General features: G+C 47.5%; 1 protein-coding gene across 1 annotated transcript; it reads right to left on the bottom strand.

Moving 5' to 3' along the window:
• Nucleotides 1-24,405: 24,405 nt before the first annotated feature.
• On the bottom strand, nt 24,406-120,756 carry COL15A1 (collagen type XV alpha 1 chain). Its single transcript, XM_037494223.2, has 41 exons — nt 120,580-120,756; nt 120,413-120,498; nt 87,419-87,966; nt 86,412-86,486; nt 83,136-83,216; nt 80,936-81,083; nt 77,488-77,597; nt 74,399-74,554; nt 73,049-73,192; nt 72,497-72,622; nt 71,934-72,056; nt 69,054-69,107; nt 67,908-68,000; nt 66,664-66,789; nt 66,051-66,113; nt 60,918-60,953; nt 60,447-60,578; nt 60,186-60,254; nt 59,403-59,438; nt 59,218-59,301; nt 58,527-58,592; nt 56,630-56,665; nt 54,692-54,754; nt 52,325-52,393; nt 52,189-52,224; nt 49,425-49,478; nt 49,284-49,343; nt 47,788-47,856; nt 47,637-47,678; nt 45,380-45,425; nt 43,344-43,424; nt 42,882-42,931; nt 42,685-42,786; nt 41,087-41,231; nt 38,463-38,527; nt 37,007-37,135; nt 36,807-36,866; nt 36,019-36,078; nt 32,577-32,762; nt 31,237-31,352; nt 24,406-30,244 (listed from the first exon to the last, which is right to left on the bottom strand). Exons 1-41 carry the CDS (start codon nt 120,588-120,590, stop codon nt 30,031-30,033), a joined length of 4,050 nt encoding a protein of 1,349 aa, XP_037350120.1. The 5' UTR covers nt 120,591-120,756; the 3' UTR covers nt 24,406-30,030.
• Between the last annotated feature and the right edge of the window lie 767 nt (nt 120,757-121,523).

Genomic DNA, 121,523 nt, shown 5'->3' with positions numbered 1-121,523 from the left:
AAGATTTGGAAACAACCCAAATGCCTGAAAATAGATGACTGGATCAAGAAGATGTGGTACATATACACAATGCAATACTTCAGCAATCAAAGAAGATAAACTCATGCCATTCGCAGCAACATGGATGGAGCTAGAAGGGATTATGCTCAGTGAAATAAGCCAGAGGGAAAAAGAAAAATATTAGATGATTTTACTTATAGGAGGAATATAGGGGAACCAAATAAGGCATCACGGAAAAAATAATAACAATAAAAAAAAACCAAAAATAAACAGACAACTATAAATCAGAGACATTCTGCAGGGGAGGGGGAGGGAAAGGGATCAAAATGAGGAAGGGAAGAGCAAAGGGACTACAGTGGTGATGCACAGGTGAATTGGTAGTGGAAATTCTCTGGGGACTACACCTGAGAAAAGAAAGCAAACATTGTAAAAAAAAAAAATGATGTAAAATATATATAAATAAATAAATTATATAATAAAAAAGATCAGAACTCTAGAGATATTTATTGTATGTATGAACGAATGAATGGCTCACCTTACCCAAGTGACTGTTCTCTTGCCATTAGATTCTTCATCTCTAAAATGGAAATTTTATGGTACCTACCTACTCACTTATAAATAAGGGATTAAATCACATGTCTTGGACGCTTAAATGATGTAATGTGTCTGGAGCAATGTCTGGAACATAGTAAATATTTAGTTAATGTCATTTCCTTTGCCCATCCGTTTCCAACTCTGTTTGATTCTAATCAGTGTTCATGTTCATGTTAACCCATGCCGTTGCCATACTGAGCCTCAGCTGATCAGTGTTAGGATATCTTCTCTGACACACTTCCAGCCCCTTAACATTTTCCATGGAATCAAGTATGTTCAATAGGAAACTGAAGAACAGGAAGGAGAAGCAGACTATTTTTAAATTTTGTTTTCCTGCTATTAGGAGGAAATTTCCATGAGCCAAGAATCTGGAAATAAACTATATTAAAATGGAACCATAAATTATAAATTTAAAATAATGGTTCTCAAAATTTATATGTCATCAAACTACCTGGGGAGTGTTTTTTTTTTCCTTTCTTTTTTTGTCTTTTTTTCTCTTTAAAATAATTTTTCTCAGGGAAGGGAAAAGCACAAGAGACTATGGTGATGGTTCACAGGTGACGTGGTGGTGGGAATTTTATAGGGATTACACCTAAGAGGAAAAATCAAACATTATACAAAACTGAACAACAATGTATAAAATTTAATAAAAATATTTTTTAATAAATAAAATAATTTTTTCTTCTTGTGACGCATGGGGGAGCTTTTTGAAACGCAGATTCCTGAGTCTCAGCCTAGAGAGTCTGCTTTGGTTCATCTGAAGAGAAGAATCTGCATTTTTAATAAACACCCCAGGTGATTATGCTACTGTTGGCCGCAGGCCACTGGTTTAGAAAGTGTAACCTTAAAATTCATAAAGCAAAAAAGTATGCACTGATTTCATTTTTTGGCAAAGGATAGACAATGGAAAGAAGGCTTTGGCTTTGCAAGCCTGCAGAAGCCCCTTGGAATTCTGGCACTTATTCAGTGTGGGATCTGCACACATAACTTGATCTCTCTGAGATGTCACATGCCCCACTGTGAAATGGGATAATGACACTGACTCATATCTTTGTTGTAAGGTCTCAATGAGCTATTGTCCATGAAGACTATCATAAATGTTAATTCCCTTCATAGTCTCTATGGGTTCTCAGAAAGATTTATAGGTAGTTTTCTCCAATGTCATGATTTAAATGGAGAAGAAACTAGAGACCAGTCCCCCATCCAGTCATCTGCAGAGTCATAACTAGGAGACACTCACTAAGTGCCTTGTCAACTACAAAATACTACCCTCAGTCTTTAGAGTGAGTAGATACCTTGCTTTTTCTTCTGGATTATAACCTGAAGTGAGATATTTTCCCTCAAATAGAAAGCAGAGATTACTAGTTGCCTAACCTCTATCCATGTCTTCATTTGCTTAATAACAGAATCCTCATTTCCTTTGGAAAAGCAGCTACCAAGTTAAAAAATATCTGTTTCCCAACAATAAGCATGCGACAGTTCTGGCAAATGAAATATAAGGAGAAGTCTAATAAGCACAGCTTATGGGAAAGATATTGTTTTCTCCTTAAAAGAAAAAAAAAATCATCACAGTCTCACCTTCCTTCTGCCTGGAACACAGTTGCTAGGCCTGGATGTTCAGCAGCCATTTGTGAAGATAAGGATGATTGGTGAGAACTAGGAATAGTAAAGAGAAAAATAGAGTCTGGGTCCTTGACAAATTCCTTAGGCAACTGAACCAGTTCTAAAATGCCTGCCCCTGGACATATTATTATATAAAATAAACGTCTTCTACTTTTAGCCTTATGACTTCTTAATTCTAGTTGTAAGCCCATTCTCTGTGTTATGTTTTATTTCTGGCTTGTTTTTAACCCATATTATTGATTGCAAGCATTACTAGCTATTGTTAACTCTTGGTTACTGAATAACAAATCACATCAAAACTTAATAACTTAGAATAATAAACATGTATTATTTAATGTATTGCCCAGACTGGGCAGTTTTTCTGGCCTAGCTCAATTTAAGCTGGGCTTACTTCTGAGTCTGCCGTTGGGTGGCAGGATAACTGAGGGCTGAATAGGTCTATAATGGTCTGGATCAGCTCTGTGGTGTGGTTTTTCACTCTCCAGCAGGCTAGCCTGGGCTTGTTCACATGATTGTCCAGGGGCCAAGAGAATGAGTGAAAGGTTGAAACTGGCACATCCCATTGTGTTTGGGCATGAATTGAGTCAAGCCCAACTTCAAAGCAGGGGGGAAATAGACTCCATTTCTTGATAAGAGCAGTTTAAAAATCACATTATAAAAGGGGCATGCATACCAAGAGGTAAATAAGTGTGGTGATTTTTGCAAACACTTTTGCCATTTTTTCCCTGATCTTCACTTTCTTTTTACCTCTAGTCTTTGCATGTCAAATCACTTTCATTTTGCCTGAAGTACATCCTTTCAAATTCCCTGTAGAGAGAGTGGGACAATGGCAAATAATCTTAGTTTTTGTTTGACTGAAATGGCTATATGTCATCCTTATTTTTGAACAGTGTTTTCACTGGATATAGATTTCTAGGTTGGTCATTGTTTCCTCTCAACCACTGAAGATATTCCACAGTCTCTTGTTCCATTGTTGTTTGTGTGAACTCAAATATTAGTCTGTAGCTCCTTTGTAAGTAATCTGTCTTTTTTCTCTGTATGTTTTTTTCAATTGACATTATTTTTCAAAAATAAAAAAATAAACAACAATTATAAATAATATATTTAGATATTTATTTTTTAGGTTCACAACAAAATTGAGCAGAAATTACAAAGCATCTATAGATCCTCTGCCCTGACCCATGCCTCCTTCACTATCAACAACCCCCAAAACTTTTTTACAATGAACTTACATAACACATCATTTTCATGTGAAGTCTATAATTTACCTTAGAAATCACTCTTGGTGTTGTATAGACTGTAGGTTTTAACAAAGGTATAATGACATGTATCTACCATTATAGAATCATACAGACTAGTTTCAATACCCTAAATATTCTCAGACTTCAGCCTACTCAATTCCTCCTTCCCCCTAGCCCTTGGCAACCACAAGTGTTTTTTTTTTTTATTGTCTCCATAGTTTTGCCTTTTCTAGAATGTCACATAGTCAGTACGAAACCTTTTAAGATTGGCTTCTTTCACTTAGCATTTTGTATTTAAGATTCTTCCATGTCTTTTCATGGTTAAATATCTCAATGCTTTTTTTATTTTTAAAGATTTGTTTATTTATGCGTACAAGAGCTGGGGTTGAAGCCAGAGGTGTGGGGGGTGAGAGGATTCACCAGAGACAGAGTGGGGAACAGAACAGGCAGACTGACTGAAATACACTGCTGAGGAGAGCAGCGGGCGAGGCAGGAGAGGTCTGCTGTGCCATGTGGGTTGCTCCCTGGCTGGCTGAGGATCAAACTCAAGCTGCAGAGGCTGCAGATTGCCTCATAGTGCTGTGCTTAATCCCTTGAGCCACCAGGGAGGGCCCTCCAATATCTCAATTCTTAATGTTGGATAATATTCCATTGTGGCAGCAATCCCTCTGCCCACCTGTGACTATGCAGGTGCTTCTTTTCACCAACTCTGTCCCTCTGCAGGGCATGCCAGGACTTCTCTTCACTGACCTCCCTCAGCGGAGGCAGCTCTCCTCAAGGCACCCTACCTGCAACCGCGCAGGCCTCTCTTAACAAACCTGTCCCTTTCAGGGCAGCTCTTCCTGCCTACTTGTGTCTGTGCAAGTGTCTTTTTCTCTTTTGTTCCTTTCCCTAATAAACCCACCCTTTAAATATAAAAAAAAATTTCATTGTATTGATTCATTGCACTTCATTTATCCATTCACCTACTGAAAACATCTTGGTTGCGCACAACTTGGAATTTACGGATAAAACTCCTGTAAACATCCATGTGTGGGTTTTCCTTTGGACTTAAATTTTTAACTCATTTGAGTAAATACCAACAAGCGCAATTGCTGGATCATATGATAAGATAATGTTTAGTTTTGTAAGAAACGGCCAAACTGTCTTCCAAAGCAGCTGCACCATTTACCATCCCCACAACAAATCAAAGTGCCTGTTTCTCCATACCTGGCTGCTTTTATTTACTGAATTTTTTTTTACCTCTAAAAGTTTCACGTGATTCTTTTTAAAATCTTATATTTCTCTTCTCATTATGTTCACCTTTTTTTTCCCTAAGCATATGAAGCACAGTTACAATAGTTAATTTTTTTTAAAGATTTATTTATTTATTTATACAAGCACTGGGTACAGTCAGAAGCGCGGGAGGGTGAGAGAATTCACCAGAGCCAGAGGGGAGAGCACAGCAGACAGAGTGACGAAGTACAATGCTGAGGTCGCCCGGTGGCCGGGGATCGAACCGGCGCTGCAGAGGCTGCAGGCAGCTTTGCAACCCAGTGCTCAACTGCTGTGCACTGGGGAGGCCCTACAATAGTTATTTTAATGAGCTTGTCAGATAACTCCATCACCTTTCTCATTTCTGGATCTGTTTTTGCTTATTCGGGGCCCTCCTTTTTCTGCTGCTTCTTTCATCTAGGGATTTTATTTATTTATTTTTTTTAACGATGTATTTATCCATGCATGCAAGAGCTGGGGTACAAGCCAGAGGTGCGGGGTTGGGGTGGCTGTTGGTGGTGAGAGAATTGACCAGGGACAGAGCTGGGAGGAGAACAGGCAGATTGACCGAAGTACACTGCTGAGGTGAGCAGTGGACCAGACAGGAGAAGTCTGCTGCGCCATGTGGGTTCCTCCCTGGGGATCAAACTTGCACTGCAGAGACTGCGGACAGCTTCACAGGTTGCATCCTAACACCTTGCGCCACCAGGGAGGCCCTAGACATTTTTTTGTTTGTTTGTTTGCTTGTTTGTTTTAAAGATTTATTTATTTTTATACAAGAGCTGGGGTACAGGCCAGAGGTGCGGGAGGGTGAGAGGATTCACCAGAGACAGAATGGGGAGCAGAACAGGCAGATTGACAGAAGTACACTGCTGAGGGGAGCAGCGGGTGAGTCAGGAGAGGTCTGCTGCACCATGTGGGTTGCTCCCTGGCCGGGGGATCTGCAGTGGCTTCAAATAGCTTCATAGGTTGCGTCTTAATCCCTTGTGTCACCAAGGAGACCCAACCTAGGCATTTTTTTTTTAATTGGATGTCAGAAATTGTAAATTTTAGGGTGTGATATGCTTGATTTTATTGTAGTCCTTTAAAGAATCTTGAAATTTGTCTGACAGTGTCTTAGGTACTTCAGATTAATTTTATCCTTTTGGTATTTATTTTAAAACTCCTCTAGGTCTCCAAAATAATCATTATTCTTAGACTAATTTTGCTTCACTTGTAAGGTGTGGCTTTTCTGGGATCAGTATTAAATGATGTATATATTGAACAATGTCTGTCTAATCTGGTTGGAGAGAATTCAAATGATTCCTGACCTAATCTGAACTCTGAGAACTGTCTATTTTACAGCTTTTCAGTAATTTTTCTCTCCTCCCAAGTTCATTTTGCTGGCCTCATGGGATTTCACTCTATGTGTTTATAGGTTAGTTTTCAGCCAAAGACTCAAACGGACCCCTATGCAGATTTCTAAAACTCTCTGTTCCTCTCTAGAACTCTGCCTTACAAATTCTAGCAGCTGCAACATCCTAAGCACTGATCTCTATCTCCAGGACTCAGAAGAAATAGTGAGTATCTGTGTCTGTTATTCATTTGCATATCATCTTTTGTGAAATGTCTGCCCAAGTCTTTTGCCTGGGTCTTTTATTGTTAATATTTTTGCTCGGACTGTTATCTTATAAATGTTATTTTCAAAGATTCATGGTTTTACATATTCTTTTACAATTAGTTTATTTACTATACTGTCAAGTAGATATTTTTTTACCCTCAGTCACAAATATATCTCCTAGCTGTTCTAGTTGCTGTATAGTTTTAACTTTTACATTTAAGTCTTTGAGCCATCTTGAATGACTCTTGTATAAGATGTGATGTTGGAATCATGTTTCAGTTTTTACATACTGGCATTCAGTTATTTAGCATGATTGACTGTTAAAAAAAAAGCTTCCCCATTAAGTTATATTAATACCTATGGCAAAAATCATTTGACTGTATGTCTGAGGGTTTATTTCTTTTGTTTAATGCCAGTATCACCATCTTGCTTACTGTATTTTATGATAAGTTTTAAAATCATGTAGAGTTAGCCTTCCAGTTTTGTTCTTCATTGGCATAACATTGAATCCATAATCACATTTGGGAGAATTGACATCTTTATAATACTGAATATTCTCACCTGTGAGCATAGTATATTTCTCCACCTCTTTACGTCTTTAATTTTTCTGAACAATGTTTTATGGTTTTTATTGGTAAAAGTGTTCATAACATTTATAAAATTTATTTCTACATGGATCTTTATGCTATTGTAAATGCAACTGGTTTTGAAATTTCATTTTCTAATTGTTGTTTCCACATTTTAATTTCAATTATTTTACTTTCACGGATAAACATCCTGTTTAGATCTTTTTCAAATCTGCTCAGACTTTCTTTATAGTTCCTTATTTCCAACAAGTGTTGTCCAAGTTGGTCATTTTTGAAAAGCAACATAACAATTATAGTTACTTGTTAGTTGTGTTTGTATATGATTATTTCAGCATTTTAATTCTTTTGGTTCTATTTCTTCTGTCATTTGTTATCACAGTACCTCTGTGTAATTATAGTTACTTTTCATTAATTTCTATTTTCCTTGAGATTTTATTTGTGGAAATCCTTTAGAGATAAGTTAGGTGCCTCTGTCAAAGATCTGCATTTGTTCTTGCCACCTGTGTCACTACCAATTTCATATAACTCCAACTTAAATTATTAGCTTGATGTGGTTTTTTTTTTTTTTTAAATTTTAACTTGCTTGATATTTGGACGATACAAGTAAGATGAATTTTGACTCCAAACTATATGAAGACAGCTTGTGGCTCTAGATTCCTGTAATAATGTTTTTAATGGTGTGTTTGTCTTGCTCATTACTTAGGTCCATGCAGGTTAATGGGGTTAGTAGTTATTTCTGGTTCTCTTTTTCACTGGGCATGTAGACCTTTGGGATCTCATTTCTATGGGGGAGATGTCCAGGGGCGTTGGATGGCCCTGATCTTTGTTCTCTGTAATTCCCTGTACTCTGTGAGGCCAGACAACAGACGCACAGGTCACTGTACATCTGGTTCAAGCAATGCCTGGGGGCAACAGCCAGCTCTAGTCACCCCGCTGAGTTCTTTCATTCACATAGATTTTGACTGGAGCATTTCTTGCTTTCTTACCAGCTCATAAGTATATTAAGGTAGATATATTTCCCCTGCATTTTTAGTTTTTTTTTTTTCCTCCATGGGAAGGTCAATTCACCAACTATGGGAAATGAAACTCCTACTCCCTAGCCCCTCCAATAGACAGATATCTGAAAAATTACTATCTAGTTTCCTGTTACAGTAGCCTACAGTCATAACTGTTATAGGTATCAAAGCGTATTCAAACAAGAGCTCTTTTGCCAACATAGTCCAAGAGAGACTGCTTCTGGCTCTGTGTCTCCTTTTTCTCTGACATTAAAACATGCTCACAGGCTGTCTATTCCCGCTCGCCTCTGTCAAGCTGCTTTCCCCAAATGTTTGGTTTACTTTTAAGAAAATGTTTTGTTTTGTGTTTTGTATTATTTTGTTTTCGCTTAGACTTTTGTTATGAATGTCTGGTTTCAAACATGCTGCGGATAAAGAACTTGTCCTATGGATAAAATACTTTCTCTTATTTGGGGACTTTATTATTAAGCTTTGGTTAATTTTTTAAATGTCCTTGGATACTGGAAAACAGAAGTTTTTTGGGTTTTGTGCACATGAATTTGTGACTGTGTGTATTTAATTCTGATAATTAATCTTTACTTATTTTTTGACTGTTTGATCTGCAGACATCACACACTCCCCACTGCTTTCACTGTTTCCCCAGAGACACATCCTCTGGTCTTTACCACCCTCTTTACCTGATCATAGATATAAAAAGTAGCATCCACTTTTTGGCCCCTGGGAGTAGGGGGGGCGATGGGTAGTGCTGGTGGGGGTGCTGAATAGCGCCGGTTATCTGGCTTTCTTCTCTCTGTCCTTGAGAAGCATTCCCATAACTGCAGTCTGTGGCTCTTATTACAGCAGTTTCCAGCCCCCACTCTGCACACAGCCGGACATTAAGCAGCCCCCAGCCTCTCTCTAGGTCTCAGCGTCCCATGGGCTGATAGCTAGGTTTCTGCCTTGCGCGCATGTCTCAGCTGCTGAGCTTGTCTCCTGTAGTCCCCACAATTCCCCCTCCTGGCCCAGTCACCCGTATATGATTCCCCATCCAGCCTCAGCCCATGAATGAGTACCTGCTCCAGGCCAAAGAACCTCCTAATGTGCACATCTCTGCTTGTCGCTTCTCTCTCTGTCTGTGGAAATGTCTTGCTCCTTGTTAGAATCCCTAGAGCCCACTGCCAGCCTGTTATCTGTCACTCTTCCCTGGGCTGCCCCCTGCCCCACTAGACTCATTGCCTCACCAGAGTCCTGTCCCTTTCCTTGGGTTAACCTGCCCTACCAGCTGCACTGTCTCAGGGGAAACCTGGTTTCTCCCCATCAGCCAGGCACATTCCCTTGTGGTCAAGACATAAATGAGAATGTTCAATAAGTTGTTACTACTCCTTCCTCTCAGCTCGAATTTTCTTTTAATCACATGTTCTGGAAAACAAAACAAAGCCAGAAGATATAGAGCACATGCCCCTGTGGCCTCTTTGTAGCAGACCTGCACGTATTTAATTTATACACACACACACACACACACACACACACACACCCTCCAAACATGCACATTCATGCCCACGTTTAGAACTATGCACCCAAAACAACAGTGTCCATATTTTTAAAATTTTATTTATTTATGCATGTAAGAGCCAGGGTGTAGGCCAGAGGTGGGGGCGGGGGGGCAAGGCGGTGAGAGGATTCACCAGAGACAGAGGGGGGAGCAGAACAGGTGGAATGACTGAAATACACTGCTGAGAGGAACAGCGAGAGAGACAGGAGAGGTCTGCTGCACCATGTGGGACCTGCCTGGCCGGGGATTGAACTCATGCTGCAGTGCTGCCAATCGCTTCATAGTGCTAAGACTTAACCCCATGTGCCACCAGGGAGGCCCTGCAGTGTCCATATTGATGAGGAGAGAATTTAACAGAAACATAGCAGCACTGGAAAAAGCTTCATGTAGCTCTACACAGCAGATCAAACAGTCAAAAAACAAGCAAGGATAACTACCAAGATTGAGTGGGCACATAGAGCCACACACATTCACACACAGACTCACATATGCAAAAAGCAGAGTTTTCGTCTGTCTTCCAAAGTCCACCAGACATTTATAAAATTCATCATACGCGGGCCTCCCCTGGTGGTGCAGCGGTTGAGCGCTGGGCCGCGAAACTGCCCGCAGCCTCTGCAGCACAGGTTCGATCCCCGGCTGCTGGCGAGGGTCCCACATGGTACGACAGACCTCTCCTGCCGTGTCCACTGGTCCCCTCAGCAGTGAATTTCGTCACTCTGCCTGCTCTGTTCCCCCCTCTGGCTCTGGTGAATTCTCTCACCCTCCCGCGGTTCTGACTGTACCCAGTGCTTGTATAAATAAATAAATAAATCTTTGAAAAAAAACAAAATTCATCATATGTTAAGAAACCTGGAGAAATTCCTCCCAAGCAGAACCCATGGAGGAGAAATCCGTGTCTGCAGTGTTTAAAGTTGGATGTTCATAACAAAAGTTCAAGTGAAAATTAAACAAAACAAAATACTCAAAAACAGTAAAGAAAAATTTCCTAAAGTAACCCAAGCATTTGAAGAAATCTGCTTGAAAGAGGGAGGAGGAGAGCCTGCCTGTGAGCATATTCTCACTGTGGGAAAGAGGTGAAGATTAGGCCAGGGGCTGAATTTCTCCTGCCCCCCATTGTCAGTGGCTTTTGTTTAAATTCCCTTCCATACTGGTAACAATTGTTTAAATTCCCTTCCATACTGTATTCTATTGCAAGAAAAAACTGACAGTGACTTTTAAGCTTATCTGTGTAAGGGGTAGAGAAATGGGGTTGGTATGGGCAGGGGACCTTCCAGAAGAATGGGTGCTCCCAGCAGCTCAGGATCAAGGGCAGCACTTAAAGGCAAGCAGGCTCCCCAGATTCTCCAGGGCAGCCTCACCTTCCTAAATCAGGCAAGCACCAGCCCTGCATAAATCCTTTCAACCTACAGGCGAAGGGCAAAGGATCTCATCTTCATCTAATTATAGTGTCCTGGCTACCAGGAGCCTCTAAAAATTCTCTGAGCCAAAGAGGGAGGCCAACTGTCTCCAGACTGTCTTATGCGGAGGAAATAGGAAATCTAAGAGAGTTGGTACACTCCTGGCAAACACAGGAAGAAGGAGGGTGAACCTTAGCAGGCCTGTTGCTTCTGCCCTTTAATCTGGGTATCCTTCCCAGTTTCATCTAGATATCTCACTTTTTAAGCCAAACCCAATATCCAATAGGACCTAGGCAGCCATGGTGGCCCCAACCAGCTTGAAAGTTCCTGGACTACCTGGGAACTCAGTATTTGTGAATTACAGCTTTCCCCAGAGTGCCGGATAGCACATGAGAGGCATAATAATACCTCTGGTTCCATAAGAGAAGTTTGCATTTGATTTCATTAAGTAAGAGTAGGCTGTTTGTTCTGAACTTTGAAGTGGGAGATCAGACTTCTAGTCTTTTTTTTTTGGCTGTGTACTTTTCTCTGGATTTATTTCCCTATTTGCAAAATGTAGGAAGGGATTTGGGAGGAATAGAGTTAAAGTTGCTTCCATAATCCAAATCCCCTATCAGTAATCAGGGAGGAGAAACACTGCTTCCCAAAGTCTCGAAGTTTGGGGGTGGACATAGATTTTTTGGGTTACGAGAGAAAGAATACAATTCAAAAGAACTTAAGACAAAAAAAAAAAAAAGAAATTAACTGTCATAACAGCAACAGACAAGGGCAATGATGACATCAACTGTCAGCCTCTTTCTCCATCTCTCATCTCGGCCCTTTTTCTGTGTAGTCCTTTCTCTCTCATTCAGACAACTTCTTACATGTATTAGGGAGTAGAGGGCTTAGCCAAAAATCTTCTCCTGCCTAACATTCCCAAACAAAACCCCAGGGGTTAGGGTTTCTCAATAGAGATGCCACTGACAGATGACCTTTAGAAAGGACAATTCTTTGTTATGGGACCCTGTCCAGGGTGTCATTGATGTTTGGTACCAGGGGCCACTGAATGTCAGAAGTGCTTCCCAATCATTGTGACAACAACACAACAGCATCCCCCCTCTTTATTTCCAGTGCTAAGTGTATGGAGTGCACTTATGTGTATCAATTGCTGAGGTTAGGATCTTGGGGTAACTAGTAATCCCACCGGCCCCCTATGGCACTGCTGGTTGAAGAGGAGTCATTTCCCAAAGGAACTATCTCTAGGTTCCTGTTACCAGGAGGGATGCTGTGTAAAGACCAATAGCTGTTGTTGGAAAGCCTCTGCCCCAGCCCTGAGGGTGAAATGAGTGCTTCCAAGGGGGAGGATAACCACCCTCCTCCAACCAAATGGTCTCCATGCCTCAGCCACTCAGAACCCTAAATCTCAGGACTCCAGCTCAAAACCGATCCCTCTTATCTGACATGGGGGCCCTCCTGTTCCCTGTATTTTTGACCCCTCCACATGCTCCCTGGACTTTGATCTACAGAAGAGTCATGGTGTCCTCAGCAGCACCAACTGCTCAGAAACTCTGGACCAATCAGGGGGTGGGAGGTTCGAGGGACTAATCCTACTCAGGGCAAATGTCATTTCTCACATGTGAGCCCATCAGAAGGAGGTCACATGGCATTTCCAGGAAATAGCAGAGAGGCCCAGAGCCCCAGATGTCTTCAGACTTCTGAGAAAAAGGGAAGGTGGGGCTCTCTCTTGAAGAAATACAGTGAGTGTTTTCATGGCTCCAAGCTGGGTTGATCTGACCTAAGCAGATAAAGCACTTGGCTGCAGGAGACTAAGCTTCAGGAAATATCTCAAGTAAGTTGAAAGCAAAAGCCAGGATGCAATTTTAGGAGAGATTTCAAAGAACCTGGGCATTGAATGAGTACTAACCAGGTAGGGCAGACCAGGCCAGCTTTACCAACTCTGTCCCCTGTGTGATCACAGCTCCCCAGGATATACTTCATGACTCAGACCCGGGAATGTAACCCAAATTCCTTCTTCACTTCCAGTAAGATTGTTGAAACAATTGGGTATCTTCCAAAAGAATTTAATGAAATAAAGAAGAAAATGTGGTAAGTCCATCAGGCTTATAAAATCTTTATGTCTCAACTTCTGGAAGTTTCTGCTCCACACCCTACTTAAGAGTTCCATTTGTAGATGAATCCATATTATTTCTGAGAGAGGTTCCTTCCTCTCAGTTCCAACAAAAAAAAAGCAGGGGTCTGTGGACTTGCTTCTTGTTCTGCTCTAGCCCTCTAGGCAGGGCCAAGTGGGGAGGGGCAGGCTCCCCTGGGGGAGAACTTTCCCCCCAACCATTCTTCTTTCCTTCCTCAATCATGACTGGGGCCTGTCTTCTCAGTCTCTTGAGAGCTCCCTATTTAGGGAGAGAGCTTCCTGCTATGATTAATTGCCTAGCTATTATAGTACTGTAACTCCAGGCTAGCCAGTTTTCCTCCAAACCCCCTCATCTAATTTTTTTTAAGATTTACATATTTATGAATATAAGAACTGGGGTGTAGGCCAGAGGCGCAGGAGGTGGAGGTGGTGTCCCACCAGAGACAGAGTGGGGAGCAGAACAGACGGATCTACTGAAATACACATTAGTCCTCCAGGGGTGTACTAGTCTTCTCGTTTTGGCTCAGTTTGTATCTAGCCCTGCACAACCTCACATGCTTCCTTCTGCTCCCCAGGTACTCTCTGGAGTGGGCATGCTGAAGATTCACAAATCTCTGCTTCACCAGCCATCGAGCCTCCCACGTGCCCAAATTCTTCCCATACGAAACTACTCCTTGGGGAATCCAGGACTTAAGAGGGACCTGTGGTCACTTACAAAGCTCTCTTTAGAGCAGAAAAACCATGACTTTTACAAGTACGTTACTGATGATACAACCTGGAAATTATCCTGTGTCTTATTTGTTTTTCGGTTCTCTCCTCCCTCCCCATCAAGTTCTGACCGGTTGTGGGGGTGGAGTGGACCACAAATATGAATAATCTTTCTGTGTTTTAGGTCAGTTGGACTTCTTTGATACATTTATTTTAAGGTTTCCAGGCTCATCAAAAGATCTGGGATTCCCTGAGAGACAGATGCCTGGATTAATTGGGGCACACATTACCCCCTTGATGGGTAGGGAAGAAGTGACAAGACTTAATATTCTAGGCCTAGAATTAAAGTACATTCCTGAACGAATTATGGTGGCAACTTATTTGGGATTCTGATAATTGGTTTAAGTCAGTCATGGACACTAGAGCCCCTGCAACCAGGAGGCTCTCCCACTGTGGGTGGAAAAAGAATAGAGGGAGGGTGAATAAGCAACCAACGTCCCCAGCAAATGCCCTCTTCTGAGAAGTGGCTTATAAACAATTTTTTTCTAGTATGATTCATAGTAAGAAATACATTTTACATTGTGACCCAGTATACACACACACACACACACACACACACACACCCCTGAACAGAAAACTCAGAAAGTGATATTTACCCCTTACCATTGGGAACACACCCTAATGTTTTGTAATTCTGGCATATTGACCAGGTAATTTGGTTCTATTTCAGTCTTTTACCATTTGGTAAAATGGTTCTATTTCAGTCTTTTAAAACCTTAGTCTGAACCTATAGACCTGCATGGTGGTGCAGGGGTTAAAGTCTCAGTGTTATCAAGCTTTCGCCAGCCACTGCAGCATGAGTTCGATCCCCAGCCAGGGAGCTACCCACATGGCACAGCAGACCTCTCCTGTCTCACCCGCTGCTCCCCTCAGCAGTGAATTTCAGTAGATCTCCTTGTTCTGCTCCCCACTCTGTCTCTGGTGAATCCTCTCACCTCCCGCACCTCTGGCCTGCACCCCAATTCTTGTATGCACAAATAAATATAACAAATCTTTAAAAAAAAAAACCAAAAACCTTGGTCTGAACCCACTACATTGATTTCACGGCTCACTAATAGGTCACAACCCACAGAGTTGGGAGAATGCCACTCTTCAATTTTGCATAAACTGCTTACATTATTTAAATGTATCATAAGTTCTCCAGGGATTCAAGAGGGAAGTGTGAAGGAGGTGCAGGAAACAGGGTCATTAAGTGACTGGGGGATGTGAGCCCCTGGTCACTCAGCAGGGAGACCTTAACCGAAGAGATTTTTGACTACAAAGTGGAACTCCAGGTGCTGTCCACCAGGACTTTCCCTGTGACTAGATCAGATTGGGAGGCATGGGGTACTCCACAGGCTGACAGTATGGGTGCACAATACAGTTCAGGGCCCTGAGATACTCAGTTTTATGATTTTTGTTTCCAGAACTCAGCTCCAACCTCCCACCAAACTTCTGGAGCCTTCATGTAGGGCCAGGCTAGCCCAGCTCCTCCCATGCAGGGCCAGTGGCTGTGTACATGGAAGGGGGTGGTAAGGAGAAACAAGTTCCATCTATCTGAGGTTAAATTGCACACAAATTATTGTTGTGCAGCCATCCCGGGCCAGGTAGGTTCGTTGTTGATGCTCGCAGACAAAAAGAATTTTGGAGTCTTCAGTATCTCTAACATGCTTTTAATGCTGAATCAGGGGACACACCAGCAGGCAGGGAAACAGCAACTGAGCCCCCCAGCCTCCGAGTGATGCCGCAGTCTCATGGTGGAGCTGAGCAGCCCTTTTTAGCCCTCCCCTCTGGGCACAGGTGTCTGCATTTACATAAGCACATGCCCCAGGCTCCTCTGGGCCCAGGTGTCCATAGTCACAGGCCTGCATGCCCCATGCCCATGCCTTTCAGCCCCGGGCATCCACAACCTAGGAGGCATGCAAGACCACAGATCCCAGTCATAGAGGGCAGTGGCAGGAGGGTGGGAAAAAGCCTTTTTTTTCCCTACAAAAAAGCCATTTTCCCTACAATCCTATATGTTTATGGATATGGTCCTATGAGAAAGACAAACTTCAGAACAGTGGTTATATGGGGCCTCTCTGGTGGTGCAAGGGGTTAAATGTCAGCACCATGAAGCAATCCACAGTTACTGCAGCATGAGTTCGAACCCCAGCCAGGGAGGTGACACACATAGCTCAGCAGACCTCTCCTATCTCACCCACTGCTCCCCTCAGCAGTGTATTTCAGTCAGTCTGCCTGTTCTGTTCTCCGCTCTGTCTCTGGTGAATCCTCTCACCCCCTACACCTCTGGCCTATACCCCAGCTCTTATATGCATAAATAAATTAAAAAAAAAAAAAGAACAGTGGTTATGGGTGGGAAGGTGAGAGAGAGAAAAAGAGAGAGGGAGAGGATGAATAGAGTAGGGACACAGAAGGCTCTTAAGCATTAATAAAACTATTTTATTTCCTAATCTAAGTGGTGGATACATGTCCCATTTTTATTATTCATTAAATATCAAAGTTACTATATATGCACACATATAATATCTATTGGTATGTGGGACAAAAAATATAAGCCATGGATTCTATGCTTAATGAGTTCACAGACTCAAGTGGAAATCAGACATAATCACATTGTATATTACACATGAGATCATAAGAAAAATAGAGGCAATTCATTCTGCCTAGTTGTATGACCTCAGTAAATAATTTTACTATTTGAAGTCTCAAATTCTTCAGGTAAACTTTATAGATTAAATATATGATAGAGAAATGATAGATTAATGATAATATACACACATATAATAGGGTTAGTATGACATGAATTGAAATGTAATGCATGAGAAAATGTCTGACAAACTGTGAAACACACAAAATGTGAGATAATATTATCACTTTGGGCATCTTGGCAACTGTCTGTTTCTTCTGTGAAACTGCTATCCCACATGGTTTTGTGTTCAAGTGGCAGTCTGAAGGAAGCGGGTTGTAAGTAACTATAAATTAGTCTCAATCTAACATATTTTTGTGTCTAGCACAATGAGAGAAAGAAATAGAGGCACTACTTACGATGGTTGGAACGGGGACTTTAGCAAGACAAGGGGGCCCAGTGGGCTCTAGGGAAGTGCCAAGGGAAGTCTGTTCTGCTTCACCTTCCCTAGAGCTTTCAGTCCAGTTAGCAGGACCCCCAACTCCCTCAAGCCATTCTCACAGGGGCCCTGGCAGGTGCTGGTCTTCTTCCTGCTCTGTCCTAAGCACAAGCACAAATCCCTTCTCCAGTTCTTATCATTATACGTGTAAGAAAGCAAAGGAACATTCTGGTTTGTGATGCTGCCCAAGTAGGCTCTCTCTCAGGATTATTACCAGGCCCCGTTCTTGCGCCTCTGAGAGATGGGGCAGAACTTAACGCCCAGCCAGGCAGTCAGCACAGCTGCAGGCCCTTGCTGTCATGTGATGCCACCTAAAGGTCTTGGCAGCTTGTTCTCAAGAGGAAGGTGAGGATTTGTTATTCAGACTTCCGAGTCTAGGTGGAGGGCTGTGCCGATAAACTGACCCCTGAGACTTTGGAGATTCTCTCTTGGAATGGTCTATGTCTCAGAGACTGGGGGAGGTTGGTATCCGCTAACTTGCGAGATGCGTCCCAGCTGAACAGGAGACACATACAAATGGGGTAATTTGAGGCAAGTTTAGTAAAGGGATTATTTTCTAAGGGACAAGAGGGAATGGAGAAACCTCGAGGGAGAATGCAGAAAAACCCCAAAGGCTCCTCAAGGCCTAGTAACAACAGATGCTGTTGTCCCCCTCCCCCAGGCCTGAACAGGGAAGGACAGGAATCCTTCCTGTGGAGGGACTCATGTGACAGGGCTGAGATTTTCAGTGGCGGGATGCAGCCAGGTCTTGGGGACCCCATAGAGAGCAAACCAGGCAAATAATTACCTCAGGCAATCTCTCCTCCCTCCCTCCCATCCAGCCAAGTTACCAAACTTAACTGGGAGCCCAAGGACAGGGGAAGCTTCTGCTGTATTCCAGATGGATCAGGGTGCAGAGCCCAGAGCCTGATGGGTCTGGAGAAGCAATTAACCCACACAGCCTTACTGTGAAGGTGGGGGGCAGATAACAGGGATGGAGAATGGGAGGGGGGCTGGACTTGAGCAGCACAGCCCAACCGTCAAGATGGGAAAGTCATGAGGGCACCAAAGATGATGCAACACAGTCAAGCAGTCATTTCAGTAATATCACCTCCGACTACATGAATTCAGAGACAGAACAGGGATTGGGAGATGAGGGCCCATCGTTGATGGCTGAAATCAAGTGTCCCGTGTTTAAACAAAGACCAATTCAATTCTTTGCAGAGTTATTTTTGGCGTGCAAGAACTGAATTCATTTAGCAACTTCACTTAAAGCAGCAGGTTGAAATTCCCTATCAACTGCCTTCAAGGACATTTAGAGGAAAATTTGTAAAAAGATGGTCTTTACTTTCATTCAGCATCCTTGGGTGACATGGTGGAAAGCCCCTTGTGCAAATGATTCAGAGACTTGAGCGTGAGACTTCTCTCTGCTGTAACTCCTTGGGTCCTCTAAATCACTCCTTTCCCCTCTGGACCTCAATGTCCTTCTCTGTAGTGTGAGAGGGTTGGTTGTGATCTTTAAGATCCCTTCTGATTCTAGCATGATAAGATTTTAATAGAAACTATATAAGAACAAGTTATGCACATTTGTGTTGGCAATGATTTTTTGGATACAAACCAGAAGCTCAGGCAAAAATAAGTAGAAATAAAAATCCAAAAATCTTCTGTATAGTGAAGGAAACAATTTATACCATAAAAAGATAAGGGAATAGGAGAAAATATTTGCAAACCCTGATAATGGGTTCATATCCAAAATGACAAGGAATTCATACAACTCAATAGCAAAAAAACAAATAACCTGATTTTTTTTGTTTGTTTGTCATTGGTATCATTTATTTAATATCTGCAAGTCTTTAAATTTTTTTGAGATAATGTTGGTTGATATCGTTGCTTGTATTTTGGCAGTATAGGATCCCCACGTTGGATTTTATTACCATAAAGTGAGCACCCACTACAGGGACTTGGAGTATCTTAAAGATCATTACAACCCTCTAACACTACAGAGAAGGACACTGAGGCCTAGAGGGGAAAGCTCAAAGCACCTGTGGTCCAGTAAAGGGCCTGAACCAACATGTTTTCAAAGAAGACAGACAAATGGATGTACATGAAAATGTATATCAGCAGTTACAGCAGCATCACTCATCACCAAGGAAATTCAAGTCATTACTATAGTGAAATATCACCTCATAACTTTTAGGATGGTTATCATCAGAAAGACAAAAGATAACTAGTGTTGGAGAGGATGTGAAGAAAAGGGAGATCTTGTAGACTGTTGGTGGAAATATAAGTTGGTACACTCATTATGGAAAATAGTATGGAGGTTCCCTAAAAAATTAAAAATAGAGCTACCATATGATCTAACAATCTCACTTCTTGGTATATAGCAAAAAGAAATGAAATGAGCACCTTGAAGAGGTATCTGTATTTCCACGTTCATTGCAGCATTAATGACAATAGCCAAGATATGGAAACAACCAAAGTGTCTATTGCTGGAGAAATGGATATTGAAATTTGGGGAGATATATATATTCATAAGTATACTCTGAATATATACCACATATATGCATATGTGCATATATATGGTATAGAAAATGAGATCTTGCCATTTGCAACAACATGAGTATACCCGAAAGACATTATATTAAGTGGAATAAACCACACACAGAAAGACAAATACTGCATGATCTCACTTATATGTAGAATCTAAAAACGTCAAATTCATAGACACAGAGAGAACAATGGTTAATAAGTCAGAAAGCTTGTGGAAATAGGAAGGTGTGGGTCATAGTGTACAAAGATGAAGTTGTTTAGGATGAGTAAGTTCCAGAAATCTAATGGGTAACAGGTGACTAGTTAATAATACTGTGCTGTGTACTAGGAAATTGCTAAGATCTCACATGCTCTTAACATACACACAGATAGTAAGTAGTGAGGAGATGGATATGTTAATTAGCTTGACTATAGTAAATATTTCACTATCTATATGAATTTAAAAGCATGTTGTACACCCTAAATATGTAGTTTTTGTTAAATAAAAGAACAAATCATCACACTTTAGCACAGCCAACTTGGCAGTCACTGTGTGATTCCATTTTCTAAGTTCCAAAATTGTTTCTTTGTTCCAACGCACTATGGTGGAGAATTACTGGGGCTTTGGTGGTGGATGTGGTCTAACATACATTTGAAGATGTGTGAATCTGTACCCTTAAATCCTATGCATTGTCATAAACCAACATTACCATGATAAACAATCGATAAATAAACATTTTAAAAAACGAGCAAAAAAGTGTTTCTTTGAAATCTCTCCTTAAAATGAGCTCACAGCTGAACTAAATCATACACCACTCCATTTCTCTGATGTAGCAGAGGCAAGAGAAAATAGTTGCTTTCCAGTGGACGCATGCCCAGGAAAACAAACCCAAGTAAACAGCTACTAAAAAGAATCCAGTCTGCCATGCTTCCTATTTATTTGGCTTTGGAGAATTGGACAGAGCAGCATTGAGGGAGGCGCAATACACCGCACTGAGTCACCCCTAGAAATGGCTTCCTTCTCTAACAGCCTCCTGCAGGCCTGGGGGCCAGTGTAGGGCCCACTCTCATGACTTCCCCTTCACACATCTGTCCACAGAGGAAAAGGTTGAACTCACTTCCTTATTGCAATTCCGGCTTACAAAGTTCATTTCTTATTTCAGTTAAAAAAGATAATAAAAACCAACTTCTGAATACACACCCTTTCTTTGTTTGCTGGCATTAAACCTGCTGTGTTTGCCAGTCCAGCAATTCTTTCCTCCTTTCTTGATAGGGACAAGTCCTCTCTCCTTCCTTAGAGAACTGCTCCTCCCTGACGGTGCGCTGACTCAGGTGGGGCTGCTGACCACACATTCCTGACCCTGGCCACAAAGAGGATGATGTGACCTCGACCTGAGCCGTCAAAGAACCCCCGCCCTCGGCCCCAAGACTAAATGAGGAGACTGGCAAAACCTGGGCCAATCAGCTAGGACTTCCCCACAGGGGAAGGAGAGAGAAGAGATGCCTTCCCACTGCCTTAGCTTAGTTTCACTCAATAACAGAGGCCAGGAGCTTCTGGTAGTCATGACTGCTGTGCCCCATTCTTGCCAGGATGAAGCCATCCCTAGGAAGAGAAAAGGAGGCCAGGGGACAGCAAAAAGGCAAGATTAGTGATGAAGGGAAAGGTGTGCACACAGGCGGGAGAAAGGCTGGACGTTATTTATCTGGAGAGTGATTCCAATGCCTGGCCCGCCCTTTTTACAATACTCCTAAGTCTCCTTTTTTTAGGTAAGCTAATTTTACTTAGATTTCTGTCCCATAAATAGAGAACCCTAAGTAATACAGAAGTTGGTCCCAGCAAGTGAGGATTGTTTAAGTCATAGGGAAACAGATCCCTAAATATGGAACTGGCTGAGGCGAGGCAGTGAGGGGCCACAGGCCTTCTTCCACTCACTTTGGGGGAGAAGCTGGCATCCTGGCCATGTGCTGGTCAGCAGTGTAGCAAATGTTTGCCAGCTGCTACTTGAGGTCTAGATCAATGAGCTCAAGGATGTTGGATCAAAAAGGATGTTGGAATGGGTAGTCTCTGCGCTACCAAAAGGGATGCTTCTTTTGAAGTTGGGCTGTGAGCAAACTGAAGGGAACACGGGCAAATCAAAGGGAGGGTCCTTCTCCTTGTAGCAAGAGTCCTAGAGGGCAAAGATTTTGATGATTTTTTTTTAAAGATTTATTTATTTATTCATACAAGCACTGGGTACAGTCAGAAGCATGGGAGGGCGAGAGAATTCACCAGAGCCAGAGTGGGGAGCAGAACAGGCAGAAGGACCGAGGTACACTGCTGAGGGGAGCAGCGGGCGGCAGGAGAGGTCTGCGCGCCATGTGGGTCCCTCACCTGGTGACCGGGGATCGAACCAGCGCTGCAGAGGCTGCGGGCAGCTTCGCAACCCAGCACTCAACTGCCGCGCCACCGGGGAGGCCCTTGATGATTTTTTAAAAAGATTTATTTATTTATGCATACAAGAACTGGGGTATAGGCCAGAGGTATGGGGGGGCGGGTTGAGAGGATTCAAGAGACACAGAGTGGGGAACAGGCAGAATACTGAAATACACTGCTGAGGGGAGCAGCGGGCAAGGCAGGAGAGGTCTGCTGCGCCATGTGGGTTGCTCCCTGGCTGGTTGGGGATCGAACTCATGGTGCAGTGGATGATGATAGCTTGATAAAGCTGTCTTTAACTCCTGTGCCACCAGGGAGGCCCCTCGATGATCTTTTTTGTTAAAGAATTGCAAAAGCAGAATTCTGTATCTGGACAGGGCATGTCTTGCTCTCATCGAGTCGTTCCCAGACCAGGAAGCAGTACTCCCATCCAGGCCCAAATCTCAGGAACCCTTCTCTCATCACTGAGACCTTTCAACAAGGCAGCTTCTAAATTTTTCCCAAGACTGCCCACTTCTCACCAGCCCCACTACTTCTGTCAAAAACCCTCTCTGCTCAATCACCACGACAACTTATTAACTGATCTAATTGCCACCCGCACCGCCCTCACAGTTCATTCAGCCAGTCACCGTGGGTCTTTCCAACACAAAAGCCTGTACTTTTATTTTTTCAATTTTTTAAACAGTTGCATTTATCTTTTTTTATTTATTTTTTAAAGATTTATTTTTATTTATGCATACAAGAGAGAGCTGGGGAACATGCCAGAGATGTGGGGGGTGAAAGGATTCATCAGAGACAGAGTGGGAAACAGAACAGGCAGACTGACTGAAATACACTGCTGAGGGGAGCAGCGGAGAGTTGGGAGAGGTCTGCTGTGCCATGTGGGTTGCTCCCTGGCTGGCAGGGGATCAAACTCTGTGCTGCAGAAGCTGTGGATTGCTTCACAGCACAGTGCTTGACCCCTTGCGCCACCAGGGAGGCCCTAAATATTTATTTATTTATTCATAGAAGAACTGGGGTACAGGCCCAAGGTATGTGGGTGGTGGTGGTGAGAGGATTCACTAGAGACAGAGTGGGGAGCAGAACAGGCAGACTGAGTGAAATACACTGCTAAGGGGAATAGTGGGTGAGACAGGAGAGGTCTGCTGCACCATGTGGGTCACCTCCCAGGCCAGGGATTCATGCTGCAGAGGCTATGGATAGCTTCACAGGCTGCTTCTTAACCCCTTGCACCCCCTAGTCCCTGTACTTTTAAACCTAACATCTATTGAGTACCAAAATCAAGATAGCTGTGTCTATAATAACTAATGAAAGCTAGGCACAGGACAGAGTATATGTTTGTGAGATTATCTATAAAGAGTCAGTAATGGAAAATGTCAGTGATACATCTAATAATATAACAAAGACGACAACAAATCCAAAGCCAGTTCATGACCTTCTCCTGCATACTGTCCTCCAGTACCTTCTCGAAGCAATCATACACAAAATCTGAACTCCTTCTCTTAGTGTATAAGAACTTGGGTGCTTTGCAGCTGTCATCCTAGCCCCCCTTGTATGGCTCCTCTGTTCCCCACTTGCTCTCTTTCCTGCTCCTATCAGCTACTTTCTGTCCCTTAGACACACCCAACCAGTCCATATCTCAACGCCTTTACACTTGCCATTCCTCTTCTAGGGACACTCTGCCCCCAGGTCTTTGTGGGCCTGCCTCCTTTCCGTGGTTCAAAGGTGACAGAATGTTCAATGGGATTTTTTCTGTTGTTCAGAATTTTAGCTGTTATGAACAGGATATGACTACAAATTATCCTGACTTCATTTCTCATTTAATTTCCAGTATATTACAAGACTTACCCTTTGTGAAGTCTCAATTCTCTGTTAATTTTCATTAATTCATTTTTTATTTCATTAGTTATTCCACAAAGTTTGTTTCTCAGAAAAATTGCTTGGATTTTATAATTCTGAGTCTTGACACTTATGAAAATATCTCTTTTTTGTTTTCAGTACAGCTGGCTGCAAAATTTTAATAGCATACTCTTAACCCACAGGGTTACTTATGCATCACCCCACTGTCTTTTTATTTTTAATATTGCAAATGAGAACTCCAATGCCAGCCTGATTATCTTTCTATATGAGAGGTTGGAGGAGTTTTATATTTTCTGTGAAATACAGAAATTTTACCAGATATGCCCTCGTGTGGATTTTTGCAACAATTCTGCCCAGGACTCAGTAAGCCACTTTAATCTGTAGATGAAATTATATCATCTTAGAAAATCCTCTTTAATTATTTGCTTAATTGATATTTTACTTGTTTTCACTCTTCTTTCTTATTCTTTGATTCCGGTTATAAAAATATTAGACTATTGGCCTCCCCGGTGGCGCAGCAGTTGAGCGCTGGGTTATGAAGCTGCCTGCAGCCTCTGAAGCGCCGGTTTGATCCCCGGCTGCTCCCCGGCCACCGGAGGAGGGTCCCACATGGCCCGCAGACCTCTCCTGCCGCCCGCTGCTCCCCTCAGCAGTGTACTTCGGTCCTTCTGCCTGCTCTGCTCTCCGCTCTGGCTCTGGTGGATTCTCTCACCCTCCCGCGCTTCTGACTGTGCCCAGTGCTTGTATAAATAAATTAATAAATCTTTAAAAAAAATTAGACTATTATATGTCTCTCTGTCTTTTATTATTTACCTCTTTGGGTGTCTTTTGAGGGGTCATGTTAATCTTTATGAGTTTACCTGAAAACTCACAGTTTTCAATAGCATATATGTTAAGGTTTTATTTTGGGGGTGCATACAATGACATATTTCATTTTCAAGGACTGCTTCTTGTTCTTCTAGTATTCCATTTCATCTTTCTTTTACTTTCTGACATTTCAGTGAAATACAAATTTGAAGTTTTAAAAAGTTAGCTCCTGTCTTCTGTAATCATTCTTTTTAATACAAGTCAATGGGTCTGATTGATTTGCTGCTTCCCTTTCTAAGGTTGCTTAAGCTCCTCAGATGACTAACTTGTGCTTGCTGCTACTTGCTGGTATTTATAAACATGAAAGCCTCTACTGAAAAGGATCGATGGCTCTCCGGAGTGTATGGGTCACCATGGTACCCGGCATGGGATTGCCTCTTGACCCTGCTAGCACAGTCTTGAGGGTTTCAGCATGTGGGGAGACTCATGGACAGGCCCTGCCTTTGCTGTTATAATATACCAGGTTCATAGCTTCCAGAAAGTTCTTGAGGAACCCTCTTACACTGCTAGTGGGAATGTAAACTGGTCCAGCCACAATGGAAAGCTGTGTAGAGAGTCCTCAAAATACGAAAAATGGATCTACCATATGATCCAGCAATTCTACTCCTAGGACTACTATCCAAAGGACACAAAAACACTAATCCAAAAGGAAACCTGCATTCCTATGTTTATTGCAGCACTATTTACAACAGCCAAGATATGGAAACAACCTCAAAACCCCAAAACTGGATCAAGATGATGTGGCATACGTACACAAGGGAATATTACTCAGTGATCAAAAAAGATAAGCTCATGCCATTTGCAGCAACATAGATGGTGCTAGAAAGGATGATGCTAAGCAAAATAAGTCAGTAGGAAAAAGATAAATTGTTTCACTTATATGTGGAATATAGAGAAACTGAACAAAAGGTTAATCTATCTATCTATCTATCTATCTATCTATCTATCTATCTGACCACAGATAAGAGGCATAGAGCAAGGGAGGGACAGGGAATGGGGTCAAAACAGAGGAGGGAAGAGAACAAGGGACTGTGGTGATGGATCAATGCAATGGTAGTGGGAGAAGTATGGGGACTACACCTAAGAGGAGATAGAAAATACTGTACAAAAATGAAACTACGTAAGAAAAATAAAAACAAACGAACAAAGGGAAACCCAAATCAAATCACTGAATATGGCAGACTTTCTAGAAAGTTCTCTCTCTCTTGGTGTGTAGAATGAACTTAACGGAAGAGGCTGGCAGCCAGGAGATCAGTATAGAAGTGTGAGCAGCAGTCCTGTATCAGGTTAGATAGGAACTAGCACCACATTGTCTCAAAGGAAAACCAACACATGCAGCAAAGAAAGAGTGCCCTAAGATAGTTTTCCAATATTTGGACATTTAAAAAAGTCAAGTAGTTGCGTAACTTTGTAGTACTTGCTTTATGGGTTTTTTTTTTCTTTTCTAGTACTTGCTTTATGGGTTATTTTTTCTATTCTTGTTGTTATTGTTAATTGCTATTATTATATTGCTATTAAGGAAGCAATATTTGTTGAAGAGTGAAGAAATAAATGACCCCCTCTGCTTCTGGCTGGTTGGTCGTGCCATTCAATGAGAGAAGGACCAGAGGGAAAGGAGCAAGTCTGGAAGGAGAGATGGGGTGGGCTACGTGTTCTATGAACATATCAGATGACAGCATGCTGGGTCCTGCTTGGAACTCAGGGTGCCAGGCAGGCGCAGCAAAGGGATAACTAGGCTATTTCACAGTCACCGTGGCACGCGCTCCTGTCAATCATGAGGAATCCAGCTCCTGTGCCAGAGATGACTCCTGGAGCCCCTGCTGGATCAGATGGTAACATTTTAGTTGTTGGATTATGAGGTGGAGAAGCAGAGGGGTGGAGCAGGGCAGCCAGAGTACACAGGGGCTTGGGACAGTGGCTATTTACCAACAAGTATAGCTGTACCTGTGTACACGTCAACCACAGTGTCCTGGAATTAGAGACAGCTAGAGAAACCACACAGACTAGATGACAACATCCAGCAAAGCTAAAACCTTCCTGCTGCCTGAGAGGCACATAGGGCAGACCAAGGAGAATAAGCGTGTACTGGATGTTTATTTAGGGTCAGAGGCCTATTCTTAGAGCTCCTAACAACTTAGTTCAATGGAGAGTAGTTTCCATTACTCTATTTTACACATGAAGAAACAGCTTCAGGGAAGGGTTGAGTGGAAGGAACAGTATTTAGTGACTTGGAGATTTTCAGTAACTTGCTTCTGATCACATGGTCAGTAGCTGACAGAGTCCCAATTCAAACCCAAAGCCCTGTCTATACTTGACTGCCTGTAAGTTGGAATTGAAGATGGAAGGCAGAAGGGGAAATTAGGCAGAGATGATGGAAAATCTTTGAGGAGGTTTGGTAGTATCTTGGTAACCCAGGAGCTCAAAGAGTACCCAGAAAGGTACTTCCTCAGTTGCTAGTAAGGAGGAATTAAACACATGTGCTTGTCCCTCAGGAAAGGCTCCTGAGGAAATGGGGGATGGGGGTGAGATAAACATGGGATTTGCAACACTTTATAGGATGGATTTGGTGGATTTGAAAATTGGAAAAATCAGTTATTTCTCTACCTCCAAATACAAATGTGGACTTGGGTACAAAATCATTATTCAGGATATTTCTGAAATGAATGAATAAACAAAAGATCTGTTTGATTTATCTCAAACATGCACCTGACCCATCTTTCACCTTTTCAAATCTTCTTTAGGTACCCCACCCCACATGTAATGGGATAAAATCCAGATGCCTTATTCTAGAATTCAGCTGTACTGGATTGCAGACAGTTCCCTGAATTCCATGCTGTCTCCTCCTTTATTCCTACAGGTTCAAGTCCCATAATACCATAAAAGTCCAAGTCATATGCAGTCCAGAGGGTGGAGGACATTTGAGGTGGTTCTTTCCCCATTCTGCAGGCATCACTATGTGGTCTCAGCCAGGTTGGCAGAGAGGACTCACTGGACCTTCTCCTCTGTGTTTTCCATCTTGCCCCCCCCCACCCCATCTTCTCAGTCTCTTTGCTCCTTTGTACCTTCAAAGTCTGCCTCTTCCCTGATATAGGTTGATATAAGAAAACTGATTCTGTCCTTCTGGTTCTGCTTTTGAACAGATGTCTTTGGATGCTGTAGATTCAGGTCTTCCGGGTCGACAAACACCCAAAGACCTCTAGCACCATCAAGATTACTTACTGTGTCCTATCTCCCTTCCATTATTATGCCTGAGAGCATAGTGAGCTTCCCAGCCTGAGTCCATCCAGGATTTCCAGGCATAGGAATAAAGAAAAGGCTTGGAAGCCTTGCATCCATTGTGTTTCAACTGTATAAGTTCCAGATGTTAAATACATCAGATGTGCAGAGAGGAAGCATGACAAAAGGTAGGAAAGTCCAGGGGCCTTGTCACAGAGGAAGCAGAGTCTTCTTTGGCCATGGGCCTGAGGTCTGGTCCTGGAGAAACTAAGGCTTTCCTGAGATGGGGCAGGGCATGAAAAGCCCTGGCAGAGGGGCCTATGTGGCTCTTTTATGTGACCAGGAGGACACCAGCCTGGACACCTTTGCCAGGTGACAGGAAAGCCAATGTTCAACGAAGGGTCAAGAGTGCCAGGCCTAGGGTTTTGATTGTCGTTCTTAGCGTCTGAGCAGGGCTGGGGCTGACGCAGGGCCTGCTTCTGAGAGGGTTATTTGGTGATGTCCTCCTGTAGGTATGAACTGCAACACCCCTTCCTGGGCTTAGCAGAGGGAGCTCTCCTCTTGTTGGCTCTCTGAACCCCCATCACACCATGCTCCTTCTGTGATCCAGTCATAGTAAGTTCTGACTAAAATGAATGTCATCTTTACTTCATCACCTCAGGAGCTTCCTGCACCACCACCTGCTTTGGCCCCGTCCACACTAGGCAACCCCAGTCACTCTGTGGGCTTGTCCAACAGTCCACCTCTCTGGCTTCCTAACCTATAGCAGCCCCCATCCCATGATTCACTAGAGTCTCACTGCTCTTCCACAGGAAGCTCCTCAGTGGAGGTTCTGCCATGTTTGCTTTGTTCTTTTTAATTCTCTTCCTACCTCAAGAAGGATCAGGGCCAGCCCAGCTGAATGGGAGGAAATATCCAGGCACGCTACTCACCAAATTGGTTCTGTTTCTCCTGTGAGGTCAAGCCTCGAAGCTGAGAGGCGGGGTAGAGAGGAGCAGATAGCAGGAGAGGAATCTGAAACCAGCCCCACAAGGAACAGGTGACTTCCTGAGCCTCAACTTTCATTTTTCATTTGTCAAGTAGAGATGAAAATACCTACCTTGCAGGGTTACTAGGAAAAGTAAATGGGAAAGGGAATGACTGATGTTTAATAACTGGGAGTGGATAGCAGGCTTGTCTCATCCCAGCCTCGAGAGAAAAAGGCAGACTTGTCCAAAGTCACGTATTGAGACAGTCACAGCCCATGCTATTTCCCTCACTGGGATTCTGCCACCCACGCACACCACCCCCAACAAGTGGGAGACAACAGCTCCGAGCTGACGAGCATGATGGAAAAGCCTTCCTGTTCTCGGATGTCTCCCCAGGGCCACGCAAGTGGCAGTGACAAGCTTGGCAAACCCAGCCGAGGGGCACTTCCACAGCAGCAGTGGAGAATAAAGGAACTGGGCAAAAAGTCAAACAGAAGAAAATGGCTAGAAAAGATGTTTTAATATTCACTTATGTGGAAGAAAGAAATCAAAGTATACTACAGGAAGAAAATTCATCTTCGTGAAACTGTTCAATCGCAGTGAAAAATTCAAGAGTCGCCAAATGGAAGGTATAAAATCAGGGTGGGGGTGGGCAGAAGGGCCGCCCCAGAGAAAGGCAGTCTTTCCATGCTATTCTTTACTAGTTTCAGATAATTTGAAGTTTAAACTTTTCCAGCAAGTCAGAGCTATATAAACAGATGCCATACTAAAATATGATCGTGTAAAAATATAAACCTCCTAAAGCATGATGTCAATAATATTTTAGGGAAAAACATTAAAATCTATTAATATCAGAAAATACAAATAGGATCATTTGAGCGGGTTCTGTTTCTCTGAACAGCAGTTGCAAACGGTGGATGTATATTAAAGAATAAAGCATTTGGTCTACACATAACTTAGAAAGGGGGAACATTACTAAACAGTGACTTTGTAAGAAAACATGAAGGATGTCTTACACTCAACAACAATGGTTAAAAGGAGGAAATTGCTTTCTGAAGGATGCAGTGGGCAGAATGCCAAGGCCTTTGTTCTCCAGCTCACTCCTAAGCCCGTTGGGATGTATTCGCACTGCATGGGGTTTCCCGCAGAACCTAGCACCAAAATATGGATCAGACTTTATCTTGGATCTGAGTCCTTTCTGTCTTCAGTGTTGAGTGTATTGAGGTACGTTTTCTTTGGTTGCTGTTGTCATGAATGTGTAATAAAAACTAATTATTTACAACATTTAAACATTTTAGATTTCAGTGTCAACTCTTCCCATGAGAGAAATTGGAGAGATCATCGGAAGGTCATTACTTCCTAGCGTCGGTCATGAAGCTATTTTCGATACACAGCACAATTAGCCTATTTGCGCAGCTATATGCTTTCTGGTCCAGGATCTTCCCCGTGCTCAGTGGGGAGGCCAGGCCTGTGACGGCCATGTCGGTAGTTCGCCACGCTTCACAGTAGTTATCAACAAGACGAACTCCGTGGGTGTTGGAGCCGTGCCACACGACCTTCTGGGGCCTAAAAGGGAATTTTGTCATGTTAACTTATGTAAATGGTACTTCTTGGTGGTACATCTCAGTGAGCAAATTGACATAACTCTAGTGAATCAGTGCACATGCTTGAACCCTTCATGATCTGACCTCACGTCACCAATCTTCATTGCTGTTTCCCACTTTCTGAACACACAATATTCCAATCATATCCTGCTTATACTTGGTGTCAAGTCCTACTTTCTGCTTTCATGAGTCTGAACCATTGCTTGTGAGGCCCCTTAGTCTGCAGTGGCCTTACTCTCATTTTTAGATCAGTGATTCCTCAGCTTTAAAAAATCCATTAAATGCCTCCTCTTACAGGAAGTCTTCTTGATTCTCACCCTCCATATAGGAATGAATATTTCCTCTGCACTCCTATCATTTTATTTGCTTCCCCATTTTACAATGACAACATTCTGTCGAGAACTGTAGCTAATCTGTCTTCTGCTGTCGACTGTGAGCCTGTAAGGGTAGGGGCAGGCGAGGTTTACTACTGTGCCTTTCCAGGCCTGGTATCAGGCTTGCTGGGTTGTTTCATTCTTAAAAACACATGTAGGTTACAAAGAATTAGAATGCAATTCACAGTACAGGTTTAGAGAATCATCAGAATAGCAATATGTACTATTGTACAATATGTACTATTCAGTAGCCACTGTTTGCTAGATGTTCTCAGCTATCGTTTTATTCTCGCAATGATCCTGTGGTATAGATATGATTATCTTGCCCACTTGACAGTTGAGGCAGCTGAGGATCAGAGAGTGCAAGTGCTTTGCGCAAGCAAAGTTCCATATTAAGTTACTGGATTATCAAGACTCCTGGCTCCAAGGCCAGGACTGTCTCCATAGGCCTCGGCTGCCTCACCCAGGCTTTCTGACTGCAACATCCAGGTGCGACAGCTGCGAAAAGCATCCATTGTTAGAGGGACTCCTAAAACTGTCTTTCCTAACCTATTCTTCAAGGATTTCTCACCCTACTTACCAAGAAGGATCTGTCATGACATTCCGGCCATCAAAGGAGTATATTGGAACATGTGTATTGAACTGACCTCCATGGCCAGAAAAAATTGAGTCCCAATTATTAAAAAGTACTTGACCCTATGGAAACAAAATGACACATTGGAATCATACCATTGGCCTGAAAATGAACTTGCTATTTATTCATTCTTCAAGTACCAATGCTACTTCACACCAAAGCTGCTGTCTCCAATCCCAGAGCAGATAATGTGGGACTCAGGAAAAATGATTTTTACAGTCTATCCCTGAACCCTTTTTGGTTTCACACTCTTACTTCTTGAGGTAATTTCCTTATTATCTGTGCAGACAGCTTCCCCCCCCCCCCATCAAAATTGCGTTTTAGGTCTTTACTGTTATTGTTTTGAAAATGTTACATGTGCAGAACGAGCTTCAAATGGGGCAGACCTGGTGCACACCCACACTGGGGGTGATGCAGATGAAGCTCTGCCTTCTTTTCCTGAAGGAGCCCAATTTCCTCCAGTTATTTGTACTCTGAGAATACAGATAATTTGAGTGGCTGAGTCAGGCCGGCAGAGCCTGGGAGAGGAGAGATGTGGAGTCAACATGAACTCGCTGGCCCAAGGTTCCAGACTTGGTTCCTGGAGACCAAAAGGTCTCCAAGCGTCTCTGAGATCTAGTTAGGGACTAAGACCCAGTGTGTGTGCGAGCAGCGATGGAGCTAACCTCCAAGGGCAGCTTCTGTGGTATAACTGAGGATCCTACCAGGTCCAGCCTTGCCAGCAAGTGGGGCAGAGAAGTATCTGCCAGGCCTTGGTCACTTAGAGGTACAGAGAGAGCAACTCAGGACACAGAACAAGGTGGTGCTGCTCTGGGACCGATGCCCACCCACTGGGCTGCTCGGCCAGTGCCCAAAGGAGGGCATCCTTGGTGGGGAGCAAGGGCACCAGATGTGGGAGTCAAGGAAACTTATTCTAGTTGGTAGTGACCCGAAGCAAACTACTCATTTTCTCTGAGCCTCAGATTCGTTATCTGATAGATTGAGAAGAGAATAACTTCCATTTTTATTGGAGTATCTATTAAGATCATGGATATAAAGTGCATTGTAAACAATTATAAAAGCTAGATAAATGAGAGAGGTTATGATTATCTCTCTGGTCTGCTTTAAGAGTCAAATCCAAGCAGGAAGGGGTACTACAAATATAAGGAAACTAAGGCCCAGAGAAGGAAAGTGACCCTTATGACATCACACAGCACACTTTTGATGATGTTGGGAAGGGGCAACTGCCTCCAGGCCCTGTGAAGACCCGAGCTTCAGGATATAACAAGAACAATATTAATTTTTACCTTGAGGTTCACGATTGGGAGGCTGTATCGCTCTGCCTTCCTAACAATGGTGGAGAGATCTTGCAAGTGGGTGGACAAGAAGGCTCGGTAGGTGGACCACAGTCCTGCAGCCCTGGCCTGCTGGAAGCACTGAAAATCAGCTCGGAAGTCTCCAGAAAATGGTGTGTTCAGAGCAACCAAGTGTAGCTGAAAAAATTGAGAGAAAAACCAGTGTGTCAAAGAGTCAAAAGCAAACTCCAACCCCGAAACAGGCTCATGCTCCCAATGAGACCCCATCTTGGGCTGGAGGGCAGGCTAGAGTCAGCTTTTGCAGCTTCTACCCAACACTGGAATTCCAAACCTGGCTCAACCTTCTCCAGGGAAGCAGAGCTCAGGTCTGCTAAAGCAGCCTGCTTCAGCTCTCAGAACATCTCTAGATGGCAGAAAACTCTTCCATTAAAAGAAAAACAAAACAAAACACTCTTCGGAGCAAATAAAGCACTTCAGAGATTTGAATCCAGCCTGCAGGCCATTTGTTGGAGGCAGGTGACCATGAACTATGACATCCAGACTGCCCCATGCCATCCTAACACTCTTCTGGACATTTTCTCCCTTTCACCATCCCTTTTCAAAGAAGACAAACCCTAAGCCTGCTGCTTCCCCCAATTTCTTTCAATTCATCTCTGGTTCTGTCTTTCTCACCATGCTAGAGACCCAGGTCAAGCAGCAACCAGATCAAGCAGCACCCCCACTTCTGCATCCCCTCTCTCAGGTACACATACACTAAGATACTTCCTGCAGCACTGGATGTTCCTGCATTCCCAAACCTCACACAGCTCCTCACCATGACCACTTCCAGGCCTCGAGACTTCTAGCCCTCCATAGGAACCCTGGCCCCCTGATGCCCCTGCCACCTGGCTGTACCATCCCTACCCAGCTTCCTCCCGCTCATGTCTCCAGACACTGTAGCACCTGAGGGAAGAGGCCCCGCAGTCTCATCACCCTCCAATAAGGAGCTTCTGGCAGCTTCACAAAAGGACATTCACAAGAGCCCTTGATGGAATGCAGCTGCCCCAAAGCCAGGGCAAATTTCCCTGCACATTTCTAATCCATCCATCTCCACCTCTCCTTCCTGAAGGAGACACACAGAGAACTGTCTAGAATGATGGCTGATGCTGCATGGCGGGATGAAGAACCTTTGTGGTCTTGTGTTTGTATTTCTCTATTTGCTATATCATTTTTAAAACGTAGATTTGTCCTTTTTACGAAGGTAATATGTTATGACAATCAAAACATGAATGGTTATTTTGTGGTGATTGTAGTTTTGGTGACATTAGAGGTGATACACTATTTTCTTCTCCATTCTTTTTACTCACTCTCCACATTTCTACAATGACTATTGATTACTTTAGAAGTAGCTACATTTTTTTTGGTAATCCATTAACTACGACCCTAACTTCTCTTTATAACTAAGCTTTTTCTTCTCTCTTTCCTCACCTCCCACCAACTCCTCAACCACCTGGAATCGTGCTGGCCTCTTCTGTGCTGCAGGAATGCTTTTTGCTACTTCCTAAATCTGAAAGGGCCGCTTTCAGTTCTTCGGAGGGAACTGTGGCAGCACGGCCCAGCTGACCCGCTGGCAAGGCATTCTTCCTCCCTCTCTGGCTCCGGCTTCTCAGCTTCCTTCTCACATTTCTTCCATTAGTTCCTTTTTGTTTTGGTTCCTGAGGCTCCAATCTCTTCTCACCATACAGAGTCTCTTTCAGGAGCCCCACACCCCATCACACTTGCCTGGTTTTGCTAAAGACCCCCCGCCTACATCTCCAGACAGAGCCACTGCGGGGTCAGATCTTCACGTCCTATTCCCTCTTGTCAGATGCCACTCAGATACCCTCCAAGCACTCCCGACTCATTGTGCCCCCAGCTGAATTCCTGCTTGGTGAAGAGCAGTATGCTACGAAGCGTGTTTCTGATGTCTGCCAAGCCCACGCATGTTCTGGGAAAGTGTCTCCACAATACTTGCTAAAAAGAGTGGACTTAGGGCCTCCCTGGTGGTGCAAGGGGTTAAGCACCGCACGATGAAGCAATCCGAAGCCTCTGCAGCACGAGTTCAATCCCCTGTCAGCCAGGGAGCAACCCACATGGTGCAGCAGACCTCTCCTGTCTCACCCGCTGCTCCCCTTAGTGTACTTCAGTCAATCTGCCTGTTCTGCTCCCCACCCTGTCTCTGGTGAATCCTCTCACCACCCCCACATCTCTGGCCTGTGACCCAGTTCTTATATACATAAATAAAAATAAATCTTTAAAAAAAAAAAAGAGTGGACTTAGACCATTCCAGCTCATTCTTTTGGCCACTTTTGATTTGGCTATCAGTGGATCCAAAGATGACCCATATAGACCCTCTCTCTCCAGACTCTCAATTGAGTCAGGTAGTACTGAGCTCTGCAGCTGTACAATCACAGAGTTGGGGCCAGGTTACCCCAAAGCTGAGTGCAAGCTGATGTAAGCTATGTTTGTGCACCCAGGTGGGAGTATAAGGGAGGCAGGAAGAAAGACCCCGCAGAAGCCGGTCAGGAGATATAGTGGGGCAGACTCAACAGGAGAGTCCACCAAAGGCCCAGTTGTGCTTCTTGCAACTGAGTTCATGAAGTTCCTGCAATGATCTGAATAAGATCCTTACTTAACCTAGCGACAGAACAGAATGAGGTTCTCATCCCAGTCACAAAAGGATCCTCTTGTGATCAATTATTCAAGCAGAAGCCTGGGCACGGTTCCTGATCTCCCTCGTCCTCACTTCCCCCTATCCAATCAGTGACCATATTTGTCCCTCCTGCCTCCTTAATTTCTCTCCAATCTGCCCATTTTCTATCTGTTCGGTACTCTGATTCTGGTTCAGATAACACAGCAACCAACTGATTGGTCTTTGTGCCCCGGTCCTGTCTGTCCTATATCCTTGCACATTGTAATTTCTGAAATGTCAATCTGACACCCCCCTCTCTAGCTTAAGACCTTATAGTAGCTCCATAACAAAGTCCTTAGTTTGGCTTATGGGCCCTGGATGATCAGTCCTTGACCTCTGCAAACTAAACCTGAACTCTACTCCTTCAGCCAGAATGAAACATGTGGAACTGGGAAACGTACAGCACTTCCCTTTGCCTCTGTTCCATACTCCCGCTGCCTGGAATTCCCACTCTTTTCCTCCCACCTGGATCCCACCTGCTTTCAATAGTCCTTTCTCTTAGCTCACAGGTCGCCTACTCTAAAGAAGGCAGACTTCATTGACCTTCCCCCGCACCCCAGCACCCTGTTTGCCTCCCCAAACCACTTAGCATGCTGGATTTTAATTATCTTTGTTTTGTTTGCCTCATTCACTCATCTGCACGCATCCTGAGGGGGCAGCTCTGCCAGCACACAGGGGACACGCACTCTGCACTAGCAGGGCACACGCGGGACGTGCACTCACCACAGGCCTCTCATAACTGGCACTTGAGATTGACATCAGTGGAGGCAGAGGCTGATGTGGCTGTTACATAAAAAGGGAAAAGAAACAATTGTGAGTATGCATCCGACTGATGCCTCAGGGCACACTGAAGTGCAAGAGCAAGGCTCCTTGGGAAGGGTCTTTAGGAAGTCTGGCAGGGTCTTGGGGGCCACACTTAACCATGAATAGCTTCACATGTGAGTGAAAACAATGACCCTCACAAAGGGTAGGATATTCTCAAGGCTTTTAGAAAAAGCACTGAACCAAGGACGTAGCCAACTCCTCTACCTCATAGGACAAATCATCTCTTCAGTCTCTGATTCTCCATCTGCAAACTGGGGGTGATAGTACCTGCCTTAAAAGATTGTTGTGGGGTAGAATATAGATGGTATAAATTGCCAATGTTCCTATCAGGCTAAGTGCTCATAATGCTAAAGATTAAAGGATTCCTCTAGATTGTTGATGCTGACCATGATTTCACAGATGAGTAAACCGAGGCCGAGAGAGGGGATGCCCTGTGCCCCGGAGTTTTCAGACATGGATAACCGGTCCCCACCTCCAGGCTCAGCTCTCCCTCCACTTTACTGAGAGGATACCCTGTTGGTGATTTCTGGGTTTTTACTAGATACCTAGCCATAACTGGCCATAACTGGCCATAACCATAACTGAGCTGGCGGTCTAGAGTTTAGAGAGCCTGGTCCTGGAGATGCAGGGGGCCCAGGAAATGCTGACAAATGAAGGAGTGAGAAGCAAAGCGGGGAAGTACTCACGTTGCTGGACAGTGCAGGTGGGGGAGGGCTGTCTGCAGGGATGGGGATCAGTTCTCCCAGCTTTAAGGAAACAGAACATTGAAAATAAAGTATCAACTAGAAATGGTTTGCCTTGTTTTCAAAATATTGATAGGAGTAGATAGGTTTGTGTTTTCTGAGGTTATCGGAAGATGGCTTGTTAAAGGAGGCTCGAGAATTACCTGTAATTTTTTCCAGCCATCTCGGACACGGATGAAAAACTCCGAGCTGTCCCTCAGGTAGATGAACGTCCCTTCTATGACCAAATGTGCTTTCTGCAGCATGTCGTCCATGCTGCTGAGGGCCGTGACCTGTCAGAAAATTCCAGATTCCAGACACGGCTGTTATCAGCCCAGTGGCGCAACTAGGGAAACAGTCTCTTTGAAAAGCCAAATATAGCCATCCCCTCATAGTCAATGAAAAGACTTCTTGTACCACATAGAGATAGAGAATCCATGAATAACTCAAGGACATTCTTTCTGAGAAAACAAAAATATGAATTACCTTGGACACACATCTCCATCGTAATAAACAAATTTAAAAAAGAAGATAATATTCTGTGAGTATAAAGACATTTAAATGCTGTGAAGAGAGTTGTCTTCGTCGGATTTTGGCAAAATCATCCCTTTGTTTTGCCATGTCCAGCTCCTTTGAGAGGCGACACTCACATTGTTAAAAATGTGTCATCTCGTGCTGCTCCTTAGAGATTTTTACATTTGCTTTCACTTGAATAAGAAAGGTAAGTAAATGAGCAACTCCACTCAGACCTTGAATTTTTTTTTTTTTTTTTTTTGGTCTAGTTGGGTAGTTACAATATTAAGTGTGTGATAGAACATGGGGATCTGTCATTTCTGTCTAGAACATGGCCATCTTGGCATAGCCAGGAGCAGACATAAAAGCTGCAAAAAGCTATCAAAAAACATCAAGTCACAAAAGCAGCAGTAGCCTGGAGAGCTTTTACTTTTCATTTCAATGGAGATGATAAAAAATTAATTTTGACCTTGCCTTGAAGATAATGACTTTAAGTATTAAAGAGGCTTAGGCGCCTATGCCCTCCCACAAAGACATTAAATATCAAAATTCCATCACTTGCTGGATAGGTCCTTCCATGGGCAGTGAAATTTCCATCTAAATTCAGTAAAGATCAAAGAGCATTCCTAGGACTCCTGATGCCTGTGTGAGGTGTTCACCCATCTTTCTGTGGCTCATGATCATTCCCCAGTGCTACCCCCTGCTTGTGATCTGCAGGGTAACAAACACACAAGAGACGTTCTTTGGTAGAATGGAGAAGGCTGAATGACCCAGGTCCATCTGACCAGCTCAGTGCTGTGTGATCTTGTTCACACACGATCGTGTTTCCATTTTTTTATGTCACACAATGGGTTCTTATGCTTTAGTCAATTAAAGATTAGAGGAGTAGAACTCAAATCATAAGTGATTTTGTATTCTATGTTTTTTTACTTAATAAATCATCTGGATAACCATTACCTCTACTACTTGTGGAATTGTGCCAATTCTATTGTCCTGGAAACTTAACCCCAACATACAAGATATGCCAATCCCCAAACACTGTAGCTGGAATACTCAGTCACCCCATCCAAAGCAGATGGATGAATACCCGCTGATAGCAATACTGACCAGGTTTCTGGATCCAGGAAGCCCAGGCTGTCCTGGAGGGCCCGGCGGGCCTGGAAGGGCCACAGCTAGGACAGAGAGGAGTAGAGAAATTATAAAAGAGCAAAGTTTCTGGAAAATGCCTTAGTGTCAGCTGGGCATTGTGGGGAGCTTGCACAACCCCTTCACAGCGCTGCAAGGCATTGCACTGAGCAGAGGTCTCAGACACCTTGGCTGGTTGGGGAAGAGCTGAAATCTTTGACTATAGCCCTTGAACAGAGGAGCCTAGCTAGAATGTGTCCATTTTACAAGTGAATGAGCTCCTGTTGTCTCTGTGATTTGAGCTCAGTTTTTTGTCACTTGCACCCCAAAACTTCCTGACTCACACAACTTACTTCACTCGAGACAAACTGAAATAACCACTGAAGAGAGATGACTAACTATTAAAGAGAATAGGGTCAGAAAGAGGAAGAGAAGGTGCTAGGCTGTAAAAGAGGGTGGTGTGGTACAGTGACAGAAGCCCCAACCTTGGGGCCAGGACATGAACTCAGGTTCCCGATTTGTCAATTCCCAGCTGTATGGAGAAACAGCAAATCCTCTGAACCTGTTTCCTCATCTGTGAAATATAAGCAGTCATTTCTTCATGGGGCCATGGTAAGGAAAATACAATTGCTTTGCAACTGTGCAGCATTCAATCAGGGGTTCTTAGTTTTTGATGAGAGTCACAGTGGCCTTAAAATTCAGATCAAGGCTACTGGCCTCTTCCTTAGAAAAATATAAGCATATGTGCATGCACCGCACATACTCATCTCTATAAAATGTTAGTAAGAGCCCTTAAATTCTCTAGGGCTCATGGTTGCCTAATAAGAAACCCTCATGATAGGCAAACATAATGAAGTGTCATTACAGCTATTCCTTTGCTCCCCTTCTACCACTATAATTCCCTGTCCTCACAAACTCGGCAAAGCTCTTGTAGCATTAAGGATGTCTTAATAAGTCCCAGTAAAATTACTCTGAGATTTTTCAGTTCATTGCGAGCAAGTCTACAGTTCCAACTTAGGACTTGGAAATTTATATAGGGTGGTGAATGTCTAGTGGGGAGAGGGTCAGAGGGTGTGGATTTGGCCCCCTACTATGCCTCTTACTAGTACTTGTGACCTTGAGCAAGTCTCTTAACTATTCTGAGCTTCCGTGTCTTCATCCATGAAATGAGTTTTATAGTAATATCCATTTCATCTCCCTCCCAGGGCTGCTATGAAGATAAAATGGGATAATGAATGTGAGAATGTTGTGGGAATTGCGAACCACTGTACATGATGTGCAAGGCAATCCTTGTTCAATGGAGCGAGGAGTCCTGGGGGCCGAGTGTGGGGCCATTATGGAGAACAGGGTGTCTGCATCCTGTTCTGACCCTCTAACATCCCCTCACTACTCTGATTCCTACTCATCGCTCCAGGCTGTGTGAGCACCTGTGGTTTTAATCCCCCCAGCAACTTTCTTTCTTTGCAATATGGTCATCTCTGGCATCTTCCCTTCACCTCTGCAACCATTTGCTTTCAGAAGGAGCTGCAGTATTCTCACATGATCCTGCCTCGTTGGTCACAGGTGACTAGTTCAAGGTTGGGCATCTGGCCCAAGACAAGCCAGTTGGAATCCTTCCTTAGGATTTGCACCAGCCCAGGACTTTTTAAACTGAAAATTAGACAAAGGGCCAAGATTTCTAACTGAAGGTGGAAACTATAAGCTGCCGGTAACCATATTTCCTACCATGCAGAGGATGTGGTCTGTGGTGAAGCATGAAGCTTCACCATGTCATGCAGAGAGAAGACAAAATGTGGCCAGAGACTCCTCACAGGGGTTGAGTCCCTGGATCTGGTTGTTGCCAAGGCCCAGGGGCATGCTGATTGCCCGCACATGGATTGTTTGCCCCCTCCTTCACATCCAAAACACTTCCCTTTTGTTTGATCCAATCTGAGCTACATTTCTGTCACTTACATAGTCCAAAGATCCAAGAGTAAGTCAAAGCCCATCTCCTATGTAAGTTCTCCCGATACCTCAGATGCTGTCGCTCTCCCCTAGGGGGAGGGGGCTCCCACCACACCTGCAGCATGTTGATGCAAACCCCAGAAAATGATGTGCTCATACTATTATTGCTCTGTTGTCTTTTTCCTCCATGGGCACAGTAGGAAGAACAGACTTCAGAGCTGCCCTGATCTGGGTCCTCATCAGCTGGTGTCACTTATTAGCTGTGTGACCTTGGAAAAGTGCCTAAATGTCTCTGGGTCTCACATTTCTTAATGCAGAATGAAGGTGCTAATGCTTTCCTGGAACAGCTTTGTAAGAATTTAATAAAATAATGTAGTGTAAATGGCAGAGTCTGTTTGATGAATGTTCAATAAAAGGAAACATACTCCTATCTCACCCACTTTTCATTTGAGGGGCTGTGGCAACAGATTTTTACAGAATTAGAATCAGCACTGGTCCTCAAGTCTCTAAGGCCTAGGCATTGACAAAGCAGCCAGGAAGTTTCTACCGACAAGGAACATCTTTAGGGAAATAAAAATCAAAACCACATGAGATATCATTTACATGCACCAGGTTGGTGCCGGGGGCAGGAGGCAGTGTGAGGAGCCCTTCACAGTCCTAACCTGCTCCCAGGATAGCTGGAGGTCCGGGTGGCCCTGGTGGTCCTGGTGGTCCAGGGGAACCAGGTCTTCCAAAGCCAGGTGGCCCAGGCAGACCAGGAATACCTGGGGGTCCTTGAGGTCCGACAATAGTCTCCCCCTTCTGGCCCTGTCAAGGTAAGTGCACAGTAACAGATGAGAGAAAGCACAATCAGTTACGTTAATCATGAACAACATGTCCTGTCATTCTATTTAGGAAGCATTTAGAAGAAGTCAATAAATACCAGCTACTGGAACCTCCCTGGTGGCACAAGGGATTAAGCACAGCACTATGAAGCTATCTGCAATCTCTGCAGCACAAGTTCAATCCCCGGTCGGCCAGCGAGCTACCCACATGGCGCAGCAGACCTCTCCTGTCTCACCCACTACTCCCCTCAGCAGTGTATGTTAGTCAGTCTGCCTGTTCTGCTCCCCACTCTCTCTGCTGAATCCTCTTACCCTCCGCACCTCTGGCCTGTGCCCCAGTTCTTGTACGCATAAACAAATAAATCTAATAAATAAATAAATAGCAGCTACTGTTCTCATTATTGTCCATCCCGGGTACACTCAAGTTGGATCAAAGTAAAGAGCAGCAAGCCCGGCCATTGTGTTAATGTCACTACACAGAATCTCAGATAACCCTGGAGTCAGAGGGGCCCAAACTTTGCACTTCACGACGAGGAAACAGAGATCTGTAGAGGGGGCAGGGCTCACCCAAGACCTCCAAGCAGATGAGCTGCAGAGCCAGAAGGAGAGCCCTGGTCTCCTGGCTTTGCTGGGTCTATCCTGAGGGCAAGCTCTGGAACCACAGTTGCTCATGGCCCCCGAAGGTCAATGATCAGATCATGTTTTGGAGGCATAACTCAATTTCCTCTTCAAGGTCTGAAGAAATTCCTCATCCTAAGGAGACCAAGTCTATCTCGGAGCTCCTTCTTTTATAAAATTTCAGAAGGTCAAATTGCTCCTCTAAAAATATCTCCCTCTCCTCCCATGCTGCCTCTGTTATCTGACGTGTTCACTTTTTTCTTTTTTTTTTTTAAGATTTATTTATATATTTACGCAAGCACTGGGTACAGTCAGAAGCGTGGGAGGGTGAGAGAATTCACCAGAGCCAGAGAGGAGAGCAGAGCAGGCAGACTGACGAAGTACACTGCTGAGGGGAGCAGCGGATGCAGCAGGAGAGGTCTGTCACGCCATGTGGGACCCTCGCCCGGCGGCTGGGGATCGAACTGGCGCTGCAGAGGCTGCGGGCAGCTTCACAACCCAGCGCTCAACCACTACACCACCAGGGGAGGCCCTGACGTGTTCACTATTAATAACTTTGTATTGAGCCAATTTTGCACCATAGACATGAGGAAGCAGTGAGGTTAGTGAATGCACATGGCCTTGGCCAGCTCCCTTTCCTCGGGGTCTCCTGCCACCTCCCCATCAGTAGATAAGAATGGGAGAGAGTTGGCCGGTGCCAAGTCCTACCTCCAAGTGAGACCCCCCCTTGCTCTCCAAATGCCCAGTCATACTGGGGGGCTTCAGGGAAAGCTGTGACTCATGGAGGAGGAAGAGGGTGGGGAGGGGTTACTACTCACGACCAGGCCTGGACTTCCTGGCAAACCGGGAGGCCCCGACAAAAAGAAGTCGCTATTAGGGTCCCCCTTTTCTCCTTTGATGCCCCTGTCACCATTCTCCCCCTGGAAGCAGAGAACATTCAGTAAGAGGAGGATGAACCAATCTCTGACATCAGCCCAAGAACTTGGAAACACAATGCTTAGCAGAGAAGAATTACCTTCAGGCTGTTCAGAAAATGTCTCAGGTAAGCTGGATCAAGTGGAGGGCCTGAAAAAGTAATGCTTTATAAAATTCACAATCATAACTTCAGGCATTTAAAGACGAAAGTCTCCTCATTGGCAACCATGATGGTTTGCTATTGGAAGGGGCCTCACGCAGGTTTAGCTAACAGAATAAGGCCAGGTCTGGGGCCCACAACCCAGATAGTGTGAGGTCCTGGGCACAGCCCAGCACTCACTTTGGGCCTTATTTTGCATATGAATCATGAACCACTGGAAGGACTGTTCTCCCGTTACTATGTTCCATCTCCGGCACATGATGCCCATGACTGGGTGGGTCCCTCTAGAACTCAGTGGAGCTCACAGTAGGGATGGTGATATAATTATCTCAACTTTCTGGCTCAGGAGGATATCTCAGGGATAAAACTCAAATGGAAGTTCCAGAACAAGAATTGAAATACCTGGTGGTCCTTGGGCCCCCTGGTCACCTTTCTCTCCTTTGGAGCCAGGAAGACCCCAGGATCCTTTTTCTCCTTTAACACCTGCCACCAACGACACACACATTGAAAATAGTGGAAAATCACCTTTGTTCTACAGAAAATGTTTCTGAGTAAGGTTTCAAACTGAGCCCCTTCAGCAAAGTCCACTAAACAAAGGCCAATTGAAAGCATAAATTCCTTTGCTAAATGATGGGGAGGGCAGAGGTGGATGCATCAGACACAGTTTCCGCTCTGAAAGCTTGGTCTCATCAGGGAGACGGACACAGAGCGGGTAACGGAGGCAGGATGCATAAGAGGTGCCACAGCGATGCCAGCAGGGCTTCATGGGAGTCTGGCAGAGGCTCAGCCGACCCTCTCCTGGACAGTTTAACCGTGAGATTCAACACCAAGCCCAGCTTCTAGTTCTAACTCACCTCTACCAGTGCAGCAGGGTAGGGGAGGGGGAGGAGTAGGAGTGGAGTCTCCAGGCGTATCTGCAGGGGGCCAGCAAAAGATGCTGAACACTGTAAGTTGACGGACCAACTCCACACACCCTCTCTGCAGGGCTTGTGCGAAGGCAGTTTCCAAAGAACTGGCCTTACAGACACCCCCTTATCCTCAGACTCCATGTGGGAGAGGCACCATGGGAGGCTTCTGCGAGCTCAGAGATTGGGAAGGGAAGTGATCCCCTCTCCACCTTGATGGGTGTGTGAACACTAAAACTTTGAATTCCTGGGGAATTCAAAGAGATGAGACAGCAAGCAGCCAGTGCTCCCCAGCCCAGAGATGGGGCATGCAGAACAGATAGGTTTGGAGGCCCAGGCTTCCTGATGTGCGGGGATATGAGAGCAGAGGCATGACTTGCCGCTGGGGGTCAACTGGGAGATGCTGTCTCACCTGCAAGGCCCCACTGATGTTGGGGGAGCCACCTGGGCCAGAACATGGACAACCAAGTGAGGACTCACAAGCCAGTGGGGCAACCTGTTGACCAGGGGCCATGGAGTACAGAAAGGTCTGTCTCTCCCCTGAGCCCAGAGGGCCTGCCAGAAAGGGGAACACCTGGGGATCTGAGAAAGCAAATCCAGCTCTACCTCCTCCTCCTTCCACCTTAGTCATCCAAAGTCATAGGAAATCCCTGGGGTCAGACATCATCAGGGAACCCACCTGGCAGCCCAGGGTGACGGAGTAAAGCCAGGCATGTACTGGGAAGAGACCTTCCCCCATTTAAGTTGCAAGTGTTCAGACTCCTTGATCAAAAGGGGGACATATGACCCAACTGGGTGTGGGGACGGGGACCAGAGTGACTGCTCTCCTGCATGCTCCTGTCACCTGGCGCACCCCTTTTCTGATGTGTGCTAGATAAGCTCCTCCCAGTCTGGACATGCTGAGGTTTACTAGTGAGGCTTCGGGGCTAGCAAGTTTCACACCTCACTGTGCATACACCTCAGGGAGCTTGTTAACCTGCAGCTTCCAATTCAGCAGGTCTGCAGCAGGGCCTGAGACCCTGCCCTGCTAACCAGCTTCTGGCAGATGCTGATACTGCCGGCCCAAGAATACTAGGAAATCAAGGTCTTCCAAGTTCCCAGGATCCCCTTGTTTTAGCTCTTGGTATAAGGCATAATAATTATCTTCTAAATAGTTTCACCTAACAAAGTCCAAGGGCCTGGGTCGCAGGAACAGCATAGGCTTGACCTACCTCCACTAGTGCATGGGAAGGCACCAAGCAAGAAGGGATCAGTAGGTGTTTTGTGAACAAGCCAATGCACCAAAGAGTAAGTGGGGTGGTTCCTGCTTAACTAGTCGGCTCAGGCAAGGTGTGCAAAACGGACAGACAGTGGCGAAAAGCAGAGAGGTGCCCTGCCCCACAGCTCACCTGGGCTCACCTGGCAGCCCTCCCACCACTCTTGTCAACCACTAATCTATACCCAGCCTGGTGCAAATGGAAACTACCATCTGCTGAGCTATGAGCATCTGGGGATGTCCCAGAGAAACCGCAGGGCAAAGAAGGCAGTGTGTACCATGAAAGGTGATGAGTTCTGAATCCCCTGGATGAGAGGCGCCAACCTAGAGAGAGAGAAAGACAAGGTTATACACTGCACCCGTCATGGAAATACACACAGGCAGGTGGCACTGTCCCAGGACGCATGTGGCAGGATGGATGGTGTCAGAGAGTCAAGTTTTCCTTTGGCTCTGGTGTCCTCCCCCCCAATTCCTGAGCATCCCAGCAGTTCCCTGTGCACAGGCATCCCAGGTTTCAACTTGGGGGCTGTTGTGCAGCTGGACTGGGGTACACAGACTGAGAGTTACTGCCAAACAGCTCTCCCAAGGGAAGCCCCAAAATTGAAGATGACAAACCATAGCACACTTGGTGTGGCTAACTCTGAGCAGTCTGTGTCCTTTCTGATCAACTAGGATTGACTCATGTAGGGGTCAAGCATCTGAGCAAGAGATGGAGCCAGCCATGAGGCTGGGCCAGTCATTACCTCTGCTTCTGTGATAATCAAAGCTGAGCGTAATGAGCAGGAACTGGATGGTGGTGATGATTAATAAGGGGTGGGGTGATTTCATTAGATTGGGGGGCATTCTGGTTTCCCCCATTAAGTGCCATGGTCTTGGAGCCCAGGCTATTCTAGACAATATTCTTCCCAGTTCACTCCCTATTCGGGCATTTCTTCATCTATTAAAACAGAGCCACCTATGACCCTGTTCTTACTAGTCCACCTTCCCCTTTTTCACAGTCGATACATGTACCTGTAAAAAACTGGCTGTGAGGGGAAGCATTTATTTTTCAAAATGTCCATTTTAAGAGTTGGTCAAGAAACAGCCACACCCCAGCTCCCCTGTTATCCAGCTGTGTAACACAAAATTTCAAAGTACCAAAAATAGCCCGAGCCTGTCTTTGGCTTCTTTAAAGTAACTCTGCAACCCTCAAAGGTCATAGTTATCACCAAGCGTGCTAGCACAGTCATGGTCACTGTAGGAGCATTTTTACAGCACTTTCAAGTTTGTCAAATGCCATCCCACAGTCAGTCCATTTAAGTCCTGAAGTCGTGTTAGCTGGAAGGGGTTCACTCTTTAGGGTCACCAACTTGGGGTGGGACCAGGAACAGGCTTCACCTCTGGGCTGCTGTTCTCTTGTATGGTAAGAAGTTGGGCTGCAGGGATCTCTCAGGAGATTTGAGTTTTTATGTTTCCCTTCAGCTGTCAGGATAAACATGACGGGGGCTGCAGTGGTCCTCAGGGCAAGCGGGCATCAGCAGGCCACTGACACGGGTGGGCCCTGTCCTTTGCCTTCCAGGCTGGCATTCCCAGGCTCTGAGCTGCAGACCCAAGTGACTCAACGCAGACTGCTCTCTGGGCAAAAACGCAGCCAAACAGCATCATTTTGTAGCCTCTGACCCAAGCCTCATCCCTACCTCCAGCGCATCAATTACTAACCCACTTGGAACTTGCCAAGCTCCTTAGAGCTGAGCCCATACCTGTCTAGGTCACCTCTGTGTCCCACAAGCAGAATACCTGGTGCTCAATAAATATTTGTTGACTGAATGAGAGAATAATCAGATCCAGCTCCATGGCAAATGCCCATGTAAGAGAAGGCCCGCCCTCCCTGTGTTGCTTGCAGTATGCATGAAACCTCAGGGACAATGTAGCTGATTGGCTGAGTGGGGGGTGCTTGTCTGACCCCGCATGTCCCTGGACCTGCCCTGCTGGCTGGGAGACCTGAGATATGACCCCAGGGCTGTCAGCCCCAGGACCTGGGAGAGGTCCGTGAACTTCTCTGAGTCACAGTTTGGAGAGGTACTCCCTGCCTCTCGGGGTGCTGAGCTGTGCGATAACAGGGTGACTGGGGAAGGGCGGCACATTATAAACCACAGAATATTATGGGTTACAGGGTTTAGCCCCAAATTCCTAATGCAGAGAGCACAGTTCAGAACTGCTTTTTTTTTTCTCATCTGCATTTGAGGCGTCTGTTTCCCTCCTGTTTAAACTGCCCTACGCATGATGCTAATGTGGTTATGGAAACCAAAGGCACATGTTTTGACTGTATTAAAAGAAACACTGCCAGCGTGTGGCCCCTTAGAAGACCCAGCGAGCTTCATTGCCATAACCTGTTATCTACAAGCTTCTTGTCGCTTAAAGGTCTACAGGAAGGTGACAGAAGACGTGAAAGAGGGCATTGGCAAATAGAAGAGGCCCACGAGGCAAGAGTGATGCTCTCTGCATTGCTCTCTGTGCCAACCCCCGGCTCGCAGGCAGGGGCTGCGTGTTACTCACTGGTGTTTTGCAGTGTGGCCGCGGGGGTACTGGGAAGACCGCCTGTGGTGAGCAAGAACAAGAGGCTGTCAGGACACCTGGCTCCAGTTTAGGCCGATCTGGTCCCATTCCTGCTCCCCATTGAAGGCCGCCTCCCGGTCACCCGACTTACTCCTTTGATGTTAACCATAGCTCCAGGTGGTCCGGGGGGCCCTGGGGGACCAGGTAAGCCAGGTGGGCCCTGAAGGGAGAAAGGAAAGGCTGTTGTCCAGTTCAGGTTGTTATGTGTGCAGAGGCAGCTGCAGGACACTCCCCTGGATTTAAGGCACAATAGAAAAGAGGAAAGAAGTTTCCTCCAAAGCCAGCAATTTCTCCCCCAGGCAGGCCTCTCCCTTCGATGGAGATCATCTACATCCATGACCTCACTGCATCTTCACAATGATCCATGCGGGAGACCACAGTGCAAGTATTGTCTTTGGTTTACATATGGAGAATGTGAGGCCCAGAGAGGGAAAGTCACCTGCTCAAGGTCACACAGCAACTTACTGCAGAACTGAGATTTGGGATCCAAAGACCCCCCCTCTCCCACAGCAGTGCTCAGCCAGTGCTGGGTCTACCACCTCTCTCTATCACGGGATTCCAGATAGAGAGTTGGGGGTGGAGAGTTGAGGGTAGGGGTGGCCTTCATATGAAATGGTGCCTGGGAGAACACCTCACGGATGCAAGAATAAATGCAAAATTCTCGTTAGATGCAGAGTCATGTTCACAGCCAGGACAGTCTGGCCAGATCACTCAGTGTTTCCTCGGCCAAGCCTGGAGCCCAAGCAGGACCACGTAGCAGTGAGGTTCTGACCTCAGGTGTGAGACAGTTACCCCACAGGCAAGGTTCACGGGAAGGTTCACAGGCAAGGTTCCCTGTGGGAAGGCACCGTGTCCGGGGGACCAGGCAGCTCCAGTCCACCATGTTAGGAGGACCAGTCTTGATGAGGGTGTCAGTCCCAGCACTTCAGGACAATTACATTTCTGGATTTCTGGATGTAAAAAGCTTAGACAGTGTGGTGCAAACCGAAGAAGCAACAGACTTGGAGCTGCCTTTGCATCTCAGCTTGGTGTTTACTGATGGGGTGACATTCAGTGGGTCACTTCATTTCTGTAGGGCCCATTTCCTCTCATGTCAAACAAGAACCCCAGAGTGTCTGTTGAGATAGTTTTTATCAAGACTGAGATCCTGTCCTCAAAAGTATTTTGTAGAGTGCCCGGCACACAGTAGGTGCTCCATAAGTGTTGGTGGCCTCCTTACTCTAGAACGTGGACCCTGCTGATGCCCCAAAGTCTTCCTTTGACAGTCACTCACATACCTTTACTGAGCCCCAGTGAGATGGGAAATCCATGGGCAGTGGGTTAGAGGGAAACGGGTTATTATAACCCCAGAGGCTGAAGACCTGGGGCTTGAAGTCAGATACCCTCAGCATGCGGGTGACTCTCTCCCTCCCCCTGGGTCTGCCTGAGGAAGCTTTCTCTGTCAGGGTGCTTTCAGTGGCAGGCACCCTCCTGAGAGTGAGCTGTCTAAGAACCCCACACTCTGGTCCAGGCTCTCTCATCCTCCCCTAACACAGGCCTGTTCCTCTGAACTGTAGCCCCGGCGTGCCTTGGGGTTGGGGTACTCACCGGTATCATAATCCCCCGATCTCCTTTGGTGCCCTTGAGGCCGTTCAGTCCGGGGCGACCCTGAAACCCACGGGAAACACCTGAGTAACCCCAGCACCCACAGGCCTCCCTTGCATCCATCTCAGGAACACTGATACCTACAGGTCGTCCGGGGAGGCCAAATTCTCCTTTATGTCCTGGTGGTCCTTTGGGCCCCTAGAGGCAAACCAAATAGCAGATTAGAAAAGAATAATTCCAGGTCAGGGAGCCCTGAGGAGCTGGCTGCCTGCCTGCCTGCCTTTGTGGGCAGTATCCACAATGAGCCACTGGCAGGAGGAAGGAGAGCGAGGAATAATGATGAAGTGTCCACCTGTCTGACTCCATGTCACCTGGCCTCTCTGCTCTCAGCTGGAAGCCCCAACTCATCCCCTTCCCTCACATCCTGCTGCAGGCCACACCTCATCCCACACTCTGGACCAACCCTTCTCTGTCAGTCAGGCTAACAAAGAAGTAAGAAAGTCAGGAGCTCTGGCCTCAGCTTCCAGTTAGCCCAGTGCTGGGCCAGCTCAGATAGTGGATCTCAGTCTCATGTCCCAGGACTCCTCATGTCCCCTTTAGGATAATGAGCCTTCCATTGGAACCATGCTGATCTTGTCTGATAATGTCCAGATCTTGGTTCCTGCCTTCCTTCTACCTGCCCCTGAGCACCAGAGTCTTGGCCTGGTCCCCCAGTTCTCCAGGTGAGGCCCATAGCTCCTAGTCTAGTATTGGCTTTCTGGGGTCCAAATGCTTCTTCAGCCACTGCTCTGATCCAACCTCTTGCAGGGATCCTGATGGCCCCAGGCATCTGGATAGCTACAATGCACTGTATCTTCCCACAAGTTCTACCTTGGTCCATACCTTCCATGCCCTGTTTTCCAGGGGGTTGCCTGGCCTCAGCCTCTAGCCATGCAAGCCCTTTCTTCCTGCTCCACTAACACATGCAGCAGGTTCTTCAGCCCTTGGCTGGGAGTTCTTTATTCTCACCCACATTGTAAGGAAACAACGCCAAACAAAACCATGTTATTCCAGGTTGGCATGGTTTTGGTATACATAATTTCTTTAAATTCACAGTTTCTTAGAACCTCTTGACCACATGAAGTAAGGACTTAGTAGAACCACGTGCCCCGGGAAGTGAGAGCTAAAGACTCAACTGAAACAGGCTTTGTCTGTGAGGTACTCAGCCCACATTCCTCTTAGGGAAAGCAAGCAGAGACAGCTATTAATGGAGTACAGGTCACCTGGTGATGCATCCTAGGGCAGAGTTTCTCAAACATCAATGTGCGTAGAAGTCACCTGGGATTTGGTCGAAATGCAGATCCAGTAGGTCAAGGGCAGGGCCTAACATTCTGCATTTCTAACAAGCCCCAAGATGTTGCTGATTCACAGGCCACGCTTTGAATAATGAGGTTTGAGTGAACGTGTTATGGAGTAGTAAGCGATACTAGCCCACACGTAGCTTTATGTAAATTACAAGACGGTGCCCCCTTGCTGTCTGTGCTTGGCAAACTGCAGTGCTGAGTGGCATGTCCATCCATGGCAGCCTGCTGGCCACTGCTGCTAACTACTGGTAATGCCCATGGTACTGAATGTAAGCAGTAACCAGAGGCTGGCAGGACTCTCCCAGTCTGCCTCAGCCCCCAGCCAGCCCTCTCCAGGGCACCCTTTCTGCCTGACATAAGGGACCAAAGGTCTCAGAGGCCCTTGGAATGAAGCACCGTGGAAGCTTGGGGCCCTTCACCAAGGACACGTGTCTGTCATAGAAACATGAGGTCCTTTCTTCCCAGGCCTGACACCCAGCTTCAGCCAAACAAACGCATGCACCATTCCCCCATCCACCTTGCTTCAAGGGTGAAGGGCACGTATTGACTGGAGGTGGTGGGGTGAGATGGGAAAAACCTGGAAAGCCTGACAAGCTGGGTTCAAATTCCTGCTGTGCCACTTACAAGCTGCGTTAGTGGGCAAGTTACCTAACCTGTGTGAACTTGGATTCCTGGTCTACAAAGTGGGGGTTCTGACAGTCACCTCTTAGGATGGTGAGGATGAGACAAGGGGGATCTCTGTGAACTATCAGTGCCTGACCTACAGTAGATGTTCCACATCTTAATATTCTTGCGTCGGGGGAAGAATACAGACAAAGAAGTTTACGGTTAATCCTAACCGATAGCTTCAAAACTGTTCAGCAGCCCAATGGTTATAGATTCCTGGAGCAGAAAAGCAAGATGGCCCTAGGATGTCAGAGTACTTCAACACCCTCCACTTGCAGATGAGAAACGAAAACCCTGAGAGAGAAGAGGACCCAGTTAAGTAAGTATGATCCAAAAATCCCACGGAGTTTTGTGCAGTCCTTTTGAGGGGTTCCCTGGTGATGGCAATCTTTTGCTGGCAACTGTGGTCTAACTGTGCTCAATACCATTCGGTTCTCCTCTTCTTCCTGGACACACACATCTTCTAAATCACATTTCTGAGACCCCTCCACCTTATGTGCACATTAGTTCTGGTCAATGGAATGTGCTAGAAGTGATGTTCATCGTCTTGCATGGCCTCTTCCCCTTCCTCAACCTCAGTTTTCCCATGGGTAAATGCCATCATGGCCTTTAATCTACAAGGTAGCAGAGTCACAGACACAAGTATCCTGGGATCCTGAGTCACTGCTTGGAGGGGAGAAGCCAAGGAGCAGCAACCATAGTAGACTTTGCAAAAACGAGTGGTTATTATGTTAAAGCGCTGTGATTTTTATTTGGTTGCAGCTGGCCTTCTCTAAAACACACACTATTTGCCACATCCTTTTTATTTCACAATTGATATTTCACAACCTAATTGAGTCAAAGTATGATAAAGGCTTCAAATCCCAATCCACACCCAGTTGGGACACTCTATAGCTTACCATTGGTCCTGGGGCTCCATGAATTCCAGGTTCACCCTAAAACAGGGAAACACAGACTTGTCACTCAGAGGAACACTGTGGCAGAAGCAAAGAAGGGATACAGATGTGTACCTTCAAGATCTGCTGACATCATTACCTTTTTCCCCCTCAGTCTTTCCAGAGGAACTTCCCCGGTCAACAGGGAGCCCGGCTCTCCCTTCTCTCCCTGTAATTCAGAGAAACTTGCATGAAGTTGGGGCTCCCCCATGATCATTGCCTTATCGAGGGGCTCACTAGGCCTCTCAGTCCAGATGCCAGGACTCTACTTGCCTTCCTCCTACCCCTCCACCCCCACTCCTTCGACATGACCTCTTGAGAGTATTGCAACAGCCTCCCAAGGGATTGATAGTTCTCTGGGCCAGCCCCTCTGCACACTTTCAGAGTCACTGTGTGAAAGCACAGGCCGGGGTCTTGCATGTCCCTCCAGGGCTTCCCACTGACAAATCAACATTCCCACTCTCTGTCCTTCAGGAACTAGCCCCCAACAAGCTCCCTGCCACCTCTTGTTATATGACCCCTCTAGGAATCTTGGCTCCTCATATATTTGGGGGCTTGCTTTCCTAATAACTTGACTTGATATCTGTTCCCACCAAGAAGCCTTAGTTTTGTTAAAACACCTGAAATTGGGAAAAAGACAAGATATGAATACGATAGGCCTTTCTCAACACAGGGGCCCTGTATCCCCCTGGGGAACTCTAACTCCGAACTCCAGGTTCTCAGGAATTGATCACTGAATTGATCAGGCAGAGCTATCTCAATGTTGGGAAACAGATAGAAGGGTAAACTGGTGGCAGAGACACAGGATTCTTCCTTGAATACTGTCCTCAGCAGAGCCATCTACTATCTTAGGAGGCTTCCAAGAAAACGTATATCTAGAGAAAAGGCCAGGTGGAGGAACCTTCTGTATCACTCTGGGGTTTGGTCCCCAACCTTCAATATTGGCACTTGGTGGGCTGGGCTGAACACACTGAAGCAACAGGCCAGAGGCAGCCAGGGAAGTGTGCCAAAGCAAGCAGAGCAGCCTCTTCTCTCCATCCCCCTAAAACCACACCTGATATTTGCATCTTACCCCTTGCTGGTGAGTAAAGGAGGTCCTGAGCACGCCAGCAGCAAGAAGAAGCAAGCACAAAAGCATTAGAGGCAGAGTGAGAGGAAGTACATTAGCTCTATCAGCAGCAACAGAGCTGCCCAGGCACCTATCTCAGCAGGAATGGCATATAGGCCCCCCTCACTCCTTCCGACCTCGCCCCACAGTAGACAGTGTTCAAAGTAAGGGCCACCCTTGCTTGATTAGCCTCCTCCCATGCTGCACATGCCTTGGGCCCATCCTATCTCTGTAGACCCACAGCAGCAAGAAGCTTCCCAAGATATCACCCCATGTGGAGTCCAACTTAGACCCCTTGGCCAACTCACAGAACCTTTTCCCACACCAAATTATGGCCCAACAGACACTGGAGCCCCAGTGTGGCAAGGCAGTGGGAAAGAAGAAAGAGAAAAACCTATCATTCTCTCCTCTTACAGACACATCCGTCCCCCCTTGACAAAGCCCTGTGCAGGCTCCAGGGCTGCACAGCACCCCAAGGCTTTGAACAGACCTCCGTTACAACAGGGACCATGCTCTCTGTTGGATCCTTGCATATCTGTTCTTCATATTTTATTTCTATATCCCTAGTGCCTAGGAGAGGAAGCTGGCTATCCCTGGAGGCTCAATGGATGAAATATGGATGAGCACATAAATGGGTAGATGAATACATGGACCAATCCAGAATCTCTGTGATCTCTTTATGGATGTCATTCTCTCATTATCTATAAAAACTAACTGGGAAGTTAATGCTAAGAAGCAACAGTCAGTCCAGTTCTGGGCAGTTCTCAGCAAGGGCCATTCATGCTAAATATCTATTCCAAAGATCTTGGCCCAAGACTGCTATCCAGCTGCAGAAAGCCCAGACTGATCATTCCCAAATATCAGCATTCATTGCATTCATTTTCATCCAACAAATGTTTTGAGTACCAGGTCCAGTGCTAGGTACTGGAGCTGGCTCTCAGAGAGAACACACTCGAACCTAGGTGCCCAGCAGGCAGGTTGACCAAGCACAGCACATGTGAAAACAGCATTCACGGAGGACTGGGTTAAATGCTTTTTATAAACTGATGAAAATCAGTATCTCCATTCACAACCCACCTTTGCCCTGGAGGAACCTTGAGATTATTATAAAAGTTAACAGCTGTGACTGCTAATAGATATGGAATTTCTTTTTGGCACTAAGAAAATGTTCTAGAATTAGGTAGTGGTGAGGGTTGCATAACTTTGCTATACTGTAAATCACTGAACTTTAAAGAGATGGATTTTATGGCATATGAATTAGAGTTTAAACTTAAAAAAAGTTAATAGCTACTTTTAACCAATCTGAAATATTCCAAATTCTGGAATACAATCTCACCCAGATACCTGGGTTTCTCTTACCTGTTCTCCTTTCAGTCCTGGAAAGCCAGGCACACCAGTGTCACCTTTTGGTCCTCTGGGGCCCTGGAAAGAATCATCAGAGTCTTGAGTTGTTTGTCAAGATTTTAAAAAATTTTAAGCAAGCGGAAGTTTTATATTGTTTTCCAAAAAGTAGAATAAAGAATGCCAGTCCCCTAGTGGGAGGGAGTCATAATTAGCCATGAAGTTTTTCTAATTTTAAGTGGTCAAGAAATTGTGGTCTGGTGGAGAGATAACAGACTGAGTGTTAGGAAGCTGGAGGCCCCATGCCTGTTTGAATTTTGCTTTCCTCTAAAGGGCACTATTGACACAGCCTGGTCCTGCCGTCTCTGCTCATCCCATGGGGCCTCCAGGCCATCCTGCAGCCTGCCTCCTCCCATCATTCACCTTCCATGCCTCACTGCCTTTCCCTGGCTCCCCACTATCTCTGGGGTGTCATGCAAATATCCTAAACTAACATCCACACCCAGCCCAACCAACCACAGGACCTCACCTTCTATCCATCAAACTGTGGAGCCGAGCCTTTCCCCTTAACTTCTTGAACATTCCCGCTGCCTCTGCACTTTGGCTCATGCAGAAATGCCCTTCTCTCCCTATGCTGGGCCAAATTCTGCACTCCCAGTTCAAGGTGACCTCTTCTCAACTCCAACACACTTTTTATCTGTGACAATAACTCACACAGATGTCTGCCCCCAAAGGCATTACTTAGCTTTTCACAAGTTCCTGTCCTGTCTTCTGGGCTAAAGGGTGACTTACCCATGAGACAGAGGCTTTCAAATAGTAATTATTTTTTAACAATGAAACTCTTCTCACTCTTTTTTCCAAATACAGTCTTAAATGAAGTTTCAATAAATACATTATACCAAATGGGGCATCCTTACTGGAGGTCAATGGCCTGGCTCCTGCCTATTTGCCCCACTCCTTACTCCCTGTAGTGGCTTGTGGGGCTCTCAAGAGTCAGGGGCTCCCCTGGGAACACAGAACCAGTTATTTAGAGGAAAATGTGTCGGGAACATGCTCTGAATTTGCAGCAGCCAAGCTGGGGCTGAGCTCAAAGGTCTGGCCTCCATTCTTCCTGGCCAAGGGGTCCCTCTGTGACTGGCATTCCTGCCTATGGATTTTTTTTTTCCTCCTCAGCTTTTTAATGTCTAGTTTACATGCATTTTTAGTATCATCATAGGACACATTCTTTTTAGAAAAATGTATAACGTTAAGAAAGAAGTCACTTTAATTCCACCATCAAGAATACATTTCTATTGCATTTTTGATAAATGTCCTTCATTTATCCTGGAGGCAGTACAAGTCACCTTTGGCATCACGTGTTTCTGAGGTGCAGTGTCTTGAAGAAATTATACAGCTCTCACTCTAAGCTAGGCCTTGGGCTTTAGCACAGCCTCAAACATTTATATAAAATTGATCATCTTCTACACAGAAATGCACTTTCATCTTCCATGGTGAAGCCCCATAGTGGGGCTCACAGACTATCAGGATTGGATTTCTATAAGCCCATGATAGTTTTCTTCCCCTCATCTAATTTCTTTAGGAACATTATCTACTTGGAATCTATCTACTTGAAATGTCTGACTCAACCACTCGTATTCATAGAAGCCAACCACCAGCTCCAACATCTGTGGTCTCTGGAGCAGCGAGATGAGCAAGACCCGACTCTCTACAAGTTGCAAGTCCAGAAAACAAAGACAAGGGCACAAACAAGCATTATTCAAGGTGTCACCACACCCCTGAACCACTGCAGAGGTGAAAATAAAGGAGGGAGCGATCCCTCCAGGCAGAGGCAATGAAGAATGGTTACATGAACAAGATAGTGCCAGAGTTCGGTTTTGCAGATGAGAAGAAGGGCATTCCAGGTAGAAGGGGCACAGCTGCAGGGCACAGAGGAAAGACAGTTACTGTGGTACTTACCGGAAATCCTGGCAGCCCAGGGATACCATTCGGTCCCTGTGACACACAAAGACAAATCAGTCAGGTTAGAATTGTCATTTTCAGGGTCAGAAGGAACGCCACGCCACGGGAGCCCACGCCCTCCCAGAGGCCTAAACATGTTCCCACGCAGAGGGGCTCAAGGTCCACTTTGCAGAAGAGAATGGGAGACCTCAAGGGAAGGGCCTGGTAAAGTCACACAGTGACGAGCCATGAACTGCTCTGGCGCCCAACACCCCTGCCCCCCAGCCAGAACCCCCTCACTTTAAGTTGCAGCCTCCTCAGGGAAATCTTGTAGGGGCTGAAACATCTAGAGGCAAGAATGCAGCACTTGGAAGCAGAACAAATAAACCCTGAGGAGTGGGCCCAGAAGGTGAGCTGGGGTACTTGGGGGTGGAAGTGGGGCATGTTGGGGAAACTCAGCTCCTTTTCCCCAGTGGGAGTGAGAATGGAAAGATCCTGGAACACAGAGCTTGTAGTTCACTCCAGGACTCTCCCTCCCACCAGCCTAGACCCACATGCCTATTAGAGCAGAGGAGTTTAGCAGAATATAGATAGAAAGAGATGACAGGATGACAAGCTTCCTGATAGAATGTGTATAGACAAACCCAGGAGAGGCTGGGACTTAAATCCTCTCGGGGAGGGAACTACCTCTGAGGAGGAAAAGCCTGATGCTCCATTAGGCTGGATCAGGATGAAAGGATGAAGAAGATGCTTGAGGGCCTGGATTTGCCCAAGGAGGACAGTGATTGGGAAGGGGTGGAGAGAGAGGGGTGGGGGTGCAGACATGTAGGCAGACAAAGCCCAGAACTCGCAGAACAGGGATGCTGAATCTTGGAGCACAGGCCGTCTGTGATTTGCTACCACCCTAAATGCTAATCATTTGAGCAGAACCATGATTCTCTGTGAATGGGGTTTTTTCTGGTTAGCTTGTTTGCTTTAGGGTTTATTGGGGATGATCAGTAGAAACCCAGTGGTTGGGGTGCAGAGGGAGTGAGACAACCCACCAAGAGGTCACTCAGCAGGGAAACCTCCCAGATACTCGCAGAAATCTTGAGGAGGACAGCAGGCTTTCCCCACGATGTGGGGGAGGGGGGTTCAGATCAACCTTCCTGGGGACTGCAGGCATGGGTGGCCCCAGTGGACACTGAGCTACACAGCTGTGGGTGGACAACCTCAATCTCACATCAGCTAACATAGAACACCAGTGTACAAAGCAGTTTCAATCCATCACCTCTTACAAGCTGCCCCAAAAGCTGCTGAGGTGTCATCAGAGAAAAGCATCAGAGGCTCAGGGTGGAGATGGGACTGGGACCCCAAAGTTCCTAGGCCTGAACTCTTTCTCTTCCAGATGCTGGAAGATGCAACAAGGGTTTACTGCACAGGCTGCAGGAGGAAGCCTCCTTCCTCATAAAGAGGTGCCAGGGACTGACTGTGGCCTTGTAGAACAGTGCAGCTTCTCTGTGTGTTTCCACTCTCTATAAAAGGGCTAGAAAAACCAAACAAGCCCTGGTCCCTTTTCCTGCACCACTTTCCCATTAGCACAAGGAAAGGTCATTAGCAGAATGAGGGGCGCTTTGCCTTCTGTGAAATGAGATCATGCCAAAAGCATCGCACAGATGGCAACTGGTTTGTTATGATTTTCTGATTTCCATCACACATATTTCTCATGCACAGGACTGGAAGCTTCCACTATATTGGCTAAAACTCCTCACATAATCAAATTAATGTGACAGCAATTTTTCAGAAACGCAAAGTTCTCTTTCCATTGTACTTTGATACAATCTAGTTCCTTCAGCAGCTAAAAGAGTTCCAAACCAACATGACAGCAGAGGCATCTGGGTAGGAACCTGACTGTAAGGCAGTTGTGGATACACACCGGAGGCCCCATGAGCTCAGGGATGTCCGAGAGATTCATGAATCCCTGGGTGATGTTGATCAAGGACTGAAAAGAGAAAAATCAGACAATGAGACAGACACGAGTTCTGCCTGACTCCCAGCAGCAAGGCGGTAACTGAAGTCACCTAGCATGGCAGATACTGAAGGCATCTGAGACCCGCTGCTAACACATCTCTCCCTCCCATCTCTTAGAAAACAGCCCTGAGCTACCTGCTTTCCTCTTTCCATTAATCTTAAGATTGCACAATACATTAATACGCTCTGTCTTTGACAAATGTGAATATATAGACATATATATGCATGTGTATACCCATAGACAGCACATGTTGCTGGTGTGTGTGTGTGTGTGCGCGTGCGTGTGTGTGTGTGTGTGTGTGTGTGTGTGTGACCTTCTTTCCTGGCTAGAGAAGTGGAATGGCCTGTTTTGAGTTGTCCCCAAATGCTACCACCCAGAAAAGATTGTTCTGGGAGCACTATATGAGAGAAGAATGGCACTGGGATAGGGTCAGTCAGTTGGGGTGCGGTGCAGGGAGGTGGAAACGCCAGTGTCAGAGGCTAGCTAGGTGCCCCCTCCCAGCCATCCTGAAGGCCCTGAAATTATGGATATCCTTCTCCTGCCTTTGGCAAAAGCAGAAAATGTGCAGTCAAGCTCTGACCTGGATGATACTCACACTAGGCAAGACCTCGATGCGCCCTGGCGGCCCCCTGGGCCCAGGGGGCCCCACGGTACTGGCTCCATCCATCCCTCTGTCACCCTGAGTACCACAGAGAGAGAAAAAAATTCACTGCACCTGAATAACATCCCTAGAAGGAGGCTGAAAAGCTCATGACCCCCACCTCAGATCTGTGACCTCACCTTGGGTCCCTGGTCTCCTTTTTCTCCTTTGAGACCCTGGCAAAACAAACAAAAATTCTTTGGTTTTCTTCTATTCCCTTTGCTCACTCTCCGTTCTGCCGTTTTCCCTTAAGCTGCTGCACTGATGTTGCCCCAGGCAATGAATTCAAGGGTGGCGGCAAAAAAATCCCTCTCCAGAGTCAGAAGAAGCAACACCCACACAGGTTCAAGGACCAGGGGCCCTCTTCCAGGATGGGGCGAGTGTCCTCGACCGGAATCTCAGAGCCCCCTGCCCCCTAATCTGGGCAAGGCAGAGCCTTCCTTCACTCGTGGAGGGAGTTGTGCGGTTTCCCCGCCCCTGCCAGCGAGGCTTAGAGCTCAGCCCTGGGCCACTTGACAAAGATAATGAGAGCCCGGGAAATGGTCCTCTCAGAGCAGGTATTATAACACGTGGATGACACCTCCCAGGGCCCAGGTGCAGCGGGCGGGGACACCTGTTCCTCAGAGGCGAGGGTCGTGAACTGGGGCGCAGTGTGAGCACTGAATGGGAGCAGTGAGGTAGAGCTGCTGGGTGGTAAAGGGCTGCAGAAAGAAAGAAAAGGACAAAGTTTTCCCACATGATGTGTGCAAAACCCATGGCGCTCCTTAACGAAACAGAGCACCCAGTCCCCCGTACAGTGCAGCTGGTGGCTGGAGGCAGGGAGCGGGTGACTTGTTGAAAGTGGCAGAGCCAGATCCTCCACCACCTCACTCCAGGTCACAGCGGGACAACCCTCCAAACGACCGTTTCAAAATTCAACCTACATTTGAAGCTGTTGGTCCACAGATTCTGGGCTTGTTCAACACTGTGCTGCTTCCAGAGCCTTCAATCTCCTTGGGAAGGAAGAAGAATGAGAATTTCAGATCCAATTCCTGAGCACCTACTGGTGCCAGGCATGGTGTTGGCAGCTGGGGCTCAGCGGGGACTCCACACAGCCTCTGCCCACAGACCAATGTTCACTTAGCTGGTCTTCCTAGCAGCCCCTAGGTTACATGGTTTCATAACCCGAGAAAGGGGAAATGTACCTCAAATTCAAGTTCCATTGTACATCCCGGGCCTGGGGGGCCTGGGGGGCCTGGAGGCCCCATGACTCCAGGAGTGCCAACTTGTCCATGTTTCCCGGGAAGTCCTGGTTTGCCTCTGATGCCCGGATCACCCTGTAAGGAAGAGGTAAGTCTGATGATCCTGCCCTGGGCCCACTCGTGGAGCAACATACATGTCTGGGTCAGAAAATCGTTCTTTGAACCTAATTAGGTTGAGGAATTCTCAGATGGGCGCTGTTAATGGCACAGACACAGCTGTCCTGCCAGTTGCCATTCACTGCCATTCAGAAAGTCAAGCAGGGCCCTCACTCCCGCCATCTCCAGCTGCTCTACACTCCTGAGCACGTCCTCTGCTCTATGCCACCTTCCAAACTCTAGTCCAACAGCCCAATTACAGGAAACCTAGAGACAGGAGAGGAAGGAGGAAAGAGTCCCCCCCCCTTTTTTTTTTACCTTTTCACCAACTGAGCCATTAGGTCCTCTTGCTCCCTGGAAGGGGAAAAATTTCAATTTATATATATATTTTTTCTGCATTTTCTTCTGATCATAACTAATATATATATAATGATATATAGTTATATAATTATATATATCATTAATTATGATCAGAAGAAAATGCAGAATTATAGACTCTTGAGTATTAGGATGTTAAAATGGAACCCTTCCTGTCTCTATTTTGGCTGATGTCTCAAACTTGAGTACATTACATTAGTTGTCAGTGTTCCAGGAAAGTCATGCTAAAAGCTTGGGAAGCCCATTTTTCGACTATTAGCTCATCACCTACCTCTAGAGTAAAAGAAGCTGGAGATTAACCAGGGAGTGGATGCAGAGGAAGAATTCACACAACTGAAGCGGTTTTCCACCCCCTTCCTTAATGGAAGCAAAGGGCTGCTTCCCCTACTCAAACCCAAGGGCAGGGGCCCCAAGAACTTGATATATATTCCACAGACTTTTAGAAATTTGTGGAATGATGATGGTTCTCTTCTGGAAAACTCTAAGACTAAAAACTGGCCGAGTGGCCCCAGGAGACAGAATGTGAGACAGGGGCATTGCATTGGAGGAGGTTGTGTGGGCCCCTCCAGAGAGGACCATGGTACAAATTTCCTAGGGGGATTAGATGTGGATCCCACAGAAAGGAGTCAGCTGTGAGCTCTGAGCAGGGGGCAGGAGTAATGGGGGCTGGTGGCCAGGAGGGGTCAGCCACAGGAGACAGTGCCTCCCATCAGGGACTGTGGCAGGGGCCCTCAGCTGGACAACCCCTGGGGAAGCCTCAAAAGCATCTGCAAGACAAGGAACCAGTAACTGCACGGCCACGCAGAAGACCCTGCCACCTGCATATGATGTACCTCCCATCTTAGGCTGGTCCTTTCCCCAATCTCTGCTCTCCCTGCGCTGGAATCTCCTTCCTAAATCAAATCCATGGAAATGACACAGTGGAGAGTTCCAAAATAGTTATGCTCAAAAACAAGATGGTGAGTCACCTTGAAACTGAAACAGTGAGAAGGAGCAAAGGGAAAACAGATGGGAAGCTGAGGTCTGAGGTTTCAACAGTGGGAGAAAAATATTGGCAAAGTGGTAGCGGAAGCCAGGAGTGGGGACAGGGGGTCTGATAGGGAGAAAGGCCGAAATTTCAGAGCAGGACAGCCATTGAGTCCTGCCAGCTTCCCTCACTTCCTGCGCCTCTCTCCTATGGCAAGAAAAACAAGAGTTGTTTATGGGAACAGAGATAGGACTGAGCTCCAGGTAGCTAGGGAATCTTGAGATCTCCAGGGTATCCCAAATGCCTAAGCCCAATTGTCAGGGTGCCCCACTTAATGGCATGTGCTGCTCCTCCCACTCCCTTCCTGAGATCTGCACGTCTCACAAATAGTCATTGCCCACCTGCCCACCAATCTCTACACCAGAGGCAGAAAACGGACTAGAGAGGGATTCTGATATCAAAAACAAAGGCCCAAGCAAAAAACACCAGATATCTAAGGAAATACTGGGAAAGAGAGGCAGCAAGTGAGATGTCTGCCCACAAAAATGAATTAAGAACACAATCCAACAGAGACTTTGAATGTACAATACACATTCTCAGACGAAAGAGAGGGTACTGCAGTCATGAAACAAGGACAAGATATTAGGAAATAAGAACAGCGGTCTGGAAAGGAATTAACTAGAGATCTTAGAAATGAAAATATACAGCTGCTGAAAGGAACAGCACTATGGAAGGACTGCATGTCAGAAAGGATGCACCTGAAGAGAGAATTACAGAAAGAATCAGGCAAAGAATTCTCTTGGAAAGCAACACAGAGGATAAAGACCTAGGAAGAATGACCGAAAAGTTACAGATGCAGAAGAGAGAACCAGAAGCTTGGCATCTGCTCAACTGGAGTGGCACAGGGGTGAATAAGGAGAATAGAAAGAAAGCAGTCATCAAAAAATAATAGCAGAAGTTTTCTGAAAAACCTGAGTTGCTCAATTAAAAGGCACTTCTTTCCTCCCGGCCCCCAAGGCCCTGCAAGTCCTGAGAAGGGTGGTTTTAAAAAGAATCTACATCTACTTATGATAGAGGGGAATTTCAAAACACCAAGACTAAAGGAAAATAAGTCCCAAAATCTGCCAAAGAGAAGTCAGATGACCGTCAATGGACAGATCAGCGTGACCTCTCACCCTGCCTTGGTGTTAGCAACACTGGACGTGAGGCCATGGAGGGTCTCTTCAAACTACCAAGGGCAAGTCACTTTGACCCTAGGATTCCATATTTGGCAAATGAGAGTATATCAAAGACATTTTTAAAGATTCAAGGTCTCAGACAGTTTGCCCTACACAGATCCTCCTTTAAAACACAAAGAGAGGATATCCTCCACAAATTAGACACAACTTAGAGACATGAAGCCATGAAAAATGTGTTCATATTTTACTTTTATAACAACACTAATTTTGAAAGTGTCAGACCGCAGTTGCTCTGTCCCTCCACCTAACAGCCAGGATGCTCCATGTCCAGACTCTGCAGGGACCCAGGTAGAATATCAGCAGCCAAGAGGTTGTGCAGGGACTGTCAGTGTGGACCCTTTGGGACCCTAGGCAAGGAACAGCCTACACAAAGTGCCTGGGAGGGATGAGAGAGAGAGATGCTTGATACTAAAGAATAATATGAGTGATTGAGACTGTGAAAGAAGGGATAAACAGGTGCCGCTGTTAGTTCCAGGTATGCACGGAAATCCTGGATGGGGGATTCTGAGGTGCAAAGGGCAAAAAAAGTTTTTTGGAGGTCCATCTCTGGCAAGTTCTTCAGCATCCTTTCCAGAAGCATTCTGTGGCTGGCAAAGCAGGTTATCCCTTGCTTATTCCTTCATGAGGTAAAGATCTCAGCATTAGCTGCCCATCTTAATTTGGGGGGAAATCAATTAAGGAATACTTCTATCATAGAACCCAAAGTAGAATAATCTGATAAATTCCCAAGGACCATCCACATTTTGATGATAATTCCACATTTGATAGTGATCACATATAATGCTTTTTTTCCAGCCAAATAAACTGGACCTTATTCTCTGTGGGGGAGATGTCTACTTTAGACAGCTGTCTGGACTGCTCTATGTGCTCACAAGTGAGAGACTAGGCTGGATTCCTGGCCCCCTGGGGAAAGCCCTTTTTACTAGCATCCATGCAACCTGGAAGGGCACCACCCAGGCAAGAAGCAAATCTCCCCTCAAGGGAGGTGTGCATGCTGGAGAGCAGATGTTGAGGAGGAGGGGTCAGATCAGTGATGCTGGGCTGTACCCCTGGGACTATTCATCTTCAGCATGTTTTTGTTATTTTACATCCAGACCATGCTCGCTGGTTTACCACTGTTTCCTAAGTAAATACCACATGCTCTCCATGTCTCCAGATGCAACCCTTCCAGGTTCTTCCAGAATCTTGTTATAAAGACCAGAAAGCTTCATATACACACAGTGCGACAAATTAGGACTCACAGCAAATTTCAGGGGGAGCAAAGTGATTTCTCTCCAACAATTATCCTGGGGAAGCCAGCTGAATCTCCCGGCAGCTGCCGAGTGCGCCTGCGCTGTGTCTGTGTGCAGATGTGAGCTCGAGTATTTTTAGGTGCCAGACGAGCAGTGGGAGGGGTGTGCGGGGGCGGGTGGGGGGAAGTGCTAAAAAGAACAGGGAAGATGAGTGTAGGTCTGTGATGTTTCCTGCAAAATTTAATTTCTTATGAAATAGTTGGTACATGTAAGATGAGTTCTTACAAAGCTTGACAACTATTTCTTCTTTTTCTGAAAAATGAGCTTTCCATGAAAATCGAGTTACTGTTTCAACTAGAATAAACATACTTTTGGGCTCATAGAAACTGGAAATTCAATTCAGGGAGGATGGTGATGTCTAGGCAGTCTGTATTTTCCCGGACTTTTTCCAGGTGGGGTGCACAGAAGGCCCCGCTTTCTGTCTCAGCTGGAAGGGAACCTCTTGCCTCTGAACCCCAGTAAAACTTACAAATGCTTCATTAGATGGGCTCACCTCATCTTTAGGGTTCCCATCAGCCAGGCTGGGACCGCTTGGAGGGACAGGGACCCCACCCCACAGCACCAGTATGGGGCTGGCAGACAAAAGACAGGACAGGCTTACAGACAGATGAAGGCAGGGAGGACATGGGAGATGCGGGAATGGAAGACACAGAGGTACCCAAAGGAAGTTTTATTCCTGCATCAACCATTAACAGAGACCTGTGCTGGTATAAGGAGATACAGACAGCCCCAATGCTCTTGGTTTGCCAGGGTGGGGTGGGGAGCAAACAGGTGAGCTAGCAGCTTCATGTCATTGGCTAAGAGGGGTCCTGGCAAAATAAATACTGTACAATAAAAAGTTGAGGAAGGGGGGTGCTTTCTGCTCAAAGAATTGGGGAGCACTTCCCAGAGGCTATATCTGAATTAGGCCTTGGAGAATGAGAAAAGCGAAAGGACAGCGAGGATGCCAGGTGCAAAGGACAGGGGGCTGCAGAGAAGAACAAGCCTGGAACATTCCAGCAGGACTGGCTGGTGCTCAGAGGCTGTAAGAGATAGTCCTGGGAGAAAGTGCTAGAAAGGCAGTTCCAGAAGGGCTCTGAGGGCTGCATATAGTTAGGGTGCTGTCCTGCATCAGTGGGGAGCCAGTGGTAGTTCCTTTCAGTGGAGAGGGCAGTGGCTAACTAGATAGGGCAAGAGGCTGGACAATGGGTGGAGAGAATGGGGCACGGGTGAGGATCCTGAGGCTGCGATGCAGGGGAGGGCGAGCCATATGGACGTCAGCTGGGCCAGTTTTAGCAAGATCTGAATCACAGCAGGAAAGGGAGTTGGGGAGGAGTGAGGGAAGACTTTGATGCTGAGTTCAGGTGCCTGGGGAGATGGCGGCGCCTATCACTGAGGCTGGGAACAGGCAGAGGAACAGGGAAGATGCTGAGTTCAGGTGTGAGCATAAGAACCCTGCGATGGGAACCCCCAGCAGAGAGGAGCGAGAGGGGATTAGAGAGGGAAGCGATTAGGAGGCAAGGTCAGGCTTAGGGGACAGAGAGGCAGGGCCGGTGTGGGGCTGCCATGTGCCAGAACCCTCCCACCTTGCTCATACCTTCTCCCCTTTCATTCCGGGAAGGCCAGAGGCTCCATCAGGTCCAGGTTGTCCCTCGGGGCCCTGGGGGAACATCCAGAACAATCAGCCCAGGACACTTCTGATGACAATCAAACACAAACAAACCCTTCCTGGAAAAGGTCAGAGCTGGGAAGGACCCGCGGATGAGGCGGTGGGTCCAGGGCCTTGTACCAGATCCACGGTGGACTGCCAGCCCCGCAGTTGGCCGTGCACCTGTGGGAGAGGGTCCTTTGCTCTCTGGGTGGCATTTTCCCCGCGTGGGGGCCAGGGGAAAGGTTAAATTGGATGGTCTCTGAGGGACCCCAGGCTCAGCACAGGGTCCTGTGGGTCCAAGAGCCTACATGAGTCTGCACTTCTTTCACTGACCAAGATGAAGTGGCAAAACAGTGTGTAGGACGATGTTTTTCTTGGCTGCTTATCAGTCTCAGCAGCAACTCAGGAGGAGGACTTTGGGGGTGCGGGACACAAACATTCATTAGCTGTTCTCTCCCAACGGTGAGCCTGAACTCTGGAGTCGGCAGTACACACACCCCTCTGTAGCTAAAGAAAGCCCCACAGCCACAGAGAGGGGGCGACAACTTCAGAGGCTCACCGGGGGCCCAGGTTCACCAGCAACTCCATCCTTTCCAGGAGATCCAGGAGGCCCCGTGAAAATATCAGTTCCTGGTGTGCCTGGAATCCCAGGTACTCCAGGTGGGCCCGGGGGGCCGGGAGGACCCTAAAAAACAGACATTCTGTTAGGAAGCAGCAGAGAGGAGGTAAGTTATACCATGCACATATGTTCAGCTCATTGCCGCCAGTCTTCACAACCCGACAAATAGAAACCGTTGTTCCCAATCAGCAGACGGGGAACTGAGGCTCAGAGAGCTTGGATGATTTCTGGAGGGCTTACATACACTGCTTGTTAGTAGAAGAGCTGGGATTTGAATCCAGGTCTTTCTGAGTCCATTATATCATGTTTTCTTCCTCGATGAGGTTATACAATCAAAACCCAGTGGGAATTCTCAGAGGTACTCTGGCTAATTTCATTTTCTGATTGAGAGTTCAGTCAAAGACTACCTGCAGTTCGAACCCTTTTTGTTAAAAATTTCCTGAAACAAGCTAGTGTCTTTAGTCTCTGGCTGGCGTGGCTGTTTCCACCAGTGGGAAGATCCTTCAGCTCCCTCTCCTCTCACCCAGTCAGGCCAGACCCTTCCAGCTTCCCACGAGGACTGAGCAGAGGGGCAGCACTGGAAACTTCTAGGTGGGGGTGGGGCCCAGGACTTGGAGGAAGAGCTGGAGATGAGCCTGGGTTATGGGGGGTGGGAGGGGCACCGCTGCAGCTGGAGAAGGGAGGTGCTGCCCAGGGGTGACTTAGAGGGCCCAAGGGCCGAAGTAGGAGAAAGCGTGGTCTGGACAAGTAGGAGAGGATTGCAGCAGAACAGGGAGGATTTCACGAAGAGTCTGGAAGCTCAAGTGTGAAATGCTAGCTGGAGAAGAGGCCAGGGGTCTCTGAAATAAGGGAGGGCATTGGAGGATAAAGCTTAGTTGGAGAGGGGGAGGGCCTGAGTATACTCAGGGTGAGCCTACAGTCCCCTGGAGAGGGCTTCCAGGGAAAGGAAGAAAGTGACGAAATGGATGGAAATTTAAGTTCAGACTCAGAACAAAACCAATCAAAGGGGAAAATGCCAAACACTTACAAAAGTAGAGAGGACAGTCTAAAGACGTCCACGCCAATGTCAACAAGTATCAATGGTGGCAAATTTACTTTCATCTGGTATCGCCCCTAGATGCCACCCTTTCCCCCATTACTGGAGGTGATCCCAGACACCAGGCCCTTTAACCCTTCACACTCACCCTTAATAGCTCCTCGCCGAGCACCAGGTCACCGGAGCCAGAGCCCATGCCTGAGCCCCAGGCCAGGCCAGAGCCCTCAGCCTCCACTTCTACCTGCAGAGAAGCAATTCCCACAACTTGGTTTCAACTGCCACTCCAAAGACAGCCCAAACTGTCCCCAACAGTTTTCCCATGTTCTGAAGTCCTCTAACTTCTCCGAACTTTCTTCCTGCCTTTTCTCGCACTCCTCCCTATAGCTCCCCACCTCCTTCTCGGCCTCACAGCCTGTCCTCGGATGCTTTCACGTCTTCTGCTCTGCCTCCTTTTGCTGCCTTTCAAATCTCCACTCATCCTTCAAGACCAGGTCCATGGTCGCTTCCTCGGTGAAGCCCCTCCCCACCCTTTTGCAGGCAGAATTCATGTCTCCTGCTTCTGTGTTCCCACAGGCTTCTGCTGAAGTCTTGATTTGGTACCAAGATGGCCTGACTTTAAGTTTAATTGTGTGCGTGTCTGTCATGCCCTCCAAACTAGGACTCCCCAGGGTGGGCCCCATCCTGAGGCCCCCATGGTGTCCAGTCTCCTCCGAGAAAGCACTCAGAGCTTATGTGTTGGATGACACCAAATTCCTCCAAAGAACAAAAGGCAATGCCAGATCACCTTCTGGTGCTTCGTTCCAAAAGACAGGAGGCAGTGCGTGCGCATGCACAGTGCCCCCAGGGAGGCTGCAAGGAGGAGCTGTGGGGTTTGGCGCTGGGTTAGGAAGGTGGCAGCGGTGTGTGCATGTCAGTGGGAAAGGAAGATGTTGACACGGAGGTGTTGTCATCGTCCAAGGGACAAGGGGCACCACACACCTAGACAACTTGGGGACTGAATGGTCGGGGGAGGGCCCCTCAGGGGGATGCTGTGTGAGAAGCAGGTTTGGCTGGTGGTGACAAGCCCATTTTGGCCCGTGATTTGCTTGAGGGCCCTGTGAGCCGTTGAGCGCACTGGCTATAAATGGGACTCAGCCCCTCGGTTCACCGAGGGCTCCAGTCCAGGCAAAAGTCCGGAGGTCTGCTTGGGAGGCCCTTGGGTGCTGACAGCAAGAATACCCTGTGGCTGCTTTACTGCTGCAGAGGCGGAGGTCCCTGTTCACTATACCGAACATGAGCCGGGTGGGAATCTCACCTTTGGTCCAGCAGGTCCAGTAGGTTCAGGGGGACTGGTAGGTCCAACTGCAAGCTAAAGAGAAGCAACTGGTCAGTGGAATGTTGGACACCCCCTCCCACTGTCCCTCGCCTCTCAGGGGAAACTGTCATCTTTAAGATCAGGCTAGCACAGGAGTTAAGGAGTGTTCTTTATGAGCCAGGACAAGGGCCACTTTGTTTCTGCACCACACAGATGAGGTGATGGACTGGTCGGCAGCACTGTGGACAGGGTTGTAACCCAGGGTCCCCCCCAGTCCTAAGGTGCTCACCCCTACTCTACTGCTGGGTGACCTTGAGCACATGCCTAACCCTCTCCAGGCCATCTGCAAAATAATTCTATGTACCTAATTTATTGAGTATTTATTTTGTGCTAGGTAAAGTTTTCCATTTACAAACTCTCTTAATCCTCACCACAACCCAAGAGGTAGATAGCGTGATCGCCATTTTGTACAAGAGTAAACTGAAGGAGGTGAAGAAATTTGTCCCAGATATTTGGCAGACAGGCTTGGATACAGCCTCTCACTGCCTTGAGTGACTCTGACATTTATAGTGGTCCTAAGAGCATTTCAGAGTGGATCCAGAGTGGGTTCAGAGTGCATCCAGAGTGGGTCCAGAGTGGGTCCAGAGTGGGTCCAGAGTGGGTATTTCCTGACTGTCCTCATTGTGTTTTTCAACCATTGGCTCAGGAATCGTGGCATCTGGTCAGCGCATCCCAGATCCTCACATGGGCATTTGGGGTAGGAGTGGGACCTAGATTCATTAGTTATATAGATAGGATGACACTGAGTGCTCATTTTTACCTTTTCCTCTCCCACCCCCAGAGCTTTTAAAAACCGTCATTGTCACTCTCATAAAGCCCCCATGATGGAAACGTAATGTGCAACAACTGCTAATATTTAGGGACAGTATTTCTTTCCAGGGTTTTTGCAACTATCTATTTTTAAATAGTTAAGACCACACAGTACATTCAAGGTTTTAACCAGCTGTTTTCACTTAACATTCCCCCCATCCTTAAATACTCCTAATAAGCATAGTTTCAATAACCGTATCTGCTGCATTATTTGAATACACTTTAATTCAATCCCCCCCGCCCCGCCGTCTGTTAATTGAATGATTTCCTTTTTTTCCCGTTACGGACAATACTGATATTAACAGCCATGTATATACAAAAGCCTTTTTACACGTCAGACGATCTCTTTTAAGATTAATTCCTAGGATAGAAGTTTCTAGGTCATTATGAAGTTCTATGGTTGTTAATATGTGTCAACAAAGAACTTCTCCAAAGTAGTAAATTCACCAACACCCTTCCGGCATGGCCTTGCCAGACTCTCTCTAAGCACCAACTTCTCTGTGCTGCTGCTTCCACAAATCAACAACAGAAAGAGGAAAGAAGGTGGGAGATAATCACAGATGAGAAGTGACTTAAGAGAGAGAAGCAAATGCAATGTGTAGACCTTATTTGGATTCATATTTAAATTACAAAAAAAGGCATTTTTATATCTAACACCTAAGGTGTTGGATAATACGAAAGAACCATTGTTAATTTTGAAAAATGGATAAGAGACAATGTGGCTAAGAAAAAAAAATTACATATCAACCTATTAGAAATACACACTGAAATATTTATGAGTTAAATGATAAGGCATTTGGGATTTGTTTTAAAATCCTCCAGCCAAAAGTCCTGGAGATGGATGGTGGTGATGATGTGCAACAGTGTGAATGTACTTAATGCTACTCAACTGTATACTCAAAAATGGGTCTTACTTCCCTTGCCTGTGAAATGGAGAGACCATTCACTTTGATCCAGAGACGGGAATGTGAATTGAATCAGATCAACTGGGAATCCAGAGTGCTTAATAAGTAACAGGCAAACAGCTTGTTTCCTGCCCTTGATCATTCCTTGTGTATCACCCGGAATCACAGAAACTCATGTTGGAAGGGACTTGAAAGTGTACACACACACACACACACACACACCCTCCATTCCCTCACAGTCCCTGCCAAGTCTTCCAAGCTTTCCCACCTCCAGGATGGGAATCTCATGACATCTGAGATGGGCCACTTTGGCTGTTAGAAATTCATCATTTCAGGGCCTCCCTGGTGGCTCAAGGGGTAAAGACGTAACCTATGAAGCTATCTGCAGCCTCTGCAGCACGAGTTCAATCCCCACCAGGCCAGGGAGCAACCCACATGGCGCAGCAGACTTCTCCTGACTCACCCGCAGCTCCCCTCAGCAGTATACTTCCATTGATCTGCCTGTTCTATTCCCCACTCTGTCTCTGGTGAATCCTCTCACCCCCCACACCTCTGGCCTATACCCCAGCTCTTGTATGCATAAATAAATAAATCTTTTTAAAAATATATTCTTTTTTTAAAAAAAGAAATTTATCATTTCAGTGAAAGAAATAGGTGATATGGGGCCTCCCCTGGTGGCGCAGTGGTTGAGCGCTGGCCTGCGAAGCTGCCCGCAGCCTCTGCAGCGCCGGTTCGATCCCTGGCCACTGGCTAGGGTACCGCATGGCGTGCAGAGCTCTCCTGTCACCCGCTGCTCCCCTCAGCAGTGTATTTCGTCTGTCTGCCTGTTCTGTTCCCCGCTCTGGCTCTGGTGAATTCTCTCACCCTCCCGTGCTTTTGACTGTACCCAGTGCTAGTATAAATAAAATAAATAAATCTTTTAAAAAAAAAATAGGTGATATGGAACACAAAAAGGCATGCACTCCAGATTTTTACCTCTTGCATTTTCCTCTACAAACTGCAGCTTCCTTGTGTGTTCCCAGGTTAAAGAATCCTCAAATGCCCAAATCTGGCACTTGGCAAACCAAAATGAACACCCATATCTTCATATCTCTGATCCACTTACCGGAGAGACTGTGGGTATGGGGAGTGGTGGGCCCTCAGGAGGTGCACTGCCCAACACTTCTGCCCCAGCAGTAATAAGGGGCGCCTCTGTCATGGCTGCTGTGAAGTCTTCATCACCAGGACCCTGAAAGCAGAACCAACACAATGAATTGCATTACTGCCCCCGTGAATTTTGATCTCTGCTTCTGCAGGGCCAGCACATTTTCCAAACACCCAACACATTCACATAGCACAGACTCTCAGAACCCTTCTGAAAGATGCCTCTCCTGCGAGGACTCTCCCCAGAGTCAGGGGACTCACTGCACCCCAACAGCTCGCCCCCAACATTGGATAACTCATCTCTCATCATCCCATCTCAGAAAATTCTTGGATCAAGACAGGAAGTAGCAGGTCGGGTTAAGAACTGGATGCCCTGGCGCCTTTGTGGGGTTCCCTCCACTGCCTCCTGCTGCATGCCCCAGTGCGCTCAACAGGTTCACCTTGCAGGTGCCTCTGGGTGGTCAGGATGGGCCTCTGTCTCCCTCTCCCCACTGTGAGCCAGAAACCATGCTGCGAGATACTTACAGATGTGGCCGCTTGCTCAGGGGCCAGGCCAGCTGTGGGGGCCCTACTGGCCTCCTCTTCAAGAGTGCTGAGGGGCACACTTGTTGCAGCTGCTGCTGTTGTCAAACTTTCTTCATTGTTTGGACCCTGAAACAAAACTAGTGTGAGGGACTGTGCCACCACGACCACATTGCTGGGTGTTGGGTGTGTGACCTCAGGGAGGAAGCTACAAGGCTATAGGTCACTGTCACCTCCAAAATTCCCTGCCTTGTCAGCAGAGCCCAAGCTCCGCCTGCAGACTCCTGGGATTCCAGGGTTAGGATGCCATTTCACATTGCCACCCTTGAGCCCTGTTGGGGTTGTTGGCTTGTACTGCCACCCCCAAGCCTCAGGGGCTCCTATACACTGAACTAGGCCTGGGCACACTCCACTCGCAAGGGGGAACTTGGTTAGAAAGGGGGCCCTTCTCCCCATTCAGTCTCCTCTGGATTTGCCCAAAAGAATGATGCTCTGAGAAGGCCGGAGTCTGTTCCCAGCCGTGACTTCAACCTTCCAGCACCTTCTGGTCCTTACCAGCGAGATGCCGTCCTCAGGGATCTGGATGGATGTGGAGAGGGTTGGCTCCCTGGTGGCTACACTGTGGGTCTCTATGTCCCAGGCAGTGCTGAGGGGCATCTCGGCCTCCCCTGTGGCTGAACCTTCTTCAGTATCTGGACCCTGAACAGGAAGGCATCAAGAGGGACCCCATTAGAGAGCCACTGCACTGAGGCTGGAGGGAGAAGAGGGCCTCCCTCCCGCAGCTGCTTCCTGTCCCTCCCTCACCTTCAAAGCATTTGTGCATCCAGAACCTGACCTTACACCCCTGCCTGGACGAGGCACCACGGCCCGGCCCGGACACAGAAACCACCCAAATGTGAGCCCCTTTCCTGCAGCTTCCTACTGCCTGCTTCACCCCGCCCTCCCTCCAACCTCCGTGAAGGGGTGCTGGCCCCCACACCTCATTTGGTGTTGGGACCAAACCCAGGTCCTAGCACTCCCCAACTCTCTCATCAAAGGGGTGGTTGGCCTCACAAGCACTGGTTCCCCTCAGCCTCCTCAGTGTCCTTTGCCATCCCTCCCACAGCCTAAAACTGCCTCCCCAGGGTCCCCAATAGTCATGGAGACAGATCTAATAGACGTGTTCAGGCCTTCACTCACTGGGACTCTTGGAGGCTCTGCCCTCACTGACCACACCAGAGTGAGCCCTCACCTCCACTCCCGACCCTCAGTGGCCGCCAGCTCCTCCCCTGCTTGCAGGCTTTTTCTCCATCCTCTCGCTCAGGAGTTGGAAGTTCTAAAATCCCACTCAGACCCGTCATTTCCTAGTAAAGCCCTTCCAGCAACGCCCCCCTTTTGCTGAACAACTCAGGCTCTTCTCAGTGTCCACGGTCTCAGAGGCCTCTGCATCCTCGTCTCCCCCGGCTCACACCTGACCTTGAGGCACACTGCTTCTTCAGGTCTTTCTTGTCCACGGTGATGCCTCCAGACCTTTGCTCCTGAGGGCCCACCCCCTGAGTTACCCCTCAGTCTCAGCTCCTGGGTTACTTCTAAGCACCCCCTTTGGCTCACCTTCAGGTTTCCTGGGTCCCCTAAGTCTGGGTTCTGGGCCTCCTTTCCAGGGCTCTGTGCTTCTCCTATTATACATTTTACTGCTCTGTCCCCAGGAACAGGGTGTCCTGTTCACCAAGTGCGAGGGGCACAGCGCAATGCTCCCCAAACCCTGCTTAATGAGTCTGCCTCAGCCTCAAAGTTGGGGCCTGCTCAGACTCGGCCCCACGAGGCGGTCACTGTATTTTGCAGACAGGTTAGGAAGCATGACTGGTCCTCCATGGACACTCCTCATCCCGGACAGGTGACGCGGGGCATGCACGTCCAGCTACTTACTGGCGTGACCCCTTCGCCGGGGTCCTGGGAGGATGAGGCAAAGGTCGGTTCCCCAGTGGGTGCACCTCTGGCCTCTGCTCCCCCGGCAGTGCTGACGGGCACCTCGGCCACCCCTGTTGCTGCTGTTGTTGCCAAAGCTGCTTCAGTATATGGACCCTGTAAACAAAGAGTCGTGTGAGACCAGGTCACTGGGTCCACGACCCAGATTCAGCCCTGGCCCCTAGCACTTCTGGGGCATCTTTCCTTCTAAGCACTTTCCCATGTATGACTCTAGTCCCACTCTAGCCCCACAACTGGTTCAGGGTCAAAGACTCCAAGGGACAGGAGAGGCTGCAGGCACCTTTCTCCCCTATTTGATGCCAAGCATCTGTCTACACACGCCAATGTCCAGGAGACCCTTCCCGAGTCATCCGCTCCAGCTCCAGACATGTCTCTCCAGACGTGGCCGCCTTCCTGGCACCTCCCCTGGTGCCATCCAGAAGCCATTAACAAGCCCGATGCTTTTGCCCAGGTAGGTGTGCAGAGATGTGCAGCCAGCAGCCCCTCTCCGGGTTGGACCCCCTGCTTCCTCTTTCCTTCTGGTTCACGGGAAATGCACAGGCAGATTCTCAGAAGGTTCCACAGTAGATGCTGATGAAGGGCGACAGAGTCCCTTCGGCTGTGGGTGTCACCAAACTGACTATGTTTTTCTGAGTTTCACAGAAAGTTTTGTTTCAGTTTTTTGGTTTTTTTTTTCCTGGCAAAAAGTTATTTTTTTATACCCAAAACAGCTGATCAAAGTTAGATAGACTTCCTTGCTGCAAGGCATGGCAGAGGCTAGAATAGCATAGAACGAGACCTATCTGAACCACAGAAGCAATCCTTCATATAACATACTAGGTCCTTGCAGACATTGTCTCCTAAAACAGAGAAGTGATGATCACAGGATTTTAAAAGTGAGACTCTCAGACTCCACATCAGCTAAAGCCCCAAAGGACTAGTACAGCGCCATCGGCAACAGGTCTCCTCCTTATTCTAAGAGAAGGTGCCAGACTATTAGTCCATCACCTGCCTTGGGCTGTACAGAAAAAGCTAAGGGATTTATTTGGAGGCAGAGTGACTAGAGAGTGAGAATTCCTCTGGAGAGAATTTTTAGGGGGCTGTGACTTTTCTCCTCCCTCTCCCCACTACTAAGCATTTGGGGAGCTGGATATGTCTCCCTTGGAATTTAGGAAACAAAGGGGCTCAGGACTGATTCCCTCCAGGAAAATATGAAAAACAAAGTGTGAAGGGGGTGGAGGGAGGGAGGGAGGGAAAGAGCATGTGAGAGAGCGCTTTCTCCTGCAGTTGTCTTTCTGCAGAGACACGCTATCACTCCTTTAAAGAGAGCCAGCTAAGACAGCAATGCAAAAAAATAATAGCAGTACAAAACACAGCAAAGCAAAAACAGACAATTGTAAACCAGAGACATCCTGCAGGGGAGGAGGAGGGAGAGGGGTCAGAGGGAGGGAGGGAGGAGCACAGGGGACTGAGGTGATGGTGCACGGGTGCCTTGGGGAAGAAAACTCTATGAGGACTACACCTGAGGGGGTGAGGGGAAACAAATAGTGTTTAAAAATGAACAAGGATGTAAAAACAAATAATTAAAAAAATAAAAAATAAAGAGAGCCAGCTATGGGCCTCCCCGGTGGTGCAGTGGGTTAAGCTCAGAGCTGTGAAGCTGTCTGCAGCCTCTGCAGCTGTCCTCAGCCTCTGTGGCATGGGTTCAATTCCTGGCCAGCCAGGGAGATACCCACAAGGCGTGTCAGACCTCTCCTGTCTCTCCTGCTGCTCCCCTCAGCAGTGTATTTCGTCAGTCTGCCTGTTCTGTTCCCTGCTCTGTCTCTGGAGAATCCTCTCACCCTCCTGTGCCTCTGGCCTGTACCCCCAGTTCTAGTATAAATAAATAAATCTTTAAAAAAGAGAGAGAAGAGAGAGAGAGAGAGAGAGAGAGAGAGAGAGAGAGCGCCAGCTAAAGGAGCTTGAAATGGACTCTACCCAAAGGGCCATTTATAGGGTCAGGGCCACCAGTGGGGGAGGGGAGGAGGGTGTTGGTAGGGGAGGGGAAGAAGTTCAAGCAGACGTTAAAAGACCAGTAATGGAATTTCCGTCCCAGATCCCCTGCAGGAGGACTTTCAAGGAACCACCCAATCCACCCCACTCCCCCCACGCCCCGAGAAAAGTTCTAGCAATCAGGCATCTCTCACATTAAGGCCCCTGATGGCAATTTGACCAGCCACATAAAACAGAATCCTGTCCCTTAAGTGGGCCCTTCTCTGCAGACATCCAAACCTGCTGCAGTGAGGGGCAAGGAGAGTGAAGGGAGCGAGGAGAAGGGGCAAGAAAATAGAGAGACTCCCCTAACTATGCTTCTTCCCCTTCCTGGCAGGGTCCTGCCTACAGCAGGCCTGCGTTCTGAAGGAGAGGAGCTGTATTTGTATTTTTCCTGAATTTTTAATATTATGCTAGACTTGTAAAGTATCTGTGAAAATAGACCATTACCATTAGTGACTGGGAGAGCTATGAAGTGTGTAAGTTTTTATCCCAGGAGAGGGGAGTGAAGGAGCTGACACTTGGGGGCAGGGTTGAAGGAGTTGACAATGCTGCAGGGTTTTAGCAAAGGCAGTGGCGAGAAAAATACATCTGCTTGAATTTGACAAACTATGTGTCCAGCATTTAACAACCTGGCTTCGTAGCCAATTACAAACAATATAGGGGACACACCTGTGGTTAATCCGATTCTGTCTAGAAGGAGTTCAAGGGCTGAAGAAGATGTGCTTCTTCACACTTGAGCGTGAGGGAGTTACCATAGTGATGATAGGCATTCATCACCAGGCAGGGGTAAGGACCAACTTGGCGGCATCTTCTCTCCCCTCCCCCCATCCTAGTGCAGTCTGGGGGGTGGGGGTGGGAGGGAGAAGCCCTGGAAGAAGAGAAGCTCTGGAGAAGCTGAGAAGCCCTTTAGCTAACTGCCTCCTGGTCCTCTGTGCCCCATGAAAGTCAATGTCAAGTCTGAACTAAGCCAGTAAGTTCACCACTGACTGATCAAATGCAATTTACCATTCACTCACCTCTTCAGTGACATGGATGAAGTTTCCATCCCCAGAACCAATGTCTGTCATGGGGGTACCGTCCACAGTACGATCCCCCTCCAGTGTGTCACTCAGGATCTCACCAGACCCTACAGGAAGCATGCGTGATGTCATTAGAACTGCATTTTGCAGTGTTGATAAAGGATGAAGTCTCTTCACCTACTGACTTGAAAAGATGACCATTATAAAAGAGAAAAAAAAGAGCTGTTGAAAAATAAACATCAGAGGGTAGCATTAGATGGTGTTTCCATCACAGGCTCTGGAACCAACCACTGGGCTGGAACCCTGCTTTGTCACTTACTAACGTGATCTTAGGGTCCTCATCTGTAAGTAGGGGATAATACTCCTTATCTCCTAGAGTGCTTTTGAGAATGAAATAAGTTAATGCAGGAAAAGCACTGAGGACAGCCCCTGGCAGTATAGGAAGCAATTGGTAAATGTTCACTGTCAGTGTGGTTCTCTATTTGTAAAAGGGGAAAAAAGTGCATATGATTACACATATTTTATCATCATTATATACATGCACATATTTACATAACATGTTTATGTTATATAGCAATTCTTACAGAACCCATAAGACACATAGACATGTATGGGTATATATGTATACAGATGCTTGGCTGAACCACAACGCCTGATATTTGCTTCCTCCAGAGGATAAAAGAGGAAACGACTATTTTTTTGGTTCACTCACTCCACATTGATTGAACTGTTACCCCAAGCACATATTTCTTTTGCAATTAAAAAAAAACAACAGGGCCTCCCCGGTGGCGCAGCGGTTGAGCACTGGGTTGCGAAGATGCCCGCAGCCTCTGCAACACCGGTTCGATCCCCGGCGGCTCCCCGGCCACCAGAGGAGGGTCCCACATGGTGCGCAGACCTCTCCTGCCGCCCGCTGCTCCCCTCAGCAGTGTACTTCGGTCCTTCTGCCTGCTCTGCTCCCCACTCTGGCTCTGGTGAATTCTCTCACCCTCCTGCACTTCTGACTGTACCCAGTGCTTGTATGTATGTATGTATCAATCAGTCAATCAATCAATAAATCTTTAAAACAACAACAACAACAAATAGAGTCCTAAAAAAAAAGAAGTTGTGCCAACAAAAATGCATGCCTGTTCTGGGCTGGGGCCAGGTTAGACATGTTTCTTCCATGAACGCCCTCCTCTGACACTCCCTCAAGCCCATCCATGTGCCTATATGCACCTTCTCCACACCTTGCAGCTGGTTGGTTCAGGACAAGAGTGGTTTCACTCTTTCCATTATCATGTATGTCCTGCTCCGATCCCCATAATGGCACATTATTATTGTTAACCCCATTTTGCAGAGGAGGAATGGCTCCCGCAGAGAATAAGTGGCTAAGAGGCACCCTAAAGTCAGGTCAGCCTGCTCCTGTGCCAAGTCCTTTCCACACACGCTGTGCTCACGCACACTCCAATACAGAATGCCTACCGGTGTCAGCCCGTCACGCGCTCGCCGCTTCCCTGCTCTGGCCACCAGGGGGCACTGTGCAAGCAGCTGGAGGGCCTCTGCGTCCCCACCCCTTGGAGGATGGAGGTGGAGGTGTCCTGCTCCCTGGGCCAAGATGGTGTCGTGGAAGCCTGGACTAAAACTACTAGGGTTTTTTCCCTAGCTAGGGAAGGGGATCAGGGTTCAGGAAGCTTTCTCCTCCCCATCTGGGGTGTCTACTCAACAAGAAGAAAGGCAACATTTCAGTCAGCTCTGTTGTTTCTGTTTGACCTTCTGTCTCCTAGATAAGGAGCGTGGTTGATCCCAGGGCCCCTGCAAGCTGTGCTGGGATCTGGGACCCACTCTCCACTTGGCTCCCTCCTTTGCACTCAACACTCAGTGGAAGGGAGGTCCTCACCCTGGCCCTGCAGCCTTTGCCCTGCAGCCTCTGCTGGCTTCCTGGCCCTCCTTGGAGATCCTAATGTCACCCAGGAGAACAGCTTTCACAATTCATAAACCACTGCTACATCCAAACCCATTGAATCCTCTCATCCACCCGGGAGGCAGGGATTGTGAACCTTCCCAGTGGACAATTAAGGAATCTAGAGCTTGGAAATGTTAAGCAACTTGCCCTAGGCTGATAGCAAATAGTTGGCGGGGCAGGGCCTCCACCCAAACTGTCTGCTCTGCCTCCACACTCCCACAGCGATGCCCTGACTCCTTCGTAGGACTAAGACTTTGTTAAATCATACAATTTTTTTGTATTCAGTACTTTCACCCACAGGCTTCCTAACTTTAGTTGTTAAAGATAGATATGTATAAATGGCAGAAGTAAAAAGCAGGATGAAATATATGATTATAGAGGAATTGTAAAATACAAAAAAGAAAAACCACTCAGAGTATTTTGTTGTATATTATTCTAACACACACACACACACACACACACACACACACAGGCCTACATAGCGACCTATAAATAGATACAAATAATAAATAGACACAAATATTCGAATCCAGGCCATAGCAAACAGTTTGAAGATCTGCTTTTTCGTGGAGGTCATGCAGCAGGAGCAAGTCCGAAGGTCACGAAATCTTTGTATCACCCCTTCGAGGGTTCTACATTTGAATAAAAGACAATTTGCCCAGCCAGTCCCTACTGAGGGGTGGTTTGGGTTGTCTTTTGACCTTGTATGTAAATCTCAGTGCTCTGGTGTTGTGCTGAAATGGCCGCCCTTTTGATAGGCAGAAAACACGGGCTCATCTCAGGCCTCAAGCAGCTGTCAAGCTGTCGCGTGGGGTGACATCAGATCTGGGGTTCTTGCCAGTGCCCCCCTGCACGGCTGGAGGATGAGCAGCATAAGAGCCCTGGATGGGGAGCCGGAGCTCAGCCCTCCCAGAGCTTGCATGGATGTCCTGGGTCCTGGAGCTTGCTGGCACCCCACATCTGCCTCACAGGAGCTTATATGGCCTGAGAGTTAGGGTGCTAGTTGTGAGATTGGAAAGAGTGGGGATTCTGGAGTCAGACTGGTGCTGTGTCCTACCACTCAGGAGCCTAGAGATTTGGGAGTGGCACCCACCTTTCCAAGCACAGGTTTCCATCACCATAAAATAACAGGTACTAACAGTGACTAGGTGATGTGGGACGAGAGCGGAAGCCTGTGAACACTGGCATACAGCAGGGATTAATGAGCAGGAACAATTTTGACAGGGTTTTCTGTTAAACCCCGGCCTCTTTGGGAGGGACAAAGTTGGGGGATTAAAAGTTCAGGTATCCAAAATCAAGCGCCAGCTCTGCTATTAAGGATTCAGCTGGGAGACAAAGTGCCCGGTGACTTGGTTTCCCCCTCTTGCATGTGAAACGAGCACGATTCCTAAAGCGCATGAGGGGAAGCTGGGGTGAGAACTCTCGGTGGACACATCAGCTGGGCTGGGCACACAGCCGCTACCCAACGCCCAGGTGCACAGAGGCGCAGCAGGGACTTGCCTGGCTCAGGGTTGCCGTGTGAGATGTCACTGGAGTTGGTGGCTCCTGGGGTCCCCTCAGGTACAGGTTCTCCAGAAATGTCTAAATCCTCGGAGGGAGGTGATGGAGTTGGAGGGCTGTTTATAGGTTCAACTTCTTCTACGTTAAACTGAAGGGAGGAAAAATGAGACTCAAGATTTGCTTGGTAGAAAAGCAGCAAAAACAGCCACGAGTATCACTGGAGAAAATCAAATATCCACCGAGGGGTGAATCCAGCAAGCTCTCACACTAAGTCCACGAGGTGAGCACGCTCCAGTCCATTTAACAGAAGCCTGCCACAAGGAAACTCAGAAACCCAGGGGGGCTGCCATTGTTCCTGGTCTCACCCACATCTGTGTCAAGTTCAACAACCAGTAAGGGTAGAGCTGACCACTACACACTACTGGTGGGACTGGGATCTGCACCAGTTCCCTTGAAACAGCGGAGGAGAGTGGGGCTTAGGAATCTAGGAAAGAAAGTGTGGGTGCTCCACACGCCACCTGGTCCACCATCATCCTTTCTCACTTCTCCTGGCATCTGGGGAACTGCAGCCTGCTCCCACTTTTGCCTTGCACTGCAGTCCCCTAACCCGGGAGAGAAGGCCCTAGGGGGCTTGGGTCCCAACTCCACTACCGTGTGACCCTGCAAAGCCACCCTCTTCTCCAGAGCATCTGCTGCCATCTCCTGCAGCCATGTTGGAAGGATTCAACTCTGTCATCTGTACAAAGCACCAGGCACACAGTGGGTATGGAGAAACGCTGGTCCTCTTCCTCCTGCCATTTCTCTGCCTCTGTCTGAAGCTGTTTGGTTCCTGTGCTCCCTCCACCAGAAAGCCCACCTTGATCAGCCTCCAGCCCATGATCATCTCATGCTCTCAAACCCTGTTCCTCTTTCCTATCTCAGGACTACCTTGAGTCACTGGCATCTCTGCCTGAACCCATCTTGCTTTTAGGTATCAAATGGTCATGGGGAGATGAGGGCAACCTCAGGCTGGAAGGCCTGAGGGACCACCTTTCTGTGCCCTGCCTCTGTGGACATGCAAAAAGGTGGCCAAGGGCTGATGGGCATAGAGATCACAACACTGCCCAAAGCAGCCACCCTCCCCTTGGATGGGCACCTTGAACCCTGGACTGCTCCATCCCAAGTGCCCAAGAATTGGCTGCAGTTCTGGTAGTGGACCTCTACCGCAGGCCAGCGGCGCAGGGTCATGGCCTGAATCCTGAACGGGCATCTGGAGACCTGTGTTCTAGCCTCAGTTCTGCCCCAGCACCCTAGGGTTGGCCAGTCTCTTCCTGTCCCAAGGTCTCCGTTTGTCCATTTGTACAAAAGGCAGTTTTCTACACGTCTTTATAGAAGGAAGTGAGTTATATATAGGTGGCTCCAGTGCTGAGAGACTATGGTTATTGCACCCCATCCACATCCCTCTCAATAGAATTCTATAGCCCCTGTCTTATTTCCATCTCCCTGCTTTTTTCTATTAGATAAGTGAGGGGACAAGGCTGCAGCTTCTGTGCCCAGTGGCTCAGGCATTGCTGGCTTTTTTCACTAAAAACGGCCTCCTTGGTGTTTATACCATCTGACTCAGCACTTTCAAAACCACTTCCTTGTCTTGCCAAGGGGCCCATTCCCAGGAGGGGGGGAGGGGTGGCCCACACCCCAGGAAGGATGGCTGCCTTGCCCATGGGGCCAGCTGTGAGCTCCCGGGAAGACAGACTATGCAACCTGCAGGATGCGGACCCTGACTTCTCTCGCACAGCCAGAGCCCCAGTCGGCGCGACAGAAGCCACCCTCCAGGGCCACATTTCTCTGGCAGGCACTGGGCTGAGACCTGAGCTTCCTCATCTGACTTGCCATAACCCGTCAGATAGCAATGGATTACTGTTTTAGGGAAGAGGAAGTGAGACTAAGTTACCCAGATAACACAGCGAGGAGGCGACAGGGCACGTTTGCCTGGACACGCCCTCATGACCATAAGCATAGGATGGCGGCGAGATAACTGGTATTCCTGGGCCTTGGGGACTTCTCAAAATGCCCACTGACTAGAACTTTCCTGACTTTCCCAGAGGAGCTGACAAAGTCACACATCTGAGAATAGTGGGGTCAGACTGGAGGCTCCAGGACTCCCCCCCTAACTCTCAGCCATACATGCCCACATAGACGCCACTGTATCACACTCACTCACCGGGGCCTGGGTGTAGGTGACGCCTTCCAAGATCTCAGCTACGCCATCTGCCTCCTGAAGGCCGCTGCTCTCCCCTGACCCCTGTGTGGAGACAAACCGAGCCAGACAGATGGGGCGGCTTACAACCAGGGAAATCAAAGAAACCAGGCCTGTGGAGGAGCCGGGAGTGTGTGTGTGTGTGTGGGGGGGGGGGGGGGGTGTGCGTGTGAGAGAGACAGAGACAGGGGCAGGGTAGGATTGAGAGAGCACATGTACAATGCACGTTCTTGGCTCTTCTTTTTGCTTCTTCCCACAGTTTATTGCTCAAGTCAAAAGGAAAAAAATGCAATCAGTTTAGTCTCTAATACAATTATTTTCATTTGTTCAGGATCCCATCGATCTCTGTCGAAGTGTTAGGAGGCAGACTGAGGGGCACCCTGGGATCCCCAAACCTGCACACTCTAAATGCCCTCCACCACATAAAGACAAAGCATTCTCTTAGTGTAAAAGAACTTCAACAGAAAGAAATTTAATAGAATTAGTGTGCATAACACAGAGACAGAAGAAAGGATGTTACTCAATAAAACACCCAGTTACCAATACCCATGCCCAGCCAAACAGAGTTGGCCCAAAGCAGGGCCACTGAGGCTTGAAAACTTGCCACAATTCTAAGGCACCTTTTGGTGGGGACCCACAGGAAAGGGACCGAAGGGGCCAGGCATGTCTGGAAGGGAGGGAGGAAAATCAGTCAAGATACAGGCTGCCATTGTTAGCCTCCCCATGGGTCTCTTGCCCATATCTCTTCCAAGTGTCTCCTTCCATGTCCCCCATGTTCCTTGTTGTAAGTCCAAGGCTTCAGGACAGGCTTGAAACAGCTTCTTCACATGTCTCTGCTCTATGTGCCTCCTCCAGGTCTCCTCTCAAGTCTCCTCTCTGTGTCCAAGTTTTCTCTCCAAGCCCTTTCCTAGCTTTCCCTGACCGTTTAGCTCCATCCTTCCTTAGGTGGGGCAGGGAACCTGGAACATACCCTTTCTATGAGGATTACACTGTTACAGAAAGGCATCCCCAAGCTTTATGTGGCTATCTCCAGGATTTCACATTGGGAGCCATGACACTGCAAGGATATCTTCCAGTTGCTACTTAATCTTAATAATTAGCTCCACGTGGCAGCCAAGCAGCCAGTGCACCGTTTTGTAAATAATACTCTATTTACACTCTTGGGTTGTTTTACTTTTTCCACACTATCAGCAGTGCAAGATGGAGGAGCTCATACCCTGAGTGCCAGCTGGGATCAGGGCCTCAGGGAGTGCAGACACCCTTACAGAGCCCATTTTCACCACTGAACAAAGTCAGCAGCATTTTTTACTGAATGAATGAATCAACTTTGGTTTTAGGGAAGAGAACTAAGAGGGTGCCACACTCACTGAGCTTGACTCCAACCACTAGCATCAAAGATAGCTTCTGCCTAGAATGTTTCTTCTTCCTTGTCTGGCTTGCTTGTTTTAAATCTGAGAACCTGTCTGATTCTGGTTTTATACAGTTTGAATTGGTTTTATACAGTTTGAACTGGTTTGAACTGCTTTTAATTTATTTGAACCAATATCCTGTCAGAACCAGTTTCAACTAGTTTTATCTGGTCAGAACCAGTTTGAGCTGGTTTTATCCAGTCAGAACTGGTTTGAACCAGTTTATTTGTTCAAAAACGGTATTGAACTGATTTAATCAGCTCAGGACTGGTTTTACCTAATCAGAACTGGGAATCAGTTTTGTCTAGTAAGAGCATGTTTGAACTGATTTAATCCAGTTAGAACTGGTTTCTGCCAGTTTTATCCAGTCAGAACAAGTTGTATCCAGTCAGAACTGGTTTGAGCCAGCTTGAGCTGGTTTTATCTGTTCAGAACTTGTTTGACCCAGCTCTATCTGTTCAGAATAGGCTTGAACTGGTTTAATCAGCTCATCTGGTCAGAAGATTAAACTAGTTCTATCTGGCCAGAACAGGTTTGAAACAGTTTAATCTGGTCAGAACTGGTTTTATCTAGTCAGAACTGTTTTGAGTGGGCTTGAACCAGTTTAAACCATTTTAACCTGGTCAGAATCAGATTTATCCAGTCACAATTGGTTTTATCTGTTTGAAACCAGTTTGAACTCTTTAATCTGTTCAGAACCAGTTTTATCCAGTTTGAACTGGTTTACCCAATCAGAATAGGCTTGACCAGTTTTAATTGGTTTTATCCTGTCAGAACCAGAGTTATATAGTTAGAACCAGTTCAAGCCAGTTTTTTTTCTGGTCAGAACACTTTTGAACTGATTCTATCTAGTCAGAACCTGTTTGAGCTGGCTTTGCCTGGTCAGAGCCAGTTTTAGTTGGTCAGAATTGGCTTGAACTGATTTTTATCTGGTCACATAAACATCACATGACACCCACGTGATGTCCATGTGACCAACACATGACAATTGCATGACCTTCACATGATATTGCATAATGTTTGCATGAGCATCATATTACATTTGCATGATATTCACAAGACCCATACTTGCTTGTCAGTGGTCAGCATTAACTCTTCCCTGACTGCTTCCCTTCCATTTCCTGCCCCCACCCACCCCACAGAGCTTGGGTATGAGGAGGTCCCCTGTCACATTCAGTTCTGTCACGCATTTGGGTGTGTAAATGTTTGTGAGCAGCTTGAGGAGGGAGACAGTTCCCATTTATCTCTTTCTCACTAGCATCTCCCTAGGGCTGTCACCCAGAAGGTAGTTAGTAAACCCTGGAGGGAGAAAGGAGGGAGACAAAGAGGGAAGGAAGTGGGCAGAGGGAGGAAGGAGAGAGACAGAGAAGGAGACAGGGAGGGAAGGAGGGAGAAAGGGAGGACCTTGTCCACCACTCCACCCTCAATTTAATTCATTTGCCAAGCATAAAGGCTCATTTTAAGTTCATTTTTATAGGAATTTACACCCAGAATGTCTTGGAGTTTTCACTTCAGTTTTAGAATCCTGACACGTTTTCTTGGCAGAAAGTCTGGAAACCAGGCCATTGACTGGCACCCCATGGAAGAACTTAACACCTTAAAAGAAACACAAGCCCCCCCACACCAAAGAGATGGCTGAAGCTCTTAAAAAAAAAAAAAAGTCAAAAAGCCCAAAATAGGACTCAGCAGCGCCTGCCAAGATGAGAGATTTTAGAGACTCCATGACGTTGGGGGTGAAGAATTGTCTGGAAAACCCAGCCTTCTTCTGACTGATTGATGGCTGTGACTGCCAGGCCTACTCTGGGGATGTTGAGGGGCATGGGGGGCTCACCGAGGATTCTTCAGGTTCACACAACTCCTCAGGAGTCCTGGGGTCCGGGTATATTATGAGCTGCTGAATGGAGCCCTAGGGAAAAGCAGAGGGGTCACAAGCCACCAGGGAATCCAAACCAACCCTATGTTCCATCTTATTTAGGGGGACTCTCCTTGGGCCAAGGCCCTTGAGGAATGTTGTGTTCAAAATGCAAACTAACATGGTCACCTCCTGTCTCCCCAGGTCCTCAGCTTGTCAAACCTTGAAAAGCACCCAGCCTTTAGAAACTTTCTCCTGTAGCTCAAAATTCTCAGCTGGAATGCCTTGCGCCCCCACCCCCCCCCCCACAAAGCTGCGAGTCAGCCTTTCTGCCTCTACTCCAGCCTCCTCTCCCCATACCTGACAGCTCATTCTCAAAGATGATCCGAAAATTTTTAAATTGTTGATCAAACTTTAACTTCGCCTTACTCACTGTCTTCCACTGTACTATGAATAAACCCAAACCCAGCCTGCGGTATTAACAAGGCAAGGGAGCAGTGGGCACATGTGCTAAGTGAATAACAACAACTTAGGGTGTTTTATAGTCTGGCTTATTCACAAAAGCCCATTTTGACTGTCAAGTCAGTTTTCTGATATTTTTTCAGGGCACAGAGTTCAAAAGGAATAAGAGAAACAATCTCACTCTATTATTCTAGCTTATCCACCTCTCTAAATATTTCTTCAATGCAGCCACGACCCACATCCAAAGATGAAACCACTGAGGTGATGATGACCCGCACTCTTCACAATGCCTCACAATATACAATGACTTGTCTCCCTCCACCTAGGAGCACGTGGGTCCCCACTCACAGATCAGAAAACAGAGGATCAGAGGACCCGGGCACTGTTCAAATTCTGGACCCAGCATTCTTTCCCCCAGGCCTCTTTGAGGACATGCGGAAACAATAATGATAGCAATAGCCGCCTGTGTTTGGTGCGGTGAGCCTGTGTCCAGCAGCCTCCCCCATCGGCAGGCACAGACTCACAATGAATCTTTCCAGCCCCGTGGCTCCTGCGTTGCCCACGAAAATTCCCGAGCTGGGCTGGAAAGCCAAGGCTTGGGAGGAGCGCCGGAAGGGAACACGGTTCTGCTCCTCACAGTCCACCAGGAGGGTCACTTCCTCGCCCTGGACGATCACAGCCATGCGGTTCCACCGGTGAGTCATGACGGGCACCGGGAAGGCGGCAGCTTCCTGGGACACGGAGGAGCCGGGCTCCGTGTAGTAGAGGATGACTCGCTGGCTGCCGTCCTCCACGCCCGAGAGCCGCAGGCCCAGGTAGATGACCTTCTGGAAGGCATCGGTGATGGCAAAGAGCACACCGCCCTGGGCGCTGCCTGGCTTCACTGTGAAGCTGATGGCAAAGTCCCTGAAGAAGGTGGATGGGATGAGTCTCTTAACTGGGCGGCCAACATTAGCACCGGGGCCGAAGCTGTAGGCTGGGAAACCACCATAGCCCGTGACGAAGGACACGGATGAGGGCAGGGGGACGCCGATAAGCACAGTGAGGTCCAGGGGGCCTTGGGTAGCTGATTCTGCAGGGAGAGAGAAAGAGGCCACACTTCACACATAGATTCCACTCTGCTTGGAAATGACAAAGCGATGAAAAAAGTCACGAATGAAATGGGATCCCTCAGGAGACTCATGTTTTTTTCTTAATTATTATCTTTCAAATATTTTGACCACAACCCACACCAAAAAATGCACTTACATTGTGATCCCATATACATGCTAAATGCACACCTATAATACTGCAACAAATGCGTCCTAAAGCCGTGTTTACCAGGCGCTCTGACAGGATCCTTTCTTTTTAATCATTCTTTCTATTTTTGTTACAAATACACTGGCACCGATCTCCTAAATTGATTTCATTGCCCAATAACAGGTCACCATCTGCAGTTTGGAAAGTATTTCAAAATATTTCCCAGCACATGGGTAGAACTGATAATGTTTTAACTGGGAGATTTTTCTATTTATTTGTTCTGCTTTGAACATGGTCTGCTGTTTAAGAGCTTCAGGGCACAGCAGGAAAAGGCAGGGACAAAATGAAGTGTTCTCAGACCTCAAGACCACTGAAATTTGCATCGTCATCATTGCCCTCTGCTGCCACAGCTGTCTCTTCATCATCATCCACATTCCCTGAGATCTCCCTCTGAACCACCCTCTGCTTGAAACTCTTCACATACTTTAGCTCATCTAATCCTGACTATTACATATAGGTGCTATCATTCTGTTTCACTTGGGAGAAAACTTAGAGAAGCAATGAAATCTGCCAAAGTAAGTTCCATCAAGGTTCAAAGCCAGAGCGTCGGACCCCAGATTCCATCCTCTGTCTACCACACCTTGGAAACAAAGTACTAAATTTCCACCGCAGTGGCCTGGGACGACTCCAGCTGGGGAGCCTTTGTCCCCTCAACCATCATTCCCTAGGAGAAACCTGAGCGTGGCCTGGCTTACAGGGAAGCACTCCCATTCATTGCCAAGGTGATGCCTAAGGTCTCGGCGGTGAGATGGGAAGGTAGGTTCCAGGAGAGGTGGACAAGACCCCTGCTGGCAGGGCAAAGGACAAGCGGGGCCCACTGGCCTCAGAAGTGCCATAGACCCTGAGGATTCAGCTAGATGAGGAGGCCTGCAATGAATGAGGGTCAAAATCAAGCAGTATTCTCCTCCTGGAGACCACAGGACAGAGCAGACTCACCTGGTGACTACCTGGGCTGCAGCCAAAGGCCAGAGGCTCAGGAGAACCTGAGTGACCAACGGAAAGGCTCAAGCCACTCAAGGCACCATGGGTAAAGCCCCACAGGATGGGTCAAGGTGCTTTCCAGAATGCCTGACTGACCCGGCCTAGTAGACATACTAACTAGCTGTGTGACTTTGGGTGAGTCATTTAACCATTCATGATGCCTGTCTCCCTCTATGACCTGAGCCCCATGAGAATGAGGAATAATTCTGAGTAATGTGTGGGATCAGTCCCGCCAAAAAAGTTTGGATAGATTTTTCCCAGGGTGTCCAGAGAAGCCTTTCCCAATACGTGTCGTCTTGGTATGCAGAACTAAGGTCAACCAAGGTCCTCTTGGACCTTTGTTACTATTGGTCCTCTGTTACTATTACTCAAAGGATGATGGTTACCTGGATGTAGGGGCATCACCAGAAACCACCTTTTATAAGAGAAACCTATCCGAAGGCAGGGCACACATCCAATGGTGAGACTGTCATATGAAGTCAACCCTCCTCATCAAGTGAGACCCCCTCCTCTTTCCCTGATACCTCAGGTCCCTTAGCACAAGATACAAACCCCTGGTTTGCCCCTGTTCCTTCAGAATTTAAGGTTATGAAGCTTATCCATACCTATGCTATTAAAATTGCTTTTTTCTCCTACTAATCTATCTGACATTAATCTGTTTGTTTATCCAGCCTCAGAAGCCCCCAAAGGGGTGGGGTAGGGGAATGTTCCCCTGTGCCTCTACAGCTACAATAAACATTCCCTGTTCTTTATTATATCCACCCAGCAGCCCCAAGAGGTGGACGGGCCAGGCTGCACTCCCATGTGCTGACGAGGAAAGGGAGGCTGACTGGGGAGCTGGGCACCCTGCCTGTGTCCTTGAGTGCCCCATAAGGGACAATAAAGACCATGTTTCTCATACATGATGTCACTGAGTCCTCCCCGGCAGCCCTGGGAATTACCGCTGTTGTCCCATTTTGAGGAAGATGGAGGACGAAGGCTTGGGAAATGAAGTGACCAGCCCGAGGTTACGGTCGGTAGGCGGCAGGATGTGCCCCAGCCGCGGCTGGCCTGACTCAGCTGTGTCACCGCTCTGGTCTCACAACAAGGGGGCTCTAGTCTGCTTGCTGGGCCAAGGACCCTTCAGCAGCAAGAAGGATGGAGTTGAAACCTCGGAGGTCCAGGAACTCAAACTTCCCTAGAGGATAGGAGAGGATGCACCCTGATTCTCGCCTACCCCCTATCCCTAAAGAGATGGCTGCCCAGGGCAGCACTTCCTCGCTGCATGCATGAGAGAGACAGACACAGAGACACAGAGAAAATTATTATTAAATATTTAGGACAGAAAAAAGCAAAATTAATATGAGACATGTAAAGATGGCTAAAATGGTAAATTTTATGTATTTGTATTTTACCATGATTTTTAAAAAGAATAATGAAATAAGAGGATTAAATGAGATAATATGAGGTGCTGGCACAGGGCAAATGCTCAATAGATGGGGGCATTTATTGACCTTGTCACATCATTATCATAGATTTTCAGGTTCACAAAGGAAGGCCAGGTACAGCAGCCACCTGAGAGGAACTGAGCGTGGCCTGTCCAGATGGTGGCTGTCAGCCAAGTGTGGCTCCTGGCACTGGACTCCCACTTGAGACATGTCCTATGTGTGAGACGCAAATGGGATTTCAAAGATTTAGCTCAGAGAAAAGAATGTAAAATGTCTCATGAAAAGTGTTCACACTGATGAATCACATATTGAAATGATAATGTAGGAAATGCTGGGTTACATAAACTACTATTTCAAAAAGGAAGATGTTGGGAAACAGGAATCTTTATATTTACCGGGAAACAGTGCCCACCATTCTGTTTAAGAAAGGAAATCTCAGGGTCTCCCTGATGGCGCAGGGGTTAGAGACAGCGCTATCAAGCTATTGCCAGCCACTGCAGCATGAATTCGATCCCAGGCCAGCCAGGGAGCTAATCCACATGGCCCAGCAGACCTCTCCTGTCTTGCCACTGTGCCTCTCAGCAGAGTATTTCAGTAGATCTGCCTGTTCTGCTACCCACTCTGTCTCTGGTGAATCCTTTCACCCCCCCCTCCCCAGCACCTCTGGCTCATATCCCAGTTCTTGTATGCATAAATAAATAAATTTTTAAAAATAAGAAAGGAAATCTCAGCTCAGCTGGAGCGTCCCCGAATGGTCAGATCCTACTCCCCTGCCTGCTCCCAGAAGCAGTCACTCCTGGGTTTGGGGGCTTATGGTCCATGCCTGCTTGGCATGTTCACTCAGAGTACATGTCCCCAACAGAACACAGAACCCGGAGGCCTGTCTCTAAACCTCATGGAAGCTCTGGCAAGCTGCATGTATACCTCTACCACTTTTCCCCCCATTCAACCATGTGTTTTTGAAATTTATCTTTTCTGGTAATTGCACTCCAGATCTCATATTTTCACAATAGTATCTATGGTGTAAGTTAGCCACGACGGGCTGGCCCACTTTTCTGTGGATAGGAGGTTCCCATCACTGCTGCGTGGACTTTGTTACACACGTTTCCTTATGCTCACCTGCACAGGTAAGTCCTCCACTTGAGGGTGGAATTATTAGGTGATATGGGGGTATCCACCTGCAGCTTCACTGAATGTGGCTAAATGTCCTTGGAAGCAACTGTGCCACTTTATCCTTTTATTTTCCTTTCTTATTTTGGGAGGAGGGAGCAAAACAGGCTCTATTTTTACAAAGTTGAGTTGCAAAAATTTCTTGTTTTTTTGTTTGTTTGTTTTTCTCTTGTATTCTCCCATTCAATCTTGGCTGCCAAAATCAGATAGATAGGAAGTGCGAGGACACTTTTTTCTCACATCTGTAGTAGAAACCTTGGCAGAACTGTGCCATTTTTAAAAGTTGAGGCATAATTGACATATAGCATTATGGAAGCTTAAGGTATACAGTCTGTTGATTTGACACATTTATACAACCACCAGTAGTGTTAGCTAACACCTCCACACGTCATGAAATTATCATTTCTTTTCTTTGGTGGGTGAGAACAGTTAAGATGCGACTTGCCATTTTACATGCCCACCAGTGGCATATTCTTGCCAACATTGAGGGGAGGCAGAGAAATGCAATTTGGGAACTGCCCACAGGGCTTTTCAACTATAGTGATAATGTTTATTTCTTAAACTAGGCGATATTCAAAAGTAGAATTGCTTATAAAATGCCATGAAAATGATTTCACAATATTTCAGTGAAAATGATTAACCGTCATCAACAGAAGAGCAAGTTTGATTGCTCTGGTGCCTGCTGAGAAAACTTCTGTGACCACCAGGGGGCCCTCCTGTGGACACCTGACATGCAAAGTTTGGGGGTCTGGGCCTGGTGTAATGTCTGCTCCCCACCATGCCCCAGCACCGTCTCTGGCGTGCCCCAGACTGTCCAGGTCCTGGTCCAGGCCCTCTCCACTTTATAATCAAATGCTTTCCCCTCTGCCACCCACCCCACCCAACTATTTTGCCACAATAACTCCTTTTCATCCTTCAAGATGCTAGAAAAACCTGTTTCACCTCCTGCAGGGACAATCTCCTCCCCCCATCCTGGGGCTGCATTAGATGTCCCTCAGTACACACTGGGGTCCTCCATCACAGGGTTCAGCACACTGCATACTACTCGGGGTCATTCTCTCTTTTCCCATTGAGCCCTGAGAACAAGGACCACACCATTCATCTCCATGCTCTCCAGGCCCAGTCCAGTGCTGAAAACAAGTGAGAATTATCAAGCCAAAACCTGAATGAAGTCCAACCCCCTCAGGAGGGGGAACTGAGGTTAAAGAGGGAAGGAGTTGGCTGACTATGAACTCGGATCTGAATCTCAATCCAATGTCTTTTTCCTCCAGTACGAGATGTGCCCTACAACAAAAACTGCTTTTAAATACAAATTCCAAAAGGGCAAAAAAGATCAATAAATTTAAATTTAACTACATGGATATATTTCTTTTCTGTCTAGCAAAAAAGGAAAATCCCCACAGTGTCAAATAAAATCCCCAAGCTGGACAAAAATATTTGCCGCATCTATCACAGTCAACAAGGGAATGACCCTAATCCATAAAGCAAATGAATGGGCAGGAAGGCAAGAACTCAAAAGAAAAATGGGCAAAGGATAAGAAATTCTCTCCACAGTAACGGAAAGAAAAATGGCTCTTAAAGATAAGAAAAGATACTCAACCCCATTCAGAAAAAGAGAAATACCAGTTAAGACTACAAAATACCACATTCCTGATCAGATTGGCAATGATCAGACTGCTGGATAATCTTCGGTGTTGGCAAGAGCTTGAGGAAACAGGCTATTTTATGCATTACCAGTGGGAGTGCCAATTGGTGAGAGAAGCGTGGGAAGCACTTTGACAACATTTATCAATATTACAAGTGCATATGTAGTCACTGACCCAGCAATTATACTTCTATTTTGTTTAATAACAGATAAAATTATGTATGTTGAAATACAAACCATGTAAAAAAAAAAAAATCCACTATAGGACCTCCCCTGGTGGCGCAGGTGGCTGAGCACTGTACTGTGAAGCTGTCCGCAGCCTCTGCAGCGCCGATTGGATTCCGACCGGCCAGGGAGGGTCCTACATGGTGCGGCAGACCTCTCCTGTCTCGCCCGCTGCTCCCTTCAGCAGTGTACTCGTCAGTCTGCCTGTTCTGGTCCCCACTCTGTCTCTGGTGAACCCTCTCACCCTCCCGCGCACCTGGACTGTACCCCGGTTCTTGTATAAATAAATAAATAAATCTTTTTAAAAAAAATCCACTATAGCATTGTTTAAAATGCAGTTAAATGTCCATCTTTGAAAATGGCTAAATGGATTGTAAATTTTGATATAGCCATGCAATGAAATATAATGCAGTCTTTAAAAAGGTGCCTTACCCTGGATATTAATATAAAACAATCAATAAGCTGCATTGAGTAAAACCAAACAGGCCAAAATAGGGTACAGAATAGAATTGCTATCAGTCGGAAATAGACATATTAATACATATTAAATGCATGAATACATAAACTGTATTTTATTTTTTTTTCTTTTTTTTTTTAAAGATTTATTTATTTATTTATACAAGCACTGGGTACAGTCAGAAGCGCGGGAGGGTGAGAGAATTCACCAGAGCCAGAGCGGGGAGCAGAGCAGGCAGAAGGACCGAAGTACACTGCTGAGGGGAGCAGCGGGCGGCAGGAGAGGTCTGCGCGCCATGTGGGACCCTCCTCCGGTGGCCGGGGAGCAGCCGGGGATCGAACCGGCGCGGCAGAGGCTGCGGGCAGCTTCGCAACCCAGCGCTCAACCGCTGCGCCACCAGGGAGGCCCCATAAACTGTATTTTAAAATACATATTAGACTATCTCTGGAAGGATATACAAGAAACTGAGACCAGACATTATCTCCAGGGATGGGAGCTGTGGCTGGGGGATGACAGGAGACTCTCTTTTCCTTGGATGTTCTTGTACTTTTTGAATTTTACGCCTGGTATGTGGTGTGAAAAATATAGACATTTACATATTTTCAAGACATTAACTCCTTCCATCCCCTTTATAAAAACCTTCTCATCTTGCTTTTTCTTACTCAGATATTGCCCCTCTTTGGAGAGAAAAAAGGTGAGGAAAGAAATAGAAAGAAAAGCAAACACCCCACTGAGATTTCTTTTCTCCCTTTCAGTTTACAGATAAGCTAACCCAGCCCCTGGGGCGCTGCCGACAGCTCTGCTTTCTTCTCCTTTAATCCTGGAAACTTCCCCCAGTTTCTCTCTCCTACGGAGAACAGGAGGGATGCTCCATATTGCGGAGGATGCTCCATGTTGGGGGTGGTATGTCCCAAGTTGGAGGTACTCCGAGTTGAGGGTGTGCTTCAAGTTGGGGGGAGCTTCATATTTGGGGTGATGCTCCATGTGTGGAGAGTTTGTAGTTTCACAGGAGCCAATGGACTGGAACCTCTTATCCAGTGGTCTGTTTCCAAGTGGTGTCCCAGGAATTCCAGGGACATGGGGGGGTTCCAGGAATGGAGGAGGGCTGGCAGGGGTTGGGAGGGTCTTGTTCAGCACTGCCAGGGCTAATAGCCCAGGCTTTCGTGTGGCAAGTATGGGAATTATTAATCCCAGAAGGATTCTGCTTTAAAAATAATCACAAATCTATCCAACTTCTTTGTTTTATAGGCACGGAAGTAGCTGCCCAGAGAGAAAGGTCCCTGGGCAGCAGACACAGCAGCAAAGCAAGTGTGGACAGAGGGGTGCTGGCTCTGCTTTAGGGTGACTTGAACGACAGGTGGCCTGGATCTGGTCCCCTTCCCTTCATCCCTACACCTGCTGCCCCTGCCTCTCCAGGTACTGGTCCTTGGTGGGCCTGCTGGAGAGCCCACAAAGGAGGCAGCCCAGGGGACAGCGCTGTTGAGTCTGGACATCGCTGGGTTCAAAGCCAGCCCCCTGCATGTCCCAGATGGGGAATTCTGGGCAGTGACTTATGGGCAACATGGGGTGTTCTGACCCACCTCCCGGAAGGGTACACGCTCAACAGTGAGTAAGGACTTGGTATTTGATTCCATCCAAAGGCACAAGCCTAGCAAAAACCAAAACCTGCGAAGATGTCCTCCCTCTCATGCCCTTGCGGCCCAGGCCTCAGCCGTGTGAGTGTTAGAGAGAATGAGGTGCAGGCTCCAGGCAACAGCCCTTGTTTCCAGAGGGGAGCCAAGCTTGGAATCCAGAGGAAGCCCAAGCCGGCCCACTCCCACCCTTGGCTGTTCACCCCCTCTACATGCACTGGGTCACAGCATGGTGTGGCAGGAGCGACCACTAGCCTGGAGTGACCCCTGTTCAGCCTGCTGGCTTATTTCCCCTTGGCCTCTGGCAGGAGGGCCACCTGCTCAGGAAGCCACCAGGGAGGAGAGAAAAGCCAGGGAGCCAAGACAAACAGGCCCAGCCACTTGGTCCATAGGCTTGACCTGGGATGGCTCTGTGCTGGGCTAGAGGGGTGGAGATCACAGCCGGCGGGGAGACATCCCACCATCCTGGAGAAGTCAGGCTGATGGGCACTGACCATGTTACCTCAGGAATCTTAGCCACCCCTCCCCCCACCGTGGGAGGAGGCCACACTTCACAGACAATGATATACAGCTGTGTAACTTGAGTAAAAGAATAGATCTAAAATGCTTCACACCCAGGAAGGACTCAGCCAGGCCGAGACTGCAGCCCTGGGGTCAGGCGCAGGTCCCACATCCATGGACGTCACTGCATGCTCATGCATCACCAGGAGATGCAGGCTTCCTCCCATCACCATATTGGGTCCCAGGGGGTCCCCTTCCCCCCAGGCCCCCATGCACATAGCCTAGGGTAAAAACAGAGGCCCCGGCAGGAGAGACAGGACTCTTGAGATGAGTCCTTGCTCTGCCACTGACTCTGTCTGTGCTCTTGGGCAAACTGCTCCCCATCCCTGACATTAGTGTCCCCCTCTGCATATCAAGGAGTCAGACAGAATGGACTCTCCTGGCTGTACCCCTCTTCCACAGCTTAGGTGATTGTCTGACTTCAAAACATCTTGTAGGTCTTCATCTAAGCTCAGCTTTAATCTCTCACTTCATCAAGGCTCAGGGATAGCTTCATTCCTGGATTCTTAAGTACTGGTCCAATTTATGAATTTGATGACATTTAGACCACACATCCTATGCCGTGTGGTGGTGGGGATATGGAGCTGGCCTACAATGTAGGCCCTCAGGATGCTCATGATGCACATACGAGCCATCTGTGTGTGCTACTCACCAGCTCCAAAGCCTTCAATGGCTCCCCAGTTCCTTCAGGATGAAGTCAAAACCCACTCAAGGCACCCTCTGCTTCATCGTGTCATTCTCTGCTTTTCCTTCACTCTTTGCTTTTGCTGTTTCTTCTAATGATGATACCCTTCCTCAACTTATCACAGACAAATCTTCCTAAACTGCACCCCAAGACAGTGGTACCCCCCTGCACAGAGCCACAGGCTCACCTCTTCTCTTAGCACCCACATCGGGGCTTGGCACAGAGCGGGGTAGCCTGAGGAGAGAGGACAGACAGATACAACTGGGTCTCACTCCCCTCAAGTCTAGTTTAGACTCCTCAATACAAGCACACAGAGAGGAGAAATCAGACCGTTTTAGAGATGGACTAGGCAGAGGAAAATCTGAACAGTCACCACAGGGTGAGACTTTCTTCCCAGGGGCCCAAAACCAGTTTCCATGGAAACCAGGACCGAAATTTAGTGATGGAGAAACAAACAGGGCAGGGTGCAGGTTTTTCTTCCACAGAGTTGACAGCAACCTGGCCAGAGAAGATGAAAAACAAGAACCTTCCCTCAACCACAGACTCCTGGACATATGATGCCTCCCCTCCCCTGTCAAACCTCAGTTTTTCCTTCTGTGAAATAGGCTGTGTCAGTTCTTCCACCTGTGGGGTCCTGCCTGAGGCTACTCTGGACTTTGGGGCCTTGCCTCCCTAGGGAACCAAATATGGCTTTGAAAAAATCCATTTCACAGATGATCATCTGGGACTCGGGCTCAGTCTGGGGCTTGTTAGCATTTAAGACCTGAAGGGGCCAACGTGTGGTCCTTTGGCTCTGGGTGAGTAATGGCTGTAGAGAAGCCACAAGGAAGGAGAGGGCACCCAGGATCGTGCGTGGCAGCACTCTCTGGTGTCGATATAGGGAACTGCACCTCCACAAGGCCCAAGGATGGTTTTCTGGTTGCATCTGCAAGGGGTGCTGCTGTCCATATCTGGTAGAGCAGCGACAAGAGGATCCCAAACACAGAATCAGGGCCGAAGGCCTGGAATGGACCAAGTAGATGAGGTTTGAGGTTACTCAGTGAGCTGTGGCTAAGGCAGAACCCAGATGCTGACCTCCCATCCTCTGCCCTTCTCCTACACCAGCTGCTGAGGAAACAAGAAATGTCCCTTCTGGATCTCTCTCCATGCCTGTGGCTGTGAAGACCCACAGGACACTCCAGACAGCTTAAATGGGGATGCACTGGCTCTTTCAAGCTTTGGGTACATTCCCGTGGGTGGGGGGAGTTCAGGAGTTCCAGATGACCCCATGTTGCTATGGTATGGGACTGACACCAATAAGCAAAAGGAGCCAACAAGTAAAGTGGGGGTGACTGTTCTGGGGACCCTCTAGGGCAGGGCCTCTCTGATAGGAATTTCCCTATATTCAGCCCCTGGAGAAAAAGGAGGTCCTCACTACCTCCTTTGCTACCAACAGCATGAACTAGGTAGGGGATGCTCAGGGAATCCTAGTATCACTCCTCTGCTCATCCCAGGCCCATCCTGCCTGCAAGGGGACATATTTGTCTTTTCTCAGGACTGTTCTTTCCTTTTCTTTAGGAGATACCTCCAGGAGGATGCCCCTGAGGATGTTGGGAATATCAAAATCAGACCTCCTGGCCTTGGTTTCCCTTCCTCTCATCTCCCTGGAGGCACAAGAAGTTCCCTTATTGGACAGTTTAGTAAGCACAAACTCTATGCAGGAAGAGGGCAGCTCACCATCTGCAGAAGGAGTTTCCTCTGCACATGTCCACTGAAAGGCCATCTGGTTTTTGCCTGCTCCTCTCCATTGCTGAGTGACCCAGGCACCCTTAACCATTGTTAATCCTCACCATTCAGGTAACCCATTTCACTGTCCCCTTCCATGCCAGTGACCTTGGCCACTCACTGCTGCACCTTTGGAGCACCTTCTAGTGAGCACAGGTCTCCCTGTAGCTCCTACCCGCCTGACCTAGCTCTGCCCTTTGGGGCACACACAAGTCAGCCCTGACTTCCACATCCAGGCCTGTCATTGTTGCAAGGGGTGGGAGGAGGGCTGGTGGAGGGGGGAGTCTCCACACTAAGTATAAGCAATCCCTTCTCCTCCCTGAGCCTCAGGGTCCTCATCTTTGAAACCAAGGACTTGGACTCACTGTGTCCGAAGACCCTCCCATGTCTGAGCATCTCTAATGCTGCATTCTCTTGTCTCCTATCTATTTTGGTTTCTCTAACCACCCTTCTCTGCCAGCATCTCCAGTCTCCAGCCTTCAGGCCAGGAAGGAATGACTCCAACGGGACCAGGACAAACCCAGCCCTCCCCACCAACTTGGGACTGCCTGGGCCAGAGAGGAGGAGAGGAGGGCGGTGCCCAGGAAAATGTCACAGCTTTGCCCACTGGGGCTGGAGTCCCCGGAGGCTCCCACTCTACCTGACTCCCTTCCCCAGGAAAATGCACACAGTGGAACTCACGTCGCACGGGATCCGTCTGTGCCCAGCAAAGCTGCAAGAGGTTCTTAGAAAAACCTCCCACCCGCTGCATTTCTTAGAAAAAGGACTGTTTCCCTGCCAGGGAAAAAAATCCTGGATCAACTTAGAAGGCAGACCTGGGCTTGGCAACAATCAAAGACCTCATTTTTCTGAATTACAGAAGAACATTTTTCTACATGTAAACTTAGAACGCCTCCTTCCCTCTTCCGGTTTTCATATATAGCGGAGGAATTTTCCTGCTCAATGAAGTTACTGTGCAAGCTCTGCTCCCTCTTCTCTCCTGCTCTCGCTTTCTTAGTCCAGTGGCCTCAACTTTGAAGGGGCCTGGAGGTGGGCAGTGACTGGTAAGGTGTGGGCACGACAGCCAGAAGGAGGACAGCCAAAAGGACAGGGTTCTCAGCTGAGAGAAGCAGGAAAAGCCCCTCCCCCACAGCACCTCTGCCCTTCCCAAACCATCCTCTCACCTGCTCCCTGTCCCAGGAGGGAGGCAAGGCAGGGAGCACTCTCTCACTTCCCAGAGGAGGGAATCAAGCTGCAGAGAGGGGGAGAAATTTGCTCCCTGAAGAGGAGCCGGCACCGTCCACCCAGGCAGGGCTCTGGCCCCCACACCCCAGCCCCCAGGTTGCAGTCGTGGCTCTGTGTCCCCAGAGCTCCAGCCCAGCCCTCCTCCCAAACACCCTCATCTCACTGCATCCTAGTGCCTCGTTCCCATCCTTCTCTGATATGATCAGACCTGGGCCCCTGGGCAGGGACCGTGCCAACTCAGTCCTTGACCCCCAACACCAGCTCAGATTGGCAGGGGAGACCTGGGGACACAGTGAATAACAAGAAACAATCACAGCAGCAGCTGAACATCACTATGGGCCTCCTGTGCCACAGGCTTTCCCCTCATCAGTTTCCCTTTGCGCGTGGTTGCCTATGAGGAAGATCATGTTGTTATCCCCACTTCACAGGTTAGAAGACACAGGCTGGAGAAGTTGATTCTACCACTCCAGGCCACGAGGATAATAAGCGATTGGAGTCAGGAGCAAATCTAAGTAGCTCGCAGAGCACAGTGTGAACGTTCAGGGAAGCCGGGTGCAGAGCCATCGAGGCCTGGGCACACCAAAGGGCACAGTGAAGGCCGGCAGGTGCGGGCAGGCGTGAGCAGCCATGGGCATCTGGGAAGAGTTTTGTGGTAACTCCTCCTGGTTTATGGACCTTCCTTTTTCACTTGGGGAACAAAGACTCTTTGAGTGCGCAGAGGGCCTTGAATCCCAAGATGACATCAACTGGGTGAGTCATTACTCCCAGGCGGCTGCTGGGAGGACTCAGCCTGGGGCTCTGCAAGCAAAACTTATGGAAAACCAGCTCGAGTAAGTAGGGGGCACACGAGGGGTGCTGGCTGGGGCAGGTGGAGATCTGCTGGAGGGTGCACCCTATAACCTGCAGCTCCCACAAACTGTCAGGCTGGGCACCGGAAGGCCACACAGAACCACCAGCTGGCAGGGCAGGCAGGGTCAGTGTAGACATCTGGACCAGAGGATTTCAAACAGCATTCTCTAGGGCCAGGCACGGGGAGGGAGCCAGGCAGGGAAAGGCAGAAGGAGGGGAGACTTAGAGGTCTCCTTTGGTCCCCTCATGCGCGCACACACACACTCATACACATACTCTTGCTGTTCACACCAGCCCAAGACCACACTCATACACACAGCCATATATACTCTTCTACATGCCACACACATGCCTTCACACATATTCACACACAGGCTCACACACCTTCACCAGCACACAGCCATGCACACTCACAGGCACCATCTACTCCCACTAACAAGCACGCACACACTCTCCCACCCTCCCTCACATGCTCTCACACCAAAGCCACTCAGACTAATTTGTTCAATATATTAGATTCCAATTCCAGCCTCATTTGAAGAAAGAGTTCTGCAGTTCAAACCTTGCCACACTGCTCCCACCCAACCCCACCCAACCCCACTCAAACCCACCACCAGCACCTCGGAGCACTTGCCCATATTCCAGATGTTGAGGTCAGGGCACTGGGGGGAGGAGGTGTGCTCAGGGGCCTACAGGGAGCCTGCACCCACTCTTTCTCCCCTAGTTACTTTTCTCGGTTCTTCCCCACCCTCCTTGTCAGAGCATTAGATTTGGGTCTTGTTTTCATGAGCATTGAACCCAATACCTCATGTTCTCAGAAGCAATGCCAGAAATGGCTGGTCAATAATACCAACAGCTGACCGGTACCCAGCACACCTGGCGCTGGGCCAGAGGATAGTACAGAGAGGTAGGGACTCTATCCAGCTTGGTTCCACAAGTGCAAGAGTGAATGCGACAGCTCATGTGCACTGAGCCCTTATTATGTTCTGGCACCAGATACCCACTTTTCCTAGAGGGCACTGGTTCTCCAGTCTGGCTACACAGCAGAATCACTAGAGATTTTTCTTAAATATGCATGCCCGGGGTCTACCCCATGGCGCTGGCCCCCTGGTCTGGGCATGGCCTGGGGAAGGGTTGGTACCAGCTCCCCAGGTGATGCTAACTCACAGCCCCCAAAACCTCCATCCCTCTTTTGCAATACGCATCTAGATGAAGGACCGAGGTGACTGGAAGTTAAATTACCTGTCCAAGGGCACACAGCTCTCAGGTCCCTGAATGTGTCATTTTATACCTTCATGTGTCTCTCTCTGCTCTTCTCCCTGTGCTCAACCCAAGGCTCCACACACCAGAAGTCATGCCCTCCCTGTTCCAGCCCTCAATGACCTTGGGACCCTCCACCTCTCCAGTCCCATTGCCCTGACCATCCCTCCCCCTGACTCTTGGCATCAGCACCTCCCTACAGCTCCAGGGACGGGCTGTGCTACTTGTGAGAGACAGTTTCTCACAGGCTCATCTTCCCAGCAGATTTGGGGCTGGGGCAAGAGGCTCTGGTTCCATAGGCCACCACGCAGCCCCTGCTCTCTTCTTTCTTGGCTGACCTGACATCGCCTCAGAGCTGGGAGGCGGCTCTCCAAGCAGTACGGTATTGGGGAGAAAGACTCAGCCAGCTCTGCCTTCAAATCGCAGCTCTGCATTTAAAAACCGTGCAATTTTGGATTGGCACTTCACCTCCTTGGACCTCAGATCTTACATCCTTTAGGAGGAATTTTGCAAATTGCTTGAGACAAAGCACATAAAATACTGAGCAGCGGGCCTAGCACGCATGTAACAAAGCACAGCGGTTGTGGTGACTATGATTGTCAATGACACTAGGCTCTTCTTGTCCCTGAACTGCTGTCTGTAACTGCCATGAAATTTTGTGCAATTTTCCTTCTGGGTCTCAGTTTTCTTACCTTCACTAGATTGTGGTGAAAATCATATGTGGCTCTAAAGGGGAAAATGCTTTTCCAGTTGTAGCCTGCTCCGTCCAAGGAATAATTAACATGACCAAAGGTCTCCGTACAGGTGCCTGGGAGTAAAAGTGGTGTTTTTCTCAGATGACTGAAATCTGAACGTGCCGGAAATACTATTGTGTGGCCATGCAGCTTCTAAGCAGTTTCCTACTCCACCTGGGAACAAGTTATCTTAGCTAAACTTGTTCATCTCCACTGTTGAGAGGCCTGTCTCAAGTAAAATGGGGCCAACCAAGAGAAGCTGGACATGCAAATCAGCTTAGCAGGCCACCTCATCTCCTCCATCCTAGGTAGTATAGAAGGCAAGGTCAGGCCTAACTGAAGCTGCTAGAAGAAACAGCAACTTAACAATAATAATAATGGCTCAAGTTCTCATATTGCATTGAAGATATGTCCCTAAGAAGATTCGTCCACATACTAACCCCTGGAACTTGTAAACATGACCTTATATAGAAGAAGGGTCTTTTGCAGAAATAATTAAATGAAGGTCCTAGGTCAGCCAGTTGGGCCCTAAATCTAATGAAAAGTGTCCTGGTGAGAAACACACAGGGGAGATCTGACAGATAGAAGAGGAGACAGTTGATCAGGACACGGAGAGCAGAGAGATGCACCCATAAACCAAGGAATGCCTGCAGCTACCAGAAGCTGGAAGAGGTAAGGATTATCCAACAGACCCTCCACAGAGAGGACAGCCTTGTCTATTATCTTGATTTTGTTGGTCTTTTTTTTTTTTTCGGTTGTTTTTGTTGTTTGTTTGTTGATATTTATTTATTTTGTAATATTTATTTATTTTGTAGAAGAACTGGGGTGTACACCTGAGGTGCAGGGGGTGAGAGGATTCATCAGAGACAGAGTGGGGAGCAGAACAGGTAGATGTACTGAAATACACTGCTGAGGGGAGCAACGGGCGAGACAGGAGAGGTCTGCTGTGCCATGTGGGTAGCTCTCTGGCTGGGGATTGAACTCAGGCCCTCACAGAGATAGCGCTGAGAATTAACTTCTGGACCACCAGAGAGGCCCTTATTATCTTGATTTTGGACTTCTGGCCTCCAGAACTTTATAAGAACAAACTTTTGTTATTTTAAGTCACCCAGTTTGTAGTGACTGGTTACAGCAACCAAAGGCAACTAATTCATTCATTGCATGCCAGGTATGCCAGGTAGCACTTGAATTGCGCCATTTAATATTCACGAGAACCTGGTGAAGAAAGTGTAACTGTTGTCTCTGTGGTACAGATGGGCGTGTCCAGCAAGCAATCTGCAGTCCTGAGGAAGCCCCCAAGGGGGCTGCTCCCCAGAGAAGATAGCAGGAGCAGAGGCCAGAGATAGCTCCTTCCCTGCCTTCGCTGCCTTCTCCTTGCCCTGAACTGTGGTTAAGGGGCCTGAAGACATCCAGGGAAGTGCTCTTCAGCCACAGTGGGAAGTGACCCTTTCCAAGGGGCACTTTCTAGATAGTGACATACCCTCCATGGGTGAGTTTCCCAGGAAGTACTAATTTCTCACCACTGTGCTATTAGCTGTCCACTTGCCCGTGTCTCCTACAATCTCTGAGCCAACTGGAGGGAGGGGCAGGCTGACAGTGTGTTCTGTTCCAACTATGTATCTCCTGCTCATACCTGCCAATGTGCTAGAGCATCCGCTGGAGCCACTGTGCAAGATGGCACGGCACAGGCTAGCCCCTGAGCATCCAGGACCAGAAGGGTATGGTCCTGCTCCTCACTCACTGGCCCCTCACCCTAGGGAAGCAAGACATTGGGGCAGGAGGCGCTTGAAAGAGTTACAATTCTGGAGCTTTCTAAGTCACTAAGTTGAGGCATATCCTTAGGTGTCTGGTGAACTCCTTGGCCTGGTTGACACCACAGAGTAATAAAATCTAGACAGTTGCTTTTCCCAAGTCTCAATTCATTCATAATTCACATTATCCCCACCCCAATGCAGTCACAGGGGAGAAAAGACACTGGAAGGAGAGGCAGGAGTAGACCTCCCGTCTTTCACTCTCTCCTGGTACCTGTCAAGGCTTCTGGCTGTGCCCACAACCAGCATCCAATGGCCAGCCCTGGGAGGTCTGGGCCCTGGGAGATCAGGGGTGTGGGACTCTGGCCCTAGTGCAGTTGTTGGTCTAGGAGAGAGGGTGAGACACCAGCACCCAGGGCCTGAGCTTGGGCCATGAAGCAAAGAGCAGGTGAAGGTCTACAGGGACTGAAAGAGGGAGCGCTCCCTGCCCACTAGGGGACCTGGGAGGATGAAGCACTAGAGATGAGCCCAGAAGGCTTTGCGTGGGTGAGCAGGGGGGGATGAGCAGAGCACAGGCAAACATCGGAGTCAGGAAAGCCAGCGATATGTGGGGTTCCAGCCACGGGAGCAACGCGACCCTAGATTCCCTCCAGCCAGAGAACAGAAAGGAGAGAATCCAGCTAGAGAGACAGACGAACAATGTGAAACAGAGGCGGACCATCCACCTGATCTCAGGACACCCAGGTAAGGTGGGGGCTTATGCTACCCCATTTTGCAGATGAATAAACTGAGGCTAAGGGAAGTCACGTCCACAGAGCTGGTAACTGGGGTGTTTGTGACTCACGCAGAGTTCACCTGAGGTCTTCCCCAGCTCTTTTCTACTCATACTCACTTTTGCAATTAGGAGACTGAAGCCAGACTACAGTGAGCCTTAACAGTCAAGCTAAGGAGACCAGAATCTATCCAATAAGCAACGGGGCACCCCCAAAGGTTCCTGAGGAAGGCTGAAGCTGACCATTTTAGGAGCCATCACCACTTCATCTCGAGCTGTCACTCCTGGCAGTCGGACCCCCTGCCTTTTCCCTGCCAAGGAGAGGGTGGAATTGGGTGATTTGGAATGTGGAGCAAAGGCGGTAGTTTGGCAACAGCAGGAGACATACTTTCCTGCAGCCTCTCAGCACTTGGCATGCTCTGCGCTGGGCAAAATCAAGCTTCCCTGGGAACAGCCCAGGACGTGCTCACAGAGGGTGAGTGGGTGAGCACAGATGCAGAGATGAGGGGCTGCAGCAGAGAAGCCACCAGCAGCAGGACCTCATGGCCGGGAAGATCCTTCTGCACTGACCCAGGCTGGGTGACCCCCCGAGCTGGGCAGAACCTCAGGAAATACAGTCTAAAGCACCCAGGTGAGACTACTGAGGCCCAGCCCGATGAGGTGACAGCCAAGCGCCTAGGACAGGTCACGTCCCGTGGCTATAGTGGCCCCTCCTGCCCACTACCCCAAAGAAGGTGAGGCCTGGGAAAGTGTTTGCACCCTTTCGGGGCCCAGCATGAGAATGAATCATAGGAGTCTTCAGGGGGGTCTGTGGTCCACATGCACAGTGCTTGGAGGCGGCAAAGCTGGGGCACAAACAGTGCAAGAATTCAGTGCTGCAGCTGTTCTCGAACACACTGCCTCTTTCTCCAGATTTCCCTGCTCAGCTGTGCACAGACCTGCTCCCGGTGGTGTGCTGGAGCCCCGTTCAGCTCTGAAATGGGATTTGAGTTTAAGGGAACAGTCAGAACAGATGGTGACCCTGAAGTCATATTTTGAAACAGGCTGACTCTTGTTTAATGTAGATGAAAGTGCAGCTTGATGGTCTCCAAGCGTTTGCTGGAGAGGAAGGGCCGGTGCAGAGTGATGGGGAGAGGGAATCGCACCTTCGGAGAATCCAGGAGATATTGCTAACTGGAGCTCAGAAATGGATGGTGATCTCAGGGGACACCCAAGGAGGGTGTGTCTCACCCAGGAGAAATGACATGGAATTCCTGCTCGCCAGTCCTCCTTGTACCACTTACAGTCTGTCACCGTGGACCAGTGCCTTAACTTCTCTGAGCCTTGGTTTTCCTATTTGGACATGGAGATGTCAGGGTGGTGGTGCAGGGTAATGTCAGGTCCTGAGCACATCTTGGTCATTCATCGTCCTTCCATCCACCCACCCATCCATTCATTCACAAATCTTATCAAGCACCAACCACCATGTGCGCAGCACTGCCAGTGTTGGACATCCAAAGTGAACAGGACAGGTGTGTCCTGGGCATCATGCCATGTTTGGCCCAGTGCAGACATCCTCATCCCTGGCTGGGCAGTACATTCACTTGGGGACTTCGGAATACAGATACTTGGCACTCACCCCATCAAATCTGGGGGGATGAAGCCCAGTGCTGCTGCTGCATAGCAAGGTGAAGTTATGGTCTAGGGACAGCTCTCACTGACTGTAGGCCGCTGTCCCTCAGCACCCTCCAGCTCTACCTGCCAAACGCGTCACCAGCCCCAGCAGGCAGGACCTCTGTCTAGATGGATACCAGTACTCTGAGCAATTTGCCCCACGTCCCAAAGCCAGCCTGGGATCTGAAGCCCACCTGATGTTCCCAAAGCTTAGCTCTCACCACTGCCAGGCGCATGAGAGACCCTCAGCACATGTGAATCCCTATCTCCCATCTTTCTTCCCACATCCTTGAAGAGGGAAGAGTGACAACACATCTGGAGTCAAGCAGCGCTGGGGAGTTTTACGGCGTGTATGACACCTCCCACCTGCATATCAGAAGACCCAGCTCTTCTGTATTTTAGCTGCGTGACTCCATCACGCCTCTCGTTCTCTCTGAGTCTCCATCAATTCTTGGAAAGCTAGAATAGACAATCCCTAAAGTCTAACTTTTTCTGGGACCTGAAGGTTCCCCGTGGGCTGTGATGGAAGTAAAATGTTTGGAGGACTTGGAGGACCCATCAGAAGTGGACCGTGGGAGCCCCAACTGAGATACATGAATGGTGAGCTGTGATTTCTCCCACAAGGAGCCACTATACGGCATGAACATGCTGGTAGGAGGCTGCCTCCACAGGGCGATTCTTAGAAACCTCGAACTTGAGTGGGACTGGCCAGCCTCCTGCATGCATATGCATAAGAGGCCTATTTCACATTCCACCCAGGCTTCCCAGGGGAATGCAGCCCCACACACTTATTCCTGGAAAGGTAAATGCAGGCTGTGGAAGCAAAGCTCCTGGGAGCCACACGCCTATGCATTTAATTCACATGTACTGAGCACCTGCTGTGTGGCAGGCCCTGTTGCAGGTGGTGGGGAGCCTGCAGGGACAGAGTCAAGTTCCATCCCTTGAGGAGTTGAAGCCCTAGCACAGGAGCTTGGGAGAACAGCATTCTCCCCCTTGTCAATGTCATAAACATCAACAGCCCTATCCACACACAAGCTCAGCAGGTATCTGCAGCCAGAGAAAATGTTTATAGAAGAGTGGGTTCTGGCACCCGTTACAATAATTCTGAGCATCCCACACAAGTTGGGGGCCTCAAGAGTCAATATAGCATCACCTCCACCAAAGCGTTTTATTATCAGAGAGAGGGGACCCTATACCTGAGAGCCCAGGTCTCAGTAAAGAGCTCGGCACTACCTCCCTCCCCTCACCTAAAAAACTCCTCTTTATCATTAAAGCATGTAAGTTTTGTGCTCCACTCCATAATAAATGTATGTTGTTTCTTTTAATGATATAAAAATGTTCTTTGTTGTTCCCCAATTGTCACTGGGGTCAAATGATATGGCGTTGATGCCACTGGCAATACGCCAAAGACCATGACCCCAGTTTGAGAAGCAGGTCTCTAAAGGAATAGGAGGGGCTTGATGCCTGCTCTGTACCCCACCATTTCTTTTTTTTTAAGATTTATTTATCTATGCATACAAGAGCTGGGGTACAGGTCAGAGATGTGGGAGGGTGAGAGGATTCACTGGAGGCAGAGAGGGGAACAGAACAGGCAGACTGATGAAATACACTGCTGAGGGGAGCAGCGGGCGAGTCAGGAGAGGTCTGCTTCACCATGTGGGTTTCTCTCTGGCCAGCCAGGGATTGAATTCATGCTACAGAGGCTGCAGATTGCTTCATAGTGCGGTGCTTAACCCCTTGTGCCACCAGGGAGGCCCTACCCCACCATTACTAAAGGAACTGGCCCCCTTTATGAAGACATCTAAACACCTCCCACCTGAGTTATTCCCACCCAAGACTTCATTTCTGTTCCGTGGTGAGTGAATTCTGCACTGCATTATGGACATACATTCTGAACACTGAGATCCAGCGAGAACCAGCAAAGAGATCTATCAGAGCCGGACAAGCCTCAGGGCTGGCCCAAGCCCCTAGATGCACACACAGGAAGGAGCTTTTCAAAGCCAGGACACACTGGAGTTGAAACACAGTGAGAATTCTTAAATCCTTTCCCCATGAGACTTTCATGATGTCTCAGCCAGGTGGTCTGGGGAGATCTGGGAGGTTGAAGGGGGCGGGGTGGGGTGGGGGTGGGGAGACTGGGCTCTAACTCTGGGCTCTCTCTCCAGCCCTGCCTTCCTGATATTTTGCTCAAGTCTCTTAACTACACTTCTCTTGTGCAACACCAAGCTGGGCACCCTTCATCCCAAGTCCAAAGTAACTTACTCTCCCGGAAGACAAGGCAGGTACAGGGAGGTGGCCGGTGGGCCCTGGGCAGGGGCATCTGTTCTAGAGCAAGGTACCAGGAAGTCAAACGCTTCCCTGGTATCAGGCTTGGGAAAGCAGCTCCTTGGTGGAGATTCTGCTTGCATCTCAGAACCCCCCAATACCTCCTCTGCCCCTGGCCTCTCCACCTTCACCATGCTCAGGCCTCACACAAGTTGCTTCTTCCATCCTCTCCTTGTTCTGTTCCCTCCATCTGGAACATTCCACTCCTCTTCCAACCCACCAGTCCCACCACCTTTTCCTGGCTAAACCTATTCACCCCTCAGATCTCATCTTAAATGTTACTCCTGGGGGATACTTTCCCAACACCCTAGAACAGATTAGAATGGCCAGGTACGTGTTTCAGACCTCCTAGACTTCTTCGTAACACCTGTTACTATTTATAAAAATATGTAAAAGTTTTTGTCCAGCCCTTTACTTGGTGTCTATGTCTCCCCGATTAGATGGGAGGCTCCTGAGGTGGGAACCACGCCTACTTGTTTATTGTTTTATGCCCAGCATGTGTACCAGGTTGCCTTGTACATAATAGGCAGTTCATAAAAATTTAAGTAAAAGCAAGTGAACAAATGAATTAATAAATGAAAAACCTACCAGGTTAAGATGACCAAGACAGTCATTTTCATCAAAGTCAGAAATGGTTGGTATTAATTCCATCCCTCCTACCCACCCTTCTTTTGCTGTATTTCACTTTTCCAACATCAGATGATGACTTCATCTCCTTTCACTGGAAGGTCAATGATTCTAAACTCCAAAGATGAGTGGCATTATCTCTGATCTCCTTGTGCAGGGTGAGATGCACTTGCAAATGAATTCCCATCCCTGATAGAATGAACCAGACACAAGCAATGCTGAGAGGGACCCCAGAGGGCTTGGGGACCACACAGTAAGCAAGGAGGTGGAACCTTCTTACCATGGCCATTACTGAGGGGTCGCCTGTGCCAGGCCCTGTGCTAAGTGTTTTTAGGGCCACAACCTCATGTGCTCACCACAAGAGCTCTGAGACAGGCACTGTTATTATCTACACTCTGTAGATGAGGAAACTGAGGCTAGAAAAGAATTGGTAAATAGTCCAAGGTGACCAACTAGTATATGCAAAGCCTGGAGCAAATGAACCCTGTATGACCCAAAGGCCCCAACACACCACAGGCCCCAGGACTCACACAGCCATATGCACACATGTCATTCAGGACCCCGGTGCAGGACCAGGGCCCCTGCATTTCTAACAAGCTCCGGGGTGATGCCAATGCAAGGACCCCAATTTGGGTTGCAAGTTTATAGAGGAGAAAAGGCAACATGGATTTCAGCAGGGAAAGGAAAGCATTCCAGACAGTAGGAAGGCATGAGCCAAGGCTGGAAGAAGGAAATAAACTCAGTCGATTCTGAGACCAGCAAGAAGTTCAGCACGACTGGAGCCAGGGCCCAGGGAGGGAGCTCGAGCTTCAGCCCAAGGACCAGGGAATGCATGAGGCTGAAATGGAAAGCATGGAAGGGTTTTAAGAGGGGGTGTGACATGATGGAACCTGTGGTTTAGACAAGCCACTCTGCCTGCTGCGAGAAGATCAACAGGGGAGGCGCCAGAGGAAAGGCGCAGCTGCGACATCCATTAGAGAGCCAGGCCCTGGGCCAAAGGAAGAATGGGCAAGATCAAATGCAGCAGACACTGCAGGGCAGCATCAATTTCTTTGCGAGAAAGCTACAGTATTCTTTGGGGGTGCTAAAATTGCTCAGTCACCCCGTGAACTAGGACTCAGAGCAGCAGGTATAAACGGACGGTGGGGATAAACCAAGGCGCACACGATGCCGACAAGGTCTCCAGCAGTGCTCCTCTTAGGAAGGGGGCCTAGCCACCACTTCTCCTGCGGTGAGCCAGCCTCTTCCTCTCTTTGCCGATGAAGGACCTGAGTCCAAGAGTGGAAGTGGGCTTGGTCGGAGGGCTCCTCGCCACAGCAGAGAAAATGAAGACTTTCAGCTGTCACTTAAGATCAGCCCACACTTGCAAATATTTAAACAAGCAAAACCATTTCATGTCCTAAACTGGAAACTCATATTCTAAAAGGGTGGGGGAAGGGGAGACCCTGAAATGGAGCCATTTACTCTAGACAGTTAAACCTGAAATAAAATTAGAAAATGTGTCACATGGAAAAACTGCAGGGAGAAATGGTTTCTCCCCCGCCCCTTTTTCTGTCTGTGGGACAGTGAGTAACTTGGCATTTTAACTCAACTGAGGGAGAGAGCAGTGGAAGTCTCCATTTGCACTAAATAGACAGTTTTGGGGATAGCTTTGTGCCTGACTCAAGACTAGGGTGTCTTTGAAGGACACGCTCAGCCACAAGATGAACAGATCTTCTCCCAGCTGACTCAGAGTTTGTCTGGAATTGAACTCAGATACCATAGAAACTGTTTGTGTGGACAGTGCTTTTCAGGTTCACCTGGTCTAACTCTTTCATTTTCCAGCAGGGGAAATTGGAGCCCAAAGGGAGACAGAGATTTGCCCAAGGCCGGGAAAACCAAAGCTGAGACTCCAGCAAGTTTCCACCAAACCCATCCTGTTGTCTTATTTGTTTCTGGCATGCTGGGCCCCTCGTGGCTGGTGTGCCGGGAATATAGCAGGTTTCCTCTGGTTTAGTCATTCAGGACGCACAGTTTGAGAACCCGTCTGTCTCAGGGGCAGGCACAGAGCTGGGGCTGGAGCCAACGGGAAAAATTGCCAGTCCAGATTCGGGTGGCCTCACCCTATTCCAGCCACTCTGGGTTGTGTGGTTTGAGATTGGGCTGTGAGGAAGAAAATTCTGTATGATGAGGCCAGAACCGCACTGGGTGGAGGACGGAGAGTCTCCAATGCCACACTAAAGAGCATTATAATCATTTGCTAAGGCTGCTGTAACAAATGACGGCAGATTGATGTCTTGCACCAACACAAATTTATTATCTTAATGTTCTGTAGGTAGGAAATCCAAAACAGTTCTTACTTGGGCAGAAAAAGACAGTGCTCCTTTCTGGAGGCTTTAAAGGCAAATTTGTTTTCATCCTTTTTCCAGCTTCCAAATTCTGGAGGCTGCCCACATTCCTTGGCTTGTGGCTCCTTCCGCCATCATCAGCACAAAGATGGCTGGTCAAGTCCTTCTCACATGACATCACTGACATCTACTTCCCTCTTCCACTCTCAAGGACCCTGTGACCACGCAGGGCCCATCTATGTAATCCCAGACTCGTTCCCTCTTTTAAGATTTATCAATATCCCATCTGCAATCTGAATCCCCTTTTCCATGTATCCTGACCTATGGTTCCAGAGATAAGGATGTGTACATCCTTGGAGGGCCAGGACTCTGCCGATTCAGGAGGTTAGCACAGGAAGATGACGATGTGTGTTCAGCAAGATGATACAACCAGAGCTGTTTTTACAGTGCTGCTCACACATTAATGTGCACACAAGTCACCAGGGATCATAGTTACAATGCAGGTTCTAATTGATTGGGTCTGTGGTTGGGACTGGAGATTCTGCTTTTCTTATATAAGGATCACACACTAGCTGATAGAGTAACTGGCGAAGCAATTCTGCCTTTCTAATAATACCTTCTCAGAGGGTGCTGTGACTGCTGGTGGGTCACATTTGCATATTAAGAAGCCAGAAGACAACTGTGGCTGTGCTGTGGGGGACCACCAGAGAAGCAACGAAAGGTGGAGATGGGGAGAAACTGCAGGGTGGAGTAAAAGGAGGTCAGGGACTGGCCTGTCTGCTGCAAATCAAGACAGAACGAGCCAGCCACTAAAATGGAGTGGCTGGAAGGAAAGAAACAGCTGGCTGACCTCCTTGGAGATGGAGTTTTGAGAGAGATGCTGCTGAAGATGCAGAAATGAAGGTCATTCATCATCATTGGTGTTTGGACTCTGCACCTGTGTTCTGCAAGATGGCGTGGTTGCCATTTTCCAGCATCAGAGAGCAGGTCTTCATTTTCCATTCATGGCATGTGTTCCATCCCTCATATATACGTTATGTCCTGTCCCTGCTGTTATGCCTGCCCAGGCCCCTCCTTCATCCATGTTACGGGTGGCAGTAGATGGTCTTCCAGCACAGAGTGGAGGCCACATAGAGCTGTGGTCAAGGGTTCATAATGCTGGGTTTTCACTAAGGTCCCCGCAGTCTCAGGCTTTGAATGATTCATTCATTAATCTGTTCAAATGTTCATTGTGTCCGTCTGGTGCCATGTCAGACACTGAGGAAACATGGATAAATAAAATAAAGTTCCTGCCCTCGAGGAACTCACAGGGGTGTGGGAAGAGGGACAGAGAAAGGTACTGACCACAGGGCACACGCAAAGTGGATGGACAAGCGGGGGATGGGGAAGAAGGAAGGAATCCATGACTCCATTCAACTAAGGACAGTTTAGGGCAGTAACGCTGGCACTGTCCCTTTAGTTATTGTCATTTTCTCCTTTTGGATTAAAGAAATAGTTGCAGCTGACAAAGGCAGGTGAGTTAGGTATTCTCCTGTTACAGGGAGTGTCAGTTACTATTGCCTTTCCAAAGAATGCAACGAAATAGCATTCTTAAAAATGGGTATTCAATAGACTCCACAGTTTATTTTAGGAGCTTGGGCTAGGAAATCATATAGAAAAGATCACAAACAGAGCCACAAGAATAGGGTCATCACAGGATTTACAATAGTGAACAATTGGAAACCGCCTAAGGGCCTAAAAGGGGACTAGTTTCACCATGGGACATGCATACAATGAAATACTATTTCAATTACAAAGAGTGAAAGAGCGTTAGGGAAGCATATTTAATGTTCCGGAGGAAGTGTAGAGAGGATTGTTAAGGGGGAAAAGCGAGCAACAAAACACAATTTACAGAATAAATGATCTATTCATTTTACAACATACAGTTGACCTTTGAACAACATGGGGGTGAGGGCACTGACCCCCTCCTACAGGGGGACTGGTTTCAGAAGCCTCCCATACCGACATCCAGAGTATGCTCAAGTCCCTTAGAATTGGTCCTCCATATCTGCGAGATAACATCTGCGGTTGGTTGAATCTTTGAAAGCAGAAATCTTGCAAATGTATTCAAATCTTCATTGTATCCACGCTCCCTACTGTGCGGAGGACCAACTGTGTTTATTGAAAACAACCCACCTGTAAGTGGACCCCCACATTTCAAACCATGTTGCTCAATTGTCAACTGTCTGTAAATGGAAAACAAACTTGAAAGATGGTCCACCAAATGTTAGTGGGGTTTATCTCTGACAAAATAGGTGACCTTTTTAAACTCTTCTCTCTTCCCACTTCCTCCCCAGGTTTTACAATGGCTGTTATTTTTACTATCAAAATTTTGAAAAACAATTAAAAACAAATGTCTTTCAAAGCCTGCTCACTTCTTCCACTTTCCCCCATCTTCGGGTGGAGTGGATTCCCTACTTAGGGAGTGCAGAGGCTTGCCTGCATCCGTATTAGCACACCCTGGACAAGTGTTCTAACATTCAAGCCAGCTGCTGCCCAGCCCTCTCTATTACTGGACTGTGATGGGTCCAGGCCGGCTCCAGAGTCTACTGCAGCTCTTGCACTCCCCAATCACCTACCCTAAAAGACCTTAGAAATAGCAGGCAGTCAGGAAGTATGGGAGGAAGTTGGAAATCTGTAATGGTAACCAGAACGCAGAGCCGGGCAAATGGTTATGAAGACTTTAACAGATATTTGCTTTGGGAGGAGGCTAGCTGCAAAAGAGCGCCTAGTAGTGGAGGGAGCTTTTAAGCTGGTTCCCATTTCAGTCCTTCAGTGATGAGAGAAGTGACTCTTGGAGAGGCCTAAGGCAGGGCTGCTCTCTGTAAGTCAGAGTCTAGCCAGGCTCCCCAAGTCTGGAAGGGGTCTCGGTGAAACAGGAGAGTGATGTCAGGGTCCTCTGCCTTGTCCAATTCCTTAAATCACCCATGGCATGCAAAAAGTGTGAAATTAATTGGATTAATAGGTTGGGTATGGTTGGGTTGCATGAAGTTGATTTGAGTTGGGGATACAGGGTGGGCTACACTTTTAGGTGTCCTAGGGGTCAGATTCCCCTAATTAGATTTGCCTAGGAAGAGGTCTAGACCCACTCCCAGGTAATGTTCCACCCCTAGATTTTTCTCTCTCCAGTAGGGTGAAGTATAGGAAGGGGGTGAGACAGCATGCCTGTCTCCTCCCATTACTTCTGACCCATCTTAGTTTTTCTGAACTCTTGTACCAATGGCAATAGCTGCTCTCACTTGGAAGGCTTAGTTATTCCTCCACCCTCCTTACTGTTTGCATCTTATTATAAGATTACCTCCTTTTTTATAAGCCTCACACACCCACCACCTTTATGACATTCTAGTACCCATAAATGTCATGAGGAAATTATGAATAAATCAATCTACACTAAAGAATTTATGGCTTAATGAAGAGATAGAGGTGACTTCTTTTACTAGATTTTAAAACATATTACAAAGCAATGATTATCAATACTATGTGGATTTTTTATTAATACATACATAAGACTCCAAGGGAAAAAATTCCATCATTAAAAGAATAATGATTTATATGATAACTGAAATAACATAATGATGGAAAAATAGTATTAGTATTTTGGAGAATGCTGGGTACTACTGGGAAAAGAGCTGATCACATTATATCCTAATCTGTGGCCCATTTTAAATGAATCAAGCAACAGACATTAAAAGAAACCTGGAAAATAAGTTCATCCATTTAGTCAAGAAAGAATAGATAAATGTATGATGTTAAACCAAAAAAAGGCTATAAAAAGGCTATGAAGAATAAGATGAATGGGCATAAAGAAGAAAATAAATTGTTTATACAACTAAATGTACTGAAAAAAAGATAAAGAGCAAAGTAATGTTTGTGTCAATTGCAGCCTAACTAGTTATTAAAATTATGAATGAAAAGACAATTGAAAGCCCCATAATGTACCCTGGTTACTCAGCCATAAGTTACCCCACACTTGGAAGAGCTGTGGCAAAATCGGAATGACTTTCACTGCAGGGGACATGGTAAGTTAGCTCATTCTCACTAGACCACAACTGGACCTACCCATTCATTCCTTCTTTGATTCAAACAGTTTACCAAGTGCCAACTTCTGCCAGACCGTACTAAGTACTGGGATTCAGAGTTGAAAGAGACTAAGTTCCTGCCTCCCAGAACTTTCCATGTAGTAGGAGAGGCAGATGAATAATCAGTGGTCATGGTCCAGTCTGAGAGTTGGGTGGGTGATACAGTATTACCCAGAGGAGAAAGACTCAACATGTCTAGCAGAGCCGGACGCCTTTCCAAAAAGGAGTCTTAAGGGAGGAATAGGGGTTGCCAGGTGGAGCAGAGGAAAGGCATTCCCTGAAAGGGGTGGGCCTACGTAAGCAAACAATGGTGAGGCAGCCATATCTTTTTCAGAAACTGGCCAGTGATTTGGTGTGAGCCCAAGTCAAGAGGGGTTCCATGTGAATGGAGACTGGGAGGCAGTCAGCGGCCAGACCACAAAGGGCTCTCTCTGGGGCAAGGAGCAAGTTTCCATCCTAGGTACAATGGGAACCCAGCAAAGCAATTGAACTAGGGAGTGGCATGATCGAATCTGAATCTTAGAAAGAGCCTCTCAATATATAAGAACTATCTAAGCATTTCTATTCTTTTGATGAGTGAGTCTATTTTAGAGGAATATTGTGAAAGGAAATAATTTGTTTAAAGATGTTTATCCCAATGACAACTGGACAAATGGGGCATGACCCACATGCTCAACATGCATTCATGGAAAAGAGAGACAAATATACGTATAGATTAACATTCAGAATTCTCTAAAGAAGATGAACAAATGGCCAAAAAGCACATGAAAATATGATCAATATTATTAGTCAGCAGGGAATGCAATCAAAATCAGAGGGAGAAATCACTTCACATCCACTAAAATGCTATAAATTTAAAAAAAAAAAAAAGGAATGGAAAAATCAGAGCTGGTGGGAATGTAACATGGAGTAGCCAATTTGGAAAGTAGTTTGGGAGTCCTTCAAAACCTTAAGCATGGGATTACTCCATGACCCAGCAATTTAACTTCCAGATATACACCCAGAATAATTGGAAACAAGTACTCAAACAAATCCCTGTACCCAAATGTTCATAATAGCACTACTCAGAATAGCCAAAAGGTGGAAACAACCCAAATGTGCCCATCAACAGAAGAATGGACAAATTGGTATATCCATACAATGGAATATTACTCAACAATGAAAAGCAATAAAGTACTGACACATAGAACAACATGGATGAAGCCCAAAAACATTACATTAAGTGAACAAAGCCTGACATAAAAAGTCACAAAGTTTATGATTCCATTTATATGAAATACCCAGAATAGGTAAACACATAGCAACAGACAGCAGTTCAGAAGTTACCAGGAATTGTTGGAATGGGGATGAGGAAAATGGGGAGTAACTGCTTAATGGAAATACAGTTCTCTTTAGAGCAATGAAAATGTTTTTCAAATTACATACAGATGATGGTTGTACAACCTTTGAATGTACTAAATGCCACCAAATTACACACACACACACAAAATGCTAGTTTTAGGTCACATGATTTTCACCTAAATTTAAAAAAAAAAGTAAATCTGGAAATCCAAATGTACAAAAGTATATGAAAAAGTCAACTTAATAATCAGGAAAATATAAATTAAGACTCCAATAGACATATAAGTAAGATTCCAATGGAAACCCATTAGAAGTTGAGCCTAGTGATGAGACCAAGTGATGGTCAGAATGGGAAGGAAGAGGGATTCTTAAACCAGGCTGGTGCCCATGTACCTCAGCAACCATAATGGAAACTGTGCTGGCATTATCTGCTCAGCTGCAGAATTTGTATCTCCTGTTACCAGGACTGCAGTCCCAGATATAAAACCAACAAAAATGTGTGCACATGTGTACCAAGAGACATGTACAAGAATATCCAGAGCCACAATAGTATACTGATAATGAAAGGAAACCAGCTGAATGTTGTTCAAGAAAAGTGGATAAACACATATAGATAAATAATACATTAATGTAGTGGAATATTATACAGCTATAAAGATGATTGAACCATAGTCACATACAACAGCAGAAATGAATCTCAAAAGCATAATATTCAGTAAAAGAAGCCAGACACCAAAGAATACATCCTCCATTGTATAAAGTTGAAAATTATGTAAAATGGAACTTCAGAATTTTCTAAAGGTAAGGAAACTATCACTATAAGAATCAAGATGATGATTACCTATAAGGGTAAACAAGAGGCACAGGGTAGCTTCTGGGGGGTAATGCTTTTTCTTGATCTGTTCCATGGATGTTGGCTCTGGGACCAATCATTGGATTATACTGATTGTGTGTGCTTTTCTGAATGGATGCTATATTTCACAGCAAAGAAGTTTAAAGAGGAATAAATTATTTGCACTTATCAGTACTTTATTATCAGAAATGAATTCCTTATGACACCCATCCTAGCCCCCACAACAACCTCCTTATCATCTAATAATGTCCTTATCATCTAACACAGTGGGTGTTCCAATGACACTGACTTTACTAGCTCAGCCCTAACCAACTAGGGTCACAAGAATCCACGTTGCGGGGCGGGGGAGGGGGGTGTCGCTGTAAAAAGGGGGGAGGTATGAAACACTCAGGAGCTGAGACTCTTTGGACTTTGGACCTCACAACAGCTCTAAATTGATATCAAGGAATCCAGCCTACAAACAGAGGAAGAGAAAGAAATACCAAAATTTCTTTCCCCAGAACCCTTTTTCTTTTGGGGTGGGTTGCAGCAAAATTCACAAAAAACCACAGAGCCCAACGCTTCCTTCTGCCACTGCCTATATCACATGCAAAATTGCAATGTTCCATGAGCTATGATGCTGAGAAGCCAAAACTAAGCTCCAGCTGCCCTTTGATCTGCAAGAAATGCCAGACTGGACTCTGGCAGAAAAAACTGTCATGGAATTTGGATCTTGCTCCCAAGGAGACAATGCGCTAGGCTGTCCCAGGCTTCCGTAGGCACACAGTTAACCAAAACACCCACCCTGCCCGGTTTCCTTCAGAGGGATAGGGGTGGCTTCCCCGTCTCTCCTTACCATACTTAATCTATGGAGACTCCATTAATCTCCTGAATTCAAAGAGGTCAGAGACTAATGTTTGGAGAATGTTCTCCACAGAGCTTCTAGAGATCTGGGTTCAAGTCCTGCCTTTTGGACTGGCCACTTCCCACACCTCTCTCACCATGGGTGCGCTCCTTGGTGAGAATGCCTACATTGCTTCCAGCACGGCTACTGCAAGGATCCAGCTTTCATTTTCATCACTTACTGTGTGTCTACTAAATGCCAAGGTGTGAAAATCATGTTATTTCTAATCTCTTTTTTTTTTAATTAATCCTCACAACATGGACTAGGAGGAAAGGAGAATTAATTAGTCTCCTTTTTCAATTGTGGAAACTTAGACACAGAGCAGTGCCCAAGATCACCCAACCAGGCACAATCCAAACCCAGGCAGATTGACAACATCTTAACCGAAATCTTTTCTGACTATTCATCCAACTGCCCAGCTCTCTACATCACTCATGCTTCCACTGCCCACGGTGGAAGTGACTCCCTCCATGAGCGCGCTGTTAGGCTTAGGGCAATTCAGTCCTGTTGTTTCTGGAGAGGCAAAGGCTCCAGGAGCCTCAGCGGGTGGTCACGCTTCTGCACCTGTGTGCAGCGAGGGCACAAGCCTTGTCCCTACAAACAGTCAGACAGCACGCACAGCTCGAGCATGGGCGCTGGGTGAGCTGGAGCTAACTGCCCCTGAGGAGCCGCTGGTTGCTGTCACTGTACTTAAAAAGTTTCTCTCGGCCCAAAATTGGAGGAGCCGCGCCCAGCTCAACCACCTCGGACGCCCAGACAGCTATCCAACTCCCCGACTGCCGGGCGATTCCCTTTCGCCCCCTAAGCCCCTGCCCAAGCCCGCGGGCGCGCACCGAGCGGCGAGGACTCCCTTTTATGTCCAGGAATGAGGCGCGCACCGCAGCCGCGCCCACCGCCAAACCAACTTCTCCAGGGCGCAGCGGCAGCCTGTGCCACCCTCAAGCCCGGTCGCTTACCTGCAGTGGCGCGGGTCCGGGTGACCGTGGGGAGAGACGCGGACACCAAAAGCACCAGCAGCAGGCGCCGGCACTGCCCATTTCTCCTGGAAAAAAGTGGCCGAGGGAGAGAAGGTGAGGCGGGAGAGAGGGGCTGAGGAGCCGCGGCGCAGGGATGCGGGTCCTACCTTGGCGCCATCTCGCGGGTCTGCGGAGCCCCCAGAAGGCGCGGAGCGGCCGAGCTCGGCGGAGGGTGGAGGAGCGCTGCGCGCCGGCCGCCGCTCGCCCTTCCTGCAGGAACAAAGGCGGCGTTGGGCAGCTCGACGTTGGGCAGGATCCCGGCTGCCGACCCGCGCCCTGAGTCACCCGCGCGCTCTAAAACTCGACTCCGCCTCGCCCTGCGCTCCCCCGCGCGCCACGCCGCGCCCCACTTCAGGCAGCGGCGGCGCACTCACGCCCGGGGCATCCCCGCGGCGCCGAAGACCTCCCCACGCCCCCTTCCACCCTCGAAAGACGCAGGCTTCTGGCAGCAGCTTCCACCCTGGGCGGCCTTAAGTAACCCTCCAGAATAGCCCCCCGCCAGAGCTCCTGCGAATCAGCGGGACACAGCTCCCTCCCGCCTGCGCGTCTGGCCTGGCCTGTCGGGGGCTGCCCCTCGAGCAAAATTCTCCTTTTAGGGGCCTAAGGAATCTTCACAATGGCCCGGGGAGGCTCGAACCCCTGTGATTTTCCTAATTGACAGGAGAAACTGAGGATCAGAGAGGTGGGGCGCGTTCCCTGGGTCACCCAACTGGACCGAGCTCCTGCAGCAGCCAGCCTGACTATGCACTTGCTTGACTGCCCAGGAGCAGTCCTGTTTTGAGGGTATAAATGATGCTATAATTAAATGCAGTAAAGTTAATCCTAATACAATCTTGTAAAGAATCTACTTTTTCAAGATTTTCCTCTCTATATTTTGCTTACACCCCCCAACTACCACTAGAATGTCAGCTCCAGAAGGGCAAGAGTTTATATTTGTTTTGTTTCCTGCCTAAAATATTACCTGGTAGCAGGAGATGCCAATGAACACTGTGTGGATGAAGGAACAGTCTGAGGGACTCCAGGCACTGTGAGATGTGAGGGAAATGAACCA

Source organism: Talpa occidentalis, unplaced genomic scaffold (assembly GCF_014898055.3).
Source record: "Talpa occidentalis isolate TD23 unplaced genomic scaffold, MPIMG_talOcc4v2.1 talOcc4.7, whole genome shotgun sequence".
NCBI classification, from domain to species: Eukaryota; Metazoa; Chordata; class Mammalia; order Eulipotyphla; family Talpidae; genus Talpa; species Talpa occidentalis.
This window is presented reverse-complemented; position numbering and strand designations above follow the sequence as displayed.

What these genes read in the sequence shown, in the direction of transcription:
- COL15A1 (XM_037494223.2), bottom strand. An exon ending in CCATACCCACAGTCTCTCCG is followed by an intron (nt 69,108 to 71,933) that starts GTAAGTGGATCA and finishes GCTTCTCTTTAG; the next exon opens with CTTGCAGTTGGACCTACCAG. An exon ending in ATTTTCTGAACAGCCTGAAG is followed by an intron (nt 42,787 to 42,881) that starts GTAATTCTTCTC and finishes CTCTGCTTCCAG; the next exon opens with GGGGAGAATGGTGACAGGGG.